This window comes from Onychostruthus taczanowskii, unplaced genomic scaffold (assembly GCF_017590055.1).
Source record: "Onychostruthus taczanowskii isolate IOZ18803 unplaced genomic scaffold, ASM1759005v1 scaffold37, whole genome shotgun sequence".
Taxonomy (NCBI): domain Eukaryota; kingdom Metazoa; phylum Chordata; class Aves; order Passeriformes; family Passeridae; genus Onychostruthus; species Onychostruthus taczanowskii.
The window spans coordinates 2899244-3043422 of NW_024501126.1; the positions used below are offsets into that span (position 1 = coordinate 2899244).

The 144179-nt window shown below is 38.3% G+C and overlaps 3 protein-coding genes across 6 annotated transcripts; 2 read left to right on the forward strand and 1 right to left on the reverse strand.

Annotated features, from left to right (window-relative positions):
* Window positions 1-9594: 9594 nt before the first annotated feature.
* Window positions 9595-68309, reverse strand: NCKAP1 (NCK associated protein 1). 2 transcript variants are annotated; one of them, XM_041411684.1, is made up of 31 exons: window positions 68100-68309; window positions 56279-56389; window positions 46590-46676; window positions 46332-46388; window positions 45076-45218; window positions 44899-44989; window positions 42735-42872; window positions 42020-42068; window positions 41409-41565; window positions 40687-40743; window positions 40075-40171; window positions 39741-39847; window positions 38548-38680; window positions 37198-37279; window positions 36756-36814; window positions 36033-36178; window positions 35395-35527; window positions 33634-33753; window positions 33248-33387; window positions 32415-32546; window positions 29833-30051; window positions 29360-29490; window positions 28865-28962; window positions 24539-24632; window positions 23818-23900; window positions 23282-23362; window positions 19595-19688; window positions 17893-18009; window positions 14073-14182; window positions 11181-11270; window positions 9595-10551 (listed from the first exon to the last, which is right to left on the reverse strand). In XM_041411684.1, the coding sequence occupies exons 1-31, from the start codon at window positions 68205-68207 to the stop codon at window positions 10435-10437; spliced, it is 3381 nt and encodes a 1126-aa protein (XP_041267618.1). In that variant the 5' UTR covers window positions 68208-68309; the 3' UTR covers window positions 9595-10434. The 2 variants fall into 2 exon arrangements, with proteins under 2 accessions (XP_041267618.1, XP_041267617.1); XM_041411683.1 differs by having other exon boundaries at window positions 46590-46682.
* A 14697-nt stretch (window positions 68310-83006) lies between these two features.
* Window positions 83007-89493, forward strand: DUSP19 (dual specificity phosphatase 19). Its single transcript, XM_041411765.1, has 4 exons — window positions 83007-83272; window positions 83355-83401; window positions 84686-84838; window positions 88332-89493. The coding sequence occupies exons 1-4, from the start codon at window positions 83053-83055 to the stop codon at window positions 88551-88553; spliced, it is 642 nt and encodes a 213-aa protein (XP_041267699.1). The 5' UTR covers window positions 83007-83052; the 3' UTR covers window positions 88554-89493.
* Window positions 89494-90070: 577 nt separating this feature from the next.
* On the forward strand, window positions 90071-99127 carry NUP35 (nucleoporin 35). 3 transcript variants are annotated; one of them, XM_041411768.1, is made up of 9 exons: window positions 90071-90091; window positions 91167-91337; window positions 93200-93327; window positions 95026-95086; window positions 95684-95825; window positions 96200-96269; window positions 96361-96489; window positions 98296-98463; window positions 98823-99127. In XM_041411768.1, exons 2-9 carry the CDS (start codon window positions 91178-91180, stop codon window positions 98898-98900), a joined length of 936 nt encoding a protein of 311 aa, XP_041267702.1. In that variant the 5' UTR covers window positions 90071-90091; window positions 91167-91177; the 3' UTR covers window positions 98901-99127. The 3 variants fall into 3 exon arrangements, with proteins under 3 accessions (XP_041267702.1, XP_041267700.1, XP_041267701.1); XM_041411766.1 differs by lacking the exon at window positions 90071-90091 and adding an exon at window positions 90250-90389; XM_041411767.1 differs by lacking the exon at window positions 90071-90091 and adding an exon at window positions 90292-90385.
* The last annotated feature ends 45052 nt before the right edge of the window (window positions 99128-144179 follow it).

Below are 144179 nucleotides of genomic sequence, written 5' to 3' on the forward strand. Positions count from 1 at the left end.
TCTGGGGATGGCCAACCAACTTTATTTGGGGATATAAAAGAGCACAATGAGGAGGGCTGCAGAGAAGATAAAAAGGGATTGTAGGGTTTGTTGTTTCACCTTCTCCCCAAAGGAAGCTAAGTAAGGAACTGCTTCCAGACACCTGGCATTAATTTATTTGTTATTTTTTCCTTTACGCAGTATCTATTTCCCCCTCCCTTGTTTTTCTCTTGCAGGAGTCAGATAAACAGCAACAGGCTTAAGAGAGCAAGAGCTGGCTTTCTGAGATGCTTTGATGTCCAGCTGCACTGTTAGAGCTGTCCATCAGAAAACCTTCATGGCTTGAAATACAGAAATACATGTATTTCAAATCTAAGCTGGAGTAACTATGTTACTGGATAGAAATATAGAAATATGACCTCGTTAAAAAATAAAACTGAAATCTGAAGCTTTCTTTGCAATAGTAAGAAAGACATACAGGTTTGGTCAAGATTAACATGTTGGAGTCAAGGCAATCCCAAGTGCATTTGTTAGCATCAGTTTTATCCCAGTCCAAAGTGCATTTGTTAAAATCAGTTTTATCCCAGTCCAAAGTGTATTTGTTAGCATCAGTTCTTTCCTGAAGTGTTACAGTCTCCCTTTAGAGATAAGAAACACCCCCATATACACACCCCAGCATCTCACCTCTATGGGCAAGGGATGCTCATAGGCCAGAGGAGGCACAGGGAGAATGAAGGACCAGCTCAAAGCATGTCCCACCTACTCTGGCTTGGGGCAGAGCTCAGCAGATCAACAAATCTGTGTTTACATTTCTAAGAGAAGAGGTACTAAGTACTTACTGTGGGTGCATTTAATTCCATAATCTGCAAGTGGCTGAGAAACGAGCATGTGTCTAGAACAAACCTGAAGTGACAGGACAAGGGGAAATGGCTTCAAAATGAAAGAAAGCAGGTTTAGGCTGGAAGAAATTCTTCCCTGTGAGGATGCTGATGCCCTGCACAGGGTGCCCCATCCCTGTAAGTGTCCAACACCAGGCTGGAAGGGGCTTGGAGCAACCTGGGATAGTGGGAGGTGTCCCTGCCCACGGCAGAGAGATAAAATGAGATTGTATTTAAGGTCTCTTCCAACCCAAACCATTGTATGGTTCTGTGAATTTCAGAAAAGGAAAATCAGAGATCAGGAAAAAAATGCAGAGCAAGGGTGTTATTTTTTCTGGTCTAACAACTGCCCTGAAGATGCAGAGGCCTGTGTGCAGGCACATTTGTATTTTAGATACCACAGAATTCACTAACACTGGAGGGAACAGCTTATTCTGTAAGCTCTAGCTGACATTAAACAAGTCATCTCTCCACTTGGAGTTTGCATGTTCTGCCAGACCCTTCAGAGCAGTGACCTGTGGCAGTGTTTACAGAAGATGCAAGCTCACTCTGTGCTTGGGGAGCTTCCCATCATCCCATCAGGGACCATTTCACCAGGCTGCCCAAGGACCCAGTGGGCTGCTGTTTGTAAACCAAGACTTCTTTATGGTCTGGTCCTGCCCATTCCAACTGAGAAAAAGGTGCAGGTGTGACCTGTGTATCTATTCAGGACATTCCCAAGAATAAAACTAGCAGAGAAAAATACTTCTTTAGAAGAGGTTTTTGTTGTCCTGAATCTTTCTTTGGCAATCCCAGGATTACATGTGATTTAATTTGCTTATATACACTGCCTTAGAAAAACAAACACAAAACCACAAACCAAAAACAACCACACAACTCACTGAAAACTAAACCCTAAAATACTTCTTACATGCCTGTTACTAAAACCATAAAATCATTGACTTACAGAGTCATAAAAATGGGATTTATTGTATATTTCCTGTCTCAGCCAGGGTCTTGTTACAACTCCCTCAGGAAGATAAAACACAGGGGACTATTAACCTATTCTAATAATCGCTCAGGCTTCTCCATGGATGGTGTGGAAGTAGCAAGGAAGAAAAGATTCCTTTAATGCAGTTTTTCAGACTGTAATATTTGGGCCTGTTTTTATTAGACAGACCATTATTAACTATCCCTTGCTCTTGGGGTCTACATGCTTTCTAGATTTTTTTTTTCATAGTAATATTTGCTCAAATTGCCAGTGTTCCTGAATTCCCGGAAAAAAAACAAAACCAAACACCTATTTGCCCAGTGTTTTGCTTCTATGTTATGGGTAAAATTAGTAGTATGACTAGGAGAATATGCTGCTTTATCTTTAAACACCAAGAAGCCTAACTGACATGCATTTCAAAGACGACCTCATGCCAATTCTGTATTACAGGCTTTAAGTCTATCCACAGAGACACATACTGGCATTTCTCTCTCACAGCAGTCTCATTTTGCAGAGTGATTTTGCCTGCTGTTTAGGATTTTTCCCAGATTTTGGTGGCCATTTCAGAGTTTACAGCTTCTCAACACTGAAATTTGCTACCTGCAAAGCTGATTTTCCACCTGGACATTGGAACTTGGATCAGTGCTTCTGTGGGAAATCACTGCCAGATTTATTGCAAGTTGTATGTGTTTCTCAGAGCACTAAGCCGTGCTGAAGGGACTTAGAGCAGAAGGCAGAAAGCTGAACCTCCTGATGTGTCTTAGCAACCTTCCCCCAAATCCTCCCAGCTCATTTTCATTGTAAAATATTGTGCAGATGTGAGCCAAGAGATTGTGGTGGAACAGAAATGCTCCTGTTCCTTGTGCAGCTGAATTACAATGTCAACAGCTTGCCTGACCCCTGGTTTAGCACCAAAAGTGCAGTCACTTAAAGCAAGGGATGCAGCTGCCTTTTTTTCCCTTAAAAATGAGAGCACATCTTCAATTCAGAGGCAATAAAAGCACAGGTAGTTGGTTAGTACCTAAGGTCCTGGACTTCAAACTGGGAAAGCATTTGCATGTGTTTCAGAGCAACTTAGCTCCATTTTCATTTAATTCCACTGTTCCTCTTAATGCACCAATTTCCCAGGACAAAGATGAACAACCATCTACAGTCACTTAACAGTACTGATTGACATGTAATCAGTGTCTTGTTGCTCCACTGGTTGTCCTGCTGCTGCATGGGAGGGGACACAAAGGAGGATGCTTGGCTGCTTTGCTTGCCAGCATACAGGTTTTTCTCATTTTTCTGCTTTAAACTCCTGCTCAAGTGTTTATGACTGTGAGATAGCATCCGTGGTAGCATTGTGAACACACATTCAATTTCAATATGCATTCAATTTGTTACTCTAATGTGACAAATTGGTATACCCTATTACAATGACCACGAGGATAATAAAAAATACATCCTTCTCTCCCACTGTGGGCCACGACAGACACACAACCACATCCACTGAACCCTCTCCAAGTTATAATTGCTTCCAGATGAAGTGTTTAAGACAAAAAACCCCAAACCCACAGAGGTCTATAATACTGTACACATTACACAGCATTTCTAGTCTGGCCCCTGCAGAAATAACTTGAGAGGCCTAGCTTAAAGGCCATAACCACTCTGAATTTAATTTCGTTAAACCATAAATTTACTATTTCAGATTTACAGCCTCTCTGGTTGCATGGCCTGAGCCTGCCTCTGCTGCTGCTTACCCAGATTTATTAGCAGTGCCCTGCAATATTAAGTGCCAAATCACAGCCATGCCTAAAAATAAGCCCTGCACAAACAGCTGAGTTTTGCAGTACAGCCCAATATCACCAGGTGCTGAAACTCAGACTCACTGCTCATTTCAGTGGGAGCTGATTGGGTTTGATGCACCAAGGAACAAGTAATACCTGTAAATAGAAGCCAGTCCAGTTTCTGTGTATTTTCTCTCATGTTTTTAGCCATTGGGATCCCTAAGGGTTCACTATGGAAACCTCAGCAAATCTGGGAGAAGAATCACCTTTCCTGAGAGCTTCTTACACACTTGCTGAGCCATGCAAACAGCAGATGCTCCAGCAAGCTGAAAACTATGAAATCTAGCCCTGTAAAAACAATCTCATGTTAAAAAGCTAACCCACACAGAGAAATTCCTAATTCTTCCAGATGAAGGTTTCCAATTGCCTTACCTGTGTGCTTCACTTGCCTGGTGCTGTCAGACCCTTGCACAGCTGGGCTTTTCACATGAGTAGCTCCTGGGTGCATTATTTTTAACTTCACAACTCAGTTTCTCATCCCATCTCTGATTTACTGAAAAGCTTTAAAACTGGGGAGAGTTGCTGAGGCTGCAGCTGCTGCTGTGACTTTGTCAGGGTGTTCCATGTTTTGCCAGTTTATTTTTACTTCTGTGAGACATAGCAGTGAAAGTAGAAAACAGAAAGATACCCCAAAATTAAGGGAGAGCAAGTGGTCTACGAGCATAAATCCACACAATGTTTCAGTGTGAAGCCATTATATATTAACATAATCCACAGCCTAGTCTAAAATAAGTGTCTAATCTCTTAGAAAATATTATTTTTCTGCAGAAACCTTTGCTTGCCCACCAGATCTTTTAGAGCCTTGCAGCAGTCCACAGCATATCTAATGATTTACAGTCCCTCTGAAGTGTGCATCACGCTATGCTGAAGCCCTACCCCCCTCAAAACAGTGATTTGGGGGATGTTCTGGGAACTCTGGGACTTTGGGACTTTCAGTTCTCTATCCCACACACACCTTAGTAGTGGTAGGAAAAAAAAATCAGAGCCAGTAAATTATTACTATGGTTATTTTTCTCCAGTTATATCCTGATGATACTAAGATTTTTTTAAATTAACCATTTTTTAAAAATGGTAAATAATAGGATGAGAATACTGTTGAGAACTAAATATTTTAAAGTTGCTTTAGTTCTCTACTCAACAAACTTCCATAGCTCAACTAATACCAAGGGGAAAAGCTAGTGGCATTTTTCTAGGAATTATTTACAGGTTCAAGTGTGGCCATTCCGCTGTCCCTCTCTAGTATTGCTTTTACAAAATCCATAAAACTAACCAACAAACTTTTCTCAGGTAGGGTGTGTTGTTTGGGTTTTTTGCCCGCACCTTTATAGAACCTTTGTTCTTACAATAATGCTGTGTTCTCCCTCCTCCCTGAAGCCACAGGCTTGCAAACTAAAATTGCAACCACAAATCTTTTTGTAGTAATTTAGCTCACATGCATACACACAAATATTTGCCAGCTTAACTGGGCAGGAAGAAACGTGATCAACTCTTTCTGACTTAGAAAAGCTTGTGTATTTTACCTGCTCACTAAGGACTGATGAAATACCCAGTGAGCCCATCCTCTGTTTGCAGGATCCCAACATCCCTTAGCAAAGGACTGAGACCACCTCCAACTAGTGCCTGGGGTACCATGGATTAGCCAGCAAACAATTAGCATTATATGATAAAATTCAAATGCATTGTAACTTCCTTGTTACTAGTTTTTAGAGTTTTTACTAGACAAAAGTTCACATATTTTCTTAGCACTCAAAAAAAAAAAAAAAAAAAAAAGCTGTGGAAACAGTGGTGCAATTGTTCCCCTATTAAAGTTACCTCAAAAACAAGTGCCACAGGCTCAACCCACTTTCTCAGCCCTTTGAAGTGATTTGTTATCCAGAATAAGAAACTGCTGAGATGAACTCTTTCACTTACCTGATCTCACTGTAACACTCAACATCTTCCAGTGTAGAATCCATGGAAATAAATCCAAACAGCACGTACCTCCTTTAGTGTTCCATGACAAGCAGGCATGAGAGAGATGGTCCTATCCAGTTCTGCTGACTTGGTCTTGGCAAACAAAAGCTCATGGTAAGACACCTAGAAGTCTTACACTTGCAAGGATTCTTTATTTACAAATACTCCCAAGGCTGGATAAGTTTGCTTCATGTGCAGCATGGAATAAAGAGGATACACCAGCTGAAATTTTTAAATGCAGTTCTGAAGTCTGTGAGATGCAATGTAGATTTGATCCACAAAACATCCAGTGACTTCAGAGTCACTAAATGGAATCAGAGTAACTGAGCAATGTCTTTTCCAACTTCTCTGCTGGCTCTGTGGTAAGCATTTTCCCTTCTTACCTCCCTTTTCTTTTCAATACACTTCTGTATTTACACAGTCTTCGTTTACAATGCATTTTTTGTGATACTTCTCTTTCCTTTGTGCGACTATGCCAGGAATGGTTTCATTGTTGCTGAGACTGTGTCCTTGCTATGGTTAAAAAGATAGCTGAATTTGTATTAAGTACTACTGCTGTTACCAAAGAGAGACCTCTCTGCACTGGCTGCCCATCGAGATTCCCTCAAATTCAGCCAGACTCAAAGGCTAATGACAAGGGCAGAGAGGGCAGGAAGAGTTTGCAGGTAGCCTGTGGTATGGTCTTTCCCATGTGCTGGTAGACACATGATGTGAGTGAGCACTGACAAGACAGGAAAGTTGTGGTCAGTGGGAAGTGACCTGGACTCACAAGCCCTGGGGCTGACACAGCTGTAACAGCTTTGCAGCTCACATCTCTCTACACACAGGTACCAGTATCATTTTTATTGCTTACCTTCACTTTTTGTGAGAAGGCACTTCATAAGATTACTATGATCACGAGCAGGGCAATAACCTTAAAGAAAGTTACATGAGAAATTATTCAAAATACCCTTACTTCATGCAAAGCTCAATAGAGGCTTTTCATTCTGAATGTAATACTCAGAATTTCTTTTCCTGAATTGTCTAAGACACACTGACACCACATCCAGTTGAACAGGTCGTTTTGACCCAGGAGTGCTAGAAGAAGCATGACTAATAGCAAATGAATATGGTTTTGGACACAGGTCAGGGGGACATTTTGATTTTGCTGTGAGTTAGTGCAAATATTTACAGACTTTGAAACATGACAAATAGCAAAAGCATACAAGGAGTGGTCAATTAGAGTGAAAAAAAGTTTTGTCCTTTCAGAGGAAGATTTAACTTTATCATTAAAATTATTTAAAAAATTATACTTACAGAAGAATACAGGTAGAATGTCAGTACTTTTGAAAACTGGTTATTTGACAACACTGGAAACCATTCCTAGCCATGAAACCAATTCATATATGTGTGTAGTTGCCATTTCAATTACCTTGCTATGGACAGCCATTTGTGTCCATGCTTCAGGGCTGGCCACAAGGACTGAAATGGAAGCACATCCCTGTATTCTTCCAGTCCTTAGTTTATGAGCCCCATTTAGTAGCAAACTCAACTGCAATAAATTACTTCTATTGTATCCAAAATGCACTATGATGTTAAAGAATGCTTGAATTCGGATGAGAGACCAATTTGAAGCCAATGTCTAAAAAAATCTCTTTCACTGATTGAACAGGATGACTTGCTACACCTAAATTCCTAGCTTTGAGTTTCATTCAGCTCAAGGGAGCAATTCACAAAAAAAATACAGCATTAGTTCAGACATACCTGACCTTCAAGAATTTATAAGTTACTAGTAAGTAACTGAGGGTTTGGTTTTTAGTAAGAATCACAATGCTGAATCTTAGGACAAGGGAAGCTTTTGGAAAAAATGCAGCTTAGAGGCCAAGCATATTTACTCATGGTCCGCAATTCCTGAATCTGGAATGAATAAGTTCTGAAGTCATACAAGCCCATGACGACCTGCTGAAGAAGGCTCATATCTTTCTTCAAATCACTGGCCTCATTCCAACATTTTCTGGGGAGAATGCCTTTCTTCAGTGTATAAAAAGTGGTACAGTCCAAGTGTTATCAATTCCTTTTCCTATACAGAAATCAAATTATTATAGCAAAGAAAGATTTAGGAGTAGCCCTTGCTTTCAGTGGTAATCTTTTGTCCTGGCAGACAGATCTTTTTAAACTATAAAAATAGTTCTGTGGGCAGCAACAGGACATTCTTCTTCTGCACTGTTTCTCACATGAGGCAAAACCCTCCCCCATGAATGAGACATTTGATCCAAACTGGCTCCATATGGGGCCAACTCAGCCCAGCCATCTGTGCTTCGTGCTCCAGGAATTACAAACACATTTTGTTTGTAATGGCACAAAAGGCCACCTGAGATGACTCCATATATACAGTGGCAAGTGTTGAACTTACTAACTTGTGGACATGGTCTTGCAGGCTCCAGAGGAAAAATTCCTTCTCTATCTTCCTTCCCAACAAACTGGGTTCACCAGGCTTGTGACAGTTTGTGCAGTGCATGGACACAGGTTGCCTCGAGGACCAGGCCTGATGTGCTCTGCCTTCCACGAGCAGGCTGAACCCTAAACAGCTCTGGGGTAGCTCAGCTAAAACCAGGAACAACATGAAATGCAGCAAGAACAAAACAAAGAAACCCTTCCAGCCCTGCCCAAATCCAACCAACACATGGATGAGTCCACATGATTCTTCCCCACCTTTTCCCTTGTGTGGTTTGCTCTGATCTTGCCCAAGTTAAAAAGCAGTAGTGCAGTTAAAAAGGCATCACTTCAGGGATTTGTGTGCCAGACACACGTAAGGACCCCCAAAAAACTACCATGTCTAAAATGTTCATGCCTAAATCTCATCCATGTGTGTCAGAAGCAGCTTCTTGCAGAGATACTGCACTCATTACCTATTTGTCAGTGATAACCTGTTTTCTAGATGTGTGGTTCACTAACACCACAGACAATGGAAATCTGGGATCTGAGGCAAATGGACACATACAATTGTTTTGTATTTAAAAATATTAAAGGCACAAAAGTTATTTCTTAAACTTGAGTTTTTCAAGAATCCATCTTGAAAATAGGCATTGTTTTCCCACAAAAGGCTACATCAAAATCAAAATCTTAATTGAAATCAGAACATTTGAATGTATTAGACTATAAATATTACAGAGTAACATTTAAGAACTCAAAAGTCTTGCATTCAAGCTAATTACTTTATGAACAAACTTCTTCACTATGGTACTAACTTATCAATTTAAAAACACTTCCATAGAACATAAAATGCATTATTAGGAAAAATATAGATGTACTGTCTTACTTCCTTAGGACAATTTTATTCCAGTACTTTTTTCCTCTGGACAGAGGAAGCTATTGTAACTGAGCACACAACAGCTCTTTCATAACAGAAAAAGTTACCAGCATGCACAGAAGTTGCACCAAGAACAGGGGCTCTATACAATGTCCAGAGCCTGTTGAGGAACACACAGCTTTATACATCAGGGATTACAGAGCACAACCATCTGGTCAGCTTTCAGGCTAAATGAGCCCATGCTACCCTGCAAGGCCAATTTGCATGACTGATAAAAAAGGGACTATTATACATCTGTCTCAGTCATGCCTGATGTTATGGTTTTAGCAACATTCGCCCCTTCTAGGATCATTTCAAGTTTCATACTTTAACAATACACTTATTTCTATGGGTACAACTGGCATAGCTACATACTATATAAATGCTTTTCTTGCTTTATTATGTAAAAATAAGAATTTAAAGGATAATGGCACTAAACTGACATTTTTAACATTGTTTTTAATTCCTTCTTCCAACCTTTTACAAGATTCGCTATCGCAAAACGCAAAAGGTGAAGGATTAAAAGAAGTCTTCACATAAAAGCTCTAAGGATTGATATTTAATGAACTGTGAGATGTAAATCAATGCACAACAGCACAGTTAAAGCTTAAAATACTAGGATAACATTTATATTAAAAATAATTCACCTACAGATAATACAGTCTAGTGTTTATTGTATGTTATGGAAGGTACACTTGAATTTCAAAAATTTAAAACATATAAAAAGTGGTTAAGGGCTAACATTTTATCAATATATGATAAATGTGTAAGAATGTTTATTATACAGCAGGGTACAATGGTAGTGTTAATGCCAACAGGGCACCACAGAAGTTAGTTTAAAAAAAATTTCCACTATGCTTTATACAAACACCACCACTTGCAGTTGTTTAAGAGTATTGGGAGAGGATCACTGTCTGTAGGATAAGCAGTCCTATAACATTTTTAATGTTAGATAGTGTCATAGTACGTAGATTGGTGAAGGTTTCAAAATAAAACTAGAAATGCTGTAATTACTTCACAGAAATGCACATCCAATATTTGTTTTCCATAAGAACAATAGGTACAAGTTTATAACTCTCCCTATTTGAAATAATTTACACACAGATGAAAGCTACTCTATGTAAAATAATCACTACATACATTTTTCTTCTGGGAAATAAACAAGCAATTTTTGTTTTGCATGATCAATATCAAAAAACATATAGCAGAAGTAGTATTTTTAAAACATAACTGGTGCTCTAAAGTTAAAATAAAAAAAAAAAAAAAGAAAGGAATGAGAAAAGAAATTTTCCGTAAGTGTGCAACCTAAAATCAACCAAGCTTATATTGTAGTACAACCATATTAAGAAACCACTGTTTAGGAATACAACTTTATGGAAAAAGTTTATAATTCACAAAACTGTTCATCAGGCCATAGAGTAAAATAGCTCCACAGTTTACAGATAAAACTGAGGCCACACAGATGCGTGCTATGTCTTATCTCCAGTAAGTAGATACTTAGGCAGAGGATGTAACACTTTGTTTGTAGACAGCATGGTATGCATTTCTCAGCAAGACATAAGGGAAACAAGACTCCAAGAGATCCATTGTCAGGAATGGAGACTCCTGCACAATCTGAAAAATACCAGAAACACAAAGTTTTGCAGAGCACCTTCTGCTGCCTGCTACTGATAAATCTGTTTCATGTAGATCCTTCCAGCCTGCATCACATTACCACTCATGTATTTCACAGTGAAAATAAATGGTACCAAGTTTATAGCAGTGCTCCTCCCTAGTATATGTATACATTTTTGGAGACAGTATTTCTCCAAATATTATCTACTTACAATAAACTAAACACATCTTTACATATAACTACAGTACAAACTAGCATACAAAAAACAAACAACTTACAAAACCCCTTACATTTAAACTCACTGCTTCTCGAAGCAAGTATTTTGCTTTCCTAGATAAACAATTATCTTCCAAAAGATACTCAATACTGAGAGGAAATCCTCCGAGCAGAGAGGATTCTCTCCTACACACTCTGAACACTGCTTCTTAAACGTATTGTATGTACCAAGTGAACACTGAAAATTATCTGAACAAGGTGATACAACATTCTAAGCAATAGAGGATGATGGCAACACTATGTGCATGTTGGGGGAATGAAAAAAAAATACTGATATTAGAATGCCAAGAAGAAGAACACAAAATGATTTCCACTGGTTTGTGAGCTACTAATAAAACATACAAATGCTCACCATGTCTAGTAGTAGGTAAACGGATTCTCGGTTTCTTGTAGTAGTTTTGTCTGTCTCCTGGCCAATCTTCAGTAGACTGGATGATGCAAGCTATATAAAATGAGTATTTCAAAGCAATAAATAAAAAAAAGCATTGATGAGCTTCTGCTATTTTATTACACAAAGCCAATGGGCTCTGCATTGTACTCATAGTGACAAAGGAAAGCAAGCAATCCTGAGCACATGAACCATCACTGGGCTTTAGTCTCAATGTGCCATATTGGCTTATTCCTAGTAGTGTTTAATAAATGACATGTGCTATTTTAATGTAAAAAGTGAATTAATTTACTGCAGAGAACTTTTTGTTGTAATTATTGGTTGACAACTATGATGGCTCCTGAAATCAATTACGGAACTCCCAGGGGATCAAGATCTCACTTCTGTCCTTCTCAATATACATTTCAACTTACTGCAATTTGTAAGGTTTAAAGTGATTAAAATTTTTATTGTTTGAAATTTTACTCATTTTGCAACAGAGGAAGTTTTGAAGAAATGTCATCTTAACTGTCATCAATAATACTTTATCTATATACCTTCAGTATACACTCACTTCATGGTTACCAAACTGGGCCTGGATAAAAAAAAAAATATTCATAGTAGCTGTAGTTATAGTTAGCATCTGTATCTTAGCCAGTTGTGTAAACTGGTGGTATGATTAAATATGGAGTAGAGACTAGAAAAGGTAGAGTCTTGACAGTCTCTAAAAAGAGAGGAAATGATGCCTATTGATTTTTGTCTTTTTTCCTTTTATGTATTCTCTGTATTCTTTACACATATATTTGGAACTCTGCAGCCTATCATTGTATTCTAGCTTGTTTTCCCAGTTCTCTTCCATGCCCTTTCCCTACACAGAAAACTTATTCCAGAGCTCCAAGCCCTGGGGGGCACAAGGCCCCTCTGCTGTCATGGTTCTTCCTGGCTACCAGGGTTGAGAAGAACTCTTTGAGACACCTTTCCATAAACAAAGCACAGGTAGTACCAAGGGGAGGGGCTCGACCTTGGGGGGAGATTGCATCACCACTTGTCCTCCTAATTGATGCTTTTTGTCAATTTTGCTAATTTGCTACAGTTATAAAAACTGTATTCATCCTGTGTGGGTGGGCTTTTGGGAACATTCTTCCATAACTACACCTGGAGCTCCAACAAAGATCCACTTTTATATTTTCTCCCATGCCAATATTATCTCTAGGCTGAAAAAGGCATTGCCATAAGCAACCATGTTATCCCAGTTTTAGAATATATCCTAGAAACTTCTAACATGTACTTAGGTATTTATAAGTTCAGGATCACAGAATATAATAAAATACTTAATTTGTAGATGCCTTGGGCCACCATGTTTTCATGCCTTACAGAAATTTGAAAAAAAAAAACCCTTCCAACTTTCAGATGCACAATCATAATTTTGGCCTTCACACCAAGCAATGGCAACATGCCTAAACCACATGTTTACCAAAAAAGGATTTTAAATTAAAATACTAACTTTAAAAATAGATTTTTTTCAACATTCTTCTTGAAAAAGCTGTCATGAATCAATTTTTAATATGAGTCAACATGTATACTTCAAAAGATACATGGTACATACTCATCAGCATTAAAGAACCTCCCAAGTGTTTTTTTCATATTTAAGTAACTTGGACAGAAAGCAGATCATCTTCAGCAGTAATTTTCTTCTCAAGAGAATGTTTTTCTTTCAGACTAACAGTAAGTGTTAAAAAAGAAAGATTAACAAAATATCTGAACCATCAAGTCATAGTCTGTGCAGTAAAAGCAGTGGTCTGAAAGCAGTCCATAAACACTGAAAGAATGCAAACCTCATACCAAAAGTGTTTTTATCACATGAAACTATACTGGTTTCCTTCACTTGTCAAATGTATGCAACTTGATACAACCATTTCTCTTTCATGTTTTACATCCAGCAGTTGCATTAGACAAGGTCAATGGCCATAGGGGCTTTTTCTGTTTTACAAAATGCAATGAATTTCCACAAGTGAAAGATTCTCTTAAGGGGGAAAAAAAAAATTATTGCTGTGAACTTCTAGTTACAGAAAGTTACCTAAAATAAAGAGGGAGGGGCTTTTTCTCCACACATTTTAATGCCAAACAGAAAAATCAAAACCCACTCAAAATCAATAGTAATTTTTTTTTTTCATTAAAGTGATGCTGCTGTTTTAGCCTTTCATTTCCTTTAAGTACTGGCTAATCAAGAGCCATTTAAAAAAATTTATTTCTACTCAAGCAGCACACCAAAATGTATTTAAAACATGTCACCATGACCTAAAAGCTTTTGATTTTTTTTCCTAAGCATCACTAAAGATTTCAGTAGCTTTCAGTAGCTTCATCTTCAATCTACTCTGAGGCATAAAAAAATTCCTCTTCCTCTACCCCTGCTGCTACCTAGCTGTTCATGTTTAAGAAGGGCAGGCATGTCAAAAGGAAAAACCCAAAAGCCACTCTGAAGTTTATCTTCATTTTTCAAAGAATGTAACTAACTAAGGTATCCACCACATCATGGGAAAAAGTCAGCTAGACAGAATTTTGATTTTATATGCATTGAACATTTTTTTTCCCCACTCATGGGCCACAAAATGTGAGAAATGGTAGGTGCTAAAATACTAAAGATTGTACTGAAAAAAATTATGCCACTTGCACTGATTTGCTCCTCTAATTTTCCAACATCACACACAAGTGTTTATAAAGAACTATTGCAAAATTTAATCTATGTATAGACCTGTATATAGAAACATATAGAAAATATTCTACTGCTGTGCACCAAAAGCAGATTTCTGTGAAATCAATTGCATTGCATCCCAAATCAACAGTACATTTTAACAAATGGAATGAAGTTATACATACAGCCAAAAATTCTTTGAGACGGTCTTCAATGCTTCCCTTGTGGATGGTGAACAGAGCTGCAGCAATCTGATTGATAGCTTTTGCCAAGCAGTGAATGTTGTTGCAATGCCCTAAATGAAAACATACTCAAATCACCTCAGCACCATGTTGGAAAAGACAGTATTCTTTGGAAAATGTCAACAAATACTAAAGAGACTTGTGGCAATGAAAGAAGGAATTTAGCATCTTACACAATGGGAGCAAGAAGCTCTTCCACACTGAGCTTGCTATCAGGAAAGTCACCAGAAGTACAGCTCTGCTTTCCAATTCCTAATGGTCACAGCAACCTGAGAAACAACCTGGGGCTTTTAGAAATAAGGGATATATTGGAAGATTTTTTGGTTTCTATAAAACTTTAAAGTGTTAACACCTGACTAGGCTAAAAAGACAGGATTTTCACAAGCTGACTATTTCTTTCCCCCTCTGTGCAAATGAACATCTCATACCCAGGCAGTATCACTCAAAGAGATCTGCAGGTACTCAAGAACAAAGGTGTTCCATCGCTGACTTTCATATGTAACACCTTGCCTAAAATTCACCCAGGCTTCAGAGCCCTGGAAGGTGGTTAAATGACACCAGTTTTCACAGAGAGCAGCCAGGCAAATTAAGTCAAATATACCACTTTAATACAAAATTAATATACACTTGGGCAAGCACCTTAGGCAAGTGTGAGCATATGAAAAGGGGGTGGTCTTTGAAGGAGTTAACAAGTACTCAAGCACCCTGATTCTTAACTTATTTTTTGACCATTGTTGAGTTTAGAGCTCATCTTTTCATTTAGTCATTTACTATAACTCCAAGTTCATGCTTGAATAGTGAGGTCAGCTGGACCCCATCACTCCACATGAGAAAAATCCATTTTTTCTCCATGCACATCACTATTGTTACCTAAAATTACTTTTAGCTGTCATTTTATTGCCCAGTTTACTCAGTATCATTCCTCTCTGCAGCTCTTCACTCCTCTAACACCCTCAACAGCTTCACATGACATATAGATTTTCTCACCACACTCTTCAGCCCCACCATCCAGGTGGTCTGTGAATGTGCTGACCAGTAGGTCCCAGAGAAGATCCCTGTGGATCTCCTTCAGCAGGGCCCCCAGATTTGATACTCCAGCTTTGCCTCCTATTTTTACATGAGCATCAGTCACAAAAATCTGTTCTGCTTAATTCTGATTCAAATATGTATTTGTCTTTGAAGAGGCTAATTTTATTCAAGAGACTTAATTTTTAATGTCTCAAGCTGTAAAAAAAGCATCAACAAAGGAATTCAACAAAAGAACTGTTGTGTTCCAACTCACAACAGGTTTCAAGTATTTAGAAAAGAATCAGGGCTCTTGCGGACTAGTATTCTATCCTACCCTCTAGTTGAGAAATTAGACCTCTAGCCTGGTATTTGGCTAGCAGTTTTCAGATTCCGTACTGGAAACACAAGTAAAGGTCTGTTAGACTTTGAGCCTTTATCTGGAACTAGTGGAAGAAACAGACTTGATTTTGAAGCAGACAGAGGGAATACAGACATTGCTACAGCTGTCCAAGCACTGCCTGTATTTGGGAGATATGTCTTGCCAGATTAGAAAGCTGAAACTCCTTCAAATCTGTGACTCGTTGATGGATTAATTCAGGATTTGTCCAGGGAATTTACTTCATAAAGCAGAATTTATTAAGTTCACATTCTGGAAATACCATTTATATTAAGTGTTTCAAGCCAGATGTTCCACAATAAGAGCAGAACACAAGAAAAACAGTATTATGCAGGGAAAGCAGGAATCACAAAGTCTATTCTGTTTGTTCAGTTATTTTGTAAAGTGAACTTTTTTTATGTATACCTTTTGCTACATTTTCCTCTCAATAAAAGAGCCCACTCAGTAAAAAATTACATAATATACAGGCCACATCTCACAAAAGCAGTAGCAACTTCTAATATGGGCTTATTTGAGTGCAAGATGTAACTTCTCTCCAGTCACAGCTTCATGTCATTTATTAACTGTACTCATTTTGAAACAAGGCTTTGCCTGACTTCACCTTAAGAATTATTTAATGCAAATGAAACCACATAAACTGGGATATTTAAGCTACATGATATAAAACAGGCAGAAGATTATCTGCTTATCTTCAACAGAAGAATTATCTGTTGTTTCAGCCTGCTAAAAACATGATGACTAACAGGGCCTCAGGAAGAGAGGAAGTTTAAGGAGGGCAAACCCACCTGAGATTTAAACTGCTGGAGAACCTCCAGCTAGCCTGACATATTCTTAGCAATCAATTTGCAGAGGGGTAAATGTGAAACTATAAACACCAGTAAAACTTTTAGTTCTGCCCCCCTGGCAAGCCATACAAGTTTTGAGACTCTAGAGTTGGTAAGATCCTTTGAAGGAGAAACTGGTAGAAGGAAGTGCTTCCAGAGGATTTCTTTTACAAAACTATAGGTAATTTTAAAGAAATGTGATCTTCCATACACATAAACAAGTTCATTTGGACTGAGTGTAGACAGTCAACCTGACAGTCTTCAAACAAAGAAGTTTCTACCCATGCAGCTCACCAATCACATTAGATATTCCCTGCTCTCACCTATATCCAAGATTTTTATTCAAGTGCCATGACTTAGAAAACGTTTGCAAAGAGCAACAGAAATACTAGGAGAGCACAAATAACAGGAAACAACTCTGCAGGTTACAGATTCTTCTCCCCATTAATCAGAAAAACCTTTTAACTTGAAAATTCTTTGATTTTCAAAGCAATATTGAAGTTCTACTCATACATCAGATTTATCTAACACTTTCCACAACTGGAGAAGTCTATGCTAGCTGTTTTAAAATGAAACTAGAGTCAACAGATCCCTAATAATTCAAAACTGAAGAAAAAGGTGATTAATTCCATGTAAAACAATCCTGTCTCTAAAAAACATGATTTGCATGCTACATTCAGTGATACAGAAAGCTTTCAAAATTTTGGTATCTTCCTGGTACTTTAAATATTCAGAAGCCAGTTCACACTCACTTTGTGAGTTACAATTTTGAGCAAATTAAAAATAATGCAAGTTTCAAAACTAATTAGAGAAAACATGCACCCCAGTGAATGGAAGCAGTGTTAACATGGTCTTTTATGTGAGTCATGTTACACATTACAGAGGAAAGAGCTTGAACAGCCAAAAGGTGACTTTTGTATGTGTTTGAACAGTACTGTCTGTCTTTCTTCAACTTAAAAAGAGAAAGAAGACTGTGGATTACATGCAAAGAATTTTGTTGGGGTAAAGATTTTTTTTTTTTATAAGAAAGTTGAACTAATGTGTAGGAAATAATTCTGTTCACAACTTACACCTTCCAGATTCTGTTTCCAAAACTTTATGCTTGGCAATTTGAACACAGCACATAAAATACAGAAAGGACACCTTGTATGATTGGCCCAAGGCCAATGCGAAGATTACTAAAACATTAATACTTACTAGAATATATTATATTAAATAGCGTCACACTCATTAATGCAGAATGTGTGCTCGAATTTTTCCACATTAGGTCAAGATTGCCCCCTGCAGTGTCTGAACTGTTCTGAAAATTTCAAGTACCAAACTAATTTTTCATAGAAAGTCATCTCAGACAAGAGTTAAGTAAATGCTTTTTAAAGTACTTTCAGAAGAACTTGCCTGAATTAAGGCTAACTGCTTTTTAAATCTGTTCACTATAAAATAGCATTAAATATTAAAGGTGAATGTATTCAAGACACTGCCAGAACTACTGTGAAGAGAGCATTCCCAGCAAATAATTGAGCTGACTCTACATTACCTTCAATGGCAGGGCTATACTGAGACATCACATTGCTGGCCAAAGTGGGCAAGGAGACAGCCACAAAGACCATTAGGAGGCAAGCAATTTTATATTCTTCTTCTGGACTAATGTTTTCTGAAAACAAAAATAATAAAGTTCTTTAATTAAAGACGTAATCTTGAAATATTTCCTTTCAGCTGCAGGTAGATTAGAAAGTAAAATGTTTGGACCAAATTGAAATTTAAAGCAAAATCCAACAAAATCAATGTTTATATTGTCAAAAGAGCAATATTAATGTCAGTCTTGCCAAAAGAAACAGAGTAGAGCTGCAAAATGTCCAGTCTGTTATGTAGGAGAACAAAAAGAAGCCACTGCTATGCTATAACTTCTCATTATTTAGTTACTAAGCCTTTAATATGATGAGCAGAATAGTAATCTTTTCATGCTGGTATAAATCCAGTTATTGCTCTAAGGTGAGAAGAGCTTCTCTTGCATCTCCCTCTGGCAAAAGAGCAGAAGGTGATGGTGCACTCATGTCAATTCACACTAAAACTTGTGCTTACAAAAGTAGCAGCATCATCACACATCAGCCTAAGATTAGTTTAAGAAAAGTCAACAATTAGTGACATACAGAATTTATCCCTATGAAAACTGAATAAAAGCAAAATATTTTAAACTCCAAAGGTAACAATCAAAATACAAGATCATAAACCATTAATGAGAATATACAGAAATATATATAGATATAGAATATATAATACAGAAATTATCTTTGTTGACCTAGCTTAAACATTTCATAGCTGTACCACAATGAAAATAATCTATTTAAAATGGCATTTTAGATACCAGATACCTAACAATAATATACTTCTGTATATTATACATATAATGTAGATAGAACAACTTTGGGTTGCATTTTTTCTAAGTGCACGAAAAATTGTGCTTGGTACTTAAATTCAAATATTGAATTTAAATAAATATAACTTAACTCAAAATAACTACAATTGAAGTAAGAAGAAACAACTTAGGTGGCATTTAAAATATTCATGGTCTCATTCTAACATCAATATCCAGAACATACAGGGAGAAAAAAATGTAATGAAATGCTCAGTAAGGAAGATAGGAAAAAAAGCTAAAGACCATCAAAAACACTTAGGAGTCTTAATTCATGGCTTTGAAAATGCCACAGTAAATAAATCTGAAAAGCTTAGACAGCAGTGCCTTAAAGCAACAAAGAGGAAGCATGATACATGTTAATTCTCTAACATGTTTATTTTATTTTACTGTTTAACATGTTTATTTTACTGTTTTCCCTTGTAAACTTCATGTTAACATTTGTAGGACACACTGGCAACAAAATACTGTGAAATTCACAAGCTGCATTCAGTTCCTGATGCTTACTTAGCTGACAGATTTGTCCCACATCTGTGCAACAGAACTGATGGAGTTGTTCACGAGACACTCTTATGGTCATTGTTGTTAAATTACAGCAGTGCTCACCATTAAATTCCTTCTACATCTACCTGTTATCCTCTTCTAGGTCAGCACATCCATTCATGCATATTTGAAAAGATTCTCAAGCTAACACCCATAAACAGCAGGCACAAGTAAGGCCATTTTATGAAATTTATTGAAGGAATACAAAGGAGGTTCCTCCCAGCACGTTAAACACTTCTTTTCTCTTTTTAACATTTATATTTTTGAAGTTGTAACTTCTCACCTGATTTTTGGGAAGACAGTGCTACTACCAAGGCAGGATCAATCTCACAAGGCAATCCAGCAGCTGATGACAGTTCATATACATTCATTGCCACCTGAGGACCAGAAGAAAGACAACACTGAATGCTTTCATGTCAAGATGATGAAGCAGGTTTTGCTGTCATGCTTAAAACAAGTTTGAGGCACTAAAGAATTTCAGAGATTTGGCAAATGTTAGACAGAGACTGTAGATTTTGTTTGTTTCTAACCTCCACAGAGCAGCTCTGTCTGTACTTCATGCACCAGATGGTAATTTTGTTGTGTCAAGCCAAACAAAACTCATATACTTTCCCACATTATCTCCAAAGCAACATCCTGACTTGCAATTAGCTATTTCTACATCTTTCTTTAATGTTCAAAAGAAACTGACATATTTTCTCTACCAATCTAAAGTATCAGCTAACATCTACAAAAACAGCATTAAAAAAAAAAAAAAAAAAAAAAAAAAAAAAAAAAAAAAGAGCCAAAAGTCACAATCTGGTGAAATAGAGTAATGGAGAAATCTTACAAGACGCAAATGTAACACAGATTGAGTGTTCATTGACTCCAGGCACCAAAAATTAGAGTTTAAGTGGCCACAGCACCTGGAGGAACTAAGAACATTTTGAAATGTATTCCATTTCCCAGTCCATCCCAGGATGTCTCTTTTGTTACCATTAACAAGCACTCAACACTGTTGTTTTCTCTTTCCATGTATTATTTCAATTAAGTTTCTGAAACCATAGTTCAGACGTCTGCAAAAGCAGGTCTACACCAAATACAAATGAATGCAGGGAATATTAGCAATGTCTTACTGCCATTAGTATTTGGGAAGTTTTACACTTTCCCCATAAATTCTCCTGTACAGCTGGGCAGCTCCATGCAGTGAATATTGTGCAGACTGTCCTTATTGCTCCAGCCTGCTCCCTGAGGGAAAGCTTTGGTATGAAAAGCAAACAGTGCTGTTTGCACAGTCCAGGCTCAAAAGAATCATAGAATCCCAGAATGGTTACCATTAGAAGGGGCCTTAAAGCCCATACCTGCTCCTTTAGCCCAGGTTGCTCCAAGCCCTGTTTATCCTTGCCTTGAACACTTCAGGCATGGGGCAGGCACAGCTTCTCTGGGCAACCTGTGCCAGGGCCTCCCCACACTAACAGTCAAGAATTTTTTCCTAATATCTAATCTTAACCCACTCTCTGTTATCTTAAAGCCATTCCCCCATGTCCTGTCACTACATGCACAGTGGAACAAATGTAAGCCTGTTTCTAAAGGCCTGTATAAACAGCTCAAGAATCTAATATTAAAAATATCCAAATCAAAGGAGAAGAGATCCCCATTTTGACAGTCACACCAAATCATATGTTTTGGGAATAGTAAAATAAAATAACATTTCATAACAAGTATTAATTTCATCAACAGCTTTAAAGCTATTTATACTTTGGTTGGTAAATTCAGTACACAGGAAATTATTATGTTATTATGTCCTAAAATATGCCCAATAGTGTAACTGTTCCAATCCACTGTACAAAACATTGTAAAGATCTGTCTCTTGATATGCCTTTCAGAAAAAAAAAAGTTTGCCTTATTGTCCCAAAAGAAGACTTTGTTACCTACAGTTGCTCAGTTGTGTGTGACAGGGCAAGGAAAAAGCTCAGACAGTGAGCTGCTAATTGTCCCCTGGGTTTAATTATTAGCAGGTTCACAGAACATTCCTGGCTCCTCCAATAAGATGTTTCCAAGACCAAGCTCTGGCAGAGTTGTTGGGGAGTGCTTCTCCATGCACAGTCCTCCAACATTATCCAGACAAGCCATGAACTCTCCAACAAGTCTACATGGCATCTATGACTGGTATCATGTGAACACCAGCACATCCACAGTGGTTAGAATTTATTTCAGACATTTACAACTAAAAAAGTCACCAACACACAAAATAGGTATATTTAAGAATTCCAGGAGAACTACAGCAGAGACCAAGAAGGCCAACAGCCAAATACTATGTGAAGCAGAAGGCAACTAGGTAGTGCTATGTGGCAAGAGCCAGACAGCAGCCCTCAGCAGGGATTTTTTTTTGCAGTAGATAGCTTTTTTTTTTTTTTTTTTCCATTAAATGATTCCAGTGACTGTATATATATATATATATATAATTTCCAGAAAAGAAGCAGCAATCACTACACTCTCTTGTATCTGCTGGTACTAAGGAATTCAGTGATGTCTTTGGAGATCCACTAAACTGTTTCAAATGATCACCTCAAAAACATTAATGGTAAAATACTGTCTTGAATGATTACTGTTGTAAGCTTTGTCCCACCTTACTTTTCAGCACTTCTTTGATACTAGAGAGCGTAAGATACTTTCTGAAAAAAATCAAGCAAAGTAAGCAGTGAACTTCCCATCTCATCTCTTCTGGATGCAGATTCCTCAAGATCAATCACGTATTGAACATGATGCTCTGATGATCAACAATTTTCTCCACAACTACATTTTAGTGGGAATTTTAGAAGGGCTTTTCTTGAGAAGTACAAAGGCAACTTGCATCATTTTGACACAGTTTTTTATCATGAGCATGTACATGTGAAGTTAGCATTTCCACAGAATTCCTCTGTTGATGTATGAATTTCAGTGTTTTCTGGGACATCAGACATTCATGGCTGGTTTATCAGCATTGCAAGTTTCAAACAGCATGTGATTATATTGTGGAAAGAACTAGCATACATGTAAAATGTCAGTGATTTTAACTGAAAATTAGCCAGAATATAACTACTCAACTGTGTCTTCTGAAATCATGAAGCTCACAATGATGGACTCTGAACTTAATGAATTTTCATACACAGAGAACTTAGTTACTTTCCTCAAGAATTAACAGCAAAATGTGAATTTCAAGTTCAGGGATAACAACATATTCTGGCCCTTAAAAACCATACTTTGCTCGAGAGCAGATTTCTAAAAGTTGTTTCTGGAAAAGTAAAAGAGATGTACATTGTATATCCCAGTGCACATTCTCTGCAAATCAAACTGCTGCAATACCATTAAGCAGCTGAAATCCTTCACAGACTCCAAGCTGCAATAAGAAATTAAAAATCTAGACTTCAGCTACTGTGCATACATGTCCAGAAGCCATGTGATGTGCCAACAAGGGTTTTTGGATGGAAACATACTCTCATTTAGGAGAAAGGTATCTTATCTAAGCTGCTAACTTTTTTTTCTGAAGCATTTCCTACAGTCAGTTCACAAAAAATTTCAATTTAAGGTAAAAATCAGACTTGTCACTACTACATGCACAGAGCTCCACATATGCAGAGTTCTTGAAATATTTTGTTTTACCAGTTGTACTGCTCACAGTGTGAAGCAGCTCAGCATTCTTCCCCTTGTCATGTTTTAACACTTGATAAATTTTGTTCTTAAGTCTATCAAAGTTCTCAAATGTGATCACAGGCAGATGGAGGTTTGTGCTTATTCTATCAATTAGTTGTGATTTTCTTCCCCAAAACATTAAGAGGCTGCAGATCCTCATTTACTAAATTCTTACCAAAAAAAAAATAGAAAAAGGGTGTTCTTTGTGGTTTTTTTTTTTTTGTGTCTTGATGTTCAACACTAAACATGAAAGTCTTGTCATTTACATATTTTCAGTAAATTCCAAAACTACTCTACCACCCTTTCAGCCAAACATTACCTTCATGTCAGTCTCTCTTGGAATGTGGTCTTTGAAGTCCTCAATGGAACTTACAAGGAAAGGAATGTGGTAGGATAAGACCTAAGAGACACAAATATGTACAAAATGAGAAAAATTGCTTCCCATGTTAATTATCTGTTAGACAGTACCATTATTTTACTTGGCTTACTTTCTTTTTTAATGGGTTTTTATTTTACACATTTGTATTTGTTTATAGATTTAACACATTAAAGCCTAATAAATGTTTGCAATAAAGAAGAGAAATAAAAGCCTTTAAAATAAGTAAACACAGAAAACATGATCTAAACTAAATCTGATGCTTTAATATAACAGTTCTCTAAACAGTACTCAAAGAAGAGATTGCCTCACCCCAAGCTGCAATTTGAAGTTCAGTTACAACTGAGTATTGCTATTTTACCCACGTCATCAATCTTTTGAGAGGTGGCATTCCTGAACAGTTAAGCTTCAAATATCCTAACATTCCATTAAGTAAAATACAAAGAAAATTATTCAGAAAATATTCAGTTGTTTCTTACATCTCTAAGTGCTTCCTGTGCCAATGACCGAAAAGACAAGATAACACCAATAATTGTCATTCTCTTCAAAACACTGTCAACAGCTGAAAAGAGAACAATGGACAAAGTGATGAAGTTTACAAGCTCAATTCTTCAATAGGAGAAACAAAATATTTAACAAAATATTGAAAACAACAAGGTATTGAGAAAAAGCCATTCCTTAAAAGAGCCAAAATAACCAGTGCTAAAGTAGGTTTTTATAGCTGAATCCACAATGGGATTTTCAGTAGAAGACTATCACATTTCCCACTTCCTGGAATGAAACCTAGTATACACAGCTGGCAGTCTTGGATGCTAGCACTGATTCTGTGCTTGCTTTCTTTTTCTTTTCTTTCTTTTTTCCTTTTGAGAACAAAAATGTCTCTTTATTGTAATTATTTTTTGTTTCACATTCTAAAGCTATGTACCAGGCTTCCACATTACTGCTGCTAGGTATTATCATCCCTGAAATGATGCTCAAAACTCATCACTAATATAGTGCCTGTGCATTAAATAACACTGAAATCTCACTTTGTACATGAGAAGACTGGAAATGTTTGAAATGATCCATCAGTTTATATGAGCTCACGTACATTTTGCTGCTTATGGATATTCAATTCAGAGAAATTAATTTTCCCATTTTCTTTACAAAGATAAATATAGAAAATAACCGTATCTTATTAGGATCTTGTTAGATACTCACATGATAATCTTTTAAAGAGTGCTGCCATCTGGTCTGGCTTGTCAAAGCTGGTCCTCATTTGTGTTAGAACTTCAACATTCTCCACCACAAGTTTCTATAAAGAAGCAAGGATTCATTTCAGCTATAGATTTCAGCATGTTAACTGGAAAAATGCCTGATTTGGGACATTTTAACTTGGCAGAAAAGCAACCCCAGGGAATACAGATATATCCACTGTGTTCTTAATGGGACTCCAGTATCAATATTATCATTAGTCATTACTATACACAAAAGCAAGCCCTGAATCAAAAAGCAGAGTATTAGACAGCCCTTAGAACACGATTTTTGCATTAGAGCAAATGTATACCACATCTTACAAGAATTTAACTCTGTAAAAATCAGACAATAGGACCATATGCCACTCAGCTTTTTAGAAGAAAAGTATATATATTAGAATAAAAAAATAAATTCACAAAGTAATCAATTCTTTGGGATTGCTTTCACTAATTATGCTGAAATTTAATGCTGGTAAAACTAAAAAATGTAATCAAGAGTAGAAGTGAGATTGTGAAACTTTGGTGCAGTTTACTTGACATTTTCTTCCACTACAATATGAAAAAGCAAAGACATATCTCCAAGTCCCAACACCTTAGCCTGAAACAAGTGCAGTAGTTTTCATTTCAGTTTGGCCAAAAGAAAAGGTGTCTGTTTCTAATTTTTAACAGCTCTCATATATGCAACTTGTAAGATTAGAGTACATGTAATAACTTTCCTGAAATCATTCTCCAAATATTTATCAGATTAAAATTTAACTTAGATTGCATAATCACATCTCTAAAATATCAGATCCAAACTTCCTGCTAGCTGAGGAACTTAGGCTGTGCCAAGCTACATTTTTAAACTCTCTTCAGGCAAAAAATAGATAGTTTATTCTTAAAAAAAATATTTCTGCAGTCTCAATGCTAAGTACCCTACTTCAGAAAGGGAAAAGTGATTCTGTCTACTTATATAGAGGACAATGAACAGCTAAGAAAATGCAGATCTCTTGTGTTCTGCTAAACATTGAAATGGTTTTCCTTCTGTTTAAAGAACACTTCAATTAATGTTTTGTATATTAAATGAAGACAACGTAAAAAAAAACCCTGAAGGAAAAAGGAAGACTCAAAGATATTCTGAATTGGGGGTGGTCTTCCAAAGTGATTATTAATAGTTTTATTTTTCAAGTAGGCGCATTCCAATCCATCTTAATTTCCAGAGGAGGCAGCAGGAAAAATTAATATTCATCAAACATGTAGGCCACTGAGTTTGGAACACAATTAAATATTTAATAAAATCTAAGAGGTATACCTGCAGGAACCTACTACTAAGGATTCACAAAGATCTAACCTTTGATAGTTTTGCTAGCTGCTTTAATAGTTTTATTTTACTTCATTTCAATCCACATTGAGAACAGGGAAAAAAAACACAGCACCTGGCAAGCAGGCAGATGAAATTTTAGAGTAAATATTCCTGTGACCACAGGAGGAGAATAAAAACAACACAATCTATAATGCTGCTATGAAATAAATGGTGGTCTGTGTTTACTCCCACTTGGTAGTAAGCAGCCTGTGCAAAGCAGATCTGTCCAACAACTGCACTGTATCATGATCATGCTGTTCCCACGAGCTCGAGTCTATCCATAATCCACCCACTCTACCTACTTTCTTATTTTCAATGAAAAGCAAGGAAAGAAATAAGCTGTAAGATTCTCGGTTAGTTTGCTGCATTTCGTAGAGGTCCCTTCCCTTCTGATGCCTAAGCTTTTTACACATTTTTCATACATTTGTAGCTTTGTAGATTGCTAATGCATGGTTGTATATCCAGTACTTTCCCTACCCTTTTCCCCAAGATTTTAGGACAAAAAGCTAACATGTAATACATTCCTGAAAATACTGTTTAGTCTTATTGTCAGGAAGAGGGCCTACAAGATGAAGATTTTTGTTTTTCCAACCAGAATCTGAGAAGTCATAACAAGAAGTAGGGCAAAGAAGCCCTTGGACCAACTCCAAGGGGCTGACCCAGAGGTGGGTTACTGGGACAACCCAAGCTCCTACTGGATTTACCTGTTAGATATCCTCATTAATTAACCTTATCAAACTGTAGAAATCCAGTGGTGATCCCATCACCACTGGGACACCAGGAGGCTTCCAATAAAGGTCTGCTTGTTACTTTACTATTTTAACATTTTTGCAAGGGTTTTTTTCTCTTTTGATTGTAGGTAACACTTCCAACCCAAACTGTGCAATTACTATGAGTAGAGTGCACATGTGCATGGACATGACATACTTTTATGCTGAAAGCCAAAGCAAGAGTGCTTTGTGCTGAAATCAAGATGGGCAATTTTAAACCATCCAATGTGTCAAAACTTGGCATTTTACTTTCAATCCCTCAAAGCTCTCCAGAACGCAAGACTGAAGGCAATAGCACATTGTTACTCAGTCAAGTTTTCAGCTTCACAAAGAATAATCAGCATATTAATTTAAGATTTAAAAGGAGGAGGGTGGAATGTAGTTCAAATAGTGGCTTAAATGAGGCAATCTTTCCCTTCTTGTCCCAGTCTTAAACTTCAGATATAAAACTGACACCTGGTCCCACTTTGCAGGAAGCAAAGCAAGCATGTTGAACTCTACTTCTAATAAATTCCCATTTTCTCCTCTTGTTTCTTTCTTCCCCCAAACACAGATGCTTCTCAGGGCTCTCTTGCTAAGCCAACTATCTCAGCCAAAGAGATGAACATTTTATTACTTTGTTTTTTCCTCCAAAAATGTGGTCATGCACACATGGATCTACATCATGCTCTGCTTACCCTCACCAGTATCAGAAAACAACAGATTTCAGACACAATTCAAAGATGCTTTTTAAAAAATACACACACCTACAACACAAATTGTGCTGATTTTGAGGAAATATGATGACTCCTCAGTAAGTGAACAAATAGTACAGCAACAAACACTTGCTAAAGCCTTTGTGCTTCACTTGAACGTGACAGATGTCACTTTGTGCATAGTGAGGAGTTAAACCCCACCATTCTCACCTGGAAAGCCTCATGCTCTAACTCAAAAATTGGAATAAGGGATGTGCAGAAGGAATGAATTACCCCAGCAGGCCGGCTACTCAGGTCAGGGGTGCTGCATGCTCTTAGGCCTACTTGGAAAGCATAAGCAGCCCCTCTTCCTTAACTGTGACAGTGAATAAAAGGCTTCACACCTTTTCATCATACATCTCAGCCTTTCAGCAGCACTCCAACTAGGGTGTTTACAAAAAAACCAAGATCCTTGAAAGTGCAACACAGGATATATTAAAACCACACACGTCTGAAGGTCTGGTATGCTAATAATAAATTGTTACTGAAGAAAGAAAGGATGTTCCTTACATCTCTTAGGTATTCATATACGTTTTCAGAAATACAGCATGCATGAATAGTTACAAAAATTCCTTAGTTTAATCAGTAATTAAATAAACTGAAAATTATGAGATGTAATAACATCTTGGAATTAAATCTGGAAATTACAGTGAAAAAACAAGTCACAACAAAGAATATGTAGGACAATTAGTGACATTTTAATAGTATGACTATCCAGAGAAAGTAGTATTTATTAAAACTTCTTTCCAGAAGGAGTTACACAGGTACCAAGTGGTCCCCCTCTCACTGTTTGCTGTTTTGAATATACATAAAACGAACTTCATTGACATGCCCCCATTTTCAATTTTTTTCACTGCATCAACTTCATTATTTGTAGTGCAGTGGATGTGAGGTTTACTTATCAGAACACAGATATTTATAATAAATGGTTACTGTTGAGGCAGAGGGAAAGACATATGCAAAAATGAGGAAAACTAACAAATAAAAAAGGACCTAAAATCTTTCATCCATGTAAACTAAATAATAGATGCATACAGACATCATTGAGAAATAAGCCCTTGTAGATTACTAAGGCAGATTTGACATTTTCCTGCAATGTTTGGAGAGTCAACAGTCTTGGGTAAGGGCTCCACAAACACCTGGAGATCTTCAAAAACATTTCTCTTCCCACTGATGGCAAAAGAGAGCTGACTTCTAACTTAGAGTATCTAACACAGAAATGAACAGTCTGCATAAAGTCCTGCACATTCAACTGTTGAAGAGTGTAGGATACACATATATTGCCTATGCAAACTTACTACAAAAGAGTAAAACTCACAGCTTTATTGGTTTGTTTGATGCAGTCATTTAAAAAAGATGGCATGCAGAAACAGAGGTATTAAATATCCTAAAGGAAGCTTAACCAGAAAACTACTGCCTTCCCACCCACCAGTTTCCAAAGTTACCTTAAGCTCAGCAACCTGTGAAGAGATGTGCCACATCAGACTTTCACTCAAGAACTTCATGCCATATGGTCCCAGAAGTTCAGAAAGGGCTCTCATTTCTGAGAAATAAAAGAAATTCTTATACTTTCAATATTCCATCTTCATTTATTTGCAGCATATCATGTATCTACCATGGTGCTTTAAGTGCAAAAATATTTTACCCCAGAGTATAATTTTAAAGACAAGAATTTGTATGGTAGTAAACTGAAGCAGTAGTCACCAACAAATAATATACCCATCTCTTTAGCTTAAATGCAATGCTACTTTGACCAAAAATAGGAAAAGTGATACAAGAATAAAAAGTCCTTAAAACACTACTGAAGGCTAACAACTGTTAACTGTAAGAGTTAGCTGTTATTTCAGTAACAGCTGCTCTGAGAGTTGCTGTTATTCCAATTACTCAAGCAATACAATTACTGTCCTTCACAAATATTGAGTAGAAGCACCGAAGTTTACCTGATATATCAGAGTACTCCTCAGCATTAAACGTCAATTCATTTTCTGTAGGCAGATTCACAAATGCCTTCATAGCTGGGAAATAGGCTATGTGACCATTGCTGACTTGCCGTAGCAAAGTCTCCAAATACCTTATCAGAAAGGGGAAATGTTTTAGTGAAAAGGCACATCCTCATGGACACTCTATGCAGGTGAAGTACAGCTGTGTGACAGGGGACAGCAAAGCCCATACACCGAAGCTTTGTTTTCATAGTTCAACTAATGCCTGCATTTTACTCTATGTCTCATCCCTATAAAAAGTATAAGTTTGCCAAGAGGCAAATTTCAAGCTGCTTTTAACAGGTACAGAGAGAAGTAAACATACGATGTTAGAAATATCTAAAATAACTCCACTTCTCCAATTCTAGGTTTTTCATTAAACAACAGCAACAATAAAAATCTCTAAAAAACTTGTAACAACATAAAATACTTACCAATTTGTGTACAGACTGGTGATGGTTGGCTCACCATGACTGTCTAAATGCTGGGTTTGCTGAAGCAGAACATTGTTAAACACTCGTGTGATGTCAATCTGTACATAATTCTCTATTGACTGCAGGACTGTCATATAGGCTCTTACACTGGTCAACAGCTCTGAAGGCTTTGCAATCTCTTGTGTTGCTTGATTATACATAGTCATTCCAACAATTGACCTTTTGGAAACAAAAGGGTAGGAAACAAACTCATTTCTTAATAAAATTCAACAAAGATGCAGTTATAAAGATGATTTTATAGCCACAGATTTTCACAGAATCACAGAATGGCCTGGGTTGGAAGGGACCCTAAAGACCAGCTAGTTTGACCTCTGCTGCCATGGACAGGGACACCTTCAACAGACCAGACTGCCCAAGAGCTCCATCCAACCTGGTCTGAAACATTTCAAGCATGGAAAATATTCACTTTACTTGAATACTTCTCAAATCCACAAGTATAAACCTCTGACCAATGCACATGCTACACCAGCACTTTTAAAAACCATTTTGGATTCCAAATTTTGGATTCCAAAGACAACCGTATCTGTGGTTCCAGTAAAAATTTCATGAGACTAAGAATACTCACCAAGCACTTTTTAAATAAAGTTTTTTCTCCCCCACAGATATATGAGCAACCCACACTGTGCAAGGCTTATGTAACAACTACTTCAGCAAATAAATTAATTTTGTTGAAGTCTTTCAAAATGCAGAACTTCTGGGAAATGCAAGAGCAATCATGAAGTGTTCAAAGCACATTAACACAAAAATTATTTGACCAAAGCTGCTGTTATAGTTTGAAATATCTTTTTAAAAAAACACATAGGTATAGTATAGTGTGAATTGAAAAATACATCAAATACACATGTGAAGCAAATAAACAGAAATCCTATTATGAAAAATACATCTCCCTTCAGCTAACACAGTGATTTCTATCTTTAATCAAGGAACCAAGAAATGGCAGGAGATACTTGAATTTGCTCAAATTCTCACTATAAACAAAACCAGGCTTCTAATAACAGATGGTCATAGACTAGCTGAACTGAACAAAGGACTGTATATTGCATTTTAACATACATGCACATGGACCATACCCAGTATGTCGCTGGAATCAGGTCCTCAAAGAAACTGTGTCAGGGGATCCTTAAATGCAGTCTTAGTAAACAAATACTTGTTGCAGTGTTTATTTTAAGTTTATAATGGTCTCAGACTTTTAAGAGCTAAGCTTTTAAGTAATATGTAGTTTTCAAAGACAGAATAGCAATTAAAAAAAGAAATTGGAAGATCACGACCTTCACCACAGGTAAACAGGATGAGTTACTCTGGAGGAGAACATCACATTATTTAGAGTAACGTTTTTGTTGTTGCTCGGACATACGTAAATAAGTATTTTCAACAGTTAGTTTCTGAGGCAGTCTCTTATTTTAAAATAAATTCAAAATTGATACAATAACAAGATAAAGTGGCATAATAAGCTCCAGTCCAATTACACACAACACAGAGGAGCTTAGAACAGCAAACAAACCCTAACAGTGAGACAATAACACTGTCTTTTAAGGAACACTGAAAGCCTCTGAAAGAAATGCCACTTGAAGGTCTGAAAAATAATTATAAATTGCATATCTGTTCTGCTCTGCTAACAAGTTTCATTTCTTTCAGGAAGCAAAAAAAAGGAAAGTAGTTTCTGAAAGTAATGTTCCTGTTGCTTCAGCCCCAGCCACAAGCTGACCTCTCCCAGATCAAAAGAATAAGCACAAGTGACCAACACTGGTTTAAGTTCATAAACTTGGAGAGCTGACTTCTTAAAACATTATGTAGCTATCTCCATTTTTATGCCACCTTATTTGACTGATAGAATGCTCCAGTGACCTAATATTATGTCTTAATGATTAAACTGATTAAGCCTTATATTCTGCTTGAAATATATAACCAGTAATCTTTGGTATAAAAAGGAGGATAGCTGGCTGGTTTAACATGAAGTCCTCTCCAGAACTTGCCATTTGCCTATTTCTGTAAAAAATTATGGGAAGATCAAGGTAAGGACAGACAGGAATATCAAACATTAACACTTATATAAAAAAGTAATATACTACTTTCTGCATATTAATCATAATAAAGTAATATATTACTTTACTGCACATATTCTCAGCTGGCTTTGTTAGATCTTGACTTCTGATTTTTAAACTTCCTTTCAGCAAGTGAACTCAAATACTCAAAAACACTCCGGCACTGTGCAAAAAAAATGGTGGGAATACGTCTTCATACATGCCTAAAAACATCCATCACCAGCTCCTACAAAATACACAGGACTGGGAACACAGGATCTGACTGTTACATACATTATATGGATTTCAACATATTTTATTTTAAAACAGGAAGTATTGTGTATCTCTGCACATGAAACTTAATAACCATTCAGCTGGGACTCTATTCACAGTTTCACCTTTAAAACCTAGTTTAACGTAGTAAGTACACAGTATTTCCAACATAAACTAGCAAAGGCTTATCTTGTGTATCAATGCCTCTAACTCTATAATATTTCTTACTTGGTAAAGCGGATTTCCAGGTGAGATGTCAAATATTCTCTTGGGGTAAACGTGTGTTCCCAAACGACCATGTTTGGTACGTAATTGATTGAGAAGCAGAGCTCAGAAAGTGCAGTATGCAGTTTGTCCAGGCTTTGAAACAGACAGAAATTAGAAAAATATTTAATGTAACAGAAGTGTATATTATCATGGAAGGCACTTACAGAATGGATAATGCTTGAAAAGCAAGTACAGGTCTAACTCTTCATTATCACGTTCTGCTTTGAGACACTTTCCTAGCATATTTAAAAACCAATATTTTGGCCAAGAACACATCCTACAACTGCATACTGACCTGCATTGCATACAGTGATGTGAGATATTTTTTAATCTATATATAGATTTTTTTTTATCCTCCCCCCCCCCCCTCCCCCCGCCAAAAATAGATGTTTAAGTGATCTAGAAGACAACAAGAACTTCCTGTCAAGCCTGTAGTGAAGAGTGCTAAAGCAAGGTAGAATCAAAGATGCCACCCACTCCTTGGACTCACATGCCCACAGTTAATATGACTATTCAGTAAGCCTAGCTACAGCACAGGGATTCTTTCTGCTCAGGAAAGGAAACAGCCAAGAGATAAATTCAAGTGATAAACATTCCTATTACTTATGTAACAAAATTCAGTCGCTATACAAGCCACAGAAGCATCACAAACTGCAAAGCTGTCAAACTTACAGCCAATTAAATTTATTCAAACAAATTAAGCAAGAAGCATTCAATATGTAAAACATATTGAAATGTGCGAAACATATTTTGACTTTGGATTCAAGGTGAAAAGAACAGAAGAAGCAGCTTACTTTGTCACAACCAATCTGTTTTTCCTCATGCTTTCTACTCCTGGTTTCTCCCTTTCAGGTTCTCCTTTCTTTCCAGTCTGTTTTTTTGACTTCTTGTTCACTGCTTGACTGATGGTTTTGGCACAATGTTTTGGCAACAACTAGTAAACAAAAAGAAACAGCCCCTCCAAATTAAAATCCGGGGTTTTTTTTAGCACATTTCATCACACAAGTAACACATTCCATTGACACAAATCTAGTATTAAAAATTCTTGCTCAAATCACCTTCAATGTTTTAAACAGAAAGTTTACCCAAAAACACAGAGAAAAAAGTGAACAGAAAATATCCAGACAATTGAATGGAGAAAATCTCAAAGGAGAATTAAAACAGACACAACCATACTCACCTGATCACTCAGTGTACATTGTTCTGTGCAAATGTCTGTGATAAGGTTTCGAGCCTGCTTGGCCATTTCATCCAAGAACATGTTACACAAGGAAAGACTACGATCCCCAATATGATGTCGCTGTTAAAGAGGGAGAAAAGGAAGCAGGATTGTCAGTTTCCCATCAGTCCTACAGCACTGCAGAGAACAGTTCACTAATCATATAACTAGGATATGGGAAATAATAAATTAATTAGTCCTCAATCTTGACTCCTGGCTGGTTTTTTTTTCTTTTTGGAAGCAGTTTGAACCATGAAATTTTCAAAGTCACCATTAAAAATATTTTTTTGTAAAAAGACGCAAAAAAAAGTTTGAAGAAGTAGGTTTTCACACTTAATTTTGGACCAAATCTGCTTTAATGTGTCCAATATTCCAAGGTCTCTGTGAATGTCCTCTTCATTAATAGGTGCCAATACCAAGTCTAGGGGGAAAAGAGCATGCAACTCAAGCTATAGAGAAAGCAGTGTCCTTCAGATCACTGAGAAAGTCAATAATAAATCCCTGCTGCATTAATTTCTGGATTCTGTTCCTTTCTCACTGGTTCTGCACAAGAACAGTCTCTGTCTTGCTGAAATCCTCCTTTCACCACTGATGTTTACTTTCTATCAGTCACACTAAGACACACTGTACACAGCACAGCAAAGATTATTTTTCCAAAATGATAATGGCTACCAAGGCATACAATTCAGATATTGAATTTCAAGTTCTGCTGGCTGTGACAAAATGTGCTTGCTGCAGCTGAATGCACAGTAACTAGTGTCCAGTGGACTTTGGCTACTGATTTCTTACTGTTACTATAATTGTTCTCAAAGTTGTCTCTTGTACTGAAGGGTTCAGCTTTCCTGGAAACTTTTTAATGCTTGTCTAATATAAATAGCATTGGCTTCTATTTAAAGCAAAACATACAAGGAAAATACCTGTATAGATGTATATTGTAATGAAGTTTAGCAGAAAAGAATTTTATTTTTAAATAAGAAAACCCCATATTGTGTATATTACAATAAATCTTAGTCAACTAATTGCTGATGAGCACTGTTAGGAATGAAAACATTTTCATAAGCACTAGATAAAAACGGCCAAGTTAACTCCCAGATTAATTCCAAAGTCAAGGAACATACAGGAAATATACTAAATGATTTATGCCCTTAAAATAAAAATAGAAAGAATTTCCTCAGATTCTAACTGCTTCCTTTAACAAAGAGTCCATTTCTTCAAGCAACACAGTATTTTTTAAATTCTAACTCTAACCAACAAGATTGCCATTACCCAGTTCTGACCACAGCAAATGCCTGCATTATACTGTGTATCACTTTTTTTTTCCTCACTGAAGAAACCATAACAAGCCATACAACAACTTGCTATTTCCTTCTCCCAACCATGAGTTTATAAATCATTTAACAGGAAAACTGCTGCTTCTAAGTTTTAACAGGCATATGGGATTTATTACATCTAAGCCTGAAAAGTCATCTAATTTTTGTACCCTAGCTAATCCCTCTTTAAAGCAAAGATCAAAATTCTTTCTCAGTTGAGAAAAGGATTTAGAGATTTATGCATGAAGAGTCATCTAACAAGGTATCTACTTGTTTTATCTCCATTTTTATATTTTTAGCACTCTCCTCCCTCAAATGTTAAACTGCCATAACAAACACCTTCTTGCAGTGTTCACCTCTACCTCACTCTTTGTTGAATAAGAGATGAAAATAACCTAAATTTAAAAGTTACCTCTTCAGGGCACAGTTCATGGGTACAGCTCATAAAGTGAGTGCAAAGCAGTGGGAATGCAATTGAGTATCTTGACTGAGAGGGAAGCTCCAAACACTGCTGAAACATCTTCTCAAAAGCACGACTATAAAAACTGAACAGAATTGATCAGTTATTAATCAGACATTTAAATGATATACGTATATTTTTTGCTGCAAATAATGTTTACTTCCCACAAACCAAATGTGACCATAAACATTTTGTATACCAAAAACTGCCCCATTCTTTCATCATTTTTGTTTGTTTTCCCAATTCAGTTCTTATGCATTTTATTTGCACATTCATTTTACATTATTATTATTAAGCTTTTTTTTTTTTTTTGACGTTTGCCACATAGGGACTGTAAAAATTTGCCCTTTTTGCCAAAATGTACTAAGGAAAAATCTGCAAATGATTCCTGATCAATTATATGACTGTCAGAACATGTCTGACAGTTGTTCTTAAATAGCTTTTTCAAACTCTGCTAGAAACCAGAAATTCTAATTGATTCTTCCACTGGCCTATCCTCCTACAAAGTGTGCTATTTAAAAATTACACTTGCAAGGACAAAACAAGCAATAAATAAGAAAAAAACTTGTACAGTCACTTTAGTAGCATACCAAAAGATAGAAAGATCTGAGGTTTCCACCAACATCTCCACCAAAGAATCTACCATTTTTGTGTGGAAAATGATTGTGTTCATCATTTTTCCTAGTTCTCTATGGTCTGCAAGGCCAAGTGAAGCTTTAGAAACGCTGGTGTAGGCCTGGAAAGACAATAACAATTTTTATGTTATACCTGCAGCTGCTTTTGTGCAAATTCCATTGCTATTGCTCAACACCAATGTTAAATACTGTTTGTGCTATGCATAGGACACCTGTATGTTTAAAGACCATGCAGGGATTCTTCTCCTTCCACTAGAGCTTAAAAAACAGCAAACTGCCTTTCAGTGAAGCTCTAAACAACTACTGGATATGGCACTAATTCACAGATAAACTGCTGAACAAATGTATTGGCAAAACACAAATTTGTAATCTCTCCCTTACCAGTGTAGGCACGTTGAATCACACTCTGCACACCCACCAAACAGCTCAGCCTCAACACATTCTATTTCTGAACTGTTATAAACACCCCAAGGGATGATTTGCAAGAAGTACCCAAAGCAGACAAAGTTATATCAAAACATAGTAAATTATCTGTTGAAGTATTTGTTTCATTTCAAGAGTAGGTTGTTTTTAGATAGCCTGTCACTTGCAGTGTGAGACTAACCTAGAACAGCAGTAATTTATGAAAGATTTTGATTTTAAGTTAGTGAAACGTCATGCATATTTACCAATTCTTACCTGCAATCTGAACCAATCTAATCTCATTCCTCTGAAGTCAAATACCTCTCCATCTTCAACTACATCAGGGAAAAATATAGAACAGAAAACCCTTAGAAAACAGTAACAAATTCAGATATACTCTTCTAAAAAACCCTAAGTACTAAAGAATTATTTAGGTAATGAACCTCATATTTTTACCCAAGAATTCTGATCCAGTACATTGCATTAAAAGGAATTAAAATATCTAGATGAAAATATGTGCAATATGTTTTCTATATTAAAAGGTAGGATTACTACCCAATAGCATCCTTTGGAAAAGGGACACACCACAAGAAGCAGATACAAAAATGAAAGAGAAACAAGGGAACAAATGCAGTTTATCTCCTTCTACTGATTACATGAAACTTTTCAGAGGAATCTGCCAATCTGTTACCAATTTTCCAAGACCATTTAAACTTACCTTGTTTCACACTTAGTGAAGTCATTGTATTTACAAAAGAGGACATGATGATTGATTCATCCTCTGGGCACACTGAAAGATTCTAAAAGAAATGTTGTTGCTATTATTATTATTACTTTAAACTTGGTTTATGAAAAAATGTCAATATCTATGCCCCACTTATCAACTATACTCTGAAATGTCCAAAAACCCACAAGAGGTAACTTAATCGATGGAATTTTTCAATAGTACTATTTAATAGCTTTCACTTTTTAATTCATTGGCTGATGACAAATACCTAGAAAAGATTGCTTCCAAACTAGTATCAGCTCAAAATGGGAACATCTGTTAGCAAATGTAGCAATACTACGTTTTCTGTCCTGTCTGCAAAGAAAACCTAGCTATGGCAGGATATAATGGAGCCCACATCAGCATCACTTTACCTCCAAAAAGCCCCTCTCTCAAATTTTTTTTATTAAAAATTCAAATTAATTTTACTAATTATTCAAATTTTACAAAATGCAACATAAATCTTTTTAGTTTTAGCCATATGACCACACTTCTGTTAAGTAATGCAATGCAGAAGTTTCTCATAATTCCAGCAATAACTGACATTGAAACCTAAAGGCTGAGAAAATCCAAATTACCACTCAATCACTTGTCTAATCTGATGCTTGACAGCTGTTATAAATTAAGAACAACTAAAATTCAAGCCCATTTTTCCCCTCATTTCAGCTTGGGCTCCATCTAGTGGGGTCACAGGGAATAAAAACCAAAGCACTTCAGAAAGTTTATCCTTTCTTGGTTGGGCTAAATAAGAAAAGGTTTCTACACTCCTTCAGTTACAGTACCAGTTTCACAGTCTCTAACAGTGCTTCATAATATTCATATATGAATACTGAAGTACATAGATTCATACCACTTGTAATGGTCTGAAACTGTGTCAGGGGAAGGTTAGGTTGGACATTAGGAAAAGGAAAATATTAGGAAAAGGTTCCTCCCTCAGAGAGTGGTTGGGCACTGAGCAGGATCCCCAGGGCTTGGGTCACAGCCCTAAGGTTGCCAGAGCTCAAGGAACATTTGGACAACACTCTCAGGCACAGGGTGGGATTGTTGGGGTGTCCTGTGCAGGGCCAGGAGTCGAACTTGGATGAGCTTTGCAGGTCCCTTCCAGCTCTGGATATTCTGTGATTCTATACAAAAACCACAAGTAAAACTCTAAATCCCAGAATTAAACAGTAAGTTAATTTGTTTTACTCCATGAAGCTCATCAAAATCCACAAACTGGTATGCATTTTATGATGTCATTTTGGACAAAACGCCCTTGTTAAAATTTGCATTTGAGAAGGAAGAACCATGATGCTGCCATACCTGCACCAGCTCATTTAAGACCACAGCATCAAAGCCAGAGAGATACTGTACATAATATCTCTGCATCACTGGTCCGTATTTCCGCACATGTGCCCTGAGCTCCTCCATGTAGAATATCAGCTCAGCTATGTGCCTAGACAAAAACACAAGGAAAAGCTTAGAGATGTCACTCAAAATACTGAACAAATTTCTAACATGGGTATTTCCTCCTATACCATGCTTTTAAAACAATTATCAATAGCTAATTTCTGTATGAAAATATTTGTTAATGTTGTAAAAGGAGCTTACAAAAGTAATTTTCTCTGCAAGGTTAAATCCACTCAACAGGACATAAGTAAGCAGGGTATCACCACAGTAATCCTCCAAGGTCTGTATAACTATTCAGTTATTTTTCTGAATAAGAAGCCCTTCTGTACAGCTCAGTTTGAAAAAATGTTTTTCTCAAAAAGTGGTTAAACCTGAAAAATGTAAGCTTAATAGCTGCTTTTCTGGGTTTTTTCCCAAGCCATGAGGATGGTTAAATAATTGCACAGGTTGTTTCAGAGAGGCTGTGGAACCTCCATCTTTCCTTAGCACCTAAATCCACTGGAGAGAATCCAAGATATTCCCACTCCAGCTCTATAAATGGCCTTGTGATTGTTACTTGTTTAAAATCCTGCAGTCTTTCAGTTCAACCTTTTGTCCAATAATCTTGAGAAGTCTCCTGCCTATCCACACTTGTAAAATCTTGTAATCATATTTCTCATTTTTACCATCTGTTTATGGTGACACTTAGGTTGTATTACATAACTAAAGCTCAGCTGATTTAAAAGACAGTTTTGCTACAAGAGACAATCTACGAATCAACAAATAAAGTTTTTTGAAAGTTTTCTTGCCTCCTTCATTGATTTGATCAATGCAAAAATCAGTGAAGACACATGAAAAAGCTTCATTTTTGCCTATTCAAAGTAAAAAACCAAAACTTATATAAAGTATTTTTATTTTACAAATTAATTTTCACTGATGTGCTCCAATTTCTAGGACAGTATTTCTAGTTTTCTGTTTCGGTGGGACACTTATTATTCCCAAGTAAAAATTTTCTGAACATTCTCAACTGCTTCATATAGCCACCCTTTCCGAGATTCCACTGCCTACAAATTTATTTTGTCTGTGAAATTCTAGTATTGAAGGTGCTGCATTAAAAATGAACATACTTATCTATGAAATCATCTGCGCTCTTCTTTGGCATATTATCTGCATGACGAAGAAGCCAAATAATTTCATCACGAGCAAAGGACAATGCCATAAATACAAAAAGTGCCTGAAAAACAAGAATTGTTCACAAGCTTATCAATACACACACAACAGCTGAACAGTTTGTGCACTCAAGAGGAAACCAGTCTCTAAAACCCAAGAACTTAAAAACTAAGTAGGTTTTCTCACAATGAAGTGAGGCGTTTTTTCCCCTCATAGAAAATAAATATTGCATTTACCATTGAGAAACAGACTGGTTTTTGCACAAATGAAAACCATAAAAGCTTTCATTACCTTGGGACCCAAGAGGCCTGGCTGGTCAGACAAGACAGTGGCAAGTTCTTTGAGTGCAGAACGTAAAAACTTGCGTCTCTCTCTGTGCATTGAACCGCTGCATCAAAAGAACATGCATCATCCACTATGCCAGACAGAGAATACTTGATTTTCAAAAACATTTAAGACCAAGCATAGGCAGATTATATTATACCAACTTCAAAAGTTCAGTATTTTGAAGAATGTGGTCCAAAAATTTGGCATCCTCATCACTAACACCAAATATTCTTGAAGCATCAATAAACCCCAAGTTCTCTGCCCCTTCTGTGATGTGCATTTGACTACATTAAAACATTTTCATTTCACCTGCTTTCACCTTTTGTAATCAGACAAAACATAACTAATGAATGAACTAAATACTTCTGTGCTGATAATTTGAAAAATAATCCCAAACTTGGGAAGATAAATCGATAATGACATTAAGCAAATCCAGATTTAAAAGAACAATCAGTAAATAATTCATTTGAAAATGCATGACTAATTCTGCATTTGACAAATTCTGTTTGTACAATCGTTATAATTTTAAGAAAACCAATCCTAAAACCTGTCAGAAAAACTTCTGAAGACACTTACGCATGTGAAACAGCAGCTTCTTTGCACTCTCTGATGTCATTGATACGCTTGTTGTAGCTGCAAGTACAAACCAATCAGATGGGGTATAAGAACCAGCAGCACATTTTAGAAAGAGTTCAGTGGGACTTGAGGGAAGCTACAATGTTATAGCAAGCAGGATACAGCAGAGAACACACACAGGCTCCTGAGTAGAGCTAAATGCCAAAACTAGATCCCCAAACCAAAGTACTTTCTACTGAAGTGCTCCTGGTGTGTGCTGCTAGAGGTCTCAACTTCGTTTCTGAGTTTTCATATAATGCACTGCAGAAACAGTGGCAGCAAGATGCAATTTTTCAAGGAAACCCCGCATTCATAACACCATATCCCTTTGGTAAATCAAGATTTGTGGGTGACATCATTAATCTTAGAGACTTGCCATTTTAGAGACTGATTCATCAGGCCTGAGATAAAAAAGGTGTGGTGGTTATGAAATCAGGCCCCTAAAACTCATGCATTAAAGAAACAGTCAAGATACCAAGCAAAAATGTTTGTGTACCCAAGCAGAAGTAATCTGTTTGAAACACTTCTTCAAGAAATATGGGGCTTTTTAGCAGAAATTCTGAATGGAGAACAAAAACTTACCCTCTTATGTTTTCTGTGAAACAGAAGTAATCTGTTTGAAACAGTTCTTCAAGAAATATGGGTTTTTTAGCAGAAATTCTGAATGGAGAACAAAAACTTACCCTCTTATGTTTACAAACAAATCTTCTGCAGCTTTGTGAATATGGAATACTTCGTCTCGAAACAGAGCCAAGCAAGAGCTGCTTTGAAGTGCAAGTTTCCAAAGATTCAATGCTGTAGCATCACTATTGAGGATTCCATGGCACAAAATAAATCCAACTTCAAAAGTTCACGTTGATGTATGTCACAAATCAGATGCACAAAGACAGTAAGAGAACAGTGAGATGATTATGTATTTAATCTTAAATGGTTTGCATAGATCAGTAATACATAAAAAATACCTCCCTCCCCACTTCTAATGTAAGTGTTTTTGCAATATTTGTGTGAAATTAATTATTTTATGCTGATACTACTTGACTACTTCCATCAAAATTACTCAAGCCCTCACTTCCAAAGTCTGGAACAAACTGATGACACACTCTATTCCAGCAGCACATGCTGAATTCTAGCTTCACTGCATGTTAGTACAAATGAAATTTAATCAAGCTATTAATCGTAATTAATAGCTGTAATTAATACAGCTATTGTACAGTACAGAAAACAAGTAGTCTTTTAAATGTTAACCGATTTTTTTTTAATACAATCATGAGCTGTTTCAGAATATTTTACTCACAAATGATCCATTTCTCCATTGCATCCAGAGACAGGTATTCACATGGCATCTGTTAAAAAAACAGTCATTTGTAGCACACTAGTTGTAAGTACTTCTTAGTAAAAAGGGACAAACAAAGCCTTAAATGCTGAGCACAGAAGGCCACTGACCACTAAAAGTGATTCAGTTTCAGCACTTCAGAAACTGAGTGTTAGAATACTAAGTGAGCTTCCATACATACCCTCCAACACCTTGAACAAATTTTGACAAATATTTATTTTCAATAAACATTGTATTTAACAATACTCAAGAATTAAAACCTTTAATGGATACTAATCACAACTTGACAGCCATTAAAGCTTCAATTTTTTTCAGAAAGATAATCATTCATATCACAGCTGAGGCAGCAAGTGCAAACATAAATTTTAAAGGAAGGACCAGTTCTGATTTCCAGTCTCCTGGCTCACAAACACCTGAGAGGTACACAGGATTCCTCCCCTCTATGACTGCAGAAGTTAACACTGCTTCCCCTCATCTTCTGGTCAACAAATCACTGAAGCTGAAGGCATGAGTTAATGTAACAGAAACTTTACTTAATGAGAGAAAACTTTCCCCCTGTTCTAATCAGCATATTTATTTCTCTGATTAAAAGTCACATAGAGGTAATCCAACAGACAACAATTTTACAGAAAATCTTACTTAACTCTATCACAGAATGTAAATTAAAAGACCATACTGTGTCAGACTGTGCAGGATTAAGCATTGTGCTGGGGGCACTGATGAGGCTCAGCAGTTGTGCGTTTCTCCACTGGTCAGCTGAGAGATTTCGTCGAGGATAGACCATCTGGAGTGAAATCAGAGCATCTGAAAGGGACTAGAAAGCAGGCTAATGATTAGTTTGAATGGTCAGTACTGCTTCATCAGCAGAGCTGTTTCCTCAGCATTATTACTAACAGTCATCAAAACATTTTAGTGAACTAGTTTTGAAATTAAACGTAAGGTTAAACCCCATTGCACCTAGCTCATTTAACATATAAAAGACTACTCCAGGCTAGAGGAAGGATGCAAAGAAGCAAGAGAGTTTGATTTCTATTATTTTATTCAGTTACAAAAATCTGAGTTCAGAATTAGAGGACACGGAAAAAATAAGGCATAAAATAAGGCATAAAAGCCCTCTCACATACAACTGGAAGTTGTTAATTGTTTATTCAAGCATCCCAGTTGTTGTGTTACTCCCTTCCCTGCCACTTTCCTTAGTATGTCTTTCCCCATGGTAGCAAGCTGTAATTGTTTTTAGCAGATACTGTCTGCAGGAATATCTTTGAAGCAAATTAAGTCTATCTGGGAAAGTGTATCCTAAATCTTTTCCCTGACTTTTTAATCTATACTGGTGCTTGAATGAATCCTCAGGGAGCCAGATCTGAGCAGTGTGAGAGCAGAGGAGGTCACACAGGCAAAAAACCCAAAGTCATCTGCAGAAGCTGATGTAAAGGACTAAACATCTGCCTGGTTTGCTGCAAAGCAGTGGGATTACAGAATGACAACTTCAGTGTGCAGTTCTACGAGAGTGCAACCCAAGAATGTTTCTGAAGAGATCCCTGACCCCAATTTATCCTTCTAGCACAGAATAAGCACAAGAGCAAAAATCAAACTGAAAGGCATCTTGACAAATGTCAATGGAAAGGACTGATCCACTATTAAATACAAGAGCATAAACAAAGATAATACTGAGAAGTAAAGCATCTTTGCTAAAAAGTGCACCAGAAAAGATTACTTGTAAATGGCATCAACAGCTAAGTGAGTCTTAACAAGACAGAAATTGTGGAAAGTATAACACTGATAAAATTACATACAAGTTAGAAGTATTGGAAACTATTTCACTCCAGAGCACTTAGGAAAGTAGCTGGAAAGCTCTGAACTTCTAGTGACAATACTGAAAAGTTTAAGGAAATTGAGAAAAATCTAGAAAAGCAACTAGAGAAGGAAAACACAACCAGTACCTAAACATCAAAATAAGTAAAGAAAAACCCAAACCTTAAAAACTTTAGGTAGTAACTTAGAATTTAACTTAAGGTACTACCAAAAATTCCAAAGTAAGTTGTAATTGTTAGGCAACTAATTTGCAAGCACCTAGAAAGTAATGTCCTTATAATAGTTGGTCAGTCCTGATCCTAGAGAAATCTAGCTTCCTTTGAGAGAACAGCAAATCTAGTGCTAAGGGAAGTGATAAAACAGGATATACTTTGACTTTGGCAAGACTTCTGTAACTTTTCCAAGATATTCTTACATGAAAATACAGCCTAGATAAAACATCATGGAACTGCAACACAGTTCTGTAAGAACAGAAACTTAGAAACATCTGTACAGAAAGGACTAAAGGATTTGAGATCCTTCAACACAGTGAAGGCAACTCAGCAGAGTGTCAGCTTTTGAGTACAGGAGCTACTGCTAAAGAGGCAGTGGTGATCTGCAGGACTCCCAGTTTAAGGACAATCCAAAGCAGGTTACAAAATAGAAAATCACATTCATCTAGGACAGCAATCCAGCAAAACAACCAGCTTCACAGAAACACTGTGACTCTCTTTAATTTCAAGCGACAAGCTTACACAAAACACAGAAGTAGCTATTTTCAGATGAGCCACAACTGATTTTTTATTAATTTCTAATCCTTAGTGAATGGAATAGCACCTTACTAATGGGTCTTCTCTTTCCTGTATTTCTGCAGGTTGTGCTTTTTAATAGGGTATCAATCCCCAGCCCTAGACAGTCAATGCAAGCAGAAATCTCATGTAAAATTTATACCAAACGGCCTTTGACAAAACAAACCCTTGCACATTTACTTTTTATCTATGTTTCTCCCAGTTAAGGTTACTGCATGCCTGTGAAAAGTAGTTACATACTTTACTGTGAGGTACAAATTCCTCCATCATTTTCTTTAAAGGATTTTCATAATCCACAATCATCTGGCCAAGGCGTGGATATTCTCTGTCACTGAAAGAAACAACAAACAATTCACTGAGGTGTAGCTGTTACTATCACTAACATCATACAAAACTTTTATATCATCAATTTTTTACCTTGCTCCATGTGTCATTTCATGGGCATAGTTATACAGTCCAATGATAGCCTTCCTTTCTTCAATTCGGGACAGCAGTATCATTAGAGTTGTGTAGGTTATAATCAAATCTAGGTAGTTCTTTGTTAAATCAAAGTTTACAGTCTAGAAATGAAAACCAGTAAATCATCATTTAAAAACTTTTAGAAACAAGCATAAAACATTTTTTCCTTACATTTCCACCAACTTTCAGCATTTTTAAATACAAGGCTGTCTTTTGAACAAAGTTCTTGTTCTGGTTCTGACTCTGTATAACCTTAATTTATTCATTCAGATTCCCAGAACTGTTTGCACTCATGAAAGCAAAGTATCCAAATAAATCCTGCCAGGCTTAAGTGTCACAGATTACCTGACAGAGAGGAAAACTTTTCTTGTTTACTAAGCAGTCAGCAGTGCCATGCCTGTGAAGTGTATTTTAATAAGATCCCAATGTAAAAGACTAGCACATATCCCACTGGCCTTGTAACATCATTCCACAGAACACACACCTGTTCCTTTTTCACATCATGAATCTAAGTTGGCCAAATTTAAAATAATGACAAAAACTAATAAGGTGACATTAAGACCATTAAGAAAGTTGAAAACAACAGGAAAAGGTGTTGGAACCTTCCTTTTATGGTTTTGGAGGTTTTTTTCTATGTTTGTTTGGTGATAGGTTTTGTTTTGTTTTTTTTGTTGGGTTTTGCTGATTTTTTTGGTGGGGCTGGTGGTTGCTTCCTTTTATGGTTTTGGAGGTTTTTGTCTATGTTTGGTGATAGGTTTTGTTTTGTTTTTTTTGTTGGGTTTTGCTGATTTTTATGGTGGGGCTGGTGGTTTTGTTTTACGTATAGGACTTTTAGATGCTTTTGTAGTTGCTTTAGTCAACCCCAAAAGTGACCTCTTCACAAAGCTTAAGTGGACACCAGTAACAGTCTTGTCTTGTGAGTCTCACAAGGCATAAGGATACAGATGACTAGGAATTAACTTGCAGATGCAATAAATCAAAAATTACTGAAAATTTTTTATGTTTGGTAACAACAGTGTTACTACTGTGCACACGAAGCCCACTAAGAAAGGTCAATCTATTATAAAAGTTAGAAGTGTGAATCCCACGTTGTTTTTATTTCTCTTGCATTTGTAACTGGAGATGTGATGTTTCTTGGACTAAGAAAAGCAAATCCTTTTTCCCAGAGGACTCTGAATATAAACACTTTTGAAAGTTTAAACCTAGAAACTTACAATATCAAAGAAGACTTGGCAAACATCAATAGTGTTTAGCAGCTCACAGACATGGTCCTTGAAAAACAAAGGAATAGCTTTAGTTTAAAAAGATATCATTAAATCACATTACTATGATTAGTGATGGAGCTTCATTCTTTTTTTTCATTTGAAGAACAGAGCTCCAAGTTCAGCTATTTCATTATATAGTATTATTTCATTAACAAAATTACAGAAACCTAATGTGACAGAACAAGTTACACATTTGTAATGCCTTACCTTAAATTCCATAACATCAACGAACGTGAAGTAGTATAATGCCAGGTTCTTCAAAATCTCTGATTTTTCTTTCTGGAGCTGAGCAAGCTGTTGCTAAAAGAGAAAGATAAACATGCACACTGTTCTTAGAAGATCTTGAGAAGACTGCTGCAAAGTTAATACCTGTGAAGCGTAGAGAAGCCACCAGGCTATGCAAAGAAGCTGTAACATGGTTTTCTAAGACTGAGGTTCTGTGCGTGTCAAATACACAGAGTTCTCAGCACTGATCATTTTAACAGCTGCCCACTACATTTTGAAGATAAAAGTTACATTAGTACACATTAGTACCAGAGTCATATTGTTTAGCTCAGCTAGAGATGAAAATGGTAGTCAGGAGAAGTGTTATGTTATCACATATGTATAATTTGCAAAAGCAGAACAGTACATGAGCACAAATCAGTATGCCAAAACCAAAATAATTATGTTACTTGAGGTGGAAGAAAATAAGGTGGCAGGTTACAAACTTTACTACAGAAAAACATTATGCTTTTAAATTCTGAACTTACCAAAAAGAATATCCAGGCAAAGCCACGTTAAGCATGCAAAATAAAATGTAGATACAAACATAAAATACAGTAACGGTTCTTTGACCAGTTCCATATAAACACAATAATACATTCAAACAAAAGCAACAAAATAAAGAAACATAAAAGAAGCAAAACACTAGCATTAGACACTTGTGGATAAAATGGAAGAGGCAAACGTGAATACAAAGGTAAAATAATTCACATGGATTTATTTTTATATATATTTTAAACAGACAATGAAATACTATTTATTTTTAAAGATTTTCTGAAGGAATAAGATTGATCACTTAGACAACTGAGAACACAAAAAAGCAGCTGTTAGTGAACAGCCATTCTCTTTATGTATGACAGTCTCACAGCACTGCAAGTACCCAAATATTTAACTGGCAATATCCAGCTACAAATTACATCTCCTTCCTGATACTGGAATTGAAATGAGTTAAAGTAGTCACAATAGGAAAAAGTGTCCTCCAAAAATCTGCAAGATTTTAATTTAAAAAGACGATCAAGTTAAATAACATATTTTTCTCAACAAGAGCAATCAATTATAAGACAGATTTAAAAATTGCTTCAAATTCATTAGTTTGTTTTCATTAGAGATTAGAACTGAGTATGCTTTTTCAACTCACTCTCTTTTATAAAGAGAGCTTTATAAAAGCTGTGCTCTCTATTTTCAGTTTTATGTAAAGCATGAAAGTTCCTCTAAATTCATAAAACAAACTGTCTGGATCACAACTAGGTGTCACATGCAAAATAAGTTTCCTTTCTCTCCTCTAAATTTTTAGAGGTGATGATGTTTTAGAAGTCTTGAGCCATAACACTTGCATTATTGCCAAGGAAGACAGGAATAGACATTTATGAGCAAATCAGAATGGCTACATTATAAAATACTCCTGCCTACTCTTAAACCATGGCAAAGGATTGGACTTTGAATGCCTGCCTATATATTATTTAAGTCTCTTCCACATAGGCATCAGCTGAAGCATAATTGAAGTAGGTGCAAGTACATGTGTTTATTTTATAACTTGTCCTGATAAATCTCATGCACCAGGAAAAAGGTTATTCCCATTTAATCTGCTGCTGTACAAAAACCTGTTTTCAAATCCCAACACTTGTATTTTGATCCTCAGCATGAGGATTAAAGCTATACTTTTTCCAGTATACAGCTTTAACTTCAACTTCCTCGAGCTCAGAAAATGAAGCATGCAGCATCATCACACAGACTCCAGAGCTGCAGGATGTCTGTGCAGCTCCAGCACACCTTCAGACCAGCTCCTGCCTACACTTGGAACCACTCCAGAGGAAAATCTGCTTTGTACTTTCAGGACTGCTCCATCAGTCAACAGTTCTTACACAATGAAAATTCAGTCAAGATGCGTGGTTTTAATTTTGCACCCTGGCCCTAGCATTTCAAGTATTTCTTGCCAGTTTGTAGAAGACCAAGCAGAAATAGAGGTTTTTTTTCTGTGCAGCTAATACAAGTGTGACCCAGATCAATCTGAAAAGTCCTTTCAAGAATTTTCAGGAAGAGATGACAGAGTGTGATCCACAAGTAAGATTATTTGTGCAGAGAAAAAACAAAACCAGAACTCACTACCACTGCACACCCCCTTAACAACATTTTTTCCACTGCAATCCTAAATCATTGTAAGCAAGGTGCAATGCTAAAGGAGACTCTCAAGATTACAGGTTGCTGTACACTACACTATTTCTGGTATAACAAATAGCAACTGAATGGCCACTCCTGCAGGGCATTCCATTTCAAGCCACAATACATGAAATGGGGAGATACAGCAAAAAGGGAGATGGTGCTGGGAACTGTGATCACAAAATAATTAATAAATTTTCAGAAATTCTGTGAAGCTGTACAGATTATAAGGAGGTATTTACCACACTCAGCTAAGGATTATGGAATCACTGCTGTGCATTCTTATCTTGTTACCTATATTCACAGAAATATTTACACATAAGTGATGCTAAAACTTTCCTAGAGAGTTGAGATGATCATTTTTTGAATGCTGAGTGTCAAAGGGGTCAGTAAACTTTTATTTAAAATAGCAGTGCCAAAACAAAACAATATATAAACTGTTATATCAGTACAGGGCAAATAGTCCAATTTATAGAACTCAGCCTGATCAGTGATGTTTACAAGAACAGCTTACAAGCATGCAGTGTCTTGGATGTTTATTTGCATTTGTATCATTCAAGAACGTGGGTGTAACTCTTTGCACAACCACAATATTAAAACTTTCCATTACTAATTCCCTAACATCTGTTTATAAGTTGCTGGTGCTATATTGATTTGCTTTTGGTTTGAGGCTTTTTTCCTTAGCCTGCAATTCATAATTGAAAGTTTCCAATAAGCAACAAAAGTAGGTATATGCTAAAATAGAATACACTGAAGAAATAACTCTTTAAACATCAAAAGATTATTTTAACTACAGCTGACTATGCCTTGTAGACTGGTTAGCTGTAAGTGGTTTATTCATTATTAGTGAATTTGAAGTACAAGTTATACCAACAGTATTTTTGTTGAATGAGGTGAATTAGATTTAAGATCTATGAAAACCTGTAGAAATTTCAGCATAACAGCAAGATCAAAAAAACTCTCAAATAATTAATCTGAGATTATTTATTTTGTCTATTAACAAAATACCACCTCTCTGATAATGTTTGAATATTATTTATAAATAAGAAACAGTGAAGCCAGCACTTTGTGAATATAGCACTCACAGGAGATAAGTCTTTAACTTGATCTTTAACTTGTGCCTTTCCTTCTTTATAGTAAAGTACATTAAGAGAAGAAAAAAAATTGGAAAATGCAAGACAGCCTCACTTAAAGCTTCTATGAATGGCTCAGACAAGGAAGAAGTGATGCAACCCTGGTGTACTAATCATGTGAATAAATACCAATTTAATACAATGGCCCACAAAAAATATGAGACAACAAGAAGAGGTAGTTCAGAGAGTATTACGTATGTAAAAACAAATGGTACCCCTAGTCCTGCAATTTTTTATCATGTTTATTTGTCTGGTAGCAGCAGGATGTGAATACATGTCTTATTTCATGATATGGAAATAGACAGTGCAAAGGTGAATTTTCTGCTTATATCAGTGTGATATTTTTCCTGCAAGACTGATCATTAAACACTTGTATTTGTTTTCTACAATACAACACCACAGATATTAGCATGTCCTCAGCAAAAATACCAACAACTCAATCTTACCAGCTGGAATGAATATAAGCCTCAAAAAGAAGTATTATAAATTCTGACTGTTAAATTTCTGGAGACAGAGATAAATCATCACTGTCAGTATTCTTACTGTCATTTGTTACAGTCACTATGCTTGTCACCTATAGGGTCTTTAGATGAACATTTGAAAAACTCAATTAACTTGAACAAAGTTCAGTGTCTGCAAAATTCATACCAGAACAGCAGGGAAAGACAGAAACATCTAATAAAATGAAAAAAAAAAATAGTTTTAAATTCTGTAAATTAACTCTACAATGATGGATGTGTCCTTGGTTTTCTTACTCCCAATTAAAAGCAGTTTCTGAAGTACTATGCTGCATATAAAAAGATAAAATAGAATATTTAACATGTTTACTAACTAATGTATGTCTACCTACAAGATCTATTTTAGTCTGTTTTTGAGTTTCTAGCACTGAGTTAACTGGTTTGAAGAGGAATTAGCCACCTGTGATGCTCCATAACTGTTAGTATTCCCAGTGAATTAATAAGGGCAGCCAACTGGAGCAGGGAGGCTTCTCTTTAAAAACTGATCTACCTCTCAGCTGTAAGAAAGTTTCCCCATTCTCTCACCTTCATTTACAATTTTTGCAATAGTTTTGCAATTCATGCAATTTTTTGAATGCCATCTCAGTGACAATTTGTTTCTTTTCTTGGTTTTTAAGGGCCAAGCTCTTAAACTGTCAATTGTTAAAGCAGGGTTTTAGTGGATGAAGGAGAGGGTGAAGTGTTACACACATTCACTCCTCTGCAGGTATTGCAGACTATGAAACAACGAGCAAGCAAGTTGATTTACCTTGGCAAGTGACTTGTATGGATTTACATGACTTACAGCAGGGTTCTTCAGTGATTTATTACAAATAATGATAATAAATACACTATTTGGATGCTATTCTATCTCTAATTCAGACCCAATCAAAGGTCAAACCAAGAAAATAAACTTTGTAGCTGACAGCATGTACTATTTTGAAAAAATATGTTACATTATGAGAATTCTGTTTGGTAAAACATTTTGAATAGATTTCAGGATTTCACGTGACGTCTTAGAATTGCTATGAAAAAAATGCTCAATCACAAATGACTTTTAGACTGAAAAACTTTATATACTATATTCTGTTATATAGCATACTTCATTTTAAGTCAGTCTTACATCCTTAAAATCTGAAGACATCAGACACACTGCTGCATACAACTACCAGCATATGGTAGTATCAAAACAAGGCTGAACAATTTCAGTTTTGAATGACTTTTTAGTAAAAAATGTAGATAAAATTTTATTATTTGTAGATGTTTTGCATTTTCTTGTGAAATAAACTATCATTAATATATTGTATTCTCACGCACAAGACATCTTATCTGTTCATACAAAGCAGAACAGAGAATAATTGTCCATCATCTGATTTCACTCATGCAGGGGGAGCATCCATAACCTAAACTGCTGACTCAGTGACTTCTGGAAAATTTATCTCTTTACCACTATCAGCTCCCTGAGCAATAACAGAGGTGAAAAAACAGCTCTGCATGGCAACTCTTAACCTGGAAAAGGTTTTAATCTTTATGGAAAAGGCCACTTAAGTTTTAGGGTGGAATCTGGGGAGTTGGCGTTTTCTTGCTTAAGCAAGCTGGAAGTTATCTGGAAAGTAAAGTCTTCCATGCAAGAGATCAAACACCCCAGAAAGGAGGAGGAAAATATTACCAGCTCCTGAAGATGGGGATAATTGAAATTAGACTTAAGAAAACAGCTGTGATTAGCTTTAATGACCATATAATTTCCTCAAAAATAAATGACTAGTGAAAAGGGATTACCAATACAGAGCTGAGACTCCAAAGTTACTTTTCCAGAGATGACAGTTTCTAAATTATCTTCACTAGTGCCATGAAAATTACAGTACTAAATGCTTCATTAGAAACAAGCAAACAAATAACATTTTCCTTGACAATCTGTAGCACTTGCAGGGCTGAAATAAAAAACTTTGATAATCAGGTTATTATTTGTATTAAGTGTTCTGAAAAAGACTAATTACTGGAAACACCTATCACAAATTAAAAATCAAGACTGGTTGTAAAGTGTGAGTTTTAGTTTTTTTAACAGAGGAAGACATTTAATGAAAGCATGCATGAATGACTTCTAATAACCTTTAGCCAAGGAGGTGGAGACACTGTGCCCACACCACCTCTCCCACACCCATCTAATTTGCTATGTAACCAGCTTGTTGTAAAGTGAAACTGTGAAAGACACAGGAGGCAAACCAAACACACACTGGGATCTAAAAGGGAAAAGGCAAAAATTCAAAAAAATAAAGTGAACTAATTCAAAACTATAGATCCTAACACAGGTAGACTGGAAATGCTCACACTGTTTGTCCTCTGCTCCCAAGTGATCTTATTTCCAGTCCCCTCAGACACAGCAGAAAATTAGTCAATACAAAACACAAATGGAATTTACATGAACGCTACTGAGAACATACATACTAGATGATGAAGACTAGCTTTACCTGGAAAGCACATCTTTCCCTCACTAACCATACACTTAGGAACTTTAAAGTGATGCTTCATTGGTCTGCTTTGTGCTAAGCAATAACTGAACATCAATTTTTCTCAGAGACATGTAAAAAAATAAGTTTTCTAAAAGGAGATGGTTGAGGAACAAACCAAGAAAAAGATATGTTCAGGAAAGAAGACAGATATTCTCACTACTTGTTCTATGTGGTGTTTGGGAAAGCAGAAGGGGGGCTACAACCTCATCACACAAAAACATGGAGCTTTACCTGCACAGGAAGCAGATTTATCAAATCCTACTCACAACCTAACAAAAAAATTTTCTGTCCTTTCTCTCTGGATCTCCAGTTCACCATTGTGAAGTATTTTATTCTGGTTTTAAAAGCCATTAAGTATTACCATCGACTGAGAACAGAGGTCCTACAACATTTTTTTTGAGTTCACTGTGACAAGAACCTCACATGTAACCCCTTATAAGAGGATGAAGTCTAAACAGCCATCAGAAAAATCAGGCTGCTTCTGCATCCCTTACTTTGGAACTTTCCTTCTGAAGTTAGGCCAGGAAATTCAGTAACAATAAATGCTACTCTGAGTCAATACAAGCACAATCAGATCACACACCTGACCAAGAACAATGGTGCTAAAAAGTTTTTGGAAGCCATCTGCAGCTTAGAAGGCTTTTTCAAAACAAAGCTTTACTCAATTTAAAATATTTATAAATAGTAAAGCTCCCCCAAACACAGAAGAAACTTTCCTTTCAAACAGGACTCTATCTTGTTTGTTTCTCACTTTCTGAATCCTTCAAATTTTTGTTTATATTACATTCTTGCTTATATTACATTTTTGCTTATTCCTTCCTTTGCAGGTTATTTCATCCAGTGTGCAGCAATACTATCCTGGTGGGCTATTTCATTAACAGTTTTAAGAGCCATGTCTTCAAAGTGCTCAATTTCAAGACTGTGATTCACAATGGTTATTGGAAAAGAAAGGGCAGGTGTAAGACATGACAGGGACTGCCCTGGAACAAAGTGAGAGTTATGAACTGATAAGGTGCAGAGGTATCTATAATTAATCCTTTAGAAGATGAACTACTACATTTAGTTTTCCAGCCTGATCAGCAAGGATTCATCAGCCACTTCTCTGTTTGAACTGTCCACAAACTTTCAGTACAATACTGAAAACCAGCAAGTGTCAGACATTGCTCTGATGACTCAGCATGTCAAACACTGAAGGAGGAACAAACCAGGAACTCGGTTTTCCATGGATAAAGATGTAAAAGATACCAATAGCAAATATAACAGAATTACTTGTTTCAACAGAGTGAAAATTCATGCTTTTCAAGATCACTTGATTACATCAAACACTGCTCATACTCTTCAATCAAATAAAACACTGTAGATGACAATACCTGAGAAAAAAACCAGCTAAAATAGGTCAAAAAAAAAATCAAAAAAGCTGGCACTACCTATACTCTAAAACTGAATGCAAGCTTGTTCAGCACCATCACCTACAGACATGTTGAAAGCACAGGTACACAGTGCTAGGCAGTGGCAACTGCTGCACTCAAACATACAAAATCCAAAACCCCTCTTTGAAAGGGTATCCTGGAATTTTCACTGCAAGGAAGAAACACAACTTATGATTTCTTAGCTATTTCTACTGCAGCAATCCTTTGTGATATTTCTTTAACCAATGTGTCTCTGTTCCAATTAGCTTTTGCCCTTTTAAATCTCTGATCACCCTTTTCTTTTTTTGGGAGTTACAACACTCTGTGGGAAACATCTGCAAATAACTAAGTGAAATGCCATCAGCTCTGACTGCAGGACAGACACCCCAGCTGCCTATTGCTAGAGCTCAAAATCCTGCTTTAAAGAGTGCCCATCCATAAGGAGAGTAGGCTTTTGTCAACTCTGTTTAATAAACACAGGCCTGGCTGGCTCATAGTAAATAAACACACAGCAATGACAAAACATTATGAGTGTGTCCTATTTTAGAAACTGTGATTGTCAAAATATAGCAAGTTTTCTTTGATCTCTTTCCATAAACTTCACAGCAACAAATCCTTAAATATCTATCACTAGGTAAGCTCCAAATTCATAATCAACAACTGGAAGACATTTAAAGCATACATGCAACTACATTAAGTAAATTCTATGTATATTATCTTTTAATAGTTGATCTGCCACCCAAGCTTAGAGAACACAGAAGCATTTACCAAACATGGTTTAACAGATTTACTATTTTCACATTGATTTGATAAAGAATTTCTATATTTGTTACTAACAATCAAATTCAATACAGAGATGAGCAATATTAAATAGTGCAAAGCATGTACAAGTTTTAAAGTAAAGAAGCACATTGCAGGAAAAAAAAGCACATTAATGAAATTGTTTCCTCCATAAGGTAAAGTTTTCTTCTGGTTTCTTTGGGTTTTTTCTCCATTGGTATTATTGGAGACATTGCATACAAATTTGAGATGGCAATGTAAAAGAAACTAATTCTTCTCATTGCTATCACCCCTATCATTCTGCAGAAACCTGAATGCTTAAAGCAAGCCTAAACCTCCCAAACACACAGGCAGGTACTTGCAAGCAGGGAACATGCAAACCCCACACCTACCTCCACTTTCCACCTTGGGAAAGAAATGTAAGCAGGTAAAACAAACATCTTAAGGGCCCCTGTCTTTCAAATTGAAACAGGGAAACAAGTTACATCACCTGCCAAAATGCCTGCCTCTAGCCTAATAATTACCAAAAAAAAAAAGCTTCAAAGTAAAATCCAGCAATACTGAGCCACTCAAAGGTAAAACATAATTTACTTCTGCAAATGAACTCACTATATGAGGAGGAAACAATTTTATTTCCATATTTTTGTACTTCACAATGTTTCTCCTTATGTACTAAAGCATTCTTTACTCCCACAGGGACTGACTCCATAGGCAAGGATACCTGTAAAGCACAAACACTTCTTCCCACTTTGCAGACAGGTGTTTTTTACTGATCTGCTGGTTAGGACACATCACAAATAATGTTATGCAACTTTTATCTTCTGCAATCAGTCTGGTCATCAGGAATTTCTCCTATTAAAGTAAGGCATTATTTTTCCAAGGATTTCTTCCCATTGACAATTCTTTGAAACAGCATAGAACAGAGCAGGCAAAAAGAAAACCAGAGAGAGTCCAAACAAAATCCAGAATTACAGTTTAATATTCTCTCCTTAAAGATAGTCCCTTCTTAAATATCCTGCCAGACATTTGAATCAACAACTATATTCCAACAGTCAGCACCAGATGCTTTATAAGAAAATGTCAACCTCTCAGATTGTGCTGCAAGGGTAGTAAGAAAAATAATTATACAGCCATTTGATTACTTACGTTGTTGTTGCGTGTTTCTACTGCTGGAAACTTCCTGACTATGAATTTGACAGCAGATTCCAGGTTTTTGTCAATAAGATAGGATGGTTTGGCTTTGGGGTCACCACATGCCTATAAAAAAATACAATACAAAATGAAGTAGAAACACAATCATCCATGTAAAGCTAAGTGAAAGTTGCAAATCTGAAGACAAACTAGAAAGATTCCTCTTTTCGTTTGTTTGCTTTTAGTGAGCAGGTGATAAAATGAAAGGCAAAGTGCAGGGACTGTCACAGCTGAAATATGCAATGGGAAACAGTACAGAGATGCTCTTCTACTGAAAAAGATGCATGGAAGTATCAAAGCAGTTAGTGCAGAACAGCAGTGAGGGAAAAAACTCAGTCCTAAAAGAAGGAGAAAAAAAAAATGTTTCCTTTTAAGGCTATTCCTGGTTTGAGGTAGTATTGTATTCATCTGGAGTTAACAAACTGTTAGAGAACTCGATCATGTCATCATCTGTGGAGGACAGTGCTGGGCACATTAAATGATTAAACTATCCTTTGTGAAACAAAACTAAACACCCCACCACCAATCTGCATTTAATTTTTTTCCACTTGTAAATGTAAGACAACTTCCCATCCCACGATCAAACCACCAATATTTGCCTAACATAGTCTATTTCCTTAAACTAGGAACTGAAGTTTTTACTCATGTTCTTTATTCCTACAGCAGCACAGGCTGAGCATTAAAAGCAGCAATGTAAAAGTTTCACTGAATTTTGATGAGAAGTCACAGCTAAGTGTTAGGTCTCTTAAATAACTTACGTAGAAGATCAGCACAGCTTCTCTGGACAGACACCTGAGGAAGCACCTACTGTTGCCAGCTACAGTGCATGCTGCCAGACACTGCTCTGCTACTCTGACCAGTGAGCCATGCCACACCATTTCATTTGGAGTAACACACTAAAAGCAGCGTTACTTACATGACAAAATATGCGCTCAAACTGTATTTCTCTCAAATATTCATTTAGTTGTATTTTCCTCAGAGGGGTTTGCAAAGGAGTTTCACGTCTCATGCAAAACTAAATTACATGCTAGGCGTTTCTACACAACAGAGTGAACTCAAATGACAACTCATTTAAAAACTTTTCCACATTGATTTCTATGACCGAGTTGTGGACTGTAGAGACAGAAGTCATGGAGTATGAGACCGATTCTGAAAGCGGGCAAGCGGGCAAAGGGAAGGTGAAAAGCTTTGCAAACCTTCCAAACTTGTCCTTGCTGGGAAAGCAGTGTAATAAAAAGAGAGAAAAATTACATATAAACAAATTACTCTTAAATTCTAAAGTATTACATTTACGTGAACTAATACACTATTACCTACATCCAAGAGAACATTACAACCATCTGTTACTCTAGTCAGCACACTTTCTACTGGGTGTTGATTATTCTAATACTCACAAACAACTTTACACTTACTTATCAGAATTTTACTGTTGTGCAAAGCACTGCGAATATACTGAGACATGTAACTACTAACAGTACTTCCAAACTAAGTTCAGGTGGAGAGGGAAAAAAGTTAACAAACATCACATGCAACTACAGGGGAAAAAAGGAGAGAAACTCAGTGAAGTTTTACATACCTGAAAAAGAAACGGTAGCCAAGAAAAAAAAACAAACAAAAGAGTCATTATTGAAAGTTTCTAAAACACCTACCAGTAGTACATGACCATCATGATGTATACTCATGTACTATTCTGACATCAAAACGCTCATATTTGCTAAATTTCCCACAAAGGTACTAAACTTTATTACGGCATCATATTTATAATATAAGAGGAATTTATAATGAAAATAAATTCAGCAACATCCACAGTACGTTAGATATTAAATTGTTGCTTCAAACTCCTTAGAGCAGCAAACATGTCAAAAAATAGCTATTCTGTACACACCTTAAAGTCTATGCAATTACAAAGTACAAACTATACTGTAAATAGGCATCAAATATTCAACATAGTGCTTCAAATTTACGAAATTTTAATTAACTCTAGGTCATGGGTGTCAGAACCTTTGTCAAATTATTTCAACTTGTTGTTCTTGCCACCAAACATGTAACTTTCTCTACTAGAAGGATTACTAAGTAAACAAGTTAACTGACACATATTCGTTCCCTGTGTACTGTTACTGCTCTGGTAAATTCCAGCATGGCTGCTGTTATATAGAAGACAAGAAATTTGCCACTGTTGACTTCAAAAATTTTTCAGTCTGAATTGAAACACTCCTTCCATACAAACTCCTTATTTTTGCTAGAAACAGATGTTTTCCTTCCTATAAAATGTCTTTCCTTCTTCAAAATGTTTACTAAAACTTATGTTCTACTCCAGCCCTTACACTCAGAAGGAAATAGAGATCTGAAAACATCAACATGCACATCCTCCTGTGGCTTCATGAACTCAGCCCCCAGGAAAGACAAGTGTTCTCCCCAGTCTAACTGGCAATCCTCTCAATATATGGGAATATGCTCCTTCTCTGCTTCTCCCCATCATCTGTTAGCTGACATCATACTTGAAGCAACTGTAACTCCTCCTACTAGTGAACTACACTAGACTGATCCATAAATAAGAAAATTCCTGCAAGATGTTAGAAGCATCCCTCACACACACCACAATTCCAGCTTCTAGGAAGCTGTACCAGCCTACCTAGACTGAATAGAAAGAGGGCAACAGATGCCACCAAGAGATGTCACTGAACGAGGGGGTAAATGCTTTTTCCTTCACTCTCCCATGTTCCACAGCAGCAGCTCAACTCCTTTCTAAGAACTGGTATTAACAGATCTAAGAACCACCTGTTGTTGCATCAATAGTTTCCATCCATACAGTTACCTGCATTCAGCATCACAGCTAAACAGTCTCCATAAGTTAAACCTCTCCCAAAATGGTGAAGAGACTTCAAACTCCCCACAGTTTACTCTATAAAGCATAAAAGAATTAATATGCAAACTCCAATCCTAGCACTTTTGCACAAGCATGAAAGTGCGGTAAGACATGAACAGACTTTTGCTCTAAAAAGAACAAAGGCATTGAGGGCAACAGCCTTAGAATGTAGATAAGAAATGCAGTTTTTTTCTTTTAATAGTTGAATTAATCAATACAAAATCCTTTGTGAGTACTTTAATGGGTGGGAACATTGTGGTAGAACATACAAAGGTCATTTGCCCATATTCAGTTCTCCAGTAATCACACAGAATTCCGAGCACAGCCAAAACCAGTAGCCCTTTCTCAGCCTCAGACAGCACTTTTTCCCCCTATGTGGGTTGCAATAACCATTCCTCAATTAATTTCTTATTAGGAAAAACCCCACAACCCAGAATTACTACAATTTTGAGCATTTAAAAGAAATTCACCAATTAAAAATGTTCTTACTAGTGCAGCATTCACAGAATACAGTTTTGAAGTTATGAGATTCCAGCTGCTTCAGCCCCAAAATATTATACTAAAAGAATCTCCCAGCAGTCAACTCTCAATTCCTTTGTATATTACTGAACAGCTGATAAGCAGCTATGCTGAAAAAGATCATGCAAAGTTATGGTTAGAAACTAATCTACATAATTCTTTTAAAAAAAATAATGGATTCAGATGCTGGATTTCTTCAAGTTATACAGCATTTCTTTCCACAGATCTTTAGAATGGTACCCTGCTATAAGCTCTCAACTAAGTAAAGTCATTCTGTGGCTCTACCAACAAGAGCAGTATGATTTCTGTTGTTAAGTTCACTATTCACAATAGTGATTTGCTATCATATGCACAGTTATCAAGCTTCAGAGAGGTCAGACTACCTGCACTGTTTGCACAAGTTCAGGCCATATGTTTTGAATTAAAGCAGCATTTTCCTACCTACCCTAGTGAGGTAAGTAATTATATTATTATTACACAAAATTCAGATTCTCTTCCTCACTTGATGCTATTAGGCTCTTCTATACTCATTTCACTTGGAAAATTAAGAATACTACACAGATCTATACTTTCTATGTTGTACTCATTCAGAAGCAGCCAACAAGAAAACAATCAACTACAAAAATCTGCTTAGGGCCTACATCTAAGATAAGTAGCCTCTAAACAGGAAAACAGAATCCAGTTCAACTGCCTTTGGCCCAGAATAAAGCAACACTAATGTACAGCAAAGAGACCTTTTGCCCCAATACTGTTACAGCTCTCACTGCAAAAATCTAAGTTTGACATTTTACTTCCTACTTGAGGGGAGAGGATGTTGAAGAAGAAAAAAACATCAATAAAATGACTATATACATGCAGCTGAAGTGGCATGATAAAAAGGAAGTTTATGTTCAGGTACAATCACTGTCAGTAGTCAGTGTCCCAAACTTGCATTTAAAACCCCTGAACTTCACTCATGCCTCTCAGTCACATCAACCAGTTACGTGCCCTTGAATAAGAACACTGGGAAGTATCACCTGAACTACATGGCTTAGGATGGTAAAAAAACAAAGCCTAAATATTTACTGTATTATGGAAAGACCTATTGTTTATTTTCTTTTGTTGTTGCTAAACCAAACTATTCTAAATTAGCAGCAAGGCTGTCTCCCAATAAAAGAGAAACAGGGCGATTTGAATTAAAAAGTTTGTATTTTCATCCCCCAAACCTCCTACAACCAGCAGATTATCATAAACCAAACTTTGCAGCAATTTAATGTATTTATTACTTCAAGAGATTTGCTGTAACTGCAGAGTTGAGATAAAACACTGCTAAGCACAGTTCCACTTGACTGTGACAAGATACACCAAAATAATCTCAGTCAACAAATCACCTTTAAATTTCATTTACAAATGAATCTGCACTACAAAACTCTGTGAATTTAACAAGGAAATTGATGGTATTTCAAAGACAGTAAAAACTATGCCATTCCCCAAGTTAGTAACTTGGATTAGTAAACAGAAATTCAGGATGCCTCAGACCCAAAACCAGGAAAAGCCCATTTGCAGTTTACTGCAGCAGTTTCTTTTGAAAGGCTAGAAAGGCAGCACAGCAAAATTGCTCTTCCCTTGGAAGAGCTGCTGGCATTAAACACTTCATGCTAAGACATATCTCTAAGTTTGCATGCCTGGTTTCCAGCTGTGCAGCCTGTAAATGAAGCTAAGTATAACAGTCAAAGAAACATTCAATGAAATGTTTTCACCATTAATTATATTTTTGTAGGATAAAACTTATTATATACTGTTTGTTTCTGCCACACATTTAAAACAATGAGTATTATGAACTCACAATCTCTAATTCTGAAAAAGCAAAACTACTGAGAAGGAAAGAGAGGGGAATAAACAATAAAGAGCTGCTTTGAATAGTGGATCACACTACGTTTGTTTTAATATCTCTGATTAAGCCTACCACAACTGCTTGCTTGTATTTTAGATTGTGGAAGCCTAAGTTCTTTATTAAACAGGCTGGTCCCAGATGAGCTTTGTGAATAAAGCCTTGTCCCTGTTAAAGTCTATCCAAGAAGATGCAAGAATTAGTTGACAAATTAATATAGTTTAATACTTTTAATTGCTAAAATTTAACTGTCCTAAACAAGCATAGCTAGGGTGACCTTGTACTATGGAAATGACATTACTTATGCTTGCAGTTACAGAAATGATGAAAGGTAAACCTGCATTCTGATACACATAATGCTAATAGTTTCAACCAACATCTGGAAGCAGAAGAGAATCTCCATGTAACTATTTTATGAAGAGTCTCTAAAGGCCTTGGACATATCCAAAATATGGCACAAAATTATTAGAAGTTTAACAGCTGTTGCACTTTCTATTTACTAGGGTTCCAAATTTGAAAGATACTGTACCTTCATATCAATTCAGAATTACAACTGAAGGTGTTACAGTCAGCCCAGTGTTTCCCAGATGTTAGCAAGATGTCTTCCCTGTGTTTACTCATTATTTGGTATGTGTCGAACCCCAAGTACACATCTTACTTTAAATCCTAGTGGATCACTACTCAGAAATCCAATGAAATAAAATGTAAATTCATGTGAAATCAGAAGAAAAGCCTAGAAAGGACCACAAGAACTTGCCTACCTACCTCTCCTGTTCCAAGGTAGGATCAACTGTATCTGTGCTGCTGCTGGGATATGTCTGCCAAATCTTTATTTACAGGTCTCAAATAGGCTACATTCAAAAACATTCTCACAGTCTTTTCCAATATTCAGTTCGGCTTTCCAACATTTAATTCAATCCATCAGTTCTTGATCTCTGGTGGTCATACCAGATGGCATAAACTATTCCCCATCTCTCTACTGCAGTCCTGAATTTTTACAAATTTGTATTACTTATAAGCTGACTTGAAAAAACATTCCCATTTTTTTAATGGGTGCAATTTTCTGCACCACTTGTCTTTATTATTTTGCCCTGAACTTTCTCCATTTTCTCCACATCTTCCTTGAAAAGAGTGGTCAATCAGATATGTTTTCAATGAATCTCAATGAAGGAGATGTAGAGCAAAAAGACTACTTACTTTTCCTTCAGATTATCTTGCTCACATTTGCATAACCTCATGTCATCCCTGATTTTTTGCAGTGAAACTTACCTCGCTCTTGTTCGCCCTGGGATGTCCCTAACCTTTCCAAGCTATTTTCTCCGGACTTGATATCTCATTACTTCTCATTTTGTCCTTTAAATTCCACTAAGCACAAAATAGCTTACAATCATACTTGCTCAGCCACCTCCAAGCCTGTTAGACCTACAATTTCTAAGCTCAAGCTGAATTTCAATTAGATTCTGTAGCTTGTCCCAGTTTCCTACATATAAATGTATTAAGCACACTGTAGGGATCATCTAGGTTGTTGAATCAAAGAGTGGCCGGAACCAGAGGTAACCCCAACAAGTCCCCGGTGACCCCCATCAACAATGAGATCTTCACAATCATTCCCTAATATGGTGATCCATCTGCTTTCACCATCACAACTTCATCCAGACTGCACTTCCTTAGATTGTTCATGAGAACAATCAGATGAGGTCACGTCAGCAGCCTTGCTAAAGTCAGTATGTAAACTATCTTCTGAGCTGTCCATACCAGAGTGAGCCATCACCTTGTGAATGAATGAAATATACTGGGTTTGACACTGTCTGTACAGTGATAAATTCACACTGTCCTCTTGTGTTCGTAGCACCTGTCTAAGGCCTTGGTTCTATTAATCAAATATGGGGCAGGTGAAACGCAAAGGATAAAAAAAAGTAAGAGAGGTTTCACTGCCACAAAACTTTTCCTCAATGTAGTTTATAAAATAACATCTTAATAAAGAGAAGCAAGGCAATGGGAAAGTCTCTTCTGAATCTCACAGGGGAACTGTTATTACTTTTTAGGTCTGTCTCCTCTGCACACAACTTTAAAAATGTCTTGCAACTAAAACTGGATTTGGTTTTGCCTTAACACAAAATGAGCAGTGATTACAGGGGGCAAGGTAACTTATATTTGTAAGCCAAGAAACAAGATAATTCTGGGCATCTACTCTTGATGCAAAAGGGAAAATCCACTCTGTATATTTTTGGGACATTTTTATTTTATTACAAAGTCTGTTTCTTTACAAATTTAATTGCTTTTCTGAGTGAAAAAAAAATTGTATGATATGGTATCACCAGTTACTGTTTGCTTTCTGAGCAAAGGAATTTTTTTTTTAATTGCCAGCACTGTGAGTTTGGGGCTTACTCTTCTGTTACAAGCCATTCCTCCAAGATCACAGACACAAACATACACTGCCATTTTAACCTTTAAAGAACTGCTGACATCTGTGGAAGCAATACTGCCCCACCCTGGGACACTTCCCAGTGACCTGAAGACATTACCTGACATGATCTGTTCAACACCAACCTTACAATTTAAAACTAAATTATTAGTGAGCTTTTCCTCTTAGCTCAAACGTCTGCACTCTAGCACACAGCTCTGTGTCCAAAGGGTGATCTAATCCTACACCATTCCAAACTTCAGAGCTCTGCAGATTGGAAACTTCCCCATGGTCTTCCTAAAATCACCTAAAATCTCTTCCACCGTTTCCTGAAGAACTGCTCTAGTGCCCGTGCAAAACTGTACACTTTATCCACTGGTTCTATTAATAAGACAATCAGCTAGCTTCTAAAACTTTGAAATTCAAGTAGTAACATCCTCAAAATAAGTAAAAATCCAGTATTTCCACTACTACACCATTAAAGAAAATATAAAGTCAGCTAAAGCCTCTGCAAACAGTTAAAGTTCCTCATCTATGACTTCAGTTTGATGATGCAGTTCACATCTAAGAGCTGGTTTAAGATCCTCATTTTTCAGATACTATGTAATCAAGTTGGGAAACTCAAAAGAATGAGTTTTGTTAATAACATTTTAAAAGCGTCTTGTGAACAAAGGTAAAACCTATACTACAAAGAACAACAGAACACTGCTAGCAAAACAACTCATGCTAAATAACAGACTCATCAGGTTTGATTAACAGATAGTCTACATAATTCAAAACCTTAACTTCCATCCCTGGCAGTTCTGTTCACTGTAGTACTACAACACTCATCAAAATCACACCCCCTTGATTGGCTGTGCCTAAATCTGTACTTCAGGTATTTCAAGATCAAATCTCTTACTATAAACACATCCTGGTATCCAAGGGTTTTATACACAAACAAAAGACAGGCCCACAAAAAAGATTATTCTCTGCTGCCACCACTCTCAAACAAAACAGTCAACAGTAATGGCAGCGTTTGCACAAAGCTTAGCAACATGAGACTTGCTCTGCTCTGGAAGGTAATCATGAAATCCAAGGTTCACCTGAGCCAGGATGCCATGAAAAAACCCTGCTGCCTTTGATTTGTTGTAGGCAAGTAATGACAAAAGTTATAGGGTGGAAAATAACCTAGATAACCACAGATAAATAAAAAACAGAAGGAATAAACCAAGAGAGAAACCACAAGGCTAAAAGTTCCAAGTTCATTACTAATACTGGTCCCAATGCAAAAGACACCTGAAAGCAGCAAGCAAAGAGCCATCCTTCAAAGTAACAACAGCAACAAAAAATCCACTTCCTTATAGGCTGCAAATATAAGTTCTGTCTCATCATCCACTATTACCTTAGTAACTTCACTTTTCCTAATTTCCATGTCACTTTCAGAGGCAAAAAAACCATACAGTCAGATAGTCTGTTTTAAAAACAACAAACTTTTGATTGTTTCAAAAGACAACAGTGGCACAAAAGGTCAGTAAACAGGAAACTATGAACAATTATCAGCTATAAGCACAACAACAACAAAACTGAACTTTGTATAGGAAGATGAAACAAAGAATCATTGTTACTAACTGCTTTTAACAACTTCTGTGATTCTTTGGGAAGTAAAATTTTCTTGCTTTTTTTCTAACAGTTGAGAAAATCCTTAATCTTTGAAAATCTGTACTGTCCACTCAGCATCTACAGCAATCTCTATTGCTGCTACATACATTTAAATCTCTCACTTCCTCATCTTAAAAAAAGTCTTAACCATTTCCTTTAACCGCAAACCCACATATTCTGTGGTTTTCTAATAACTTCAGTTTCGGTATCATCTTCAGCAGAGCTATGACAGAATCTTAAAGAGCAGTTTTGCAACTGACAGCTTAAAGAGAGGGAAAAAAAGAAATAAACAAAACTAAAGTGTTCCAAGCAGTCAGCGATGCTGCAGCTGGGCTGAAGAGAGACTCACAATAAAATACAATTATCAATCCCAAGATTTCTGGGCTCACCCTCCGAGCTGGCCAGTTCCCCCTGTCAAGCAGTACTGACTACAGCTGAAGAAAACTTCTATTTGAATTCACAAATCTCTACGTGAATATACTAAAGTTGTGCCTGGGACATCTCCACATTTGCAAAACTACACTAATCAAGCTACTTGGTCATGCCCACTCTCTCTGTATGCAAGACCTAGCAATTTTGGACCGGGTTCTTGGCATTTGCAGGAAAAAGTGGTGTCACCCCCAGTGCTGATGCTCCCCTACAGTGAGCCTGTCCATCTGCATCACTTCCTAAACGTGAGATCAGCAGAGCTACCACCATATGGGCCAACAGGCTCAGGACTCTGCCATCCACACATGCCAAGCAGAAACATGTCTGTGGGCACTGGAGCATTTAACAGGGGTGAATGTCCCTGTATCAGAACACTGGGAATGAAAACAGAGCCCACGCTCACAATGGCTAAGGCAGAGCCATCAAGGTGAGGTTTAATTTCTCCAGTACTCCTTCCTGCCCTGCAAAGCAGGGCTGTGCTCAGGAAAGATTCCCCTTGCTCATTTTTTTATCTGGGATATTTATCTCAAAGCACACACACAAACACCTTCCTCATTTTGATGGTTTTTCCCATAAATTGTGGATTTCTGTTTGTTAAAAGTGTAATTATATTGCTGCCATTATTTAACTGAAGGGATTTTCCAATGTACAAAACTACAGACTAAAAGGAACCTTTCAGAAAGATAGGAATTTGCAATCATCAAGTCAGAATGCCTTATTTATGTCAGCGAAGATTTGTAGGTATACTCAAGTGCATATCAAACAGTGAAATGGCTTTGGATGAACGCTGACTTTTAAATACTTCAACCACTTGGTTTGTTGGGGGCTTTTTTCCCCTGAAAAAACACCTTAATTAAAATCAACATTGCACTTGGTAGTCCTTACTTCTTCCCACATGAGAAAAAAACTTTTGACAAAACACATCCTTTACCTCAGATCACTCAGGCAGGGTCACTCCTGACAGAAACCTGGGTTCAGAAGTCAGAGGACCAAGCAAGCACTTCGAATTCTCAAACTCCCTTTGGCACTGCAGCCGAACACAGCATGGAAAAGCACTGAAATTTTAATGGGCTGAACCCACAAAGGCATACTCACTGCTCAAAGGTAATAACTAGCATTTTCTTTGAAATAAGAAAAACTTCTCAAATAATTGTGTTCAAGGCAAAGCAATAAAATCCTGACTAGTATTCATTACTGGACGTGGGTTGAGGGGCCATACACGTTCAGACGGTCTATCACTCATTAGGAAAATGAAGCTGGGAAGGATACAAGCACCCAGCGCAGGGGTCGGAACCAGCTGATCTTCAAGGTCCCCTTCCAACCCAAATAATTTTATGATTCTGCGGCCATAAACTACATTCTTTCCTACAGCAAAACACAACGATATACCTCCAGAAGAGAAATTAACCGAGCACCGAAGAAATTAACCGAGAAATTACCCAAAGGCGTGACCCACCCTTCTCCCAACACCCAGACCTGGAGCTTCCTGCGCGGCCGAGCCACCTGAGCCAGGCCAGCACCGACCCACTCCCCTCGGCAGCCGGGAGCTGCTCCAGCACCCCCGGCAGCTCCACGCACCCGCTCCACCTCACGCCGAGAGCTGCTAAGCAACCGCGCGCCTGCAACTTATCGAAATTAAACTTACTAATTTTACCCCAAGCCCCTTTTTCCCTTCGGTACCGACAGGTTTCGGCGTGGGAAAAGCCCCGCGGCGCTGCCCACTCGCGGCTCGTGTGAGTCACGCACGGCAGCGGCTCCGGGGGCTGCGCCGGGCCCAGGCCCCGCTCCTGCCCGCGCCGCCACCATCGGCCCGGCCTCCTCCATTCCTTCATCCTTCTCTCCCGGTATCGATGCGGCGGCCGCACCAAAGCCCCGGGCCCCCCTTGCCGGGCCGGGCGGCTCCCGCCCAGCCTCCCGGGCCCCGCCGCTAGGCCGCGGCGCACCGGCACAGCCGCAAGCCCAGCGGAGCGCCAGCCCGAGCGGCGCCGAGGATCGCGCCGGGGCGGCTCCCCGTTCACCCCCCCCTCTCGGCCGGGGCCCCCCGCACCTTCTTGATGTTGTAGAGCCGGGTGAGCATGCCGACGCCGCGGTCGTTAAGGATGGTGAGCTTCTCCGCCAGCTTCTGCTGGCTGGGCTGCAGAACGGACCGCGACATCCTGGCGCTCCGGTGCCCGCACCGCCGCTCACAGCCCCGCGGCCGCCGGCCTGGCCCGGCCCGGCGCTCCCTCTCTCTCCGCCCGGCCCGGCGCTCGGAGCCTCCGCGGGGCGTGGGCACGGGTCACGTGGGGCGGCGCTCGGGCGCCCCCGGCGGGCGGGCGGCGGCAGCGCAGAGCTCTGCCCGCGGAGGGGCCGTCAGGGGGCTCGGGCCGGGCCCCGAGGTGCGCTGCGAAACGGGGAAGAAGGCCCATTCTTCCGCAAGGTTCACCCCGAATAAAGTTATGGATGCTCCATCCATGGAGGTGCTGGCTGGATGGAGCTTTGAGCAAGCTGGTCTAGTGGAAGCTGTCCCTGTCCCTGGCAGGGAGTTGGAATTAAATGGTCTTTATAGTCCCTTCCAAACCAAACCATTCTGTGAGGCTATGAAAGCCCCATTTTTTTTTTACTTAAACAACTTCACTTGATTATTTAATCAACTCAATTATTTTTACTTAGCGAAACCTTTACTTTACATCTCAAGTGCTGTGCCCGGTCCTGGCCCCTCAGCTCAGGAAAGATATCGAGGGGCTGAAACACGGCCAGGGAAGGGCGAGGAAGCTGGTGGAGCTTCTTGCCATGTTGCTATGAGGAGCAGCTGAGGGAGTTGTTTAGTCTGGAGAAGAAGAGACTCCAAGGGGACCTGAACACCCTCTAGGACTCCCTGACAAAAGGGTGGAGTGAGGTGGGAGCCAGTCTCTTCTGCCATGCCAGCGAGAGGATGAGAGGAAATGGCCCTAAGCTGAGACAGGGGATATTCAGATTAGATATTAGAAAACTTTTTTCACTGTTCAGGTGGTCAGGCATTGGAATAGGTTGCTCAGGGAGGTGGTGGAATCACCACGCCTAGAGATGCCTTAGAGGTATCTGGAGCTGGCACTGGATGACATGGTTTAGGAGTTACAGTGGCAGTGCTGGACTGGATCACATTAAAGGTCTATTCCAACATGGATGACTCTATGATTTATTTTTTTTTTCACTTAACCAACTGAAATTAAGAACTGGGGCCCATCAGAACACTGCATGGAGTAATACTGACACACTGTCACTGCTGCTGCCCCTTGTTTTCTGAGGGCACTTCCACCAGCACCAGAGCATCACACCCGCCCTGGGAAGTGGGAAGAACCCAGGGATACCCCTGGAGCTGCTGCCTGCAGCCCCTCTGCCCCACTCACAGGGCTGACACCATCCCCCTAAGCTGCTGCTCTAGACCAACGTACAGCAAATTCTGACAAACAGCATATCACCAGCTAGATGAGTCACATCACTGCTGGATTTTCTTTTTCACTTGAAGCACAGGAATTAAAAGCATATATTTTTAAGGAATGGTGAGATTTCTGTGCTGTGAATGTCAACAACAGACCTCCAGGAAACCATCCCTTGTTGTGATGTCTTAGGGGAGATGATTTCAGCACTGAGAGGCCAGCACAACCAGCTGGGATGCAAGGATCCCCAGACTACGGAATGAGAGACAGGCTTAAGAATTAACCTTCTAATCTAATTTTTTTTTTATAGTGGCACCACCATCTGTGCCTTTTTTTGCATATTAATACTTGTATTTAATTTTCAGTTCACATTTTTTGCATTAGAAATCGGAATCAGACTCTGTCTTGCAGAGATTTTAAAGCAATCTATTTTAGAAAGCATAGAAATGAATATGAGAAGCCTGAATGTAGTTAATTTATTACTGACCTCTCTCTTCACTTTAGCAACTACAGAACAATCTATGATTCAGAATAGAACTAGGAAGCAAGAACCTAGAGTTCCAATCTGAAGTCTGCTATTGATTCATCCATTGGCCTTTATCAGATGATTCAATTTCTTAGCTTTGTGTCCAAAAGTCAGGAGTACCTAGCAACAATGTTGTAAAGATTAATTAGGTTAGACCTGTTGGACCTGACTCTTCATTACTGGAGTCTATGCAAAACATCAGAAATATTCAAATTGCAATTTAAATTCATAAAGCATAAAATGCTATGTGATTTAATTATATATCTATAGTAATATTTTACACAAAGCATCTGCCTTCCCTTATAAATTATTTTTTAAAGTACCAAATGTAATATTTCTACTTGAAACAAAGATGTTTCTCACACAGTTGCACTGCAAAATAGGAATCATAGAATGGTTTGGGTTGGAAGGGACCTAAAAGATGCTCTCAATTCCAAACCCCTGCCATGGGCAGGGACACCTTCCACTAGACCAGGAACTTGTTCAACCTGGCCTTGAACACTTCCAGGGATGGGGAATCCACAGCCTCTCTGAAGAGCTTGTTCCAGTGCCTCACCACTTCCACTGTAATGGAAAGAACTACAGTCAAGAATTCCCCCCTAAAATCTGATCTAAACTTATCCTCCTTCAGCTTAAAGCTGTTTAAGAACTAATACTTTTACTTTTTTTCTTCCTCACCTACACACCTACAGCCAACACAAAAGCATCCCATTTTTAATTTCATGTTCAATTATTTTTAGCCATATTAGATATTCTAGAAGTTTCAAACAATAGCAACCACAAAATTTGTAATTTGTCTATAGCCAAGCAAGTGGCATGATGTCACTGAGCCAATTTGTGAGTTTTTGTGTGTTGTAGATGTGCGTTATCTGAATTATCACTGTAATGTGGTTACACACAAACTTCTAACAAAGCTCTGGGTCAATGTCAATGTATGAACTTAAGCACCCCACAGTTTTGTCACCAATTTTAATGACAGCAGTATTAAGCCCCTGTTGTCATACTACTTTTCCTGCAACTTTATATAGAAACTTCAGGAATACAGGTAGATTTTCCAGCAGGAAGATTTATTGCACATTAGATTATAAAAATGCCTGCACCACACAATCTGTATTCATCAGTCTAACAGCAAGCATAACAATAACATGGAAATTCAAGTTTTGTCAGTAACAGCACAGCTCTTACAGGTGTGGTAAAATGAAATGAACAAGAGAGTAAGGCTAAGAATTATTTTAAAAACACACAACTTCAATTTGCTCAATGATTTATTAATGATTGAGATTTAAACAGCTTTCTATATTTATTCCAAAATACAAGCTTAGGGCAAGAAACAGCACTTCAGATTTGGGTCAAGCTCAGCTCTGGTTCTTTTAAAGTCAATTCTCTGTTCGGGACAGAGTTTAATTTGCTAATCACTATGCGGCTTTCAGACAGGAATGAAAATCATAATATTATTTGGGTTGGAAGGGACCCTAAAGATCATGTTCCAAACCCCTGCCATGGGCAGGAAACACCTTCCACTAGACAAGGTTGCTCAGAGCTCCAACCAACCTGGCCTTGAACACCCTAGGGATGGGGCAGCCACAGCTTCTTGGGGCAGCCTGTACTATTGCATTTGAATTTTTAATTTTCCCAGTAAAAAACCTGTTATTCCTACTCCCAAATCTTTGCCTGAGAGCCCCTTAGTTTCAAAATTATAATAATTCAGAGGGAGGGGGTTTACATTTTCCATTTCAAGGGAGGCTCCTGCCTTCCTTGGCAGACACCTGTCTGTTCAAACCAAGACAGCTTCTGTAGGGCTTCTGTTTGGCTTACAAGTTTAACTATCTTTGTGTACCTCCAGAGCCTTTTTTGGCAGGCATGTACCAGCTCCAGGGCTCTGATCCACTTTCTTCAGCCTGTGTTACACTTCTGTCCTAGATAAATGGGGTAGCACGAGTGGCTACTGTTGTACAAAAATAACCTATTAGAGGTTACTTTGTCTTTTCCCTTTCTTCATGAGAACCCAGTGGAATAGCACCTCCCTCCTTAAATACAATAGCTTTTACAGTCCATCCATCAAAGACTAAAAAAAAAAAAAAAATCCCTGCCCAAACTTACCTTACATTTAAGAGAGGAAAATTCGAATCAAGGAATATCCAAAGAATGAAGGGGATTACCCCCATTCTAGGAATCACATTTACCAGTCTGTGGGGATCTTTAATACAAGATATTAATATAAGTTAGAGGTTTAACATGTGACAAGAGTGCAATGGTAGATTTTTGTAGATAAAGTGTGTGTCAAAAAGCAAGCTAGTGGAGAAGAATTACATGAGTACTACCCAAATTGTCACACCTGTGATCAAACTGGGGAAAAAGTTTGAAAAACCACTAGTTTTCTTCCACATTTCCCATCTGTAATTTTTTTTCCACTTAACAAAGAAATATGAATTTTTTGAGGGTGTAAAAGCACCCAGTTGTTTCACACAGCACAGAAATACACAACTTAGACCAGAGATGGAATATGATATGACAAAAGTCTATGCCAATATGCTGTGTGAAACCCTGTGTGTGGGAAAAGGTAAGAGAGGATAAGGCTGTGAACACTAAGGAGTGTTCAAATAACTGCAGCTGAGAACTGAAGTTCAGTCGTTATTAAGATTGCCACAATAAAAAACTATGTGCAGCTCTCAAACTTACATGACACACACACAAAAAAAAATTCATCTCATTCATGTGGGATGAATCTGCATCTTAACTTTAGCTGTTTAAGTAGCCTAGTTTGAGTTCTTCCTTGAAATAAAATGCAGAAAATTTTGCTTTTGGGGAAACCTGGCAGAGTAATTTTCCTACAGGAAGCATGAGTACTTAGAAAGTATTTATTTCCTAATGATTTGCTCTCTAGGTAAACAGTGCATTGCTTCCTTTCTGAAGCAGAGGACTAGATATCAAAGAATTTCCTTGTATAGATGAGTCAAGCAACTTGCATTTTGTGTATTTACAATTTTTTTCAACATAAGTTAAGAGTTATAAAGCAGAATGTGAAATAAAACCACAATTTTAAGGATTTCTAACAGGTAATAAAACCATTAATCAGAAATCTATATCAATCATTACCAGTGGATTTCCTTACACAGATTAGTTCTACTGCATTAGAGCTTTCCACATACATTGCTTTAGTGATAATATATTTAGGATTTTGTTGGTGTTGAAGTTGTTATTGTAATGTTTAGCTATTTTAATTTTTTTTTAAGGATGGTAACAGCATAAATACCTTTTAACATGGTTGAAAAAAGTTTGGCTTATAGGTATAACTCATTATGTATTATATATCTATCTTCCAGGTTTGTTTTGGTTTGTTTTCCCTGCAATATTTTTTTGATGTTGATAATGAAATTGTTAATGATCAAGCAAGTGTTACTCACACAAAATAATCATGTCTAATCCAGAAAAATCTTTTTCCTTCATAGCGTTCATGTCAAAAATAGTCTCTTGTTTATCTTGCTGAATTAACAAGGAATTAACAAGGAATGCCATTAGCAAAGTAGCATCAGAGATTTTATCTGCTTCAATTAATGAAGCTCATTGTTTAGAGTTGGACAGAAAACAGCCATTACATCTTATAAAAAATTGTGAAGTTTTAATATTAAGATGAAGCCAAGAACACTCAGAGCTGGTCACAAAGAGTCATTGACTGGTACTCCAAACACTAGATGGCCTTTTTGGTAGGACATTCATCCTGTCAATCAAACTTGAATGGAAATCTTCAACACTTGAGAACTGTTCTTCAGTGAGCTTTAGGTGAATTTGAAATTGTGGTTAAGAATGTGGGAGGGAAAAGGAAGAAAGGATTTGTTTTTACAAGACAGTCCCAAAGGAAAGAAACCCTCCTAATAAAGGTGTTATCAAGATAGTAAATGAATTACATCAAATCTATTCATAATGACATCCAAATCGAGTTTTCAACCATTAGTTTAAGTCTAAATGATATACAAGTTTTTTCTAAAGTAAATCAGAAAACATGGCTACATTATCCTGAACCTCATTTATGGTCTACATTCTACATTTTTACAGAAATTAATTTCATATTAATTAAAATAATGAATCAATTACTTTAATAGGTAATCAGGATGGAAAATTTTGGCTACTTTAAAAGTAGTGATAAAGGAGCACTAAAAGCTTAGGAACAGCTTTTGAGTTCAAGCAAAATGCTTCTGTACATTTTTTACTGAAATACCTAAAGAGAAAACATTATTAAAAATCCTGACCCTTCAGTCTATCTCATTATTGAAGAAAAAAATAAAAGAAAGAAACACTAAGAGACAGTTTAGGTCAATCTGGGTCATTCTTTGACTCTGGAGTATTCCACAAAAAAAAAAAAAAATCAGGTTTTTCTCTGAGTGTGCCTATGTGGGTATATTCCAGGATGTCACCTCTTTTTCTAGGCAAGTCCTTCTTTTAAGTTACCAGTTTTCTTCTTTTTGAAGCCCTGGTTTTCAAATAATTTCAGCTATCCTTCAAATGTTGATGCCACTGTCTCAGTCCTCACAGCAAAAAAAAAAAATCCCAAAAATACCATTTTCTTTGCTGATACATGTACTATCTCATTACAAATTGAGATAACATAGGTTTTTTTCCCCATCAACACTATTTACAAGTTCACTTTACTCTGTCACCTGCAATTTGCATTCTCTCCCACTTCACAGATGTAGCCTCTGGAGTGAGTGCTTTATGTAAATAAAATATGATTTTATGGAATTTTTAAATTTCATCAGGCTGATCTTACTAATTTTTATTATTCACTTGACCAGAAGGAAAATAAAAACCTCAGAACCTGAGCAGATTAAAAGGCAGTATCCTGTCTCTCTCTATCCTGTGGCCAAAGAATGGAGTGCTGAGGAAGAACATGAGGATGATCACATATCACTGTTTCTGCAGTGTACTCTCAGGCTGCAGCAGATTGCAGCTCAGGGATTTTGTGAGCCAGAGACACTGTCTTGCATTTAATACTTGTTGATCTACTTCTCTTTTATGAATGTGTCAGAAATATGAACCCATGCAAACTTCTAGGGCCTGTAGCAGAGGCTCACTTAGCTTAACTGTGTCTTGTATACAGGAATTTAAAAGAAATAACACAGGTCATGTCCTGTCTAATATTTTGAGAGAAAAAGGAAAGTTAAGTCTCTCCTTGTGAGTGAAATGGAAGTTATCAGGCAGCTCTGTGTTGGCTGGATCAAACTATAGACATAGAAAGAGATAGGGCTTGGACAGCTTAATTTTCCTTCCCTTCCTTCAGGGAACTGCTTCCAGCACACAAATATCAAGCACAAAGCAATGTTAGTGATATGGTAAGGCAACAAAAAGGTATGAAGAGGAACGGCATTTTCCAGGATTTCTTTTTCAGGATGTGGAATGCTGTGTTTATGCACGTTCCACTTCATCTTTACCCTACTTATAGAAGGCATCTCTTCATGATGAACAGTAAGAAGAGGTACTACTTACAAGCCTAACTACACTAATCTATAAAATAATTTTCCTACTCTATTTGCTGTTTTATGATCCTGACTAGAAGTTATAATGGTTTCCTTCCTGAACTCTGTGAAACAAAAAAACCCTTGCTGTGCTTCCTGGCACAAATGGCAACATTAATATTTTATTATGCCTGTGGAAATGACACAAGCTATAAGATGCTACAAGAACTCTGAAATAAAAATTGATTTTTACCTTCCTTGATTTTATATTTGAGGCTGTAGGCTCGGTGTTTGCAGCAAAATAAATTTTTGTGGATTTTTTTAAAGTAGCTCTCCTGTCTTGGAATGACCACTGAAAAAAACCTGTAGAGAAAGGTTGTGAGACAGATTAATTTCATTTTTGCAGTAGACTGTTAAAAGCTGAGGTCAAAACAGATATTTGAGTATTCTGACAAAAAACACCCCAACAAACTAAGAGCAGTCATAATAACCACTGAAAATTATAACCTTTTACTTCACATCTGCCACCTAAAATAGATGAGAAAGAGAGCCACATTTCAGGTTTCAAAGGACTTGAAAGCATTAAAGAAACTCACTTACATTAACATCATCTCTCAAAGAAGAGCTCAGATTTTCATATTTCTTTTTGAGAGTCCTGACCCTTACAGGCTTTTTTCAGGTTTTATTGCAAGGTTAACTCCCTTAGGTTGGTTTTTCTGAAGTGAAGGTATACTTAAAAGGAAATAACACACAAGTAGTGGAGAAAAACTGCCTTGGTGACTGATGGTCTGTGCTAACTGCAGAGTTATTCATCACTCCTTTGCAGAGCAGCCAGCCTGAATGGAAGGTGTTTCATACATATGAATTTTTGTTAAAAAGTTCTTGTAGTCTCTTGATATTGTTTCTTTCCCTGATTAACTTTGCCTAACTCCTGCTGAGCTGACATACTTGGTTTTACACCAAGCTACATGAACAACACACATATATATGTGTGTGTATATATATGTGTGCATACGTATATAGATATCTTGGTCTGCTTTTGCTAACACACAACTGCAGAGAAGCAAGTTCAAGTCCACCTGGAGAACAGAAAATTGGGCACAAATGGGAGTAAAATTCAAATCCTACTTATGTAACACAGACACAAGTACTGCCAGATCTTCCTCTTACCAGTCCCCAGGGGTACTCCCTTTGGCTACTAAATATTTTAGCTTGGCATCCTACCCTGTTCCTCAGCGCTCTTCATTAAGCACAATCCCTGACACACTATAAAAGCACACATCTTTAGATAGTGAACCTGTCTGCTCATTTATATGGATTGCTCCAAGTGTGGTGAGAGCAGAGAGGAATGCCCTGGTGGTTGCAGGGCCATGCCCTCAGTCTTGGGCATGACTTTTGCTTCTGGGGAGACTTCCCTGCAGCAACATAACAAGATATGCCAATGGAAACACCACTGGGTCGGGACAGCTTTATAAAAAACAGCAAATTTTGCTGCTTGAAATAAAATATTAAACAAAGCAGCTGCCTACCCTTCAGGCCAGGGATAAAAGGCAGCATTTGAAGAAGGCTCACAGACTTAATAATGTTATTAGGAGCAACCATTTGGCCTCTGTTCACAGTCTTTAGCAGACTGGGCTTCCATATTGTAATTTATCAGAGTTAGATCACCAACTCAGTCCCCCACACTCCAGAGAGCTGAGGACTGGCTGTGTTTCTAGGCTTGACCAAGATGCGTCATCTGCTCTTACCTAACACATGCATAGATAAAGCTGGTCAAGAAGGATACAGCATGGCTTTAATGGATGCTTTGATTTGTATGCAAAAGGAACACAGGAGGAGAGGATATGTAAATGTGTGCTTAGGATATATACTTTCCCCTTACAGTGGAAAGTCCTCTGCAGCAGTACAGTTATGAAGCACCACAGTTATGAAGAAACAAAGCACAAAAATACATACAGATGACTCTCAGCACCTCTGGCTTCACCCTACTCCCACACACAAGCGACTGCACTTTGTTTAGCCAATAGGGTCTAGCACTTCCAAAGTGTTACAAACTGGCAGATGCAGAAATTCAGAACAAACTAACACCTTCCAGCAAAGCTTGGCTCCCTAACAACCAGGTCACAGTATGTGTGTATCTGCAGCACTTTGTGCAGGAATGCCCTGTTAACTTTCTGTACACAGCCTTCAGCATGGTCCTGCTTCTTATTTGGTTCAACTACTACAGCAACACATTTCAAATGCTATATACTTAATCTGCTCCTGCCTTCACCCCTTATTCCTGCCATCCTAGGGAAAACCCCCAAAACCCACAGTAATTGGCAAACTTAACATTCCTTAGGCCTTCACAGCTGACCACAGCAATTAACTCAGTACACAAAACTGAGAATCCTTGTGGACTTCTCACTCTTCACTATATTAAGTTCTGGAAGAAGGCTTGCTAGAAATTAATTTTTCCTTATAAAATAACATTTCAAGACTTTGTCTATACTTCACTAGCTTTTTGAAATCTCACTTTCCAGTCAGGATTCCACTTATGACAGATTTTCCAGGCGTGTTACTGGGTAGGAGAGAAAAGGAGTTAATACTTCCGTCCTTATTCAGGATGTGGGACAAAGATACACAACCAGGCTGGAAAAGAGGACCAATCACTCTCCATCAGCATTGCTGAGACTCTAGTTTACTTCCAGAATATTCCTTCCCTACAAGATACTGGCAAGTCTAAAGGAGGACAAACAAACTAATGAGTACAAAGGAGTGGTTGTCCCTCAGCCAAAACCTCTCCATGCGAAGGTAATGGCATGGAGCACAGATATATGCCACTGAAGGGACATGAGAACAGGTCATATTCCAGCCATCCTCCCATGTATTATCTTACCCTGTTGCTCAGGGTGTGAATTATCCTGAGTTTGTGACTCCTAACTGCTTCAGAAATGGAAAAGCCAGCAGGAGTTTATCACAGCACATGTCACAGCTGAGACAGCCACAATACACAGAGTATCACCACACAATTTCAGAAATCTACAGCCCATACAGAACAACCCATCACCACTTCAGAAGGCTGCAAGCATCTGCCCTTCTTGTTCCTCAGCCCAGCCTTTTATCCCCTCCTGTTGATGCCCTGCCCCTGTGTGCCCTCTGCTCCCTTTGGTGGTTGCTCAGTGCCCCTGGGCACTCCATGGCTCATTGCTGTCAGTGCTGCTCACAGCTGCACCCACTGGGGATGGGGCTGGGCCAGCCCCACTCCCAATCATCACAAACTGTGTGCCTACAGGAGTAGGCATCGTGTCTTGACAGATTTGCAAAGATGAAACCAAGACTCTGCTCCAGCTAAGGGCCTCCAGGTTGTGTAGGAGACAGCATCCTGGAATGCACGAAGCACGTACACTCAGAAGAGTTTATGTGTTTTGGCACAAATGGTGGTGAAATAGTCCCCCTGCAGGAGGCTATTCCCTCCCAAGTCACCGTGGACAGGAGCTGCCTGTCCCAAGGGGTCTGTGTACCACAGAGTGCTTTGATAAGAGTCTGACATATGCAGTGCAATTTAAGATTTAAACTATTCTTTGCACCGGTTTCAAGTATGACATCAACTCTCCTGAATACCAAGGTCCCCAAATAGCACAATGCACTTCCAAAAAGGCTTATGAGAACTTCATACAATGGCATTATTATTTCCCTCTCTCTGTTTTAAATTCCTCCTCATGCATTTCACTGTCACACTTGCATTTCTCATCACCACGCTACATTCATGATTCACAGTCATCCAGTCACCAACTGGTGCACAGAGTTATTTTCAACTTCTCTGTTATTTTCAACCACAGAACAGAGTCTGAAGCAGAGGCATTATTAGATATTAGCTGACAATAGTTTGATTTTCTCCCCCATTTCTCTTACTCTGCAAAGTCATCTGGTAAATGCAGGTTGAAATATGATGTAATTAGTGTACTAATTAGGGTTCAGTTCTCCAGTTAAATTACCAACCTAAGAATCAACTCTCAATTTTCAGTGCATTTTATAATCTAGCTCAACCCTCTAACATATGCATCTTTCAGAGTGCAAGGCTGGTTTTTCAAAGTCAGCTATCTGGAATGTCTAGTTATCACTTTTCAGATGGGAGCCAGCTCTTTTGCATCAATAAGTACAGACAGTACCTAGTTGAAAATAATAGTGGAAGGAAATAGATACAGCAGAGAGATGATGCACTGCCATATGAGCTCTCTGAATATGTACAAGCTGCTTTTTGTAATAATTAGTAATTACAGTGCACATTTCTTAGTTTACACCCATAGAACAAGTTCTGCTGAATTTCTTGAGACAAAACAGACGAATCATAACATTAAAAATTACTTTACTGCATTTGCATTGATATGTAGCTTATTCAAAACCTGAAGATCCAGAAATACCATAAATACATCCAGCCAAGGAAGTAGAGAAAGCATTCAGCTCCTGCCACACCTTTAAAGAAGTCTTCTACTCTCAGCAAAGCATGCAAGATGAATACAGGAAATCATCTGTGAACTGAAATCCCAGTTTAAAACTCTAATTCACAATTATCTTCTCTCCTGTAATGAACAGTACTAACAACTTATCATCATGGAAATGGCTGCTTTATAAGAAATAGTGTCTATGAATATTCAAGCTAGATCTAATGCTTATGACACAAATGGACACACTAAATAATAAGATAATAATTCTGCATATAAACATCTGCAGTGTGTTTGGATTTCTGAGAGAAAAGAGCAGCACAGATTATTTTTTTTTTTGTCCAGTAGGGACCCCTGGGGTTTAAGGCAGCTATAACAAAGATCAACATCCCTAGCAGAAAACAAATTACTGTGAGTCAGCCTTTCTGCATCCGTGCCTATTGCATCTTCCTCCTCTGAGATCAAGGAACAACACCTAGCTGTATTATTAAGTTTAATTGCGAGTGTCCTGCAGATTTGTCTTAGCCTTGCAAATGCTTACACAGCACTCACACGGGCCAGAAGCTGGCTGCAAAGCACCTGTTTACTCTAAGGGGAGGATGCTGGGGCTTGTCTGCAAGCAAATTTTGCTAAGGCTTGCAAATTTCCTGACACGAGGCTGAATCACCCCAAAACAGGCCAAGAGACACTTCTGAGACAAAGTCCAAGAAATGGGTATTTGCTCTATTCAGAGCGGGGAGCACCACTTCTAACAGCACACAACCACACACACAGCAAATCAAAATACATGGCTACATTCAGGCACATTCATAGTTTTCCTTAGAAAGGGGTTTTCTAAGGAAAAACTATTCTCAATTACAATATTTCTTAATTAAAATTATTTCTCAATTACAATACAGAATAAGCGTTTCTTGGTCTATCAGCTTTTGCTACACTATGTTGAAAATGCCTTAAAGTTAACCATCTGAAATTACCCCTCGTGGGTCTCACTGCAATGCATTCACAGTTCTGTTTCTCCAAGGTATCCAGTCTTATTTGTAAGGCCACCCTTTGCAACTTGTTTCTAGCTCCATTTCTCTCTCAACAATGTCTGTCCTATTCCATGGCATTTCTAAGTCAGCATTCCTTATCTCAAGATTTGCATACAGATGCACACTATGTCAGCTTGCTGTTAGGTTTTGAGAATTTTCTATACATCCATTTTTCACAGTTATGCAAGTTATTTCCTAAAACTCATCACTACCATTAGCATACACGAGGCGCAGCGCATCCTGATGGTGGCACTGAGGAAGGCTCCAGGTCTTCCTCAGCGATCTCCTGATGAAGGCTGGACGTCTTCATTACCGTGCCCTTTTCACCTTTCTCCTCTAGGCATGTCAGTCTGTTGTTAGCTGTTTTATTGATTTCCTCACTGGTTTTAGCAAGCTTTGTCCTTCATTTTTTGCAAGTTTTGTTCTCTATTTATTGCCAAGTCTCATCTAGCTTCTACATTGGTTACAAGGCTTCTTATTCTTGCCCAAGTATGCCTAGGCACAATGCTTTTAACCCTTTCAAGGCTCTCTGCATTCTTGCAAGATACCCTAATAGCCTTGTCTTTCACAGAGGCAGCTACAGTGAGCCAGTACAGCTTGAAAACAGCCATGAAATTCTATGTAATTGCTGGCTTGGGCCACAGAACTAAAGCTCCCCATCGCTTCCTTTCTCATCAACTTCATCAAAATAACTGATAAGGCCTTAACAAAAAATAATCAACTTCTGCATCATTATAGCTTGAAGATAACTGCTATGAAGCACAGTCCACTTGTAGCCATGGGGAACAAAGACTCACAGACCTCCCTATACCTCCGAAGAAGATCCCTTTATTGCCAGAAATCAACCCCTCTTTATACCCTTAATTTCCACCAGACACAACCCAAACCAAACCAAGGCCTCACAGAACATAAAGAGGGGACACATTGGTGGCTCAGCTGCAGTGCTGCTGTCCACACGTCCTACCATCCCATCAGCTGCAGATAGTGTGTGGGGTACTCTGCCTTTTTTAGATTACCTTGATTTTATATCTCATTCCTGTTAGAAAACTGCCTCTGGCATTCCCAGAAATAATAAACAGTTAATTGCAGTTAATAATTGCATTTCCTAACAATATTCTCTGCTTCCTGAATTGCCAAGGCATTTGTAGACCTCTTTACATGATTGCCTTTGGTCTGTGCTGCCTTCTGGGGGACTATCAGGAGAATCTTCTCAAAGTCATCATAACCCTCCAGCACAAGTCTGAGGAACAATACAAGAGAAGAAATACTGTAGTAATACCTCCTTGTTCTATAAACCAGCACAGAGGATTGTTAGCAAACTGAAATGTATTTTTTCTGGCAGAATTTAAGAGTATTACTATCTCACTTCACAAACAAACATTTCACACACTTACATAGGCTTCCATTATCTGAAGGGACCTACAAGGAAGAGGGATTCTTCATTGGGAACCTCAGTGATAGGACAAGAAAGAACAGGTTCAAAATGAAAGAGGGGAAATAGATATCTGGAAGAAATTCTTTACTGTGGGGGCGGTGAGGCACTTGAACAGGTTGTCCAGAGAAGCTGTGGATTCCTCATCTCTGGAAGCACTGGAAGCCAGGATGGGGCTTGGAACAACCTGGTCTAACACAAGGCGTCCATGCACATGGCAGGGGGCTTGGAATGAGGTGGTCTTTAAGGTCCCTTCCAACCCAAACCAGGCTGTGATTCTATGACCAGCTGTGGAACATTCCAAATGGTACATGACAGAGAATACCCGAAAACATGGGCATTAAGTTTGGGAATAAGGGGGAAACAGCCTTGCCTTGTCTCCCTTTTCTTTATTTTGCCTCTTTGGTAAACATAAGAAACCGGTTTTGTTTAGTCTTTGGTCACTAGTCAAATAAAAAAAAAATAAACAAAAAAAAATATATTTAATTCTAGAATTTTCCATTTAGCTCTTTCCAATGTTTCCCCACGCTTCCCGACAAGCAGGTCCCAATTAGACCCACACACGGCCTGCTCTCCAAACCGCAGGCCCCCGGAAAGACGCCTTTTCCATTCACAGGCTCCTTGAGTTACGGCAGGACGGGCCGGGGGGGCCGCGCCCCGCGGTTCCGCCCCCGGGCCCGCGTCAGCGGCGGGCGCGGGGCGGCGCGGAGCGCGGCGCAGCGCTGCCGGCAGTCGCGCCATGCATTCCCTCGCCCAGGAGATCCGCAGCTTCTCCAGGGCCAACCTGCGGAAGCAGCGCACCCGCGTCACGACGCTGACCGGCCGCAGGATCGTGGAGACGTGGCGCGGCGCCTGCCTGCACATGGAGGAGGAGGAGGAGGCGGCGCCCGGCGGCGGCTTCGTGCAGGACCTGAGCGCGGACCTGCAGGTCGGCGTGGTGAAGCCCTGGCTGCTGCTGGGTGAGTGGGGTGCGAGAGGCGGGCGGCAGAGGCCGGGCAGGGGCTCGGCGCAGCTGCGGGCACGCTCTGTCTCTTTCCGCAGGGTCGCAGGATGCTGCTCACGACCTGGAGACGATGAGGAAGCACAAGGTAACGTTTCGTGGGCGTACAAAGGCATCTCGCGTAATGCGCGCAATGCGTTTCTCCTGCAAACTAAAAATTCTGAAATATCCTCTAGCGAATCTGAGGGGAAATGTATTCCACTTGCATTTTCAAAAGGCTGCTCCGTTTGCAGGTGGAGGGGTTTCTGTTGGCTTCACGAGAAGCTGAAATGCTTTCAGAGCATCCCAGAATCTTCCAAGGGACTTCTGGAGGTTATCTAGTCCAAACCCCCTGCCAAGGCAGGGTCACCCAGAGCACGTGAGACAGGAACGTGTCCAGGTGGGTTTGGAATGTCTCCAGACAGGGGGACTCTGTGACCTTCCTGGGCACCTGTTCCAGTGCTTGGCCATCCTCAATCTAAAGTTCTTCCTCATGCTGAGGTGGAACTTCTTATGTTTTGATCTATGGCAATTGCTCATCATCCTGTTGCTAGGTACCACTGAAAAGAATCTTGCTTCCCTGCAAGAGTGATAATTGTTTAGAGCTGTTTAATGGAACAGATTCCTACACTGCTGTAGGCATTTCCACTTCAGACACTAAGCAGCACCATTCCCCCTTGCCTTAGGTGGACTGATGAAACTAGAAAAACAAAGCAGCTTCTCTAAGTCTGTCCCAAATTTTTGTCTTTTTACTCTTCTCTGTTGCAGTAATGGGGTGATAAGGCCTTTGGACACTGGTGGTTCTGCAGGACAGGGCATGCACCAGGTTGGCATCTGGTGCCATCTAAATGTCATTTTACTGTAATTTTAAATAACTCACAACCTGGTTATAGCCTGGACAGAGCAGAGATGGCAGGAGGCCAGAGTGGTGTCTCCTGCCAGGAACAGGTGTAGTTTACTCTGAAATCCTCCTGCTTCAGCAGATGTTTCTGGTCACTCACCAGAAGGAACATGAGGCTGATGGGTTAGAGCAGGCTTGAAATTTGGGTGATTGTTGGGTGGTCTGTGCTCTCATTCCTATTGCTTCCTCTTCTTTTCCAACCATGTGATGAAAACTCCCTTATCTGTAGAAAATCCATTTTTAGTCTGTGTTTGAGCACTGATCTTTTCATTTCCTCTCAGAAAAACCCTGAGATTTATCACAGCGTGTTTTAGCACGCTTCGAAACTTTGCTTGGAGAAAAGCATACCATAGACAATATATTTATGTAAAACTGAACATTGCATCAGTGTAAGGTAGAGTCTGTGTATGCCTAAAGATTAATGCACCTTTGTTACTGCTCGTTTTGCTTGCTATCTTCAGAAAATGCCTATTTTCTTTTTTTTTAACATAGGTCACTCACATTCTAAATGTGGCATATGGAGTCCAAAATGCCTTCCTCAATGACTTTATTTACAAGACCATTTCCATTCTGGACCTCCCAGAAACTGATATTACCTCCTATTTCCCTGAATGTTTTGAGTTTATTGAGCAAGCCAAGATCCAGGTACGGTCTATCAATAATTGATGTTAGTAGTTATCCTGTGTAGATTATTTATAACTCTACGTAAGAACTAAAGCAGCTTCTTTTGTTAAAAGAAAATATGGTACCAAATAAGTTGTTTTGCCATTGTCTTTTTAAATAAAAAATCCAAGTAATTTCTAAGCATTCCTAGAGTCATGACACTGCTTTTAACCTTCATTCCCTCCAGCATTGCTTTTTCAGAATGACTATATTGCGTTTTGGAGAAATGCATCTTTAAAACAGTTGGACCGGGGATTGACTTTAGATGACACCATTGCATCTTAAATCCAAGTCACTACCCCTGACAGAAGGAAATGCAGAAAAATTATTTCTCCATTGGGAATGTTGTTTTGGATTAGAAACTGGTCTGGATTAATAGCAAGAAACAGGATTTTTATGTTTAAAATCATTAAAAAACAGCTGTGTGGTTTATCATCAGCTGTTCACCATCCTTGTGCATTTCATTATAGCATCATTGAATGGTTTGGGTTGGAAGGGAACTTAAAGATTATCTAGCTGCAATCCCCTGCCGTGGGCAGGGACACCTCCCTCTAGACCAGGTTGCTCAAAGAAGATGCTCTGAATCCACATACATACCAAGAATATCAGAGAATGTGTTAGTAGTCTTGGAGCCAAAAGTGATTTAACTGCTCACAAAATCCTGAAAGGACGTATCACAGAAAACAGGCTGAAAAACCCTTCTGGGGTGCTTGGCAGAGTTATCTGTAGCCCAACTCAGAGCTGATAAATTCAGGTTTAGTGTGCAATTTACAGCAACCATTGTTTTGGTATCTAAACTATAACTCAACGACCAAATATTATAGGGTGTTATTCTACCATATCTGTCAGGCTCATTGTTTATGTAGACTGGGATAAAAGATGATCATGCCCCAGTTTTCTTTGTCTCGCAGTGTTCTTTCCTTCTCTCATTTATAATTCACAAGCTATGTGATAACGTATTATCACTAAATGACCTTTTCAAGGTTTCTAATTACAGTTTCCAGTTCATTTCTAAATGAAAGTTGCCATTCACAACTGCACAATTTTGCTTTCTGTCTCTGGTGTTTATATCTCAGTTACTATTTTGTAGGTAAGGAGTTTACAGGAAAACTTTTACAACAACATTAGTAGTTTTCTGATGGAAGAGGTGGATGAAAGAGAAGGTAATTGGTGGAATAGTTGTTCTCCAGGATCAGTTCAAAAAGCACATGATAGTGGTATACAGAGATAGATCTCTGGGTGGTTTGAATTACTTTATTTTCTTTGTCAAAATAGTGTTGAAAGAGCTTATGATAAATTGTGTCATGAAGTGCTCTTCTGTTGAAGTAACCACAGAGACACTACTGTTTCATCTCCTAAAATGGGGGAGGAAGGGATAGTCACTGGTAAGAGAACATGATATATGAGAAATTATTTCTAGAACACGGTTTAATTCCCTGAAGGAAGTATGAGAGCATGTGAATTTGAGGATGCAAGTGAAGCCTGCACTGTTCTGTAAGTCACTGCCAGCTGGCTACTTGTAACAGGGTTCACTTTTCTAAAACTGTAATGGCTCTAGACACCATGGTACAAATTCTGATACTGATCAGAGCTCAACTTTTCTTCTAAGCTCCAACTTGGCAGGCAGGTTTTCCATGACATGTTCAGTGACCCATGTCAATTCATAATACTGTGAATAAGGGATCCTTTTGTTGTATGTTTAATATCTAATAATAAAACTTCTGAAATCTTGTGTTTCCAAAGAGAAAATCTTTGCTTATTCATGAACATCACTCTTTATTGCTCCCCCTGTCTTTCCTAAGGAAAAAGCCTCAGTTTCACTGCAAGGTAAAATGAATCTATAAGGAGTTACATTAACCTTCAACTTCACAAAAAACTTTATGCTTCTTTTAAATTTCTTCCCCTGATGAGACTTTTTGCTCACTGTGTAGAACCACTGTATAATCACCTTTTCTCTTGGTGGAAGATGATTTTGTTTTTCTCTCCATAAAAATAAAAAAAAAAAAAAAACAACTTGGTCTTGAATCTTATAATCTTACATGATTCTTGCAAGTCCACAGACCATTTCTGGGCAGGAAAACTTAGGGTATCAGGATCAGAGCAAGGAGTTCTTGGTAAATAGAGATTAATTTCCTGTTTGCTGTCTGTTTCTTACTTTTATTCTGTATTCACAGCTAATACAAAATTAGTTAAGAATGACATACCAAATTCATTTTTGTATGAACTGTAAACAATGGACTTAAGCAAGGAAAGATAAACATTCTCAATATTAAAATTGGTTTCATATTATGGCCCAAATTAATTTCTGTTCAATAATTTCCAGGATTAATGGGTATCACTATGTAATTTTTGGCTGTGTGAAACAAACCAGTTACTTAAAAAGACACATCAGACTTAAATGTGAAAGAGGGAAATAAACCATGAACTATACAAAGAAAAAAAAAAAATTAGAGACCAGTTTCCAGCAGGCAGTGCACAGAAGGTGTGATTTCCCTTGCAAGGAAGGCTGGGGGTGTTATTTGCTGTGCTGGGATGCAGCTTAAGACATGCTACATTGTCTAGTTGTCTTTGCATTAATTTGGGCTTGTTGTTTCTTAACAAAACTTGCAGTGTCTAAAAAGAGACATTCAGGTGTCTCAAAGGTTGTGTGGGCAATGTTTAAGTAGGATAAAACCCATTAATTTCATATACAATTCAGGATGAGCCTGAATTCAAACCCCAGAAGAAGCATTTGTGAGTTTATGGGAGGTTGAGTAGTTCTGGATTTTGCACCCTAGTTCCCAGTTAAGGGGCCTTAGCTGTACCGGTGGTGTGGTGGGAAGGGAGAGATCTGTTGCAAATCACACGATGTCTTTTCTAATTTTTCTGTTCCTGTGCATGATCCCTGTTACCCAGACTCTTCCCTGCAGAGTACACAAAGAAACACACAACTGGGGCTACAAGATGTTCTAAAATCTGCCTCTGTGCCCAGCTGTTTGCTGCCTTGCTATGTTTTTAACCTTTAACAAGATACCATTGAGTGTTGCCATCTTATTGCAAAGGTTTTGTACCTTGGTGTCCACCTATCCACAGTTGAGTTCCTTTCCATATTGCAAATAAAATTATTTCAAAATTGGCACCCAAATAGATCAGATACTTCAGTATCCCAGGTGTCTGTGATTTAGTTTTTACATTGACAGGCTGCTGTAAAGCCTCAGGAAGAAAGACAGAGAATGTGTTTTAGTTCTGTGGTTTGAATTAGGTTTGATAAATTTGGTAATAATAAAACATTTTGAGTAGAAAAATACTTAATTTCATGCTTATATCATGCTTATATTTTTGTTTGGACTTACTTACATGTATAAATATTTGCTTTGAGCTCAGCAAGGAGCTTTCAATAAGTCTTACAAGAATTTTATGTAAAGTTTCTTACACTTGTAATCTGCCTAATGAATATCCTTATGTTAATAACTTATGTTTCATTTCTTTCTTGGAGGATGGCGTGGTGCTGGTTCACTGTAATGCAGGAGTCTCCCGTGCAGCAGCTGTAGTCATTGGTTTTCTAATGAATTCAGAAAGACTGAGCTTTGCCAGAGCCTTTTCCTTGGTGAAAAATGCAAGGCCTGCAGCTTGTCCAAATCCTGGCTTCATGGAGCAGCTCCACAAGTACCAAGAACAGATTTTAAACACAAATGGAAGCATAAACAATCATGACTGATCCAAAGGGAGAAGTGAAATTATCTGTTTTGACTATACAGGAAGAGACGTTGGATGTACTTTAATCTGTCATTTTGAAATCCCCTTTCACATGTGCATTTTCAAGTCTTTATGTATTTTTTTCTGTATTTATGTATTTTTACCCTCCTTTGACCCTGGTTTTTTCAGCACGTCATCAAAAGGCCAAATGGTGTTGTACTGACTTCAGAGAAGTTTTGCCTAAAACCAGAGCACTAATAAAAAGATACAGCACAGTTTTCCTTGAAATATTAGAAAACAGTAGAATGATGGTTTGCTTACTGAACCATCAGAAAATGCAGGCAATAGAGAAAGGAAGTAAAATAACTGAGGTAGGTAAGTTGCTTTCTTTCCAAATCTGTGCCTTCCTAGTTGGTTGTAAAATCGAGATAATAAAATGTTCATATAATGGATTTTAAAATTATATTGCAACTATAGATGATGATACTGAATTTTGTGGGCTAGCTAGCCATTAATTTATTTTTTTTTAATTAAAACTATGGTCTTTTGAGGATGCTCAAAATGCATAGGATGCTTTAATGCTTTGTGTATTGCTATTGTTTCTCATCTAGTAGTGGTTTGAAGTGCATTAACATGATGAGTCCAGTCTTGGAACTAGCAGGGGTTTTTTTCCTGTACATCATTTCAGTAGAGATACAAAAAATGTTGATAATGATCTGTCTCTGCTCATGCTACTGTCTTTTTGTCACATTGGTCCTCACGTGCTGTCCCCTCACTCCATTCCACATCATATGTAAAGAACAGACATGATAGGATGTGTAATTTTCATCCTCTTGAGAGATCCCAGGCTGAAATTACTATTATGCTTTAAAAAAAATTTGACAAGATTTTAATAGTGTTTTGTGGCCTTCATGATTTGATATATTAATATGCAACAAAATAAAGAGAACACTGTGTTTGGATAAATTGTGTGCTAAAGGTTTGGTTTCAGGATTGGCGTTCTGTCCTGGTACAGTAGTTTGAGCTGTACCACAGGGTTGTGTTTGAACCACGACCTCTCTCGTTCTCAACGTGAATCACTCAAGAGTGTGTAGTGACAGGACAAGGGGGAATGCATTGCGGGAGAGGCTGTACGTAGAGATTAGATTACCCTGAGGGTGGGGAGGCCCTGGCACAGGCTGCCCGGAGAAGCTGTGGCCGCGCCATCCCTGGGAGTGTCCAAGGCCAGGTCGGACAGGGCTAATTGGGATAGCGGAAAGTCTTTTTGCCTGTGGCACGGGGTGGAGCTGGATGAGCTTTAAGATCCCTTCCAAGCCAACCCATTCCATGATTCCACGCCAAACGTTCATGCGGGGATCAGGCAACCCCGCGGTATCTGATCGCTGTCCGCCGTCACTGACCCCGTGTCCACGGGGAACAGCTCCCCCCCTTGTCCCGGCGGACGCGGGTGGCCGCGGTGCCGCAGCCGGGCACTGACTGACACCCTTCCCCTGGGGAAGGCACTGTGGGGAGGCCGCTCCGAGTTCCCAGCCCGCGGGAGCAGCCCGGGAGCAGCCCTTGGTAACGGTGACCGCGTTCCCTCAGCTCTGTTCGCGACCCGCCCCTCCCTGAGGGACCGTTTGCCAAGGAGCCGGGAGGGGACCGGCGGCCACAAGCCGATGCCGGGCCCCGCCACCCTCACCCCCGGACGGGGCTCCGCCCGCCCCATTTCGTCCCAACATGTCATGGGGTGGGTCGGAAGTGACGGCGGCAGGAAGCTCCGTCCCGTTTGAAAGCGCCCGGCGGAGCGGCCGCCGCCGCCTCTTTCCCGCCATCCGTGCCGACATGGCCGCCTTCGCCACGGAGCTGCCGCCCGCAGGTGAACGGGGTCCGCGGCTCCCGCCGGCCGCGCCGCGCTTCGGCCGTGCTGGGCCCGCTTCGGGAGGCTGCGCTGCCCGGCCGGGGGCGCCCGGCGGGCTCCCCGGCGCTCCTGTGAGGGGAGTGGGGCCGGGACCGACCCCCTGCGCTAGGCGGGGAGTGGGTGCTGCTGAGCCGAGTGCGAGACGGCGCCGGGAAGGGGCGGGTCGCGCTGGCCTGGTGCGAAAGGGGAGCGGGGTTAGATCCATCGGCCGCCACTTGTAATTGCGAAAAATGCAAGGTTGTGATAAACTCGGCTTACCTGTAAAATGAAGATTGAACCGCTTTTGATCTCATCGATACATGCAAATATCTCCGAGGCGGGTGCCGAGAGGATGGTGCCACGCTCTTTTCGGTGATGCCCAGCGCCAGAGAGAGGAGTAATGGCCATAAACCAAAACAACAAGGAGTTCTCTCTCAGCGAGAGGAGGAACTTCTTTACACTGAGGGTGGCCGAGCACTTGGAAGAGGCTCAGACTGCCCAGGGAGGCTGTGGAGTCTCCCTTTCTGGAGACATTCCTGGAGACGTTTCTGTGTCCCTGCTCTGGGTGACCCTGCCTTGGCAGAGGGTTTGGAGTAGATGATCTCCAGCGGTCCCTTCCAACCCTAACGATTCTGGGATTCTGTGATTTAATCACTTCCTGTTTCTTGTGTTATGTTTCTTTAATAGAGCCCACAATAGAAAAAGCTGCCTTTGTCTTTCTCTTATCTCTTTCATATTGTTAAATTTTGTTTTCAGGAGCTGAACCAATGACTCTTGGCTCCCCGACATCTCCAAAACAAGGAACTAGTGCTCAATTTCTCCCTGGGTTTTTGATGGGTGACTTACCTGCACCAGTGACTCCGCAGCCACGTGCTTTATACGGCCCTTCAGTCGGTGTCATGGAAACAAGGTCTCCACTACTTGCAGGTCAGAATTTGTTAAACGTTGGAAAATTGGAAAATTGTCCTGAAAGCAAAAAAAAAAAAAAAAAAAAGGTTTTGTCTCTGTTCTACATGACTGTTGCAGACTTGAATCCTTATAGTTTTATATCTTTCCATAAGCAAGCTCCACTGATTGAGTACATGGTGAACTCAGTGTATTCAATTATAATAAATGTTTTAAATGTGACAGTTTTGGTATCAGGAAAAGTTTGTTTTGCAGGGAAGGTAATAAACCTCTCTTAATACAGAATCAAATTATATGACTCTTTACTAGTCAATTGCACATACATTGATATTGAAAACAGAGATATCTGCTGGCAAACTAAATGCAACTTGTGCAAACTGTTGATTTCTTTGCAGAATTTTTTCTATTTCTTTGAATTCTAAAAGGTCACAGGTTGTCAAACTTATAAAAACTGGGTGGAGAAAAACTGAAAATAAACTTCTTAATTAGTATCTAGTGGTTATAGCTAAAGTCTTGATGTCTGCTGTCATTGGACTGGAGCAGTTTTCCCAGCTAGTAGATGCTCATTTCTCTTTAACCACCTAATTAATCAAACTACAAGTTCTTACCCCGTGTTAGTATTGTACATCTGTTTTCTTCTCTGAGAAGAATGAGTGAGTAATTGACATGCCATGGGTGATCTTGGCTTTTGTACTAAATCAGTTGGCATAATTTAATATCTGATGGTGTTAATATGCTAGTCATTTTGAAGGAAAAATTGAGGATTAAAGTACTCCAATAATTTCTCTTAATAAAATATTCTCTTCTTTGAATGTCAGACCAGATGGGACTCAATGATCTTTCCAGATCCCTTCCAACTTAAAATGTTCCATAATTGGAGGTTTCTTTGTCTTCTGCTTCTTGCTCTTGTCTGCCTGCCCTTACACATCTGGGAACAAACCTCTTACGAAAATATTTATGAAATTGAAAGTAATCATGTGAATTTCACCAAATGGTTTTTAAAGGGTTTATTATAGCCTCAGAGTATCCATTTTAGGAAAAGGGGAGCCAGTAAAATACTAGCACAGACCTCCCAAAGGGAGTGATCAAGTACATCACTTAAACTGCAAACCTTGATGGGAGAGTGCTTTACATAATGCACATTATTCCATGTAACAGTAGCAGTTCTTGTACGTGTTAAACAGTTCAGAGCGGAGTCTTGAGGCTCAGGATTTAGGATTGGAAAAGCTTGGTTTCCAAACGCTTTGCAAGGGAAAACTTGATGCAAACTACTTTTTTTATTTTCCCTAGGGTAAATCCACATGAAGGGTTAAGATAAGTCAAGCCCTTTCAAGGAGTTTAATTCTCTGTTATACTGGAAGTCCCAAAGTTTACAGAATAGGAGGGCAGCTGGTTTAACTTCATCCTGTCTATATGCAAGCTCTAGTCCCTGCTCTCAAGAGTTTACATTTTTATTTAATATGAAATTAGATGAGAAGCCAAGGAATTTGGACGGTAGGAATGTGACAGTAATGTGCAATGTCTCTGCATTTGGGTGTGGTTTCTAGCCTGGCTTAAAATTGAAAGATACAGCCATGCTCAGGACTTCAGAGAAAGAATATGTAAACAGTGAATATAATGGGTTAATAAGAGGTCTGAAAGTTCTAAATAATACTTCTGTAGGATGCTGTTTGAGACACCTGTGATGTTCCTACCTAGAACATTCAAACCTGAACAGTTTGGTAGGACAGATGGCTCTGCAAACCTCCAGTGAAACAATCAAGTCTCAACAACAATCAACACGAGAGCATGGCTGAATGTATTATTGAGGTTTCATGAACAAGTAGCACCAAAGCAAAATGACACGTTTTCTTATGCTCTTCTTTTGTTCCTTTGACTTGCAGGAGGGTCTCCCCCACAACCAGTAGTCCCTTCACATAAGGATAAAGGTGGTGCTCCACCAGTTAGAAGCATATATGATGAGTTATCTAGTCCTGGGCTTGGGTCAACACCTCTGTCCTCAAGAAGAACAGTAAGTGTCTTCTGTACTGGCCTGATCTTAGCAGAAGATGTGAGGCAGCTTACTGCCGCAGTGGATTCTCAAACTTATTTGTATAAACTGCTTTAGCAAAATGAGTGATGACCCTTCAGATCATGCTGTTGCTTAGTATGGGTTGTTCTGTGTACCTGTTCCTGTTTAAACAGGAGCTGTGGTCATGAAGCAAATTCCTGTTATTGCCAATTTTCAGTTCCGTGGGAAATGGAAAAATGCAAGTCATCCTCAGTTATGCAAGCCATGACTCAGTTATGTTCTCAAATTCAGCTTTGTTGTCAGCTTTTCACTTTCTTGTGAGTTTATTGGGCTGCTGATTGCCAGAAGGACCCTTCCACAGCTTGAAAGGAAGTGTAGCAAACTGGAGGCTGGTCTCTTCCCCTGTAAAACAGGTAATAGGACAAGAGAAAATGGCCTCAGGTTGGACCAGAAGACGTTTAGATTGGATATCAGGAAAAATTTCTTCACTGAAAGGGTGGTCAGGCACTGAAACAGGCCACCCAGGGAAGTGTTAGAAAATGCGTGAAAGTGGCTTGAAAGTGTTCAAAAATGCGTGGAAGTGGCACTTGGGGACATGGTTTAGGGGGCAGGATGGCAGTGTTAGGTTAACAGTTGGACGCGATGATCTCAGAGGTCTTTTCCAACCTTAATAATTCCAGGTTTCTGTGATTACCTTTTAGAAGGCAATAGAGGTACTTATGGAAACAGAAGGAATGTTTTCTGAATAAAATATCTAATCAAAGTTTGGGTAGACAGTAGGGGTTAATTTTGAAAGAGAAACACTGAAATTTCTATGAGATAAATTTTATAATAAGCTCTGCTGCTTAACTGACTCATGAAGCACTACTAGGTCCTTTTTACTGAACTCTTGATGCAAGGAGAACATTTTAAACTAAATGAGCAGTCTTTGTGTTGAGTGTTGCCTTCTCAAAAGTATTCTGAAAGCTGAGGTTCTCCATGAAGGACAGAACCCTATAGTGTCTTAAAGGACTGGATATTACATAAAAAAAAATGTTGAGCAGCTATCAGAACCTTTGTTGCTAGGTCTACAGGTACTTCAGGCTATTCCATCTTGTATCTAAGAAATGCCATGATTCAGGCTAAAAATAGACTAAAATTGTTTTGGGTGTTGAAATCCTGTGTTAAAAAGAAAACAACTTAAAACTAAAACAACTACCATCTAAAACTCAAAGTATACTTTCCTTCTATGCACTAAATAGTTGAGCAGGAAAGTAAGTCTAGTAATAGTCTCCATACAAGGGAAGGTTATGTTTCCGTGATTTCTGAACCCTTTAGGCAGTGAAAATGCTGATAAACTTAGGATGCTAATATCGTTCCCATTGGGATGCACATGGATGTGTGACTTACTACAGTGCAGCAATAGTGACAGGACTGTTTTAAGAAGGTAAACCAAAGGGTTTCTGAGTATTGATACTTAAAGCTACTTTGTTTCACAAAGCATATGTCAAATATGTAGTCAGATAATTTTCATTAATAGCTCTTGGTAATCTTTTGTTAAATATACTTGCAAATATCTGTTTTCTAAAAAGTTAGGAATAACTTAAGGTAAACAGTTAATATTATTACCTGAATGTTTAAATCACTTGAAAATTGTCTCTCTTGATCTGAGCAGTATACCTATAAGAATAATTTGTTGCTTTCTGTATATTAATGCAGGCCAGCTTTACTTTAACACAAAGCCCATCAGCTGGAATTCTGCCATCAACTCCGGGAGCAGGTAAATGTCCTGTCAAAATTCCTATTCCCTTTTCATACTACTTTCTTTAATACAGAAAAATCATCACTGTTCAAGCTACATCAGTTCCTTGCTAATTTATGAAGAGGTGGTGCATTTGTTAGCTTTTCAAACGGTGTGTGGGTATGAGTAGGAAATGATTATTCATTCTGAGACTGAGTTTCAAGCAACTTTTCTTGTTCCTTGTTCCAAATGTGGTGTTGGACTGAGCACAGAGGTGGTTGTAATTAAATGAAGGAGCTGAGATTGATGGATTGCCTTCCATCTTCACAAGGTTTGATATCTTGTGTATGAACCAGTGGTTTCTTGCCAAGCTTTATTCTGTTAACCTGTTCCTATTTGGCAACTGTATTAGCTGTTGGTGTTTTGAAGTCAAAGAGAGCACTAGGTTGCTAGTCATAAAAACTTACTAGTGTGTTTGCAGATATGAAGTTATGATTGACTTACTTGATCTGTCTGTGAGTAAATCCCCATCAAACTCTTCCACATACAAGTGAAATGCTTGACACTGAATTTATTATTTATAAACCTCTGTCTTGCAAAAGAAATTTGTTCAGCAATACCATTTCAATTTAACAGCTTCGAGCATGTTCAGTCCTGCAAGTATTGGGCAGCCTAAGAAGACTACTCTATCTCCTGCTCAGCTGGATCCTTTTTATACTCAAGGTGATTCCCTTACTTCAGAAGATCAACTTGATGACACATGGGTAACTGTATTTGGGTAAGTTGATTTCCAAAGTACTGGAAAAACATGGGTTAAGTCTTTACAGGATAGGAGAAAAATATTTGGGCGTTGATGTTGTCTGGCATTGGTATGTGTTGCAAATACAGCTATGGTTAAAGCAAGCAAACACATGCATTTCAGTAAGGCATCTTAAATTGAGCTACACATTATTTTTTCTAATTAGAAAGGCACCATTCTGCTGTTGGGGTGTGTGGTAAAGTGCCTAGAAGGCGGTGGCATTTCTCAAGTCACTGCTTCTGATATTATAGTGGTCTCTTCTGGACTTCTGTAAATGCTTCATAGGGTTATATCTTGACACCTGAATTTTTAAACTACTCATAATTTTTTGAGTATTTTTTTCTGTCTTTCAGATTTCCTCAAGCATCAGCTTCCTATATTCTACTACAGTTTGCTCAGTATGGAAACATATTAAAGCATGTGGTATGTCTTAGTTTGACACTTATGTCAGAAAACGTTGTGAATTAAGCATTTTAAAAACTACATTTCACAATTTTCACTTTGTCTCATTCAGATGTCCAACACAGGAAACTGGATGCATATTCGATATCAGTCCAAGCTTCAAGCCCGGAAAGCCTTAAGCAAAGATGGAAGAATTTTTGGTGAATCTATCATGATTGGTGTCAAGCCTTGTATAGATAAAGTAAGTTAATAGTTGCTTTTAGTTCAAAGGCACTCTGCTTTTGGTCTTTCTTTTTATTTTCCCTGACCTTTTTGATTTTTTTTCTTTTGGAATTGGACATTGTAGGTAGTTCATCTATATAGATATAGTCTGTTACACATTTACATAAGTTTTTTCTTAAATATTTGTCAAGATTTTTTGCTGAGAAGGATCATTATGAGCAATCTCTGTGCTCCTTGGAAGTTACAATGCACGCAATTATATTGCTGTATGAGACAAGCAAGTGAAACCATAATGTAAGACACAATTGAGATAAGTTTCCTGACTGGAATTTAGGACCTGCAACAGATACCTAATGGCAGATTAAGACTATTGCTGCTCCTAATTGTACCTCTCTATTTTTTATGTGACTATGTACTTCTGGCTCTTGAATTTCTCTTAGTAATTTGGACTGAAAATTTGTTAGCAAGAAAATCCCAATCCTGTTCTCCCGCCTGCCCCTATAAAAACATGTCACTCTCTTGTAAGTAGTAGTTGGGGGTAGACGTGGCCGTCTTGTAGTCTTTGCAGTAACATGAGCTGTTAGTGTCTAGGTATTGGCAATATCCTGACCTTGAATACTTGCAGCCCTTTGCACTGGGTACTGTACATTAGCTTAAGCAAATAACAGTCGTTCTTCAGTCATCCTACACAGATTTTTTTTTTTTTGGTCTCCTTCAAGGATAGATGGTACTAAAGAGTAATGTAAGCTTTCCAACGTAAATCACTGTGAGATGGCAGCTTAGAAACTGAACTTGCAATTACTGAAGTTTTCACAGTCTGAAACATTTCTTATACTCAATAAAATTCAGAAACAAGTACTTCTATGGCCCTTTTCTCTGTGGACTTCTGCTGATGGTCTGTCCATGCATTTTTACTCTTTTGGTGTCCGCTTTGTATCGATGAATGAATTGCCTGTAAGCTGAAGCTCTAGGAGAAATGATCTAAGACATAGAATTGCCAGGCATCTGATCTTCATTGCTTTTGAATCCTCATTTTGTCTTTTGTGAATAGTATTCACTTTCATATACCAATAAATAAACCTATAGTCATTAATTTGTATTTTTGGAGGCAAAAGATTTCAGGAGACTAATCCATTGAAGGATTGATTTTGGTAAGACTTTCCTACAATTGAAAACTAGATATGATGGATTTGACATCAGCACTTAGGCTTCTGATTTAAAAGTATTAGTTAATTCCATGGGTTCCCCTTGCGCTAAGCAGTCAGCTGCCCACCCACCACGTAAACCAATCCTATTCTTTGTTTTGGAAAGTGCTTTTCTACCAAATGTGCTGCTGAATTTCTGCTGTCTTTAGGCTGGTGGAATCCTGCGCTCTACTGAGTCTGAATGCACTAAATCATGTTATTTACCATCCTGTTTTCTCTAGTTTGTTGTGGAACTTGTGGTTCCCATCAAGTCACCTCCTACCTCTTCCATTCTACATGCATTTCTTTCTAAACACAAACTTACGAAATGGAGCCTTGAGGTTTGATTGCATTTCCTATTGTATTGTATTTTATTCTCTACATTTACATGTACCTTTAGTACAGACAGCGAACAGATTCCAGCCTTCCACTACAATGGCATAATTCCACATGTAAATGATTGCAGTGGTGAAAATTCTTGGGGGTCATGTGTACCTGTATGTTCCGTACTGACACACCTTTTATCTTTTGGGATCCAAATATGATTTATCAAAAAAAAATCAAATAGTTGATCATTTTAGATGATAAAGGTTGTAATACTTTTCAGTATTTGTTTACATTATATTAACCCTCTATTTAAGAGCGTGATGGAAAACTTTGAAAGAAGCTCTACGTCCTCAATGTCTTCGATTTTCACTCCACCTACAAAATCTGCCGGCACACCAACACAACCTGCAAATAATACTGCAAGGATTTCTACCATGAGACCTCTTGCAACAGCATATAAGGCTTCCACTAGTGACTATCAGGTATTTTGAAGGAAATAGGAACATGTGTTTTTGTGTTACCTCCCCTTAGCTCTGCGAGGCTGTGCGGACATTAACTTCAATGTGACCTTACCTTTTGCTGTCAGTTCTTTATAAATGATGTGGTTCACGTACAAGCTCAGTCTGTTCAGTCTCTAAAATAATAATAAAAAAATACTAAATTACAGAGCTGTCACTTTTCCAGGGAATAAGGGCTTGCTTTGAAGATATTTCAAACATATTTTGTCAAAATGTAGTAGCACTTAGGAAAAGAGGAAATAAATGGTTAGTGTAAAAACTATTACCTACATGTTGACTGATTCTCTGTATTTTCTCTTTTTGTTTTTCTCCCTGCCTTCTAGGTGGTTTCTGACAGACAAACTCCTAGGAAAGATGAAAGTATTGTATCTAAAGCAATGGAATATGTTTTTGGCTGGTAATATACAAGAGGAAGTAAGACACTAAGCTGGACAGGGTTTGAACTATGCTACTGGCATTTGTAGTTAGTTGTATAACTACTGGTGGCAGTATTTTATCTTACACAGCACCTGTTATGCCTTCAGTTTATTCAGAAGACATGTAGCCTGCGCTTTAAATGATGGCGGTGTACACATGGTTTTACAGACTAAGTGTAAATAAAAGTGCTTTCTCCCTGTTTGTTCTCTGATGGCATGATTGTGAAAAAATTCTGTCTCATTAAGAAAAGTTGTCTGAACTCAGTGGCCTGTCAGTTTCCTGAGGGAGAGGTGAGCAAGACAGGAATACATAATTTCATTCAGACTCTAATCAATGACTTTGCCTTTGGTTGTGTTTAAAGCCAAAGGGGGAGCTGCTGTCTCCAGTGAAACAAAACTCCTTCCTCAGCTGAAAAGTTTTCTAGCAGTGCTGGGAGGTCAGGCTGCCCTTCCCCAGCTCCGTGTTTCCAACAGCGGGAGGTTTGTGTGTGCTCTTCCCTTGAGGCAGCTGAGGGCAGCTTCTGTCTGTGCAAGCTGTGGTGGCTTTCGGATGGCTGGAGAGGACCTCAAGGAATTCCAGAGGAGGCCAGCAAGGACCAGGAAGCGATCCAAGAACTGGAGCATTACACTGCTAGGCTGGGAGAGCTGGGAATGTTCAGCCTGAAGATGGCTCCAGGGAGCCCTCAGAGCCCTTCCCAGTGCCTAAAGGGGCTCCAAGAGAGCTGGAAAGGAACTTTGGGCAAGAGCCTTCAGTAACAGGGGGAATGGCCGCTCACAGCCAGAGGGTGGGTTTAGATGGGATATTGGGAAACTCCTGTTCTTGTTTCTGTGAGCTACACAATCTAACCAGCTGATGTATTCACATTAAATCAAAATCCAGAGGAGGGAACGTAGAGATGGATTAGTCCAATTGTAATGGAAGGTGTCCCTGCCCATAGCCAGTCAACTGGAACTACAGGATCTTTAAAATACTTTCCAATACAAACTGCTGGGGGATTCTGTGATTCCCAGAGCTGAGAGCAAAACTACAATTGTACTCAAGTTCTCAACTGCTGAGAAAACATCACAGCATCAAAGGAGCTTTAGGACTCCAGCTTAGCCTTATATAGTCACCATACCAATTTACCAATCTCAAATTCAGCAACTTGGTTGTCACTGCAGACTCTGGAATTGGTGCAAGTTCCTTATCCCAACATTAGGTAGCCGAAAGGCAGCAGAACAGGCACTGACAGCGCCAGAGAAGCTCTTTCTTGCTAGAGAAAACCACATATTTAAACTGCAAAAAGGTAGATTTGGGTTAGATGCTCTTGTAAGCACCTTCCAGGACTCTCCACTGCAAGGAGCACTTTTCATGCCTGCCCTGAACAGTCTGGACAATAGAGCAAACCTGGCTCTGGGAACAGCAAACCCCAAATACAGGAGGAGGAGGAAGCAGCAGCTGTTTTGCAGCAGCCATGCCCAAGGGAGACTGGAAGAGTCTCCTCCCTCTGGTCTCACTTGTTTGGGTTTCTGACAGTGTGTGAGGCAGGAGCTGTGATTGCTCAGTTGTGGGGACCAGAACTGCAGCCAGCACTGCCTGACAGCGCTCAGTACAGTGACACTGTCCTGTGTCAGCCCCTGTACTGCTGCTTCATTTCCTTCATTTTTAGTACACCCAAAGGTCACTGTAAATCAGGGTGGTCTCTGGTTCTGCTCTCTTCCTCTCCCTTTGTAGGGAAGGACCACTGCTGTGCTTTCAAGGAAGCTATTCTTGAATAACTTCCAGCATTCCAAGCTCCTTTGCCTTCAGTGGATGCTTGCCATGGAAACCCTCACAGCTGGGTTCAGAAAATCCTGAAGTTGACTCTTCTAAAATCCAGGATCTTTGTCCTACTGGTGACATTCAGTGTGCTCAGCAAGACCCTTAGGTCCACAGTGTTGTGAAACCAGATTTTCCAGCATGATCTACCTTGTTTCTCTGCACAAAACACAGCAGAGAAAAAAACGGCAGGATGGGGCCTCTATGCTCCCGGGCTCAGGTTTGGCTCCACTTCAGCTCCACAAAGATACAAACAAGGTGAAGAAGCTGAAATGTTTATTAATGGCAAGCAAAGCAGAGGGATGAGCTCAGGAGAAGGAGAAGGGAACAAGCAGGGTCTGAGGGCTGCAGGTAGGGAGCAGTAGAGGGAAGGCAAGCTCAGGTATGTCCAGCATCAGCAGTGCCTGGAGCTCCAGCTGCTCTCCTCTGATCTCCAGGTTGCTTCCTCTTGCATGGGATCTGGTGCTGTCCTGGTTGTCTCGATCCAGAAGATGAATTTAGTGCTGCAGCTCTTTCATCTAACATGACTCGAACTGTCAGGTTTGTGCTGGAGGGGCTGTCATCTGTGCTAAGGGCTTGAAGGGCTGAAACAAACAGACCCACAGTCAGAGTGAGGAAACCCCCTGAAGGGACCCAGCCCACCCAGCTCTTGCCATGGCCTGGAGGAAGCAGGACACAACAAACATCAGCTAAAAGTGCTGGCCACAAATCCCCCCACAGACCTCTCAAATGACTCTGTCCTCTCTGATGCTGCCCCTTGCCCACACAAGGAGCGGAGCCAGCCCCAGCTGGGGCAGAGATTGCAGCTTCTCCTATTAGCTCCTACTGACACCCCGCCGGCCTCACTCACCCTCACAGATGAGCTGCAGCTCCTCTGGCTGTCCCCTCATGAGCATCCCGGCAATCCCTAGGAACAGAGAGCCTGCCATGGCCCGCGCCCGGATCCTGATGCAATGGGGAAGGGAGGAACCGAGACCCCGGGTTTGTGGCTCACCAATGGACCTGACGGCCGCCTCTCGCAGGGGCTCCTGTGGGCTCTCCACGTCCGGCAGGGCCAGGCGCAGCCGCTCGGTCGCTCGGCTTCTGTCCTCTGCCAGCTGCAGAGAGCGGCAGGGCGCGGAGAGAAGGAAGCGTTGGTGCGGGTCCTGCCCCTCGGCCGGGCGCTCCCTACGCCCGGCGCTGCTCCCCCTGCCCGCACAGCCCTGAGGCCCGGCCGGCAGCCGCGGCCGCCGGGCTCGGGACGGGGCGCAGGGCCCGGCGAGCCGCGGTGCCGGCCCGCGGCAGAGCCCAGCGGGGTCGGGGCTCCGTCGGCGGCACCGGGCTCGGGGCCACAGGAGCCTGGAGGAGAGCCCGCGGGGCCCAGGGAAGGGAGCGGCGTGTGGGGCGCAGGCTGGCGTCCCTGCGCGCTGCACTGGGCAGGGGCCACAGCTGCCAGCCCCACAGAGCGGGCACCGTGGGCAGGCGGCTTCTCCAGGCTGCACTGGACATTCCAGGCTGTCCTTACCACACGCTTGACAAAGCTCCACGGGTCGTCTGTCTTCAGCAGCTGCTTGAGCTCCTTCCTCTTCAGGAAGCTCACTGCAGAAAGCAGCGTTTCCCGAGAGGCCTGCAGCGCAGCAGAGACCCAGAGGTGGAAACACAGCCCAGGGCACAGGACCTGCGTCTCTGGGCCAAGGCCAGGAGGAGGCTGGAGCCCCTGAGGTGCCAGAGTGTGGGGAGCCAGCTGAGCCCCCTGCCATGGGGACAGCAGCGCCCAGGAGGCCTCACCTGTGCCACACGCCGGTTCTCATCGTGGCAGTGGAAGAAGAGTGGGAGCAGGCTCTGGCTCACATGAATCTTCAGGGCCTTTTTCCCCTTTTCCACTACTGATTCCATCCCCTTTTGGTAGAGGCAAATGGAGAGCAGCTCCACATGGCTGTTGTCCTGTTGGAAAGGAAAAACTCAGCACTGGATTCTCCAGGCCCTCCTGTGCACCGGCCCAGCAATCCACAGGGCACCACACTTCTGGGCAGCACCCAAGTGCCCGTGGCTGGGGGCACAGAGCCTTCCATTGTCAAAGAGGGGCCGAAGCGCCTCAGCCAGTTTCGGGGCTGTGGGGCTGGATGTCTGGATATCTTTGTGCTGGAGTAAATTTGTGAACACAGAGAGACTCCTCTCGACCACCTCTGTGTCTTCATTCTTCAGTAGCCCCACAAGGCATTCAGACAGGCTGCACATTTTTTTGGCCTATGTGGAACACAAGGCTGTGCTGTGAATGCATGAAAAGCTTCACCACCAACACTGCTCCAGTGGTGCAACCCAACCCGCCTGCCAGGGAGTGAAGAAGCCAAAGGCCTGTCCCCAAGCACTCAGGCAGCTGAATAACGAGCCTGGAGAGCCGGGAGCAGCTGCAACCGCTCCCAAAGGCCAGCCAAGGCCAAGGGGCTGCTTGCCCCAGCCCCACGCTGCCAGCACAGCTTCAGCTGCTGCTTCCTCACCATCGAGGGGTCCCTGCTGAGCACCACAAGGCCTTTGAGTGCCAGGCGACACCTCTCCATGGACTCGCTCTGTAGGTGCCTCGTCAAGATCTCCAGGATGCTGTTACCCCATTCACTCAGGTCCAGGCAATCCAGCACCTGAAAGGCACAGAGCGGTGACAGGGGTGCCCAGCTGGCAGGAGCTCAGAAGTGCACAGGGCTGAGCCAAGGCAGCAGCACAGGGCGCGGGCACCGTGCCAGGCAGCTGCGGCTACGAGAGGGCAGAGGGCTGGGAGGCAGCTCAGCTCAGCAGCGCTGGCCATCGGGCTCACCTCCACGAGGAAGGCCAGGGCAGGCAATTCCCAGCGTGGCTCCTCTCTGCTGAGCCGTGTGAGCAGGCGCAGTGCAATGCAGGCACAGAAGGGTAGGGAGGCACGGCGCATCTCCCTGGCGGGGAGAAAAAGGCACCATCAGCCCCGAGCCGGGTGGGCAAACCTCTCCCAGGGCTGGCTCACAGAGGTCTGGGCTTCTCCTGAGCACCCCCACCCCGCCCCGAGGGCGCTTTGCGAGGCGGCTCTCACCGGGCAGCCTCCTCTCCCAGCCTTTTCCAGTCTGCTCCTCCCTCCCTTGGTGACAGGGCCCTGCCGCCCGTCACCATGGGGACTGTGCGGGCTGTTCCGGGCACAGAGGAGAGGGGCGGTGGGGAGAACGAGGTCTCACCTGGCCAGCAGACCCACTGCATAGTGGTGGGTGTCGGCACAGAGCAGCGTGTCCCAGGCACGCTTGCGTTCCATTGCCATCAGTAAATCCACACACTGCAGATGGTGGAACAATGCCTTCAAAGTGTTCACTACAAAGCTGTGTGCAGAGCAAAGGCCGGGTTATGCTGGGACCCCAGGCTTTAGCCCTGGGGATGTGGGAGTGACAGGAGGACTGGGATGGAGCACCTGTTGGGATTGGTAGGAAGGCCATTTTCCTCCTGACATCTCTTCCAGAAAGTATTTATGTCCTCTGACATCTGCTCTGTAGTGATGAGAACTTGGCAGAGCAGAGACACAACAAGATTGGGGGAGTATTCCACAAATGGCTCTGGGCACCAGGGCAGGCGGAGAATCTCCCAAATCACCCTGGTTGCCTGCAAAGGATAAACCATCTAGAGACAGCACTCAGTACCGAGTAGGAAGACCTGAGCATATGAGGGAGAGGCCAGGGGAGACACAGGGGGAGCATCTGGCTAGCACCCTTGAACCTGCCCCTAAGCCAGGTTTCAGCCCAGTGCCTGAGGCAGGGAGATGCAATGCAGGGGGGAGAGGATGGAGAGGCTCTGGAGAAGCAACCTGTGTACAAGCAAAGGCCAGTTACAGAAACTCACAGCCAGGGCAAATACATCCTTGTTGTCCCCATCAGAGGTGTACATTTTTTGCAGTGGCCAGCCATCCATCACACAAAGCAGTGTTGGCAGCACCTTTCCCACTGTTGTTCCTGATGAGGCTATGGTCTTCCACATGCTTGCAGCACCTCTGCAGGACCAGAACTGTGTGTCAGGGGGGTCTCAGCCAGAGCACTGTGGCCTGGGCAGCCACAAGGGCCCAGATGACAGAACCGCAGTGCCCTGAGACATGGGGAGGGAACATGTCAGGAGGCTTATGTGCTGACAAGCCAGGGCTGGCAAATGGAGAATCCAGTGGCTCCTGGAACTCTCTGCCTGTCAAGCAGACCCCATTGGACTGGCTGTACAGGGTGATGTGTCCGACAGACTGGTTAGACCTGAGCCCTCAAGGCAGGTGGGCTCTGTACCTGTCACATGATGGGGCACAGTGCAGGAGGGTCACTGCCACATCGGTGGGGTGGGCCTCAGTCAGCCGCAGGATGTCCATGAACAGCCTGTCGTCTGGAGGCCCGTTGGACGCGAGCTTCTGGTGCATGTTCCTAACAAAGCCTGGCACCTGCAGAAGGCATGGGGAGACTTGGAGAGCTGCCAGAGCAGCAACTTCCCCAGCTTCCCTGAAAAGTGCTTCCCTTCCCACCACATTGGGCTGGGCCTCGAAGGCTGAGGAGGCCCAGTGGAACTGGCTTGAGATGCCACGCAATTCCTGGGGACACCCAGCCCTAGTCACAGGCCACTTACTTGACTGGGTTTGGAGACAACTTGCTCCCCAAAAAGATCCAGGCTGGGAGCAGCAGCTATGCTCTGAGTGGCTGTGGGGCCAGGCTCTGGTGCACCCTTGGTAAACGTGGTGATCATCTCTCGACACCAAGGGAAGTTTGTAAACATCTGCAAAAGAATGAACAATAGGGAAGAGAGAGATGATCCATTGAGTGCTCCAAGGGTGATGCTCGGCTGAGAAGGTGGAGATGGCTCTCAGTACCTGGCCTACAGACTGCCACCAGCTACGGGAAGAGTCTGGCCCTTGTGTCTGGACCTTGGCTGAATCTGTCAAAGAGCAAGGAATGCCAGAGCTGAGAGGTTGCAGGAGAAGCCAGAGAAGACAGCCCAGTGCTGTAATCCACAGGCAGGGACAGCCCCGGGATGCCCCAGGATAGCAGGCTCTCCAGCCCCAGACCAGCAGGACCTCCAGCCCCAGAGCCTCCACTGTCCTATCCATGGGCATGTCCACAGGGAAGGGACGGGATGTGGCAGGGCCAAGCTGGCTGCAGGCACCAGCCCTGTGGCCCAGCTCTTTCACTCACCCTTCTTCAGCAGCTGGAACTGCTCCAAGTCAGTACGTTGCTGTGGCAGGACACCACTAGGGCATTTTTCCACCTTCTTCGGTAGGCTGGGAGGTCTCTCTGCCATGTCAATGTCTGGATTTACAGCTAGGTGGAGGAGAGACACCTCGGAAAACCCGCAGGACAGCAAGTGCTGTAGCTGTGGCTGGAAGGGACCTAAACTACAGATGGCTTGGGACGGCTACGGGACAGTAAGTCCTGCAGTCTAGCCTGAAGGCCTCCTGCCAAAGTGACAGGAGACATTTTGTAAAGGCTCTGGCTCAGCAAGTCCGACACACAGCCCTTGAGGGCACCTGCAACAGAGAAACCATGGGAAGGTTATGAATCACCAAGTCCCACAGCCTGGCCTCAAGGTCACCTCCACAGGGAACACACTGGAAAAGCCCCAGGTCACCAAAGAACAAGTTGCCTCCCAACATCCTTTATCTCAGGCAAAGGATCACTACAATGTAATATGACAATGGTACATATATGACATGAAGAGGAGCCATGGGTGCTTTTGGAAGAAAAGTCCTGGTTTGTGAAACCTTTTCATCCCTTAAGTCCTCATGTGCTCTAAAGATCTTACTCTTTTGGAGCTGTTCTGAAGAATGTTGCAGGAAACACACAGTTACTTGCTTGTGAGTCAATCAGTGCACACTCTCTGTGGTCCATCCGCAAAGGAATTTTTTCTCTCACCTACTACCAAACACAGGGATATTACGACTTTTCTAAGTGATACAACTTGGTCATTGTTGTCATCCGAAAAGAATGGAGAGAGGCACTTCAAGTTACTCTTAATTAGGTCAGGCCTTTTGGAGAGGAGTAACAAGTCCCTGAATAATTGTCAGAATAAAACTGTTCCTAAGGAGCCGGAGTTGGGAGGACAGGGATATACCCTGAAAAATTGTGAGACCAAATCAGTCTCCTGGATAACTGATAATTACTCAAAACATGGAAACTACTGCTATTGACTTTGATTTATGCAGTGTTTGTGGATTTTGTTATTGTAAGTCAGCTCATAGAAGGTGACCAACTCCAGAGTCATTATCCTCAGGTGACTGGGGGACACCTTGTCCGTTGCTTTCAGAGACTTCTGCAGGCTTTGATGGCTCCGCCTTTGAAAAAGCTGCAGATGCAATACTCTTCTTAGAAGCAAAAGGCTCTGCAAAACTCAAAATGGAAGATGGAGAATGACTATGATTTTTTTCTGTTTGTCCTGCCAGTATTATATAAAGACTAGAATTATTTTTCCTCCTTAACAATAATCTCTGATATTATAGTAGTCACTGATTACATTTTTAATGTTATTATATCTTCAATATAGTTTGCTGTAAGAACTAAACGACATATTATTGAATATTTTTAAGTGATAGATAAGCTCACTTTATTATGGAGCCCTGTAGATTTAGCTGTATAAATTAGGGATGCTTCAAGACTCAGTGTGTCTGGGTCTATGATAATTTAGCACCTGCTGTTTTCTTCTAATGCGCTAGAGTGTCAGCCTATGTACCTAAGAATATATTTGTAGTTTCATGTACTCCAGATCAAGAAAATTGCAACATTTATTTAGTCATATGTAGATAGAAAATATCTGTAAACCCTTCTGAATCAGGTAAAGTTAACACAGTCTCAGATTTTAAAAAATGGCAATTTCTTTCTGTTTCAAAAAGCTGAAGAAAGAAAGAGGCTGCACATCAAACTAAATAGACAAAAATCTACATATGCATCAAGATGAGTATTTTTGTTCTTAGATAAAAAAACAATAACCAATTCAACTGAGAATGCTGAATTCCTTTTATTTTTGCTTACAGTCCAGAGAGAAGATTTATAGAACAACCATTAATGCAGCTTTTCATGAGAGCACTGTGCAAGAATCAATATACCAGCACAAACCCAATGCCTTTATACAAAGCTAGCAGGACTGCCCGTGGTGGCATAGTCCTCCACAGCAGGGGAAGAGATCCGAGCTGGGACCTGGCTGCTGTCAGAGGATACGACTGCCTCAGCCATCTGCAGGATAGCAGGGGCTCTGAGAGCAGCTGCCACGTTACATCAGGAATGTCTCAGATCTGGAAATCTCTGGGTTTGATTCCCACTGTTTTCTGGTGTCTGGACCATAGGCCAAAGTAGGCATGTCTGTTTCCTGTAGCTGTTGTTCTTTATCTGAGCATGCTGGAATTCTCAAGCTGTACAAAACAGCAGGGTTTCTTTTTGTGGAGGGATAGCTATCTTATTAATTTAATATAAGCAAGGTAAGATTTCGGGGTGATATAATAGGAGCACATTCCTACCTGAAGATCTAGTTAAAAAAAAAAATATTATGGTTCATTTACGTTTTTTACATTGAAAGAAAAACATTTCACCATTTTAATTTTAAAGAAGAAGATAAAAGAATTAAGAAAAATTCACTAAGAAAAATTCTTCTCAAGCGTTAAGAAAATCACAATCATCACTGTGTAATTGTTAGTCATGGTAATATCCAGAGATACTATAACTGCGTCACAGTAGGATTTACCAGCATATAACTATTGTATCATCCCTTTGAAAGCTCAAAACCTGTGTACACATAAATTATTCTAATAAGTGGCAAGTTGACAGGGAACATCTGCTCTAGCTGGTGAATCCACTAATGTGATCCACCTGTCACTGTCTGGGTCATTACATAATTGCAATTCTGAACTGCTGTAATATTTTTGGCACATATAAAGCTGCAAGTTGCACTAACAGATTGAACTGAGGTCCAAGATTAATATACCTTTTTTTAAAAAAAACCAAAACATTTACAGTACTCATTAAGGCCACTGGGATAATACCATGGAAATTCATTTCAGCATGATTTTGGAGTCCTTGTTTTATAGTTAGAAGCATTTCAGAGAGCATTTCACTATAGTTTCCATAAATAATAAGAAAAGTGGGGGACGATAGTTGTCATGAAGTATCAATTCAGAGATTATTTTAGAGCACTAGTTTTGACATTGTGTCTTCCTATGTGTCTTTCTGTTTATTTCCACTTTACTTTTTCCATATCAGCCAGCCTAGAAACTCACTGAAACAAAATGCTTTTAGCAGTAATGATAAGACTCAGAATTTAATCTGAATTTTTATATGAAATATTTAGCTAAACCAGAAATAACCTGGATAAGGTTTCACTACTTTTACCAAAGCACATAGTTATTAGGAAGGTAAACACTGATCCACCTTAAGCCTCTAAAAACAGAACATTATGGTTTACATACTTTATGTCAAATGCATCTTAGAAAATGAAAGTTCTCTTGCACAAATTTTGCTTATCATGCATTTAAAAGGTGAAAGCTCTGATAACATTTCTATATATACAGATTACTCTTATGTCTGAAGAGATGAACAACAAATCAGCATCAACCTATTAAAGCATTCAAGTTGGGTCATTATCCTGAAAACATCTCAGCTTCTATTTGAGTTGGATAGTGATTATCTATCATCACCCTTTAAATTATCAACATTCAAAAGGCTTTGTTTCCCTCTTATATGTATATATAATTTAATATTTAAATGTACCAACAGTACAGCTTCACCTGGTATAACCATTGGATGTGATACTTAATTCACAAAAGAAATGCACAAGCAAAATCCAGAGAAAATTATTCCAAAGGTTTTACTATACTGTGTTGTAAGTTATCCACAGGAAGAATTTCAAATAACTTCCTACTTAGCTTTAAAGGGTACACATTAAATTCTTGATCTATGTAGAAATTAAAGCAAAGGAGACACACACAATAGTTTCTTCTTGTGTCCATTTTATTTCAAAGACAAAACTCAAGTCTCTCACAAGTTGCTCCATCTTCCAAATTTCCAGCTGAGCAGATGTTCTTTTTATCCACTGATAAAATTATCTATGATCTGAGTAGAGAACTGAAAATTTATTGAAGTTTTTCTTCAGAGACAAATTAAAAGACAAACTGAACTACCCTAGCTTAAGTGAAAGGGGAATTAAGCTGTTCTTTACTCTCATATCTCTGGAGCTCAGCGGGAGCAATAGAAGGGGTTATAAAAAAAAAAAAAACCACTACAAAAGCATAGTGAGTAAGGGAAATTGGTGGCTCTGATTGGACTCCAAGACATTTCAATGTAATACTTCCAAAACTTAAACTTGGAGCAGGAGACATTGGATGAACTAGCACGTAATTGTTTTTGACTGAATCCCAGTAGTAACCTCATAGAACACTGGGCATGTTCCACTGCCAGGCAAGTGCCCAAACCCCAAGATATTCTCTTCTGTGACAATTTTTTCTCTTCCTGTCCCACTCCTTTAGAATACCATAAAAATAAATTCTTCAAAGGGGTTTGTGGGTTCATCTACACTATGGGTTTAGTCTGGATTAGAAATTAATGTCTCAGCTCTCCCTTCTTACTTGATTTACATATTAAAATCATCTCAAAGTAACTGGACTAGATTGCTTTCGTATGAAACCAACACCTAGAAGTTGCCCTCCTACTGCTAAGGGATGTTTAGTTCTTACAAAAAAATTAAAGCTACTGGGAAGTAAAAGTACATCCCTAAAATACTTACAGTATGCATATCAATTTCTCAGCAGCACTGCTTTGTTCTAGAGTTATCTTTCTACTAGTATGATATACTTTGTTAGTATCACCATTACTTCGAAGTATTCAATTTTTGTCTGGAGTTCAATTTTGGATAACATTTTGGATTATCGAAGATTACAAAGAGATGTTCCTTTACACACATTCCTGAGATTTCTTTCTAATGAAAGTTTTTTTGTGTACCTTAGCAATAATCTGACAACTGATGGGTATTTCTTTTCACTCCAATATCTTTTATTAGTGTTCATGGAAAACCATTAGTTTTTAATCCTCCAAACTACAAGCTACTTTTTAATATTGAAATGTTAGAAGATAATGATTTATTATTTTAATTAAAAAGGAATGAATCACACATTTATTTTCAAAAAGGTAAACTCAAACACAAGCTAAAGGTGCACTTAATTAAAAGAGTATATGAATTGGTAAAATTTACCTTTTTCCTTTAGTACTCTTAAATTTTCTAATTTTTCAGGACAGTAGCAAACTAAACAAAATATTGTAAAATGATTGAAAGTTACTATACAAAAAAAATTTATATATAGCAACTATTGATATCTTTAAGTTGGTTATGATTTTATTTACTTTCATAAGCGAAAGAGACTCTTAATCAAGATTTGGCATATAAGTAGACAAGGTCCTGATACAAAAAATAAAAAATACAACAAACTTGACATTTTTAAAGGGCTACCTTGAAAGTGAAAGTCACTCTTTACATGGAACACTTCCTTATATAACTAGGGTAAATTAATATTCCCGTCACATGCGGCATATTGTTTAAGCTGTTGCAGTATTGCTATCTGTAGTGTCTGCAGTATTATTATCTATACTATTATTATTAAAATGCTACAGCGTACCTGACAACATGAGAATTCATATGTTTGAGTTGCCCCTATACATTAAAGTAGTGCCTATATGCAAAATATACTGAGCACTTTCTGCATAATCAAGGCATTCATACACAGTTTATATTTACCTTGAACATCCAGGCAGTCATCCCTCTGCCCTTCCTTAAATACATTTAAAATATTGCCATTATATTCAGACTTTATTTTTTTCCAAGTAACAACACATCTCTAACTACCTCTTGTATTGTGCTTGTGTGGCAAGGTGTTGGTAGCAGAGGGGCTACAGCAGTGGCTTCTGTGGAAAGCTGCCAGAAGTCTCCACTGTGCCCATGGTCCTCTAGAAAGAGAAATCAGTGCTGGAGCTGGTTTGCTGGCAGCAATTATGCCCCTGTGGAAGGGGCATAATTCCTACATGAGTGGGAATTCTTGAAGAATTCCTGCTCATGGTAAGGACTCATGGGAGAAGTTCATGGAGGACTTTCTCCTGTGGGAGGGACCCCCCTCTAGAGCAGAGAGAGACTGTGAGCAGTCCTCCCCCTGAGGAGAAAGAAGCAGCAGAGACAGGGTGATAGACTGACCACTGACACCATTTCCCACCACACTGAGCCCCTGGATGGGAGAAAATTTGGAGTAAAGTGGAGCCCAGGAAATGGGGATGGGTAGAAGAAACTGGTTTAAAAATTCGCTTTTGTTTCTTATTATACTACTCTGATTTGATGAGTTATGAATTTTAATAATTTTCATGAGTCAAGTCTATTTTGCTTGGTGGTAATTGGTGAGTGATCTCTCCCCAGATATTCATATCATTTGTAGTCTTAGCTATAGTTTATTTATTAATTTCTACTGTAGTATGACTTACCAATGACAAAAAACTCACACCAGTAATGGCCAAAACAAATTTCTCCAATATTTTTTTCTGTATTTTTATATGAGAGAGAATTTTGGAGGATCAAATCATTTGAGATATTCCCACATAATTATATGGAAATAGGTCTGTAAGGAACCTAAAAACATCACATTCTCTATGCTTAAACTTTACTATCAAATTATTCTTTGGTTTTGAATAAAATCAATTTGATCAAATAAAAGGAGTTGCGCACAAGTTGTTCTTCTTAAGATCCTTAATGTTCCTGAATCATCACTCTTTGGCAATCAGAGGTGTACGGTTTTTAGCATTGATTATCTAATACAGCAGCAATTATTGATATTTCAACACAGCTTTCTTGTTTTGAGCCAGTCATACTTTTTTTTTGTAACTTGAAATGTCAGGTCAGAGGCATGGAACCCCATTTTCCTGCATGCAGAGATCAGATATCCCTCTGCATTTGAGATAGGTGCTTTGCAAATGAAAGGCATTCCAGAATTCTAATCTAGAATCTTTTATCCGATTCAGTGGGAGGATCCTATGACCTGGCCTATGTATTTCTGCATTATACAAGAAAGGTTTTTGGAGGAGAGAGCCTTCTCAGTGCTCTGAAGGACTTGAGTTCTCTAGAATTTAAAATGAATTCTTAGTTTCCTCTTTTATCTGAAGAATAGATGCCATAAAATGTGTTTATATACAGGTGATAGTGGTCCTGTATTCTCTGTATAATTTCACTATGATTTTATAAATTTATCCTTCAAATATTACACATTGAATAAAATATTTTTTGTCACTGGCCTGTCATGGTGAATTTTTACAATCCTGTCATTTTCTGGCAATCTTCCATTTCTAACTGTACAGGTCAGAAATATTTTATTTGACTTTCATTGGTAAAACAATGAAAAGGTTGTTTTTTTTCTGATGTCCCTGACCATATAAATATTTTTTAATATTCTCATTGTGCTGTCAGGGTATGACCATTTTATGCCTTCTGCCTGGAACATAAAAACAACTAGGAGATGATTGGTTATTTTGTTCTGGCAAAAAAAATATTGTAATGTCATAGTACAGATACTTCAAAATATGATAATGAAGGTGGTACATGAAGATAAAGGGGATAAAGCCCTGGAAGTACTGAATATGTACAAATATATTAGTTGATTAATGATTTTTAATCTAAGTCACAAAAATAATTTTGGAAATTTTTCTAACTCCTTCTACAAGAATTAAGGTATCATCTTCTGTAGACTTCAATTAAGACTTTAAACTAGATGTCAAACAGCCTTAAATATGTATTCAATTTACAACTTAGGCAGGGATATTGGGTAAAATTGTATAAATATAAATAGTATCATTTCAATATTTAGGAGTCTGACTGCACTCACATAATTTCTTTTATATAGGATTTTTGTTTAAAAATGCTCTAGTGCAACTTTCTCTGTTATCCTTTCCATATAATATAATCCAACACTGAATCTATATAAAACTATTAAAGGGAACATATAATTACTATAATTTTAGCCATATTTTTTTCCTTATACTCCAATTTATTCTTATATGTCTCTTTTGTTATGTGTTCCTTATGCAACTCCAAGCTCTGTTTCTCCCCAAGAAAAAAAAAAAAAAAAAATCTCAGCAGAAATCACTACTGGAGGGCCACACATGTTCCCTTAGCCAAGACCACAGTTAGCAGAAATACCAGTGTAAACACTGCAAACCTGTTCAATGAATGAATGAAGAAAATGGGGAAAAGGGATGTATAATGAGGATGCACATGAGCAGAAAATTTCAGAAAGCATTTTTTTCCCCTGTCACAAATGAAAAAGTACTACATTTGTCTCTGTCTTGCTCAGCCTTGGTAGCACGGTGGAGCCAATGTCTTCCGTCTGGTAGCACAGCATGTGTGAGCCACTTAAACTCCCTGACTTACATGATGGTAGATGAGTCTTGCTATTTAACTGCTCTGTGCAAGTTATTATGCATGCAAACAGCCCCCACAGTAAAGAACACATGAATTCAAGCTACAATCCTAGCTGACTTCAAAGAAGCGCTATTTAAACAAAAATGCTGGAAAGAATGCAACTTTGCCACAAGGATGAAAAAAGTTCCTGTCAATCTGACTGCTGCCTGTTTTGTGTTAAATCTCTACATGACTATTAATAACCTCAGCTAAAACATATCATAAGTATGTTTCTGAGGTACATGTATCTTCTCTGCAGACACCCTCAATTGGAGTTTTGTCTTAGTTCTGAACCCTAGAAATTGGACTGAGGTCCCACAGCCTTTTGTGTTTCCTGTTCAGTAGTTCTTCCTTAAAAATTTAATATATTTAATTTTATTTTAATTTCAAGAAAGAGAACATCTTTGACAGAAATGTACAATCTTGTGTGTTCCAGCATTTTTTACTTAGCAACCTGAACACCTTAGATGTCTGCTAATTATAACACCTAAATGATAACTGCTATCATTTACGTTTCTTCTGCTTTGAGAGGGTTTCAATCAAGTCTAAAAACATCATTCAGAAGTGTACAGAGTTGGTTCTCCATAAATCTGAATCACACTGAGCAAAAAAGCAGATTTCTCATCTGAAATTTGTTATTCAAAGGTTTCTATCTATTAGCCTTATTTTTATTATAAATCTATAAAGCAATGTCTAGATGTATAAAATAATGAATGCCTGTCTCCATTATGCAATTTATTTATCTTTCAATACATCAATTATATACATTAAATACTTAAACATCTTTATTACATTCTGTAACACTTGCAGTAATTGCCAAAACTGCTTTCTACATACAAGGCACCTGTATAATGTCAAAGATCAGCAAAATTGTTTTGGTTCCCAAAATTATTGTGAACCAAAATCCAGCATGAGTTTCTTTGTGCCATATCTGTGCTCTCATTTAAGAAGTTTTATTTTTTCATGACAGTTGTAGATGAAGTTCTCTGACTAGAAGATTTGATGCAGTAGGATTGAGGACTTAAATTGACTGCACATTAGATATTGCCACAAATATTTACCTGAATGGGATTTCTGGGTATCACCTCAATTGTTTTGACAGGGTAGTGATTAATGCACATTTTTTAGCAACTTTTTGAAAGCATATGGTGCTGCACAGTGAGGTGTGCTGTGACTGATACACTGAAGTCACTTTCCGAACTAAAGGGAGCTTCTTTTTGCATCTAAATGCTGCAATGAATAGACAGAAATGTTATAGCTAAATTTAAAATTATCAGCTAATTCCATAAAATAAAATAGATTAAATGCTTGTGATATTAAGACTCTAAAACATCCATTTAAGCTGAAAAGTCTGTGCATACAGTTGTTTCTAAATAGAGTAACAAATTATTAGTTTTTACCTCCTTTATTTTTCTGAAGTGCAGTGTTTGCAGCATGCTCACTTCTTTCAGGCAGGGTCTGAGCAGCTACCTTCACTTTATAGCCAAAATTATTTTACAGCCTACAATCTCAGACTGTGTTTTAGCATAGACAATAATTATCAGTGGCAACACTAAATTCTTGGAGAATGAGAAAGACTCAAGGGTTAAAACCCCTTTTGCAGGTAAAGAGGACTCCTGGGAAGTTTGAGGCGTCATGGAGGGTTTGGGTGCCCAAAGGTGAAAACACGAAGAAGAGAGTCTGAGAAGAAACGCATCATCTTTCTTAATCTCAAGAAGATGGTTAGCATGCATTTTTTTTTTTCTGGCAGGTAGCCTCCTAAAGTTGAAAGAAAACACCAGCCAAAATTTCTTTCCTCTCAAGAACATTTTCTGGACTTTATTTTGGTAACTAAATGGTTGTTAAATAATGCCCAGGGAAAGATTTTTGCCATACTGTATGATACTTCTGATCTCAGTTACAAATGGAAAAACGAAGAGGATGCCAAAAAAATTACTTGTTCTCAACATGGTAACTAAAAGGAGAAATCCTCATCTTTCATTTGTGCTAGGACAAAATGCAGATCCTCTTATGTATCTGTTATTGTTTGCTTTCATGCCACAGTGATTCTATAATTGTTTAGCAAGCATGTCTACACTATCATGTAAGGATAGAAGGGAGTAAAAACCTGCAGTTCACTTTAGCATAGATGACTGGTTTTCATGAAACAATATATTAAGAGCATGAGTCATACAATAGACCACTGGTTTTTTTGCAAAAGTTTGATTGTACTGTACTTCATATATAGGCAATAATATAAAAAAGTACTAAATGTTGAAATTAAAAATTGAAAAAGGAACCAGAGTAATACAATATAGCGAAGCCATGCAGTAAATGATTTTTGAATGACTTGTGTAATCACTCAACTTCAGGATGTTAAAATTTTTTGATGTGGTGTCTTTAATCTTGCAGATAAAAACATGGTTCTTTAAAATTCTGTCTTATCTAGCAAAACCATCATTAAGTGAGAAATCTGTAAATCACACAGAAAAGGTACTGTAAAATAACTTAAAATATCTCAGATATTTTCCATCAAAAATATTATATAGATGTGACTTCAAAATAAATGACAACAAAAGTTTCTCTGATTAGGATGTTTCATATGATGAATGCACAAGATATTTGGTCACAGCACAAAAGAACTTTTACCTAAGTAATGATTGAAGATGTGCTTTCAGTATTATTTGAACTACAGTTTTTAAACTTTTCCATACAATGATCCTTTGATATCTCAAGAGTCTTGATAAAGGAGATAATGACTGGGAAATTGGAGATAAAGACACTGAACTTCCTGTTCAAAAAGAAATTCTGAGGAAGATGTTTTTACTTTAAATCAAAGACATCTTGGAGAAAAATTGTATTGCTAGCTCTGAATTTTAATAATGAATAGCCATGCCAGAAGCCACTTTTGTCCGTTTCTCTTATTCCTGGATACTTTACATAATTCTGAACCTTTCAGTACATCAAAGTGAATATGAAATCTTGAAATACAGTGCAAAATCTCAGTGTCACTGCTTGATTTTAGTAATGGAAATACTTCAACCAGACATTTCTGTTGAACAAAGATAGCAAGAAAAGCAAAAAAAAAAAGTGATCAAAGATGTTACAGGAATGATTAAAACACTACAGGAGTGAATCATGCGTCTTTACTGGGTTTTGCAAACTTTTATTCCATAGAAGTCATTAGTGCATAGGTCAGATTTATTTCATTGTCTTCTGCACGGATTACAGAAAAAAAAAAAAAAACCAAAGCACACAGTTTGAGAAAATATATCCTTAAGGGAAAAAAGCAAAATTAAAAATAAAAAACCTAGCAAAACTCTCAGAAGGTATTTACACTGAATTTGTAAAAGAAATGGTGAAAATAAAAATCCATTAAAATTCCAATTATTTGGGTTCTTTCTGGAGCTTATGAAAAGAAAAAGAAAGAAAAACATCTCTGGGGACTCTTATGGCTGAGGGTTTATTGATGTATAAGCTTAGCATGAATCCTATGATAATTTTATCTGCCTGCCTGAGTGTCTGCCTTATAGCCCTATTGCACTTTCAGGATTTGATTTTATGTCGGTGCAAGGCTTTGGAGCTGGGGTGGGGGAGGAGCCTAAGGGATATCCTAATCAGCTGTTGGGATTGCTAAAGGCTTCACATGTACTTAGATCACCCAGGCCCAAGATGCTCACATGTGTTCAATGTCTTTGTGTCCTTTTGTAGTGCAGCACCTGCTTGGTGCCAAAGTCCCTTCAGTAGTATGGAAGGGACCAAGGGAATAACAAAGCCCTTCCTCAAGTTGTGAAAAACACTTGAGCTACTGCAGCAGGCTTACACAACCTACTAACAGAGAGGGGAAAAGGGTCAGATACAGACTGCCTGAAACAATTATCCTGAAATTATATTGAAGAGAAGGGGAAGGAAAAGGGGAAGGGAAAACTTTGACCATTTTTTGAGGGTTGAATTAAGACTTTATAACCTAGAAAGGAGTTAAACAACTACAGAATGTCTTTACACAGTTTGAAAATATTTTGAAATGTTCTTAAAATGTTAACTCTTTAATATTAAACACAGCATTTTCTAGCAAAATCTGACTGGCTGAGCTTGGAGACTGAGGACGTAGACATGATTTTGAACAAATATTTTCAGCACACTGTGGAAGTGGTAGTAGTCATGATTTTAAAATGCACAGATGACTCTTTGAATCCTGCACAAGTATCATGGCACATAAAAATTATCTCTAGCATTTGCAGCAACTGTGGTTTTATGTCTGATTGAGCGTTCAGTAACTAAAAAACCAACTACATAAGTGTTATAATTTTAATTTCCATTCAGTCCCTTTTTAAACTTTTTTAAAGTTTGGCTATGTGCATTGCTTCATCAGGAAAAATATCTCCACTTCAGCATTTTAACTATAATTAATGATGACATTCGCCTTGATTGTTGCCAAGTTTATATTCCCTAAGAGATGGAACAAAACACACAACATGTAAATTATTTATACTTCCATATGGAGGCTTATTGTTAATACTTTCTCCGTAATTCTTAAGCTTTGGATCTTAATGAGGAAATGTAGATCACTGGTGCATTTAGTTCAAAATATAAAGAGCAGCATGTATCCAAAGAGATGAAAATACTCTGATACTTCAAAAATTAACAATAAAGAAGCCTTTTTTCCTGTCAAAATTGCTCTGATAGCTCTCAGAATGCATCTATACGTGAACCTAGATACCCTTTGCTGCCATGTAATTTTCTTTTGAGCAATGACACAGTGTCAATATATTAACAAGTAGCTTCCATAAGTTTTAGAAAAATAAAATCTCTGTTGTCCAGTGGTATCCCTCAAATTTTAGACTCAAAATCACAGATCATAATCTATAATCTAGGTTGAATGGATATAACTCTTTACTTTCTAATTTAAAGCCCTAGCAAATAGGTAAATATTTTTGGAATTTTTGATCTGACCTTTTCTAGAATTTTGTACCCTCAGGCATGCAATATCACTCTTGGGACTGCCCTGTACAGGACCAGGAGTTGGTCTTCAGTGATACCCGTGGGTGCCTTCCAAGTCAGGATATTATATGATCCTATGATTCTTCCACTGCTTTCTGTAGTAGAGATAAATTTTTTTCCCCCCTTCTATGTTTTCTGTTTTTCTTAAGTTTATTTTGTGCCTTTTGTATCCTTTTTGCACCTTGAATAATTCTTCTCAGCACAAAATGAAGATCCTCTTTTGATAATTGCAGATAGTGCTCCAGTTTTTCTTGGTCTTAATAGACTGTCATAAATCAAAGTCTGCAATCTATAAATTTGTGTTGGGCAAACACATAGCTTTGCATGCAGTATTGCCTGTGTGATCTCATCCATCGCACTAAGCAGTGTAGGGTTGTGATTTATTGGAATAGGGAAACCAAGTAAATTCCCTGTCTGGACCAATATAATGATTCCCTTGTTCTGAAGGTTCAGTGATTTCACGATTAGTCATTTCATCTCTTTTCTCTACAAATGCATGCAGATACCTAAAAACCCAGCAATCTTATAGAGCATATATTTAACTTTGTGAAAATATCTTCTTCACTTCATATGACCAAAACTTGGATTCCTCAATCAGTCAGGAAATATTCATATCCTACATATATATGTATGTCTTCCTCTCTGTATACCTAGAAGAGTGAATCCATAAATATGACATAAAACAACTGTAATCCATTGACAAAGTAAAAGTTATTCAACTCATGTAAGTCAGAGCAGCTAAAGACAAAACATATTGTACTGAAAACAGGCTAATAGGCAGCTTTGCCTTTTTTAGGAGAAAATTAGGAGATAAATGTTACGCACATTGAGAACAAACTATCTAAAGACAGTACCATGTGTTTTACATATCTTGTTCGATGTGTGCAGTTATACAACTTGGACCTCCACATAAAAGAAGTATTGGTAAATCTTACGATGCAAAATCTGTTAAACAAATTTAGCAAAGAACAAGAAAATACAAACATTTCTGAAATTATTATTCCAATAGATACAGTCTCCAACTTCCTAACAATACAGGAAGGTTCAGTAAGAGTATTAAGAGAGTATTTCTGTATACACAATCTAGCCTCAGAAATTATTTTCTCTTTAACCTGGCTTAAAGGGGCTTCCTACAAGCCACACCAGCTTTCATACCAGGTATTTATTCCTCATAAATATTTTTCAGTTACAACAATAAAAAATGCAAAACAATTAATTGTTTCAGATAATAGTTAAATACATATACAGCAACCTTTGTTGTTTCAGTTTTGAACCCCATTGAATATTCTGCTTATAAGTTAGAAAATATTACACAGTGGGAGAGTGTAACTGCTTAGCTTTATGAATTTCAAATATTCCCATCATTAAATGTGTGGTCTTCCATATATGTAAAGTTAGTAATAGTTGCTTCCTAGATAAAGATTCAGGAAAACTAGTGAGCAAATGATGCATGACTTGAAATTAATTGCTTCCCAATCTTAGTTTTCTCCTTGGTAATCCATATCTGTTGGAAAAGCAGAACTGAGACTTAACTAGTCAAATTCTGCTGCATATTGGTCTGCTCTGAGAGTCAGTCACTCCCTGAAGTAAATTCATAATGTAAACCCTTAGCTGAGTACCATTAAAATGTAATCAGATCATTATAATTTGGAACATTAGTGCTCTCATCAAATGAATGTTCTTTTGAAAACACATCAGGTATGGTCTAGAATCTCTATTTAGCTTCAGTTTACAAACTCCAAATGCACCTGTTTGAGCTTTGGATTGACTAATGACGCTGTCATATGTCTTTCCCTATAATTCTATATTGAAGTTGGGCAACCAATGGAAGCAACAAGGAATCAATTCTTGAGTTTCCTGGCAGCACATTAACTTTACTATATGAAATGGTTACTAACATGAATGCATCACACATTTTTAGCAGCAAACAACCAAATAAGAAGAAAACGTTCAGCATCTTTTCAGTCTTAAAGAATGAAATCAATTTGATTAATAAGAAAACACTTAGGAAACCAACAAGTTAGACAAGGTTTAGCAATCCCACTGTGACTTTTGTAGTGCAGCATTCACAGGACAACAGACACCTTAAATAATAATTAATTCAGTTGAAAAGAAATGTTGCATTTTAGATTGCATTTTATTTCCCTCTCTTTTATGTTTCAGCCTACCAGAAAATTGAAATCTCTATCTCTGGCAGTTCTGTGGCAGACTTCCAGCTTTATCTTAACGAAGATGGAATTATTTTTGACAAAGTTCTGTTCTCCATGTATCCCAAAATCCTCTAATTCATTTACATGAGATAGAGGGAAAAAGAAAGAATGGAAAAAAGAGCAGTGAAGCATACAAATATTACTCAAAAAGAATATAAGAAAATGTTCTATGGAAGGAAGACATGCGTATTTTATGGCAGAAAAGTATAGCAGAAGAGTAGAAAAGTAGAAAATCACATTTCCTTAAATGTAATGCTTGAAAATTCACCAATTTATTCTTATATAAAACTATCAAATGAATAATAAGTGAATTTCAGCAGTTTGGAAAAGCAATTGAGACTGAGAGGAAGCTGGAGGTATAAATGATTTCAAAGGAGATAAAGATTTTTCAAACTGGTAACTGGTATTAGATCTCATCATGAAGGCTTTTTTTTTATTTCCCAAAAAAACTCACAAATGCAAGTCAATAGCCAGTACAAGGAAAAAAATCTTGTTGAAATTTAGAAAATTCCCTTAAACTGACATGAGGGGAGGACATTATGTAATCAAGCAGGACATTATGTAATCTTTCCCATAATATTTACCAAAATCTTCACACTACCATTGTGTTCCTCTGATAAGTTACAGTAAAAACTACTGAGACATCTGTGCTCAAAGAACATTGCTACTGACTGAACTAAAGCAAACACAGATGCCTCAAAACCAAGAAAGGACAAGAGTTACATCACTTTATCCTTTATGTCTAAGGGTTCCTATTCTAAAAATCATGCATTCAATATTAACTATATATGGGTGTGTATAATTCCAGAATAAGAATCTTAGTGATACTATAATTAGTGAGACCTCTATTAAAGTGCTGGTAGAAAACAATAATGCTAAATTGTAGCAGTTTAGCTTGAAGAATGGCCAATTTCCCACCCAGCTGCATGCTCACTCTCCTCCCCAGTGTGGTAGGTAAAAAGTTTTCTTCTCCACAGGCTGCAGAGAACTGTCTGCTCCACTATATCCTCTTCTAAATGCTGCAGAGGAATACTTTCTCTGTCATGGACAAACTTCTCCATGCTTTTGATATGCCCTCTGTTGTTTCTCTCATTTTATTTCCTTCTCCTCTTCCTGTGTGGTATTTTCTGCCCTTTCTTACATGCACTTTCCCAGAGATGCCCCAAATGTGGCTGATTAACTCAGCCATTCCCGGTGATGGATCTGTTGCAGGGATTGCTGGCACTGACTTCCAGCTTGGGGCAGTTCTGGCCATCTTCCCACACAGGCCAGCCCTGCAGGACCCCTCCTTCCAAACCTTGTAATCCACACCAATACACTTGGTTAAAGACTCTACAATATTTTAAACATGGTTCTTAATCCAGCTCTTTTTAAATCTTGGAATTTGTAGATTTTATCCCACAGGAACATGAATTGCTGATCCATGTTTGCATAACACTGCATGCATAAAAGTCCCAAATTAAATAATAGTGCATGGCAATTATATCTGGACTTTGAATTTCTCCTGTTTTTACTAATGTGCAGACTTGGTAAAAATGTAATATATCCAGTGATCTAAGCTTAAACTTTGGCAATGATTGCATCAGTGTTAAAGGAAGAGTGACAAATCCACAAACCTCTTTTGCAAAGTTTTCTCAGTTTTCAATGGAAGAGAATGTCTATTTGAAAAAGAGAAGCTGAGTTGTTCAGTTATTCAGATTGTTCAGGACATGCTTATATAACTCATTTTCAAATTATTCAGACATTTCAAATTCACCAAAACCATTCATACTTATCTACAATACAGTTAATATTTCTTTTCCTCAAAAAAAAAAAAAAAAAAATTCCATTGCAATGATTCTTGTCTTCCCCTAGTGTGGTGGTGCATTTTAGAAGAATATTTTTAAGTTGCAGTTTTGTTTTACATAAAGTATTTAAAAGAATGGTTTGCTCCTGGGCACCCCTTTGTCCCCTTTTACAAATGATTTAGCCAATGTTGTACTCTCCCTTGCTCTGCTCTATCAACCCAAGCACCTACCCCCTTTTCCAGTTCCTTCGGTGCCAGTCTCTGTAGTCCTACCCTTCTTCTCCATCAGTCAATGTAAACCCTGCCCTTATCTCCAGAACCTTCCCTGTCATTTATGTAACCCCTGCGTTCTCATTAGTTGTACAAGTGTGTTCTCCTCCCATATATCCCCTCATTGGTCACTGTAAGTTGTCCCACCTTATCCTTCTCCCCTAACAACCCCTGACTGGTTACTGTATAATCCCTGCCCCTGTTGCCTCCTCCCTTTATAAGTGGCTGTTCTGCGCTGTTCCATGCTTCTGGTAGCTGTTCCCTATGGAGTGTGCCTCTGTTTGCTACAGTGTGTCATCTTCTCTCTCTCTGCTTGGGGTTGGAATAAAGGCAGCTTGGAAATACAAACGAGAGCCCTTCTCTTTTCCTTTACCACAGCCCTTGGTGTGGATTACTTTGTCAACCAATTTCGGCAGTAAGGAATCCGGACTTGCGGCAGAACTGCTGCCCTCCGCCGGCTGGTGGCTGAGGCGGGGAGCGGCCACTCATGGCGCGCGTCCTGAGGGAGGAAGCGCTGGAGCTAGCTGGCTGGAAGGCTAGCTGGCTGGAAGGCATGGAGTTATCCCAGCACGGCTTTTTGGTCTGGTTACTATCCAAGTTCAGCATAAGCAGGTGACACTAATTAAAATAAAGAGTTGAACTACAGGCCATTTCTGATGTACTTCTTCATGGTTTTTGCTACCAGCTGTTTCATGATTCCCAAGTTTATTTTAAAAAGCATATATGGTATTGAGAGGCATCATATAGGAAGAGGGAGGTTTGACAAAACTGAATTTTACCTCTGTAGACTTTGGAACTTTCTGCAATTCCTCTGGGTTTTTTTTCTGATGAATTACTAGTTTTCTTTGGGGTATTTTATAGCGGTGATATGGTATAGATCAAAGAATTTTTTGTAACACATGTAAATGCAATTAAGCATCAATAGCCTAATTCATTTTTTCTGATGTCAAATAAAGCACAAATCTAAGTGACTTCATTAGGAGTAGAAACCTCAGATCTTTTCATCAGGCTCAACTGTGTATTTAATGATGTTTCATAGAGCAAATTCTAAATTCCAAATCATCATAAAATCTGATACCACATATTTTTATTTCAGATTCATACACTTTGTTTAAAAAAAATTAACCTTAAATAATCCTTTTCATTGCAACCTTATGAACTCCACTACGATTTTCATGGAGCCAAACAGAAAGGTACCCTGTCCTGACACATTATAACCCTTAATATCTGAAATATCATAATGACATCAGGTTCATTTCTGATGGTGTTCCATATGGTTTAAGGGAAGAAAATTCTGGCTTAAAAGTAAAATTCAAAGCTTTTTTATTATTCAATATTCTCCAATTAAAATAGGAAATTTATGCTCAAAACTTCAAAATGTACAAAATAAAATCTACAAGTGTAAAAAAACCTATACAAAATTATCTACAAAACTACCAATACATCTACAAAGAGGAAATTAAGAATAAAAAATATTACATTATTAGCCTCTTATAAGTCTTGCTTGAATCCAGTAGGAGAGTTCAAGTTATTTGTAGGCATTTGCCATTTCTTAACTTTGGAAGTGCTGAAATTTTAATTTTCAAAATAATATTTTTTAATCAATTTTATTCTGTAAAAGTATATACTTTTGATTAAACTAAGACAATAAGAATGTTACGACTTTGCAAGTACAATATTTGAATATGCCCATAATGCAGAGAAGAGTTAGAGCCATAGAGAGGTTATTAACATAAATTGCAATTATGAAACTGATTGTCATCATTTACAACTCTTTTCAAATTACTTGACAGATTGTCATGGGAAAATGAGTTATGCAAATTTATTAATGTTTATGCAAATTGTTTGACTTCAAGACTGAAGTAAGACTATGGATCCAATACCCTTCAACATGTACCATGAAAAGCAAAGGGTACTCATTTCACTTAAACTTATTTGAATTAATCATGGTAAAAACAAAATAATCTTATTTCTAAAATTGCTTTGATTGGAAAATGTTCCTGGCTCATACAAACGGAGCAATTAGTCTAGCAAAGTATTATGTAGACTGTGAGTGAGTTCATTTTGGATGTGATCATGGACACATTTTGACTTAAGATCAGGAACTGTTCAGAATGCATAAAAATGAAGTAGTTAATGAGGGGAAATTGGAGAAGGATGTTGTGCTGTACTTCTTAACTGCATTTTTTTTAAGCCTTCTGATTGCTTGTAAATTTTGATTTAAAGTACTTTACGTAATCATGTTAATACTTTGCAGGCTTCACCCAAGCCAAGTTACTTTTACAGCTGTGTTGCAGATTTAGACAGGAAAACACATTAGAATGCATTTGAGATTTGACCATCAGCTTTTTCGCGAACTGAAAGTTTGCTCATTAACAAACTTTTTGTCCAAAATCATAAAGAAAACAAGTTTAAAATATAAAAAACAGTTGGTTTGCAAACCTTCTTATTGAAATTATGAACAAGAAAGGACAAATTTGTGCAGTGGGCCAATAAGAAACATCTACAGATGTTTCTGTCAACATATGATTATGAACTTTGATTTCACTATTAAATAGAAACATGCTTGTTAAACAATAGGTTTAACTTGTACATAATTTCAAGAAGACCATTATTCTTTCAATATCCAGAACAAGAAAAGGATGAGTAGACTCTGTAAAAGTGGACAAGAGGTTGCCTGTTCAGACTGATACAGAATGAGAAGTAGTGAGAATATTCCCAAATGTCTTTATCCTTCCAGCAAGATAATCCACAAAGCGAATTTATGCATGTCTCCATAGAGCAGCTGAAGTGCCTTTTTCCTTTGTCCATTTAATTCCTCAGCAATAAGAAAGGAGTTACCCCACCTTTAACCATCCATGTGACCAAAGAAATATGCCAGGTCTCCATTTGGAGCTACTTGGGTTCTCTTTCTAATCGCTGAAAAGATGTATTGTTTTGTTTTATGATTCCTCTCTGCCACTATTTGAGAATTACCTGTTGCTGACCACTGCCTCAGTAGAGACATATGACATTTCAGGGCAATTAACTATAGGGGAAACTATCAAATTTGTAATTAGATATCAAATTATTCAGAAGAACACACAGACATACCTCAAGGATAGTAATAGACAACCAAGGGTTTTTTTCTTATACTAATATGTACAATCTGAAACTGCTTGGAAATCAAAAATATAAAAATAATAATCTGTAGAGGAACTGACTTTGCTTTTCTTATTAACTTCAATTTCAAACTTTTGCCCATAGTTATTACAGGAAAAGAACATCAGAAGTGTAAAGTCAATTAGCTTTTATTTTGTCTGCCACCACTTATTATTCATTATGTTATACTTAGAAGTCTCAGCTATATTCTGAATCTTAATTTCCCTGTATCAAAAGACTGAATATCAAAAAGGTAAGTAAAGAAGTACATCTGAGGCCAGATATAATAGAGGCCTTGTAGTCCTTAAAGTCCAAGACACTAAAATTGGCAGCAATCTGTGCAGGGAAAATGGTAGAAAAAAGAGTTTAAAAAATCTGGAAAACAAGGTCCTATATGTAGACAAAAAAAAACCAAAACAACAACAACAACAAACAAACAAACAAACAAACAAAAAAACCCCAAACAAAAAACATGGTTAGCCAGGAAAATTATGCTTTAGGAATCAGGGCACAGAAAGGTAAGAGGCAGGTGAGTCAAACCTGGGAAATGTTGTTAAAACAAATAAATATTCTTCAGTATACAGAAAAAGTTTTAAAAGTAAAATTACTATGAAGAATGTTTTGAATAAAGATTAAAGATAAACTTGATGTGGCTTTGAAAAAAAGTTAATATAGAAATTTTCAAAATGATGCAGTTCTTTTTTGGGGGACAAAAAAGAAGATGAACTTGAGGACAGTACGAAAACAGAATCGATCACAACAAAACTGGAAGGAAAACTAAGAGAGTTAATGACCACAGATTGGCTGGGACCAAGGATCTTGTCCCACAGGCTGTTCCATATCTGAGACATGAAATCAGTATAGAACCATAGAGTCATTTTCAGTTGGAAAAGACCCTTAAGATCATTGAGTCCAACCACAAGCATAGCACACCAAGCATTCATACAAAGCTTTTGGGTTTGTTTTTAATATCCAGTGAATAGTAGCTATAGCACATAATAGAAAGTGAAAAAAACCAAAAAACTAAAAAACCCCCACCATAATTCAGGAGAGAATTGCTTGATCCAAACATCAGAACTGTTGATATTAACTCAACAATGTGCAAGGCATTATAACAAAATTTTATGTCAAAAGCAACTATAAATATGGATGTTAAAGAAAATGAGGTGAGACATTAAAGGTCTTAGCAAAGATAATCTGTCAACTAAAGTTCCTAAATCAGAGAAATACAAGAAATATCACCTAATTCTACTAGTTGTAATCTACTTCATTGCATAGCTGGTTTGTGACATGAAAAACTAGTAGAGTTGGAAAAAGACAGAAAGTAATTGCAATAGATGAGAAGCTACTGATGACAACCAATAACTTTCAGGGAAAATGTTGTCATAGAGTGAGATTCTAAGAAAAGTTACCATTCTAAATAAAGGGAGGTATCAAATGCATTTTTTGCAATGCCCACTTTTAATAAAAAGATGGGGAAGCACAAGTTGTTTTATAAGAGACTGGCATATCACAGCAATAAAACATTCCAAAACCAAGCTTTCTCAATAATTAGTGTAGTAGTAATAATAATGGCATGTAGCTCAGGTTAAAAAAATAAATTGAAAAAAAAAAAGGTTTACATGCATCATCTGAAGGAAAGAAATATCTTTCAAGATAAGAATAAATGAAACATTCTGGACCAGTCAAAGGAACGCAGAAACATCATATGTCTACTACCTATAAATATGAGACGGTCAAGAGTATAAACACCAGTGTTGGAGTGCGCAGAAATTTATAAACACGATCAAGAAAAATTGCTTTCTCATTGCAATTTCAGATGGAAAAGTGAGAGCAAAAAACCCAACTACTCTGAAACTTAGTTCCCCACATCACAGTGTGCAAGAGGTTTTTGTTACTGAAATATTTCCTAGTCCAATAACATACACTAAAAGGCAGTAGCCTCTAATCTAAAATTACTTTTGTTACCCAAGAATATAAGGCATGAGAAACTGGAGAGATGGAAAAGCATTTTTTACTTCTGAATCCATTTACCTAGATCAGTGTTCTGCTTTTCCTTTAAGCTTTGTTCTCTAGAGCAACTAGGACTCTTTGGTAGTGACATCTTTCCTGCTTGCTTAGCTCCAGAAAAATACAAATCTCACAGAAATTTTGAAATGCCTAGCAAATGTTCAGATTTTTTTATTGTGCAAATCTTTTGGCTTTTGCTTTTTTTTTTTTTTTTGGTTTTTTGTTTTTTGTTTTTTGTTGTTGTTGTTTTGTTTTGTTTTGTTTTTGTTTTTGTTTTCTGTTTACTATTTTGTAAGGATACTATGGTCTTTTCTACTAGTTTGCCAAGGTTAACTCTTGCCTTTTCTCGAAGACTGTCTCCTGTCCTGCCCTACCCTGGTGTGGCTGTGCTCATGATGGGACAAAGACAAGCTGCAAGCATCGTGAGTCACAGTGAAACAGCTCCCCCAAATGGTATCGTTTAGCAAGGAGATCCCTAAGGAAATGCAATATAAATTAATTAAAATGCTAAATTATTTGGAAAAACAGACCTTCATAGTATGTATGACTTTTTATTAGCAAGTTTTGGGTTTTTTTTCAAAATCTTACTGAAAACCCTACTGGCCCTCTGTTGAGGTGTTTTGGATATCCAGATGTCTACAGATAGCGTTTCGGTACTGTGGGACATTGATCATGGCTGACACTAAGAACTGCAAAGATGTTTGGCTCCTTTTTGGACCTTGAAAGACAGCCAGGATGAAAAGCATTTGTGGCTGAGAAGTGTTCATTCTTTGTTTCTTTGTTAAAGCAACAAAGAGCCGTATAGCAGAGGAAATGCCAGGTAGTACATGGGAGGATCGGAGTACAGAAGGGCTCCTGTGATAACCCAGGGATCTTGGTCTTCCAGTTGTGTGAACATAACAGCAAAATGATAAAATATCTTGACCTGTTCATGAAATATGCTTGTTCAACCAAAATTTTGTCAGCAACATGAAAGTTTGTTGCTTTTATTTTTTAAAGGTACTTCATTTTTCCCTTCAAGCTCATCACTAAGTCCACAGTTCAGAATGCTGATTTCTTAAAGGCCTGATTATTTGTTAAAAAGAATAACATACAAGTTCCGGTCAAAATGAAAAAATATAAACAAAAGATAAGAATATCACATGTAATTCCATGTAATTATATTTGCCATGGATTTTCAGTTCATAATATTAAAAATCAGAACCCCAAAAGTGTTTTGATGCAACATACAATTGCAGCTTTTGTCCACCAAATATAATGCCGGTTTCTTTATTATTTTTTTTATTTTATTTTTAATAGTCAAACTAGTTTTCTTTTAGGGAGGAACTCCAGGGGCTGATACTTAAGACTACCAAGTGACCTAAGGCTCATAATAAAATTCAGGCAACACTAAGCCTTGATTCATTCATTTTTTTGCTGTGTTGAAACAATTACTGGAAACTCACAGGAAAAGTAGGTAAAATACTCCAGTAGAGGAGAAAATATAAGGATACAATATAAGATTACTAATTTATTTCTAAAATGAATTTATTTACAAAAGTGAAAAAATGCTGTTATGTTTTGAAGTTTTTAATTATTTATTAGTAGTCAACAGGTGTCGATTTTTCCTTTTAGTTTAGCAATGAAAAAAAGCCAAACAGAACAATTTGCAATTTCAGTTGCTTCAATAGCTCCTATTTACAAATTTTGCCAGCAGGTATTTTTTTTTTTTTTTTTGAACATCAAAACAGGCCTTATTCACAATTACCTGCTTGGAGATATCTGTAGCTATTTTGTATCAAGTGGGTAATCGTTGGAAAGCAACAAAGAAAGTCTGAAACACAGATGAAAGGACAGATACAGAAGGTTCTGTGGCTGTGTTAAAATAATAAAGCTGGAGAAACTTACAATACTGAATGACCCTAGCAGAAACACAGCCAGCTTTACCCCTATTTATTATCAGTGGACTTTGAAATTATTTAATGTAGACACCTTGCAGAATCAGGTCATGGATTCATCAGATTTTTGAATGTCACTGGCTGCATTAGACATATTTGAAAATATTGCTGTTCACATCCAGCAAATATGCTAGCTATATGAACAGCAGCTGAAAAAATTGTCCTTTCTAAAAGACCCTGGAAATACAAACACTGAACAGCAAATATCCACCGTGTGTCATTTCTCTCCAAAGCTGGCAGCACTTTGCATTTTCAGGGAGGTTATTTTTCCCAGTAGTTCCATCCTGACCAAATGGTGGTGGCAAACAAACAATGAGCTAATATCATCAGAAGGAAAGGCTGGCAATAATTTTAACTGTTTTGTTCTCTAAGGACTAGAGACCAAATGAGGAAATGACCAAAACCACTGAAAGCCATATTTATCAGTGTCAGTGCTGAACAAAGCATTGCCTTGTGTTTCATAACAGATATTATTAACTCACTGGTAAGGAACAATATTAAATGGAGTACAGGCTGCTCAGCTTTAACACCTTTGTAAATATGCAATCTGCTCTCTGTGCATTAGTCATGGACATCCAGCAGTCTTTGCTAACAAGAATCTACTTTCACTATGATGAGAATGATACCTTCAAATAGAAGCACTTACAAATAAATACTAAAAGCAAAAGGATGAAAATGTAAACTTTTTAGAATTTATTAAATTATATTCACAAAAAGCCTATACTTTCAAGAAAAGAATTTCAGTACAAGGAATTTTGACATGGGATACTAAGGTAAGCAAAGTTATAAGCAATTACATTTTGTCTTATCAAGTCATTCCAAGATGCAGTAACTGCAAGCACATGACTAGATTATAACAAAAAATAAAATAATATAGAGAAAACATAATATAAAGAATATTTTTAGCACCTATATGAAAACATAAATGTTTTGAAAATAAGGTCTTCCTCATAGGTTTTGAATTCTTAAACCTAACCTTGTATTTTGAAAATCTACTTATTATCACAAGGAAAAAAATAGAATTTGTCCCTCTGTAGTTGGCAATGTTGAATCAGTATTCTACATAAACAAGTCCTACTTTCCCTGTTCTGTTTCTGGTATATCAGCTGTGTCTAACTAATTCACATATCTCCCCTTCTTCATTTATACAGTGGTGTATCACTTTTAACACAGCATTTCCCAGATAGCATGATTTTCCACACCTTGCTTAAAAATCCATCAAAACTGTGTCACTTAGGGATTGATTTTTTTTTTTTTTTTCAGTGCCAGAGGACTGCAATGTTTAGTGACCTTATCCACTTAAGAAGTCATCTTTAAAATTGCTTTTTCACCTCTTGGCATGCAGAGACCTGGCTCATGCCCTCTGGCTTGGAACTCAAGGTTGTGCAACCATGTAAACTGGTTTTAGCTATCAGAAGCAGCAACTGCAGAGTTACAGAAAAACAGTAATAGCTTAAAAGAATCATAATCCCTAGGCCAAGATTTTCTAGCCTCACAGCACAAGGCATACAAGAACCAGTGGAAGGCTGGTCCTAGACATACCTGCCAGCACTTTGTAGGTACCAGACTGGCCAGGCAGCTGGACTGGGATTTCCACCTTTTCACTGCTGCCCTCCAAGGTGCAGATATTTCTAGACCCCAGCCTACTCCCCAAACCCCACGCTGATCCACTAGTTACTGAGGCCATGGTGAGTTTGATTACAATAGTTGCTTTATTTTAAGTTCTGTTGTGGGAGAGAAACCCAAGGAAAGTGTATTAGAGAACAAAGCCCATCATCTTGCTCACTGAGTAGGAAAAATTCATAGTTCCTGAAAGAGAAAAGTTTCATACTGATAAATTCGTAGGAGTTCATAAGGAATCAAAGGAAATGACTGAAGAAAATAATCTTGGTTTTAAAGCATGTCAATACAAGCTTGGCCAGTTTCATTATATGAATTTTCTTTTCTTGCACATCTTCTCATCTAAGCTATTTGTATTTATTAATAATGCTCCTCTTCTGTTTATTGGTTATAATTGACTATCTCATTTTTTTAACAAGTAGTACCCAAGATATTATATATTGCTCATAGAGATCTTGATATTTGAATCAGTTTTTCGTTTTTTAAGTAACTGAACTCAATTTATCCACTTTAGTGAAAGTTTCCAGCAACTGCTTCCCATAGGAGAGACCCCCTCACTAACAACAAATCTCATAATACCTCTTCCTCCTCGTAACAGAGAGAGCTAGTCAGGAGCAATGGAGATATACCCAACACTCAATTAAGAGCTTTTTATTTTAAAAGGCACTAAAAAATACAGTGTCACAGTTGAATTTTTAATGCTATTTTTTTTTTCTGCAAACACAGTAAAATGCTATACAGCCCAAACCTGTTACCCATGAGCATAATGTAAGGACAAGAAATTTTCTGTGTTAGGTGATTTCATTTGAATCATGGGCCTGATGACAGATCTCTTCTCATTTGAAAATATGAAAAAGGAAATGAACAATGCAATGGGTTACCCAAGATGTCTTTAATTTTACTTGAAAGCTCAGTGTTTTGAGGATCAGATGTTTTGTGTGTTCATCCAAATGTTTTTTACAATTTGTTCATTTTGCATACAAAGAAAAATTGAAGATTTAGTTTACATTAATATCCACCTGTGTATTTCACTATTTCCCTAAAAAACAAAAAAAAAAAAAAAAGGGATACTGAAGATATAACTGTGAAACTGTTTAGAAAGCACTACTGGTTGTACTTTGAAATTCTATTCATGCGCTCTCAAACTTTAAATTTGCTCTGCAATATGAATGCACACAAAACTGACAATTTGACAAATGTCAGCACAACATAACTTGATAACCCTGTTTAAGTTCTGTGGCATGCAATGACATAAAAGATACCATCTCATCATCCTAATTTCTTTATTTTTTCTCTTCTAGGTTGATGCAAATTGGTTTTTTTTTTAGTTTGTAAAGTATGAAAGTCTGTCTTAGATGATGTGCTACTCTCAGTCTTGACTTCTTAAACTATGGTCATTGTTTTGGATGCCAGTTTCAAAGAATATTTAAGGAAGCTAGCAATTTAAATTGTAGTTGATGTGAAATTTCATAGTGAAGTTTCTTTGAAGACTAAAATCTCCCCTTTTATTCTGGTTTTCTAAGAGACGATATCAACCCTGCTTTAGGGCTCAGATTGAAGCTCTTAGGGATGTAGGATGGTCCTTGCTAGATTTGTAGCAGTTTCTGGTAGAGGCAGTGAATGTCTGTTATTCCCATGGAAGTCATAGCTAGAAGGAATGTCTGTCCTCATCTGCATCAGGACCTTGCTCAAGTTATCAGATGTTGAGAGTTAGGTGAGATAACACAAAGAAATGAAATAATCATGAAGTAGTGAACTTACTAATTATTGTCAGCACCCATGGCAGTTCTGTTAGTAATAAAATCAAATAGGAGTAGCAGGGGAAACTCACACTTTCACAGTTGAAAATCTTTGGTGTCTGGTAACTCCTGAGATATAAAGCATCTCCATCAATAATCAGGATGGAAAGTTTAAAAGTAAAGCAATATACTATTTCAATACCTTACCACATGGGAATGTCATCATACCCTTGTGCAAAATGTAACTTTTTCCAATTACTGTGAGTTGTAGCTGTTTAGACACCAGATGTCCAGTCAGAGAGGTTAATTAGAAACTTTTTCTGTCTCTGGAACCTCAGTAACTTGTTTTTCAGTAACAGATGCAAGGCAAAAATAATACATATTAGGCTATTGCACTGTTAAATTGGTATAGAAGGATAGACTGGGAAGTTCAGTATTTCTATCAGAGCACTCAAAGCTAGCCAAATTTCTGTCTTCATTTCCTTACCTCCAGCCTAAGCATTTGACACTGTACAGAAAACACATGGAGATCAAAATTTCAATGTTGAATTCCTGATTTCTTACTGCTGGAACAATCCTTGAAGATTTCAAGTTCATGGAGGGTATTTTAGGAAGAATGATGGCAACTATGGGGACAAATTCATACAGTTACTCATACTCATGACTGTAATGGCCTAGCAAAAAAAAATCCCATGGTACCAGAAATGTAGTCCACTCACATGTAGACCTCTACATTTGTTAGTGAATTTCATCTTGCAGATCTAAAACCTTATTAAAACCCTGAGAAAATGAGGTGTGAATCGACCCTGAAACCCACTATCTAAAATTATTATACATGGTTCTCATTCATATTACTGTGTAAATGAGTCATGCAGGTCTTGGTGGATAATTATTTACTACGACCATCCATGAAACAAAACTGTTCATTCATAGCATTCAATACAGCACTGCATATCAACAAATCTGGGCTACATTGAATTCAGTGGTGTTGACCAAAAGGTCAAACTTTCCTTCATGTTTTTACACTCTGCTTCTAACCAGGCTTAACAAGAACACACCTTGAGTAGGACACCAGGTCTGTTTTAGAAGTTAAATACTTCAGTCCATTTCAAACTTGGGTAATACCTCTCTTGAGATAAAAAAAAAAAAAAAGACAACCAGTCTTTACCAGTCGAATTGTCTATTTCTTCAATTGTCCATTTAATTAGTAGCAGAAAATTACAGCTTTTAATTTCAGTTTCTCAGAAAACAAAGAAACAAACAAAATCAACAGGAGCTGTTAGTCTTTGAAAAAATCAGAAAAGTTGTAAAAAAAGTATACAAAGACATCCTATTTCTCTTGCAGCAACTTGTGTTTCAGGGTGATCAATCTCTTTGTAAAAATGAAGCCAACCAGACTAGATATACATTTTGCACATATTTTTAATTAATGTAGAAGAATGCAATTTGTCCTCACTTGTAGATTAATTAGATGTGTTACATTCAGGTGTTTTTGGATTAGTTACCTGAATTATGTTAAATATTCTCCTTCTGCAGAATTGAATCTTCTAATATTCTACTATATAGTTAATGCTTCCATAATACATTGCTCTGTGTTTAAAATGAAGAAAAGCGAAACTACATAGGATGCAGTTAAAACTATTTTTCTTTTTAATTTGATACTTATATTAATTCATAAATTGCTTTAGGCATTTCATTAATTTAAATACCAATCTACAATACCTGGTTTTTTTAAAGAGGATTCAGAGGAAAACCAGCAAATAATCAAATATTTAAAATTTGTTAGTAATTTTTTTTTTTTTTTTTTGATTCTTAGAAATATTACCATATATTCACAATCTTTGTCCTCTAAATTACCAAGTACTGGAAAGTCATCAAAATTGTATACAATATGTTGCTTCAGGCAAAGCAGATATATTATTATTATTCTCTCTAACAGCCCCAGGCTGTGGTTTGACATTTCAAAATATTTAACCATGGTAATGACATGGGATATTTCTATTCATTCCTCCACTGAGACTGATCTAAAAATAAATTAATCCATTCAACATACAAACTTTCCCTAGTGACCAAAATTTTTACAACCATGGTCTTCTTCTTTAACAAATCTTTAACAAGTGAGGAAATAAATAAGAAACCACAGCTGCAGGCTGTGCCAGCACGCAGGGCATGTCCTACAGCAGAATGGGCTGTTTTTCATAGGTGTGCTGTGCATAAACACAGAAACACATTTTCATAGGTGTGCTGTGCATAAACATACAAATGCATTAGAGGAGATATACATGGCCTACATGAGACAACAGGAACATGTACAAAAAGGTGGAAGAGGAGAAGGAAAGGGAGGGGCAGCATCAGAAATTTTCATGATCATATTTTTTTGAGTTTTTTCATCATGACGAGTGAAATGGGATTTCTGGAGAAAAAAAGTATATTTTTTACAGATGTCTAAGGTGAAAATAGCAGGTTGGAGGTGTATTTTTCAGTGGTAGAGAGTGGAATAATGGGAAACAGATCATCAAAGCAATGGAAGTTGAGTTCATGTTTGTGAGCAAGATTCCCCTGAGATTTGCAGCAGAGGGAGAGCAGACCATGTACAAAGCCATTTGAAAATGTCAAAAGGATCAGAAGAAACCTGCAGCTTGGCAGGAACTGCAAGTTACTGCATACTAAAAATACAAAAATTAGATTCTGAAGGACAAGCAAGAGAGGATCCCAAAGACTGAGCAACTGAGAAAATTCAGCTCACTGCTCGTCAATTATTGGATTGAATACTGAACCTGAACCCCAGCTAAAACGACATCATTCATCTCCATGACTAATTAAAAAAAAAAAAAAAGACTTCCAGTTTGTAACTAAGGCAATTTTATTCAGGAGCTAAAATTAGATTCCTATTATTGTTTTTCCAGAATCAGATATTGCCACTTTACATTCTGTTGTTATTTTCAAGTTTTGAAATTACATAGGTGATCAGCTAATTAACTGCAGAGATAACAAGCAGTTAGCAAATCCAGTGCACTATATTTACACAGCGGATTTAACATCAAATTCATGGTGAGAACAATTCATGCGTCACTCACGCACCACTAAGTTCCTTTGCATTTATATAGCAGTTGGTTCACTGCTCACACTGTGTCCAGGGCTTCCCTGACTATCAGGAGGTCACTGTCTCTCAGATTAATGCTCCATTTCCCAGGGTTGTCTTTCTGTAAATACACCCTTGGTATATAAAAGATCTCTGTAAACTCTCTTCATGCTGGTGTCTATCTATGACTTTGAAACAATGTCTTAGAATAATATGGTTGGGAATTTACAAAGACAAATTCCTGCTTCCTAAACTGCACTGTGCATGTTTTTAGAATAGCCTTCTGTCCTCATATCTTTGGTCTTCTTGGATCTGGCACAATGCTCAGATACCACAGTTAACGGCATTGTTCAAGCATCTATGGCAGGTTTTGTTTAGGTTTATTTTAAGTCTTGAAGCACTGAGGTGATAAAACACTTTCCATTTCAGTCCTAATACTTGCAATACCTGTGCATAAAAAAACAGTTTTGAAAAATACATAAATAGAAAAAAATCATCAGTGAAACTACTCAAACTGAATTTTACCTTGGCTTATTTATTTTTTTAGTGCAAAAATCAGAATATTGGAATGGTTATAAAAAATATTTTAATAATTTCATATTATTATTATTTTATAACTGAATTTAAAGCAGGTATAGAGGGGATATTTGGGTTTTAATTTTGTTTCCAGAATCTCAGGCACTGTATTTTATAATAGCATTTTATGCTGCATAAACAGAGTTTTATGCTATATTAACACCATTTTATAGCATAATGGAAAACAAATGGGTACAAAAGACAGGTAAAATGCAAAATAAACTGTAAAATCTTTTTTTGCTAGTTCCTGTGCTGTACTCTGATAACATGACCAACAAAACAACAATGGCTTTTCAACTAACCTCTACTTCAACTTAATTTTGAAATGAGCATTTACTGAATCATATATTTTCATATAATGGTGAAGAGACAGACTGGGATCCCTATTTTGGAGCTGAAAGCTTTCCAGCACGAGAACTTAAGCTTCATAAATTTAATTTGTCTCGATTCTCTGTACCAAGTATGATGTCTTATAAAAGGCAACTATCAAAGGTTCAAGAAAGTGAAAGAAAAGAAGAGGTAAGAATTTGCAGATAGCAAAGGTTTACAGAAAAAAAGGAAAATATTACTCTTCAGCAATTAAAGTTAATCAGGCTTCCTGTTATGCTTTCTGATTTTATTGACCTTTTCCTCAAAATGAGTGCATTCTCAGCTGGAATCTTGTACAGCTTTAGCCATTTTTTTCAAGAAATGTTCAGTGGAAAACTGTAAGAGTACTCAAAGACTAGAAAAAAAATACAGGCAAAATGGAAGATATCAACATATTTGGACTGTTTCAACTTGGAAAGACACAGAGGAAAGCAAATTCAAGTCTTAAAATGCTAGACACAAGAACAGCGGTGAAATGAAATCATCTGGTATCTAGGTACACAGTAAATAGGGAAAAAATAAAAAGCTAATAATGTAGAAACAAAATTTAAATCTGAAATAAAAAAACCCTACTAATTGAAAAATCTGTAAGAAATTGAATAGTTTGAAAGCATCATTAACTTCATGCTAGGATCTTTAAGAAGTTCATGAAACATGCTGGGAATAAGTGTAGTTGCAGTTTGCTATGATTAATTTGATTTTGCTTCCAGTGAAGAATAAACAGAACTTGGTGTTGAACTTTGAACATTTTTCTCCTGCTTGGTTACCTTCCAATTAAACCAGTTCCCTGATTCATCTTACTGTGCAACCATTCAAATCCTCTTGTCCTCCAAAAGGCTGGGGTAACTCAGAGACAGAAACTGGCTTCTGCAAGCAGGGAATTAAAATAGATAAGCTTAGAAGGGACTACAGTGGTCATCTGGTCCAACCTCCCTGCTCAAGAAGGGAACATCCTCGAACACATTGCACAGGATTGCTGTGTGGAATTGTTTCCTTTGGCAGATCTGCTTGGCATATGCTAATGGAAGATATTTATAGAATAATTACCTTCTTCTCATATTCTACCATGGTCTATTTGGAAAGACTTTTTTTGTTGACAACAGTAATGAGATGGTTCTGAACTATGTTTGAAATTCCTAGGTACAGTAACAAGTTGAATAAGAAAATAAAAAGATGCACTAAAGTGATTGAACCTCTACACATCCTGGGGACGTGCGAGAACTCTTTAAATTTCACAAACTCAGGAAATTTTACTGGTTTCAAACAATAAACAATACAAAAGCCATTTGTCAGATTTCTAAGAAAGTTATTAGGTAAAAAGACCAGAAGAACTCAGTTCCACTTATTTAATATGATGAAAAGAGCAGAAATCTTCCATCAAAGAAAATCCTACATAATAAGGTAATTTTTATATGTCAGAGGTACTGTAGTCCAGTAGCACTGATTGCCAAAATCTAGAAATCAGGAACAAACCATAAGACAAATATCTTAAAACAATCCCCCCAAAAAATTGTAGGTAATGGAGCAGCAATTTGTATGGCAGTAAAAAATCACTAGAACTTAAAAAATCACTAAATTTAAACTTAGATAAACCTAAAGCATAACTCTAACCCTAACCCTGAAGGAGGCCTAACCCTAACCCTAAACCCAAACACAAACCATAACACTAACCCTGCCCTGAACCCTAAATCATAACCCTAACCGTATATATAATTAATAAATTAATAGTCAAACTTTGAAACTTATTTTTCATGTTATTTTCAAATCAAATAGATCACTTTGGTGGACATGTCAAGAAATAGGAGAAATATTGATTTACTGGCTTTAGATGTTTTTGATCAAAAAATTGGATCACATTACTAAAAATATTCAAATTCTTATAGGGCACAGTTAATTCTTATTCATCAAATTTCTGAGAACAATTTATAGGATTATTTAATGTACATTATTATTATCTGGATTTAGTCAATGACATATAAAGGTACTCTTGAATCTGAAGATTGCCATCAGATTATGATTAGGAACAGATATTTTTTAAAATTATTACTAGTTATTATTGTTCAAGTGGTAATTAGTAATCCCTTGTATTTGCATTAATTTTATTTTTGGACAAATCACACTGTGACACAGCTCCATTCCTTGACAGGGCTGTTATTTTTTCCTAGAGTCTGTGTTCCAATATGAATCTAATAAAACTAGGAAGTCCTATTCACATGTTCTTTTAAGTCTTGCATTATTTCTATAAAGCAATTTAAAGGTCCCACACACAATAATTTTAAAAATTCAGGTGGGTTTGAGGACTTGTGCCTTTCCTTTTGTTATTCAGCCTCTTGTCATGTTCAAGGAAGAGCTCTGCCCTCTATGGCTGAACTCGATCTGTTGGTGAGGCAGAGACTTCCTCACTTTGCCTGCTGGATCCTTGTTTACTACACCTTTTTTCTTGCCCTTTATTTCATATGCACACTGCCCTTTGTGTATGATCTGTCTCACTCAGAAGATTTTGACAGCTCATTCTGTGCTACACGGTTTGCTTTAACACATGGATTTTGGCTACCACTGTTCCAGTTCTTAAAGACTGTAATTCAGAGTGACCTAAAGGCCTGCTGATCTGCAGGAGGAACATCATCTGAGGCTTCACATTGAATGTCAATGCATCCTTCCCAATACCATAAATATTTTTCTGTGAGCTGCCCAAGGGCACTGTTTGCATTAGTATTTAAACTCAGCACATACCTCAAGAGAACATGAAGAAGGATGAACATGCAGGATGAAAAGTGTGTCTATACTATTGATTTTAATTTGGGGAAGGATAGAATTTCAGAGAATGGACATTGGTTTACATATGCTTTATTTAAAAACAAAAACCAACCAACCAAACAAACAAACAAACAGTGCAAAACCAAAAACAAACATGCACTAGCAACTCAAGCATAGGTACCATAAAGCTGGAGCATATGGTCCCATGTCACTGGGAATTCTCATTTTCTCCCACAGCAATATCCTTGGTAAGGTTGAATGCTTCTAACATTATCCATAAAATGTTATCAGTCTGGTAAAATTCAGCCCAAGTTTGATGGAATTCCATAAGTCTACTGGGAACTGCTGCTTAATTCAAGAGAACTTTCAACATGGATATTGGGACCAGCCCACAGGAAATCAGGAACCACTGCAAACAGCAGTATATTTGGAAGGCATATTTCAGTGAACTGCTGTCTCTAAAGTAAACTAGAGATACAACAAAACCCATTTGTCTGTTAAATGTTTGCTTCCATATATGTGATAACATATATCACGCTTTTACAGTAATATATCTTAGTATATCATGTAGATATATACATAAGTAAAATATTAATCTATAAAACTTCTTGTCAGCATGGAACATGTATTTATGTATATATAGAACATACAGTGTGCATATAAGTGTAATTACAGGTAAATTTAAAAAAGTAAAATCAAGAGCTCTGTTGAACATGCCTGCTAGAAAGATGACAGGAAAACAAATCCATGATATGTGTTAATGGTATTATCTAAAGCACAGTATTGTAGGACTGAGGAATCCATAGATAGTGAGTCCATATCCTTGAATTCTTGAAAGGCACCTGGGGGTCCTGTTTGATGGCAAGTTGAAAATGTGTCAGCAGTGCCCTGGCAGCCAGGAGGGGCAGGCGTGTTGTGGGGTGCATCAGGCAGAGCATCGCCAGCCAGGCAAGGGAGGGGGTTGTCCTGCTCTGCTCTGCTCTGCACTGGGGTGGCCTCATCTCAAGTGCTGCTTTATATTGTGCAGCTTTGGGTGCCACAATATAAAAAAGATATTAAACTATTACAGAGCATCCATAGGAAGGCAATAAAGATGGTGAAGGGGAGGGGAAATTGTATGAGGGACAGCTGAGGTCACTTGGTCTGTTCAGTGTGAGGAGACTGATGGGAGACCTCATTGCAATTACAGCTTCCTCATGAGGGGAAGAAGAGGACAGACACTGATCTCTGCTCTGTGGTGAGCAGTGAGAGGACCCAAAAGAATGCCCTGTCTGGGGAGATTTAGTTTGCATATTAGAAAAGGTTTTTCACCCAGAGGGTGGTTGGGCATTGGAACAGGCTCCCCAGGGAAGTGGTCATAGCACCAGCCTGACAGAGTTCCAGAAGCATTTGGACAACACTCTTGGACACATGGTGTGACTCTTGGGGATTGTCCTGTAAAGAGCCAGGAGTTAGACTTGGTAATCCTTGTAGGTTCCTTCCAGCTCAGTTTTTTCTGTGATTCTGTGAATTCAAATAAAAATGATTTTTTTTTACCCAAATAAGCTATGAAATTGTTTTATATAAAAGTTATCCACTAGTCTTTAAAACTGCCTGAGAATTAGCTACTTAACTCTTCCTGAGTTTTAATAGGGTTTAGGTGCATAATTCTATTTAATCCCCAACAAACCTATATGACTCTGTGATATATTTTAAACAGTCACTACTTAGAAAGGCAAGCCAAAAAAATGTGAGGTTATAACATTAAAGAACTTGAGCTCACTGCTGAAGCTAACATACATAATCTCATGTCAATGTAGACACAATCATGAAACTGAAGTTAGGGAATACTAATTTGCTTCTGAAGAATGCTTAATTTTTAGGGGAACTTATTACTTCAGGCATTATGTATTTAAGTGTTGGTTATATTCAAGTCATCTGATCAGACCTTTATACAAGTCAAAAATAAGCTTTGTTGTCAATGATTTCACCACAGCAAAAACTAAACACAAGATCAGAAAGCTGGTCTCCTCGTGACAAACCTGGAGAGAGACAGTCTCTTCATTAATGGTCCACACCATATATCAAACATGTTATTTCAGGAAAGAAATCGTATTTATTCAGGTCAGATAACAGGAATACGGAGGCTAAAACAACCTCAGTTAATATAGTCTAAAATATAATTGAATTTGGAAGAGCACCAAGCATGAAAGGTTCTTTTTAAGTTAAATGATAAAATTAATGGTTCTCAAAAACAAAGCATTTCAATTTTTTTTTTCTATAACTGCTGTTTTAGGATAGAGGTAAAAAATGAAATTATATTAATTAGGGAAAATAAAGAACAAATATTATGCAGATATTTTTGCTAAAATTACTACTTCACATAGTAAACATGACGTGATCCTAAATCAGAATTATTAGGTTGTAAAAGTTAAACTCTGAAAATTAAGGCTAAATTATGGTTTCTGGTACAGCTCTGATTGTGTCCTGTGCACCTGCTTTATGAGGAAGATTTTTATTATCAGATCACAATCATTTTTGCATAGGATCTCTTCCACTGCTAGTAAATAAACTTCTCTAAAGGAAGAGTAATTAATTTCTTTGTGGATTTTCATTTGGTGGTCATGACAACAGGAGGTGAAGGCTTGTAGAAAATTATTTGTCATCTACAACATTGTTATTTTTTCTGCCTTAACATTTGCTACATTTTGCACAGCGTTGTTCCTGGAAAAAGCTGCATTGTTTTGAGTGAAACTAGCTAAGTATAGCCTCAGGCAGACACACAGCATGGAAAAATTCATAAATTCATACCTAACTTTAAAGTTTTGCAAAATAATAAACCACTGAAAAGAGGATCTTTTAGGTGGAATTGTCAGAAAACCTCCACAGTAGGTACCACAAGCAATTTCCCTATAACATGCCCTTATTCTCAACTGGCATCAATTAGCGTCCATGCAATGATTTCAGTCTTACATATAAGAATTGAGATCTGTCAGATTGGCCACTGATTGGTTTGACCATAACTTCCCAAAACCTCACTTCCGGGTCAAACCATGACAGCTTGTATTTGAACAAAGATGGGAAAAGACAGAAGTTTAGGAAACTAGCTAATAGCTGGAACTAAACAGAAAAACATATTGATGTGAGGACACTGGAAATCCGCGCTTAGAACTCAGGAAGGGAAAACCTATATCGCCTAGGCAAGAACTGGTAACAAGCTTGCAGCAGAGAACTGCAACTCAGAAAAAAAAAAAAAAAAAGGAGACAGAATGGTGGAAGAGGTAGGCTTGGCTGGGGGGAAATTTCATAATAAACAGAGTGGGTCATAACCTCGGAGACAGGAATGGAAAAGTCAGATCAAAAGACAAGGAAAAGCCAAGCTCAAAGGTCAGGAGAAAATTGGTTAAGATGAAGTGCATGGAAGAATATGTGCTAAACTCTCCTGATAGAGTGTACTGGGTTTGAAGCAGAAATACTATATTCAGGGAAACTGATTTCTTTCAGGGAAATGTTGGCACATCCTGTTCTCATCTCAAGAGTATATCAGCTGTATTGATTTGCACACTAGGCATGAGTGTCAATGGCAATATA

What these genes read in the sequence shown, in the direction of transcription:
- NCKAP1 (XM_041411683.1), bottom strand. Translation starts at nt 68,207, where the DNA reads ATGTCGCGGTCCGTTCTGCAGCCCAGCCAGCAGAAGCTGGCGGAGAAG. An exon ending in CAGGCCTCTTGGGTCCCAAG is followed by an intron (nt 39,848 to 40,074) that starts GTAATGAAAGCT and finishes CTTGTTTTTCAG; the next exon opens with GCACTTTTTGTATTTATGGC. An exon ending in AACAGATTGGTTGTGACAAA is followed by an intron (nt 32,547 to 33,247) that starts GTAAGCTGCTTC and finishes TCTGTTTCAAAG; the next exon opens with CCTGGACAAACTGCATACTG.
- DUSP19 (XM_041411765.1), top strand. Translation starts at nt 83,053, where the DNA reads ATGCATTCCCTCGCCCAGGAGATCCGCAGCTTCTCCAGGGCCAACCTG. An exon ending in GAAGCCCTGGCTGCTGCTGG is followed by an intron (nt 83,273 to 83,354) that starts GTGAGTGGGGTG and finishes CTCTTTCCGCAG; the next exon opens with GGTCGCAGGATGCTGCTCAC. An exon ending in AGACGATGAGGAAGCACAAG is followed by an intron (nt 83,402 to 84,685) that starts GTAACGTTTCGT and finishes TTTTTAACATAG; the next exon opens with GTCACTCACATTCTAAATGT.
- NUP35 (XM_041411766.1), top strand. Translation starts at nt 90,251, where the DNA reads ATGTCATGGGGTGGGTCGGAAGTGACGGCGGCAGGAAGCTCCGTCCCG. An exon ending in ACATGGGTAACTGTATTTGG is followed by an intron (nt 95,826 to 96,199) that starts GTAAGTTGATTT and finishes TCTGTCTTTCAG; the next exon opens with ATTTCCTCAAGCATCAGCTT. An exon ending in CTTCCACTAGTGACTATCAG is followed by an intron (nt 98,464 to 98,822) that starts GTATTTTGAAGG and finishes CCTGCCTTCTAG; the next exon opens with GTGGTTTCTGACAGACAAAC.